This window comes from Equus asinus, chromosome 12, assembly GCF_041296235.1.
Source record: "Equus asinus isolate D_3611 breed Donkey chromosome 12, EquAss-T2T_v2, whole genome shotgun sequence".
In the NCBI taxonomy this organism is placed as follows: Eukaryota; Metazoa; Chordata; class Mammalia; order Perissodactyla; family Equidae; genus Equus; species Equus asinus.
Window position 1 is genome coordinate 71,571,626 of NC_091801.1, and position 107,890 is coordinate 71,679,515.

The 107,890-nt window shown below is 42.5% G+C and overlaps 2 long non-coding RNA genes across 5 annotated transcripts; one reads left to right on the forward strand and one right to left on the reverse strand.

Moving 5' to 3' along the window:
- The first annotated feature begins 35,846 nt into the window (after positions 1-35,846).
- LOC139039932 (uncharacterized) lies at positions 35,847-43,832 on the forward strand. The gene is made up of 3 exons (XR_011493351.1): positions 35,847-36,326; positions 36,821-36,936; positions 40,744-43,832. It is a non-coding gene; the product is annotated as an uncharacterized lncRNA (long non-coding RNA).
- Positions 36,951-96,664, reverse strand: LOC139039933 (uncharacterized). Of its 4 annotated transcripts, none has more exons than XR_011493353.1 (8): positions 96,294-96,664; positions 80,385-80,472; positions 78,608-78,652; positions 66,397-66,514; positions 46,136-46,273; positions 45,733-45,955; positions 43,839-43,998; positions 36,951-40,826 (listed from the first exon to the last, which is right to left on the reverse strand). It is a non-coding gene; the product is annotated as an uncharacterized lncRNA (long non-coding RNA). The 4 variants fall into 4 exon arrangements; XR_011493355.1 differs by lacking the exon at positions 96,294-96,664 and adding an exon at positions 83,834-84,145; XR_011493352.1 differs by lacking the exon at positions 78,608-78,652.
- Positions 96,665-107,890: the final 11,226 nt, after the last annotated feature.

Genomic DNA, 107,890 nt, shown 5'->3' on the forward strand with positions numbered 1-107,890 from the left:
ACAAATTGATTTTCTAAGAAACAGGGCAGGAACTGGGGTGAGGCAAATGGGGTGCCTAGGGTAAAAAACTTAAGGAGGGTCTCACTTTTGGGTGCTGACCATGCACTTGCATGACTCAGGCAGTGAGTGCTTCCTTAAATTTGGCATTCTGGGAGCCTCACTTGCCTCTCTAATCCTGGCCTCGACTCAAGCCATCAACAAAAGCCAGAGCTAGTCTGGCCTCTTTAGGTGGCCTCTGGGAAACTGAGGCCCAGAAAGATGTGGACAGGCCAGGATCCACTTAGCTGAGTGACTTCAGTGGCCTTGTGGTGGCCACCCCAGCATCTTTTGCACCTGTCCCCGACCAGATTGCAGCCAGGAGGTTGAGGTGTGCACCTCACTCCCAACTCCAGAACCAAGCCCCATCTGGATTGGGTTAAACTAATCAGCATAATTCCCCATCCCTGGCCTCACTGATTAGGCACTTAACTCAGGCCTAAGCCATTCAACAGATGATCTGCCCCTGGCCACAGTGATTAGCTACAGGGTATTCACTTGGGGCAGAGTGAACCCCATGCCATTTGATCTACGGATAGAGAAAAAGAGTCTCCTTTCCTGAGGGTGTGGAATACAAATGAAAAGCCTGGAACTGCTGCAGCCATTTTATTACCATGAGGAAAGCCAACATGAGAATAAAGCTGTCACATATGGAAGGAAAAAGATGACAGAATCATAGCAAAGAAGACAGAATCTTCATCAAATCTCACCTAGAGGAGATAGTAGCTCTGGACTATTCTGTTACATGCACAAACGAATTCTAATTAGTATTTAATCCAGTTTGAAGTAGAATATTCTGCTAATCACAAGAGCTTCCTAACTGGACAATGACCTTGTCAGTTAGAGCCAAAGTCCAGTAGAACTTTTTGCAATGATGGAAATGTTCTATATGTGTTGTCCAATATGGCAGCCACTAGCCACATGTGGCTATTGAATATATGAAATGTTGCTAATGTGACTGAGGAACTGACTTCTAAATTTTTTCATTTTAATTAATTTCAATTTAAATAGCCACATGTGACAAGTGGCTGCCATATGGGACAGTGCAGCTCTAGAAGCTTCTTTTCCTTCATTTCAGTTGTTGCCTCCTCCAGAAAGCCTCTCCTGATCCTTTCTTTCCTCCAGAGCTAGGTTAGGCTCACCTCTTCCGTGATCCCATAGCAATTGGGCATGCCCCTAACATTTCAATTGCCTCTGCTAGAGTCATTACTCCTTGCTGTGCCTGTCTCCCTGCTTTGGTTGAGATTTTTGAAGGCTAGGTCAATTCCCACACTGTAGCACCTAGCAGAGGCATTTCACATCGTAACTGTTGGATTGGATGAGGTTCAGTTGACTTTTAGCCCATTGTCGCCCTGACTTTCTAATGCACCAAATGTCCGACTTCCCTAATCCTTTGGCTTGGTCCTCTTGGTCTGCCATGTGCAAACCATTGGGTAATGGACGATGAGCCCAGTAGATGAGGCAGAGTTGGACTTAAGGACGTTGTGACTGCCAGGTTGTGGAGTGTGGATTTGGTGTGCCGAGAAGCTTCTCCTAAAGACAGGCAGCCTAATCCTGGACCTTTAAACCTAGGAGATTCATCCCTCCATTTATTCCTTTAGCAAATGTCTATTGAGTTCCTAAAAAGCATTGATCATGTTATCAGGCACTGGCTTCTCTCAGTGGAAAACACAACCTCCCTGTCATATGGAATCTCACATTCTAATTGGGGAGACAGATGAAAATAACACAAAAATAAATATATAATATATGTACACATCAGTGGGTGCGGGGAAGAACAATAAAGTAGATTATGGAAATAGAGAATGATGGGGGAATTAATTTAGATTTCAATTTCAACAGAGACCTAAATGGAATGAGTGAGTAAGTCATGCAAATATTAAGAAGGAGGTATCCCAGGCAGAAGAAACAGGCAGTGCAACGGCCCTGAGGTAGGCACACATTTGACATATTCTAGGAACCACAAGAGGGCAAGTGTGGCTGGAACAAGGGGAAACAAGGAATCATGAGTAGGTAATGAGGTCCAAGGGGTGGCAGAAGCCACATCAGCTGGGGCCTTGGTGGCTGTCCTGGGTTGAATAGTGTCCCCCCAAAATTCATGCATCTACAAGCCAAGGAATACTAAGGATTGCCAGAAACCATCAAAAGCTAGGAAGAGGCAAAGAAGAATCCTCCACTAGAACCTTCAAAGAGAGGCTGGCCATGCAGACATCTTCGTTTCAGATTTCTAGCCTCTAGAACTGAGAATAAATTTGTGTTGTTTTAAGCCATCCAGTTAGTGGTACTTTGCTACTGCAGCCCTAGGTACCTTGTTACTAAGCCTCAGTGGACTTGAGGTTTTATTCTCTGTGTCCAGGAAAGCCATTAGTAGAGTTTTAAGCAGGAAGCGACGTGATGTGATTTGTATTTTCCATGAACCAATTCAGTTGCAGTATGGAGACTAAGTGTCAAGATTTCAGAAAGGAGTCAGGAGATTAGTTAGGTAGGTTCCTGCAGTGGTCCAGGAAAAAAAAAAATAAGAATAATGGTGACAAAGTCCAGGGTGGTGGCAGTTGAGATGGTGGGACATTATTGGACTTGGGATGAGAAGTTTCTTGAGAGTCATTTGCCTGCCTTTGTCCTTGCTGTCACTGCTTGACTCCTTCAAGCTCTGCCCAGGTCAGATCCTGGGCTTTCCCCCCATCCTCAGACATCCTCTGTACCTTGACAGCAAATACCCTCCCAGTCCCCTCTAAAGAACAACATGGACTCAGCCTCTGGGGTTCCCAGTCCTTTCCATCAAAATAAAATCCCCTCCTAGCTGAGCCCCCTGTTAGAGCCGGGATCAGACAGAATTTAGGAGGCCCAAGTCACTTTCCGTCTCTGCCTCAGTTTCTCCTGTGCCGAGTGAAAGATGGCTCAAAACAACCTTTGGTGCTCCTTCCAATGTAACATTTGATAATTGTAGCCTAAGGCTTTGTGGCATAAACAGATAAGAAGAAAAGGATGAGGAGGAGGAGGAGGAGGAAGAGGAGAAGGCGGCAGCAGCCTATTTATGAGGCCACCAAAAATTCCTCGCCACAGTAAATACTACTGTATGAGGCTCTAGAAATTGGCAAAATGAAGGAATACTAGCAGTATTTAGCAGTAAACTCACAGGTCGGTCCTGGGATCTCAGCAGCATCTTCCACCTCTCTCACTTCTGATTCCCATTCACATCAGCATCTCTGAAAGGGCTGGCAAAGACACTCCCTAACCAGGTGGAGTCAGGAGCCAGCTGCTGTTCTTTTCCTGGTTAATTATGAGCCTAACCCAGCGCTCTGGGCCTCATAGAGAGGATTTCTCTCCTCTGTTTCTGCCCGCCCTGTCTCAATGAAATCATCTCAAGTGTCCCCTCAGCCTTCAGCAGGACCTCATGCATCTTAACAAGCAGCCAGGTGGGTGGCCCAGGGCAGTCTGCTCCACACCAGTGTCCTTCTTCCCAGGGCCCAACCTGGATGTCAATAACCAAATCCCATTACTGGCTTTTTGCTTCCCTCATTGCTGTGAGGTTTTCATCTCTTCTGGAGTTCAGGAAAATATCACTTCCGTTTCCAGGAGAAACAACTCTGCCTTACACTCGAGAACTTGCCAGGCATTGATTCTTAATATTGCTGCAAATTCTTTACTGTATTGCATTTTATTCAGACTTTTATAAAAACCCTTTATTTATGCAGCTTGAATCTGGGGAGTTTTCTCACTAAGAGGGCAGGTAGAGAATAGCAGAAGAATTTCGAATTTCAAATTTCAAAGATTCTTTAACAGAAGGAGGGGGAATTTATTCCAAGATGGGCTCATATTCTAGAAAAAATAGAGTGTACCCCCAGAAAGACTTGGTGGAGAAACGATCACAAATGAGAAAACTCACTCAGAAGGAAGAGATGAGAAATGACATCACCCTGGTCTTTCAGATTGGGCCCTAGGAAGAAGGATATGGGTGCAGAGGAGACTGCCCCGGGGCCACCAACCTAGTTGCTCCTTAAGACACATGAGACCTTCAATGAAGGCCCAGGAGAAACGTGAAATTACTTCTGAATGTGCCTTGGGACAGGGTAGTGTAGACTGTAATGACAGAGACAAAAGACCTACTGCCGACCTCCCACATGAGCCTCACAATTGTCCACAGGGTAGGGTTAGCAGCCTCACTTTAGAGCTGAGGAAATGGGCTGAGCACCAGCTCAAGCCACCAAGCTGGAAACTGACAAGAGCCAAATTTTCGTATATTTTCACTCAGGCCTGTCTGATTCTCTTTCTAAGGAGCAAGACCGCTTTCCAAATGTGAAGCTATCAAGTTCAAGTCCCCAGATAGTCCATATAGTATTTATAATAGGAATAATACATTGTCCATAAGAGGAAACCATTTGATACCTTACAAACACTTTCACACATATCTTCCCATTTGATTATCACAGCAAACTCATGGGGTAAACCTTCACCTCCTTTTGATGAATAAAGAAATTGGGGCTTACATTCCAGGCACCATGTCAGGTGGCCCAGGACACACAGCTTTAGGGCTTCTCTGGGGTCAAACAAACTTGGATTCAAGTCTTAACTTTGTCACTTTCCAACGTTGTGACCTCAAGGAAGATATGTATTTTTTCTACACCTCAGTTTTTACATCTGATAACTGGAGGAAAAGAGTACCTGCCTCATAAAGAAGCTTATCCATTCTTTCTATAATATTTATTCAGCACCTACTATGTTCCAAGCTCTGGGAATACAGTGATGAACAGAAAGATCCCTGCCCTTGGAGGGTTATGTTTCAGTGGGAGGGGTACAGAAAATAAAATATATTGCGAATGAAGGTAATAAGTGTTAAGAAGAATAAAATAAGGAGAGAGAGTAGGGAGTATCAGGGGAAGGGGCTCAGTTGATGACAAGAGGGCCAGGGAAGACATCACTAAGAAAGTGACGTTACTGAAGACTTCAAAGGGACAGGGGAGCAAGACTTGTAGAAAGCTGGAAGAAGAGATTTCCAGGCAGAGGGAAAAGCAAGTGCAAGAGGCCCTTAGGCAAGAGGATGGGAGGGTGCATCCATGATCCAAGGCCAGGGAGACCATGTGGTTGCATTGGGATGAGCAAGGGAGAAAGAGTAGGAGAGATCAGAGATGTCACTGGAGACACAGAGGGTAGGGCATAAATTATGTAATGCTTTATGGGGTCATTATAAGGACTTAGATTTTTTTTCTCTAAGCGTAATTGGGAGCATTTGGGGGCTTTTGATAGAGTAGTGTCATAATCCAACTTAAGTTGACCAGGATCATTGTAGCTGCTGTGTTGGGACTAGACTGAAGGGGTTAGGGATAGAATCAGGATGGCCAATGAGGAGGCTACTATGGTTATCCAAGAAGAGAGGATGGTGGCTTCAACCACAGTGATGGTGATGGAGATGGGAAAAACATGGTGGGAAGCAGGATTTATTTTGAAGTAGAGCCAACAGGATTTGCTGATGGATTAAATGTGGGGTATGAAAAAAGAGTCAAAGATGGGACTACAGTTTTCCTGGTCTGAGTCACTGGAAGGAAAGGGGTGCCTTTCACTGAGAAGTGGGGGACAGTGGGAGGAGAGCCTCTGGCAGGTGAGAATGCATTGAGAAACGAGTGTGCATTCCCTCCAGGGACAGTGTCTAGCACAGAATGTGTGCTCTATAGCAGTTAGATATTATTATTAATAGTCTTTAATCTGCCTCATCTGGTTAAATATTTCTGCTGATCTTTGCCCTACATCTAAGCATTCTCAGAAAAAATATAGCCAGGGTATTTTCAGCCAGTGAATGAACTACAGAATCTTGGTACCATAGCAGTTTTCAAAGCCCATTGGCCACTTAAAGCCCCTTGGACCCATCAAGTGTACGCTGAATTCATCACCAATGCTTCTTTGCACACGCTGCCCTCTCTCCACTCCTGCCTTCTTCCTCCTAGCTTCTCCATCAAGGCTAAGAGACGCGATATGGACAAAGGCAAGGACTGGACGTCACTGCAGACTCGGGCTTTCGTTTTGTTCAGAGGACATCCCTTCAAGCTCGAAGAACATCTAGCCCAGCCTCCCCATATTACAAAAGAAGAAGCCAAGTGCTAGAAAGGTGACATGGCTTGCAGCTTCCTCATCTGCAAGAAGATAGAATTGAATTAAATGATTTCTAAGGCTCCTCCCAACTCTTTCATGCTTTGAGTTCCTTAGCAAATGCAGGACACGACGGAAAGCATTTATAATAATAAGCGAACACTCAGGAGTCATCCTTGGTTCTTCTTTCTCTTATTACCCACACGTAAGCCACCAGCAAATTTTGCTGGCTCTACCTCCAAAACATGTCCCACTCTGTCCTACTCTTGCCATGGCTAGGCCACCATCTCAGTATGATCCATCACCATCTCTCAATGAACAGCTACAGTAGCCTCTAACTGGCTTCTCCACAGTCAGCAAACCTTTCTACTGTCCACGTGCATGTGACATCCTGGATGATCTATTTAGAATTTGAACCAGATAGATTTACTTCTTTACCCAACACCCACCAGAGACTTCCTGCTATCCCTTACCTTGGCCCATCAAGCCCTACACGATCTGGCCCCTGCCTCCCTCTTTGACCAATTCTTGCACCATTGTCCCCCTCACTCACTAAGCTTGAGCCTCTCTGGCCTTCTGTCTGTGCCTTGAATACACCAAGCTTCTAAGAAGTCCCCAGTGATCCCCACCTCCTCATATTCATGCCCTTATGTAATCCCTTCCCCTTGTGTGTAGTGACCTTCTTCTAAAGAACAGAACAAGGCAAGGGTGTTGAGATGCCACATCCAAGATTAGGTTACAAAAGACTATGACTTTCATCTTGCTAGCTCTCTCTCTTTTTTGTCTTCTCGCTTGCTCACTCTGATGCAGCAAGCTGCCATGTTGTGAGCTGACCAATGGAGAGGTCCATGTGGCTAGGAACAAAGGGTGACCTTCAGTCAACAGCCACCAAGGAACTGAGGCCCTCAGTCCAACAGCCCCAGAGAAATCGGGTAACACCAACAACCATGCAAGTGAGCTTGGAAGCCGATCAGTTCCCAGTCCAACTGTAAGATGACTGTAGCCCTGGCCAACACCTTAATTGTAGCTTTGTAAGAGGCCCTGAGCCAGAGGATCCAGATAAGCCATGCCCAGATTCCTGGCCCACAGAAACTGTGAGATAATAAATGTTTATTGCTTTAAGCCATTGAAGTTACGGGGTAAGGTATTACACAGCGATAGATACCTGGGATACCAGCTCAGAGTATTTGCTCTTGTTCTCTCAGCTAAGAATTCTCTTTTCATCCAGACCCTGTCTCCATCATTCAACTTCTTATCTCAGATAACCCCGTCTCAGAATTCCTTCCCTGACCAACCCAATTCTTACCCCATTACTCTACTTCATTATATTTACCCACTTGTAACTACCTGAAAATTTTTTATTTATTTACTGCTTTGTCTGTCTCCCCCATCATAAGGAAAGCTCCTTGAGAAGAGACACTTCTGATGTGTTCCCAGCTGAATCTCAGTTCCTAAATTAGAGCCTGGTACTTAGTACCCTCTCAATAAATATGTGTTTAATAAATGAATGAATAAACGATGAATGCAAAGGAATTGTGAAAGAGAGATTGAAGGAATGAAGAAGCTCTAAAATGTGATCTTTTTAAAGCTCTTGGCCAAAAGATCAGCATTTGTTCTCATGATTCATTCCATCTGTCCACTCAAGACATTTAAATTTTAAAGGGTACAGAGTTGTTTGTTTCTTTCAAAGATAACCCCATAACTTTAATTTCCCTACGTGAGTTTCCTGCAGATTTTGGTTGAATTTCAGGGTGGCAAAAACCCACATCCTCTTTCTTCTGGCTTCCCCTCTCTCTTTTCCTCTTCCATAAACCAGCAACTAGTTTGAACCTATCTCCCCTTTTAAACGAAGAGTATTTAAAAAGTTGTAAAGCTTATTGAACTCTCATAACACCACATTTATATTCATTAAGTGCCAATGACTCAAAAACAGATTAGTCTCCCCCAAAATTCATGCAGTTTTACTAATTAGGGAGAAAGTTCTAGGCTCAGAGTAGATTGCCAAGTTGTAAAAATTTGTTATGCACTTTTTGCAGGTTCTGTTTTCTTCCTTCCGACTCCCATAAAGTCCATAGCTTGAAGCAACGGAGTGAACTAAATCCCTATATTTTCACAGACAATAGAGAATAAAAGATCATACCTTTTTTAAGGGCAACTTTAAGAAAAATAACAAGGGGAATTTGTGTTTACTCTACTCTTGAATGCAAATTATAAATGAGAACATACATCAGCTAGACAGGAAAGTGTCTGCAACACATCTACCAAAAGATAAAAACTATCAAAATGGGTCAACAAAGCAAAACCTTCCCTCTGCCATTTTTAAGACCTACGCCTACAACAAAATAAACAAAATACAGTCAAGGATATTTATCATGTGGTATTCATAGTAACATAAAATTGGATCTGATTGAAATGGCCAAAAAAAAAGAGCATTGTCTAAGTATATTATGGTATACTTATAGTACAGAATACTACCTATCTAGTAAAAATCATATCCTCAAAGATTCAAGGAAAATGCTCCTGATATCTTGGTAAATGGGATTCATACAAAATAGAGCATGTAAAGTGAGCCTTATTTTTATGTTCATACACCCTCCAACATGGATTTTTTCTTTATTTGCTCCCTTCTCACCCTCTCCCTTCTTTCTATTTCCTTTCCTCCCTTCGCCTCCATTGCTCTCTAAGTGGAATCCCATTCTTGCCAGCCAAGAATGGCTGCCATTCTTGCCATTTTTGTGAGACAAGATCAGGAGAATGAGTAGACAAAGACTGGGATGGAAAGGTGGCAACACTTTGGATGAATTTCTTTTTTGTTGGGTATGGTTGCAAGCTCTCTTCTATTATGGTGATTCCAGTAATGAGCAAAGAAGAGAGAAAATAAAAGAGGAAACCAGAGAAACTGCATCCGACTATATAAAAAGCTGAAAAGAGAGGGAGACAGGGATGCTGGAGAGATATAAGGAGGCTGAGGATGATTTGGGACAGGGTGAGGAGGTTGGAAAACCTATAAGTTCCTGTATAGATTTGGGGTATAGAAAAATAGAATAATAGAAATGAAGGTTCAGGAAATTTCACTGTGGGTTACAAATTGAATCTGATTTAACATTATTTGAAAAACAGAGATAAATCCAGCATTTTCCCTAACAATTATCTGTGGCTAATGGACTGGTGATTTTTTGAGTATTAATTGAGATTGACCTACATGGAGCCTGGAGTATATTAGGTGCATAGAAGAAGACATTGAGATCATCATAGAGGCTAGCCATGAAAATCTTAGCAGTGGTTATTTCTCTGCAATGGGACTAGAGTTAATTTAGATTTTGTTCATTATATTTTTCCTGATTTTCTCCCAAACTTCCTATACTATATAATATCACTTATATAGTCAAAAATATATTAGAGAAAAGCTTCCAATGAGCATACAATTGTCCATCCCTGCAACTGAAACTGGAAGGATGTTTGACAGTGAGGCAGGGAAAGAAAGCACAGAGAGGGCCCTCTGAGTACATGAGGGTGGAGTTGGGGGAAGGGCAGTCATTGAAACCCTCTCACCATGGCTTTGGTCATTTCACCATGGGCACTTTTGGAGCAGGCATTAAAAGAAAGTTGCATCGATAGAAGCGCAAGCTGCAATAGAAATAGCTATGGCAATCTATTTTGCATATAATCAAGAGGTCTGTACACAGAATTTTGTATATAGGCTGTATTTACAGAGAGTCAGTAACTTAAGAATAGTGTTAATTAGACGGTCTGTATTTTCATCGTGTCCGGGCCCAGCTACAAGGAGACCCTGGCTGGAGAAGGCAGAGAAACCCACTGACTGTCTCAGCCTCTCAGTTTGGCTTCACCAATTTGTTGCTATTGTTCAGCTCCTCTTGCCCTAGCCAAACACCCCACTCAAGGACTCTAGGTTCAGGCTGCTGTGATTTTTCTCATATTTGTTCCTCTCATAATGCACATCTGCCCCAGGGAGGAAGGAAGCCTCTGTACAGTACAAGGTAGCAGAAGGATCTGATTCTGCCCTAATTTGATTGAAGGGCTGTGGTTGGAGTTGGGAGGTCAGACATCCAGAGATGTCTGCTCCTATGACTGCTGGCCAGGGAGGCAGCAAAATGCCCTGGAAAAAGCAGAGACTTGGGCACTATGGAGTTAGGCAAGCCTGGCTTCGAGTCTCAGTCCGCCGCTTACTGGTTGCATGACCTTAGTTAAGTTACCTATTTGTTTCTGTACTTCTCCATCAGTAATAAAGGGTTAATTAAGCCCATCTCACCCAGCTGGTATGCACAGTAATGGAGAAATGCAATCAGATTCTTAAAGCACCTAGCAGAACTCCAAGAAGTAACAGGTGCTAGACAAGGCTTATCTCCCAGGCCACCCTACTTATAACGCCCACCCGCTACATCTCTCGTGTCCCTGCTTCAAAGCTCTCAAAGCACTGCGGGAGGGAGGGGGGAGGTTGGAGAGGGGAATTAACTGAAAAGATCCCTTTTTTATGGAATGACTTCCCACCAAGCTCCTCACTTACCCCTGCATTTACTTTTCCTTTTCTACATAAGATAGATAAAAGAGAAGACTCTTGTGACCAAACTGTGTTAGTGCATCGTTTGCTGAATTTAGAGACTTTTTTAAAAAAAGTCATCCAGTGTCACATTACATGGGTTCTCACCCTCCACGTTCCAGCAAGGATTCTAAAGCACCAGTGTGTCTAGAATATACTCAAACAATCAACAAATAGTAATAAACAAACTGATAAAATCTTTCCGAGGTACCAGCAACTCTTCAAAGTTTTTTGCAGATATTAATCCCCTTAATCCTTCTGGCGATTCTATAAAAATGGGTGCCACAGTTATGCTCACTTTGCATAAGAGGAAATTGAGGCATAGAGAGGTTGAATAACCTGACCAATGTTATCCAGCCAGCCCGTGTCAGGGCTCGATCTGAGCTCAGATAATCAAGCTCTAGAGCAGAGTCAGCCAACTACGAATTGGTCTGTGGGCCAAATCCAGCCGTCCAGATTTTGTATGGTTCACGAGTTAAAAATATATTTTACATTTTTAAATGAATGTGTATTACATAGCTATAGAAGTCTTCACAGAAAGTTCTCAGCATTGCCTCCTGGCCATCAAAACCTAAAATATCGCTTACTTGCCCCTTCACGGAAAGTGTTTGCTGCTCCCCGCTCTAGAATCTTGACTCTGTAAAACAGCTTCTCTAGCTTTGATGTCGTCATGTGCACTTGCAAACACAATCTGTAACCTACAGCAACAAAATTGTTTACTATCAAGCAGACAGGATTGTCATCATGCTCTTCCACAGCCACACTTGGTTCTGGGTGGCATGTGTGGGGTAATGCCTGTGGCATGTACACAGGCAAGGTCTGCCCATCAGGGCCATGAGTGAACCGACAACCAGGAGAGGTGCTGATGCAAACACCATGGCGGAAGGCACCATCTTCTTCCTGGAGCTTGATTATCAAAATTTCCTGAAATCGTGCCTTAAGAGTTATCCAAGTCTGCAGGTGGACTAAGTCTTCCACAGAAACATTTTCTGGTAGATTATAAAGCCAGCTAAAGAGGATAAGCCAAGCAGGCACTTGCTGCCCATGTGACTTTGGGAAAATTTCTCATCTGTAGGAGGAGCTGGTGATGGTATTAACCTCGTAGGGTCATCGTGCGGTTTGACTAGGATAGCACACATGGAGTAGTTAGCGCCTCACCTGGCACATATTACGCTTCAGTAAATGGCTACATTACTAGTATTGTTAGTCCAGTATCTCTTAACTTTGGGACAAAGGATCCCTCCTGTAGATGGGCTTCCACAGGTCCATGCACACTCTGAAACTGTATGCAAATTTTGTTTTAAAATGAGAGTTGCCCTAACCTACTTCAGATCCTCTGAGGGATCTGGGACTCAAAAATGTTAAGACCCACAGCTCAAAACTATACCAACAGTGGCAAGTTCCTGAAGACTCTTAGTAGAAAGACGTGTACACCCCTAGGAGTGCTCCCTTCTGGAGCACCACGGGAAGACGTCAGTTGGTTCTTCTCTGTCCTCCTCAACCCCCACACACACACATCCTCTTCCTACCCTCAAGGACTGAGAGGAGGAGAAAGAGGCAAAGGTTGAGGCCTGCCTCCTTGAGGTCACTGCTCTCAGGGAGCCTCCTCAGGGAGGCCTTCACTAGCCAGCCTTTTGTCCTCAATGCCCGCTCATCATCACTTCCTCTCCCCTATAAATTCATTCTGGTGCTCTTTTCCATAGCTAGAAATTATCCTTTTTATGCATTACTTATGCATTATCTCTGTGTACAGAGATAATGAATGAATGAATGTAGGTTCCATAAGGATAGGGACTTGGTCTATCTTGCTCATGGCTGAATCCTCAGCATTTGACTCAACAAATATATGATCAATAGATAAAGAGACCCAGAGGTCCTCAGGAAATTTCGATTCAGCTTGAGCATAAACTTTAAAAGGCAGCTTGGGGAGCTCAACTATAGTAGGGCTGTCAAGCATCCTCCTTGACCAAGGTTGCCCAAATCCAGCTAAAGGATGCATATTATGCAGACGTTGTGGGGAAACAGGAAGAGTGAGGGTGTGCCTATTGTTAAACAACGTGTGAGTGCTGAATATATAACACCCACGATGTTTGACACCTGGCTGCTTACACCCGACTGCTGCTACCCTGAGGCCAGTATAAACCTTAGGGGGAGAGCGGCTATATTTTTGGAGCAAAAATCTTAGTCTGAAGAAAGGACAGAATATCTGAATTGAGCCTGTCCTGAAAAAAAAAATTGATCTTTATGTTTTCATTCAGTCAACAAATATCTATTGAGCATTTCTAGATACAAGGCACTGGGAACTGAGCTGTGAACAAAATAGACAAATTCTTACACTTGTGATGTTTATATTCAAGTGGAGAACTTAGGAAAACTCCCCCTCCTCCAGTCCATTCCCCACAGCCTCTCATATCTGGGTTAATCAACTTTCTCCAAAATACTTTTAGCATAAGGCAATGCACACACATACGTACTCATATACAGACAGTGCACCAAAAGTCTCATGGTCTACAGCAGTGGTTCTCAACCAGGTGTGATTTTGCCCCTCAAGGGACTTTTGGTAATGTCAGGAAACATTTTTGGTCTCACAACAGGAAGACTATGGTGCTGCTGGTAACTGGCAGGTGGAGGCTGGGGATGCTGCTAAGCATTCTCCAATACACAGGACAGCTCCTCACAACAAAGAATTATCTAGTCCCAAATTCCAAGAGTGCTGAGGTAGAGAAGCCCTGGTCTTTAGTCTAGGTCTCATGGCAGACCCAAGCAGCAGTCATACTTCCCCCAAGTTTTCTTTAATGTTATCCAGCATTACAACTTTAGTAGACATTTGTGTATTCCAATGTCCAAGAAATTTCCCACATCCTTCCCCATCCTCCCTTGGCAACCCTCAACCTCAGCCCCACCAATCACGTGCCCTTATGAGAGTCTCACTGAAAAGTAACCAAGAGGAGAAAGCAGACGCTGGGTGGAAACTATCTTTTGGCTAGAGGTGACTGGCTTTCAGGAGCATCAGAAGTGATATTTCTGGCATCCCAAATCTGGCATGTGAGGTGTGGTCTCTGTGCTCAATGGCAGTGGTAGAGTCTCTGCTGGTGCATTCTCATGATGTAGTTTGAAAGTGGTCCTTGTCCACAGAGCCTCCACATGTGACTCTTTAGCCTCTCAGAGACCAAAAATAAATATCTAATATTTAATAAGTTATTTTTTTCCTCTAAACCCACTAAAATGGTTCTGCTGTCTATTTTTACTGTCTGACAGTAGCGAACAGAAAAAGGTTCCTGGTCAGTCTGTGATCTGAAAGGGATGTGTTTGCGTTCACTTAGAACTCGTTCACTGGCTCACACCAATCATTTTATTTGGGGGCGAGAAGCACCTTGACTGCTAACACAGTAAAACACCCTATTGCTCCTTACATGGAAACAGAAAAAAGAAAAAGAACACTGCAGAGACTTAATAACTTCATCAACAGCAAAAGAAGAAAGCTTGTTCTCAGCCCTATAAAGTAGCCAATGTCTCCATCCAGCTGGGAATTTTCCCTGGCTGTAAATACAACCTACGTGCGTGTGTCTCTGTTTTGCAAGCACATGAAATAGGAATCGTAAGCCATGTATGCAAACTTTCATATCAAATTACAAAAGAAGGAAGGGAAAGATAATGAAAGAGTGGAAAAAGAAAGCCTCCATTTCAAAGCCAGATTGCCTTTAAGCTACCTTGTAGTTTCGTTCAAGTGACTTCTAACAACCAGCTTGCTGAGGAGCTGCCCCGCTACAGGAAGGAAGAGCCAACCCATGGAAGATGCACCACTTTCATCTCATCCTTGCTTCTTTAGCGGAGGGCTGGCCTATCAGTCTCCTTTGCTCACCAGCTCGTCTTTTGCAAGGATAGAGAATGGAAGTAGAATTCTTTTCACTGTCCGTGCAGAACTAGGCACACCACACATCTTGTAGATCTGTACAGTTAGTCTCACAGCAGCAATCCAGTCACTCAAGTAGTAGGGTCTAAAATCATGGTCATACTCAAAGCAATGGCAACCTCTTATGCTTCATACACACCAGATCCTTTCCTGACATTATGTCTAATCTCCAATGGTAACCTTATCATGTATATTAGTGTCATTTTATAGGTGAAGAAACTGGGTCTCCAGGAGGATATGTGATTTGCCCAGGGTCCCACAGCAATATCTTAGCAAAGTCTGAACTCGAGGCCAACCATCATTTTGCTATATCATGATTCATCTCTACTCCCCTCTAACCTCATCTTCCAAACCATGTCCTCACCCACTGTGAAGGTGAATGACAACACTACCCTTTCAGTTAAAGAATCTAGACAATAACCGTCTCTCTATCACCCCAGTAGCAACTATGCTTTGAATATAGTGGAAGATAGGTGAGGGCTTGTCAACTGAGATCCAGTTTCTGGTCCTGGCCCCAAACAGACAGCCAAATAAATATATATTTTGCACACTCACTTCATATTCCTAGGTCTTTCCCCAAACACACACCTGAAGAAACACACACTTGCGTACACGCAGGCTTTACCTAAAGGTTTTAGTGTTAACTCAGTGTATAAAAACTTCCTCCCTCTGAAGAGCTGGTACAGATATTTATCCTGTCTGTAGACAATGGCTAAACATCTCCCTTGCCTAATCATAAGGCAACAGGAAAAGGAAAGTGTGGTAAATTGCATTTATATTTTTCCCAAGTATTTATTCTCTCTTTCCTCTATACACATATATAAGAGGATTATCCATCCCTATCCATCAGCATGCATCTGCATTGGCTCCCTGGGAGAAGTAGACCTCCCCCATCCCCCTGACAATGGATGGGTCACATGTCTTGTTTTGGCTGGTAGAGTGTAAGTGGGCATAATTTTGTGTGCATGTTTGAGGAGAAGCCATAAAATAATTGCCTAGTTCAGATCTATCTCTGACAGGAAACTGGCATGTTCTGGATGCAGACTGAAATCAACCTTGACCCCACAATGAGAAAGCACCCAAGGCAAAGAGATAGTTGATCTGCTGTTGACATATAACATGAATAAGAAATAAAACTTTTAGATTGTAAGCCACTGAGGTGCTTGTTACTTCGGCATAACCTACCAAAGGCTGACTGATAAAGGAATTATATTCCAGATACAGTCAATTCTCATTATTCATGGTAGCTATATTCTATAAGGTCACCGTGAACACTGAACTAGCAAATACTGAACTGTTACTCCTAGGGGAAAGACAGGGTTAGTTTCCTGTGAGCTTCCGGTCAAAACATTTTCATCAACCAAACAATACATAAGCATATTTTATGTGTGTTTCTGTTCAAAGATACCTTATTTAATGTATGTTGTTGATTCATTAACACTGAATTCACAGACAACAGCATTATAACTTGTGCCTGAATGAAGCTTATCAAACACATATATTTTCTCCATAAGGCACATCACGGCCTTCTTGTGCTTAGGAACACTGGATAGCATTTCATCATTATGCTTGGGGGTGATTTTAAACAGCAAAATCATCAACAACAGGTATAAAAATGCAAAAATCACAGCACACAATAGACTGTGACAAGGGTAGTTGTTTACCATGTGAGAGCCAAAACAAGAAGGTAGAAGGTCTCCTTGTTTGACCTCAGCTGGGTGACTCAAATTTTTTCACTGCTCTGTGCATGTCCACAAATGACCGTGAAAGCACAGCCAGTGTTGATTTGGAGGTTACAAGTAAGTTTTAGCAAGTAGGCAAGTTCACAAAAATGAAATCCATGAATAATGAAGATGCACTGTACCCACATGTTCTACACCACCTAATTCTTGTAACAAGCCCATAAGGTGGTATTTTCATGCCATTTTACAGAAAATAAAAACTGAGATTCTGAAGGTGAAATAAAGCTGACCCAAAACATAACTAATTAGTGATAAAGCCAGGATTTAAACCTAGATCTTCCTGGCTCCAAAGCCATTGTGTTGCTCTTTTTGGTCAACATATTGCCTCCCAGAAGATGATAAGGGTATGTGTGTCACCAGTTCTCAATTTCTCTGCCTAGATTTGAAGGCCATGGCTAATCTGATTGCTCTTGACCTTCCCACTCTGTTCCTCTGATCCTTACCAACGACCTCCTTCCTAGCAAAGAGACTCTCTCCTAGTAAAGAGTTTACGCTCTTCCGCCATTTTTAGTTCTAATTCCACACCTAATATACTCTTCTGACAAGCATTTGGTTCACATTCTTAAGGCTGGTTAGGAACTCAAAGATTATTCAGTCCAACCTTGCTGTTTTCAGATCAGACCCGGAAACAGTCATTGATTTGCCCAATACTGGTGAGAGTCAGAGTCAGGACTTGAAGCCAGATCTACTGATCATGGAGCAATTATCACTGAGATTGTTTCACTTTTCCTCCCACCCCAAAAGCTTCAAGCAAATGAAGTAGAGGAGGGGCAGGAAGGGTGAGAAAGCAAAGCAACACCACTCAATGGTGCTTTCAAATTGTTTCAAAGGGTTTGTAGGAAAGAGAAAGAGCTGATAATTGTGTCTGTGGGTCAGGTGGCCTCCTATTCTAAAAGAATCCAACAAGCCACTGAAGAGTAATAGCATAGAGCTTCTGGGCTTTGAATTTACATAGCACCTTTCATCTCTAACACTCAAGGCTCCTTCCAGACATTATCTCATTCTTCTTCCCAGAACCCCTGCAAAGAATAGTTACAAGTATTATACCCATTTTGCTGATAGAAAAATTAAATCTCTAAGGCAGCAAGGGATTTTCTCAGAACCAGGCAAAGCGAGAACCTGATTCTGCAGAACCAGAGCCAAAGCTTAGAACTAGCACCAAAACTTAGCTCTTTCAAATCTCATCATAAGGCACACAACCAATTGTCTAGAAATGAGACAGAAGCCTCAGAGAAGAGAGGGCTAGCATTTGTTGAAGACTTGCTATGTGTCAATTGTCTTACATTAAAAATATCATTGATATTTGGCATCCATCCTGTGAAAGAGGAATTGTTGTTCTCACTCTACAGACAGGGAAACTGAGGCTAAGGAAGAGGAAGTGAGAAGGTGCTCAAAGTGGTTAGTAGCAGAGGCAGGATTTGAACGCAGCTCTCCATGACCTCAAAGCTGGCATCATTTATGAAAATGCACAGAGTGTCTGATACTTGCAGAGCACTGTGCCGGGCCCAATGGATATACAATGAGGCATGGGATGAACACGTAGCAAGATCTTATTATGTGCCAGGCACCAGAGACCCAAAGGTAACTAGGACACCCTGCAGGAGCTTATACTCTATTGAAAGAGAGAAGAGGAACACATGAAGAATTATTCAGAAAGCACTCTTTCACTTATTCAGCAACTTTTTCTTGAGTGCTTCCTATGTGAGAGGCACTGTGCTTGATGCTAGGGATTCATCAGGGAGCAAAAACACAGTCCTTGTGTTCACAGAGTTGGCCACACGTGATTGCCAACACAATCCAAGAAACACTGCATATCCAACAATTCAGGGCAATAAACAGAAGGAGGAGGACTTTGACTTTGGGTGTTTTATCTCCAAATTCATGCAAATTTGACATCCTACTACATAACATATAGAGGTTCATTTTAAGATTACTATGTATTTCCTTATAATTCAACAAAATTCCTTGGTTTTTTTCACCAATTTCTTAGGAACAGTTGAGACTTTGGGATGCTATCTATGTTGACTCTAGAGCATAAAATAACTCCCAGCACACCAAACTGTACCACGAGGATGCAAATGCCAGGTCCACAGTCACAGTTCAATCCCATGGAGGTCACTTTGATTGATTGTCTTTAGCATTGTTTGTGCTGAGCATTGTGCTAAGTACTGGAGAAACGAAAAAAAAAAAGTGGTAGAGTGGAGGAGACAAACTCAAAAGATTTCCATCCAATGAAGTAAGAGCCATGCCCAAAATTGCCACAGGGGATCAAGGGAAGAAAAAGAGTGATACTCAGCCCAGGTTAATAAACTCCGGGTTCCTTTCATATTTGCACATTATAAGCACACAATAAATGCTTTTGGCTCATAAAGTCATACCAATTTTGCCATAAGTTTGCAGAATATTTGCTCCTTGAACAGTGCATGATTACAGCATCCTTGCAGCTCCATGTGAGGACACAGACAGAGAAGGACTGTTTTCTGAACCCAGGCATTTGACTAATTGTTCCTCTGCAAGCCAGCCAGGTCTACCATCCACCCTTCTCCCAGACTCCCATCCTGGACACACCCTTTGGCAGCACCCACAAGAGTGGTCTCCCTCCCACTCTCCAAGCAAAGAGAATTTCTCACATTGTGATTTATGGATTTCTCTGCTCTTGACTTCTCAGGGAGTTAATCCTATTACCTTCTGGGTTGGACTGACAACTGCTGAAGAAGGATTTCCTCATGCCCCTGGGAAACATTCACTGGCTAGGGCTTCTTTTTACATTGCCACAGCCTGAGCAATTTAAAACACAACAAATGAACCATCACATTCTATCTACATTCAAATCCTTTGTTTTTCCTTCTTGGTTATGAATTTCCCCAGAAATCTCAGTCTTCCTGCACTTTCTACTATCATATATATTCAGTTTCAACTAACATTAACTGACAACCTACTGTGTGTCTCTTATGTTTACAATTATTATTTAATTGTATCTCCAGATAGTCCTGGGAGGTAGATTATTGCTGTCATTTTAGAGTTGGGTTCTCTGAGGCTTAAAGAAAATAAATCACTACCCCAGGTACTGATCAGTGGTAGAGCCTCAATCATTTCAACTCAAGTCTCCAAAATCCAGTTCTAGCGTTCCTCTCTATCAACAGTGTTGTCCAAACTTCTGTATGGACGAGAGATTGATAGCTAGCTAGTAGATAGCTAGATAGATAGATATAAAGAAATATATATTTTTTTATTCCATGGTCCCACCCTGAAACTATTGAATCAGAATCTCTAGAGATTCTTAGGCAACGAGCCCAGTTGTTTCTGCCAACTGGAATTTATGAGCCCACAGGACACCACATGCAGCTTTGTCTGAAGCAAATTATTCTTTTTAGGTGAACAGAGTGGACAGTAACATGAGGAGTGCACAGGAGAGAGTGTCCTTGCCTAAAACTGTCTTCCTCTCCTCTCTATGAGTGTCTTTTGCAAAGGCAGGTACCATAGGATGCAAGGACACATGTTATCTGCACTGATCATTCAGTTAATTCAGCAAACATTCATTTATTCAGATGCATGCCAGACCCTGTTTTAGACGATGGGGCTGCTAATGGAAAAGGTACAGAACTGCCTCCATGTAAAGAAAAATAATAATGATGGCACCACTATTGGGGAAATGTCATTGAAGAGATATGTGAAAGGTGTGATGGGGGAGAGGGAGGGCTTGATAGAAAGAAATCTTTGGGCGTTTCTGCCTGTGATCTTCAGAACTGGGCATGGGGCACAAAAAGAGAATCTGAGTGGGAAAGAAATTCAAGTCATGGACAGAGATTTTGCAAAATTCTTTGCATTGGCTTTTCTTCATGCTGCTTCCCCCGACACAGGAGGACATTAACAGGATAGAAGAGGTTCCACAAAGGCAGAGATAAATCAAAATGTGTTTGTTTTATTTTCACACGTGGAATTTTGAATGACTTGCTGTTTGTCCCCAGTCTTTTCCATCCAAAATCATTTTCAATCTCAAATTCAGCCCTGGGTGGACTGGTTGAGTCTCCCTCAGAGAGCATAAAGTTATCCCACCACAAAAGAATGGAACTGATGCCAATGACCCCACCTCTTATTCCCAGAGAAATTTCCACCATTTATTCACAGGGTGTGTTCCTGTGGAGGGGAAATGTTAGAGCTGGCAACTGTGGAAGAAATGGACTGTCAGTCCTGCTGGTCACAGTTATGATCACAACAATTGCGACATAAAAGTATGTCTCCTCCTTACCCTCAGGCTCCCTCTTCCTCCATTCGGGGGCTCATTGCCCCTCCCCAGCCTCCAACTAGTGGCTGGTGGTTTCTCCTTAACCCCTGACTGTCGGGAGAACTCTGTGTCCAGAGACATCCTTTTGCCTCACCATCTGACTCTACAGTTCCCCTTGCCTCTCCCTCTTGCCTCTCTTCATCATTATTTCCCTAAGAGGGTTATCTCACTCCCAACCCACCCATCACCAGAGACTTCATTCTAAAAGTAAATCTTCTCTGTTTACCATCTTCCATCTGCTCCCCTTGCTTGGCACATTATGTCAGCCTCAACTCCCAAATGACACTTGGACTATGCACCATCCATGCCATTCCCATTGGGCTCTTCATGGAAAGGCCATGCTTGTTTTAAAGTTCTCCATGCTTTTTTTCATGCATTCTCTCTGCTTAGTATGGCATCCTCCCCATCAACACAGGGAGATCTCCTACTGAACTCTAAGCTCCATGACTGTGTCTGTCTAGTTCCAGCTATGCCCCTAGGGCCCAACTCGATATCTAGAAAATAAACAGGTGCTCAAGAATATATGCTGAATGAGTGAGTGAGCAAGTGAGAGAGCAAGAAAGAAAGAAGGAATCCTTGAAGAGCCAATGCCTTCACTAGGAGGCCTCTCTGGATGCCTAAGGATGGTGCCACATCCTTTCCTCCATGCTCCCACGGAACGTCAAATATCCCTCTGTTGTTACCCTTATCACCCCTCATGGCATTGGGCACCAGCCTTCCTTCTTGGGCACAGTCTGTGTCATATTTGAGTATCAACAGCCTGTCATAACTATGCAATACATAATCACTAACAACTTACTTTTAGGAGCCCATTTGAACATCTACTTTTCTTACGTCCCCTTACCTCTTTCTATTGTTTTGCCTGACTCCCCACCTTTCACCTCGTCTTTCTTATCTTCAGAAGATTCCAGACCTTTACTCCTGGTATTACTGGCTGAAATGCCTTCCCCCCACACTCTTTCTTCTGCTTGTTTAAATCCTATACTGCTTACAGCTAACAGAAACTATCCCTCTGACCCTCCTCACCCTTCAGGAACATTTCTCCTACAATTTCCAGGTCACATGCAGGTCTCTTTGACAATAAGAATGATAATCATTGTGGGTGCCATTTCTTTTTTTTTTTTTTTTTTAGGAAGATTAGCCCTGAGCTAACTGCTGCCAATCCTCCTCCTTTTGCTGAGGAAGACTGGCCCTGAGCTAACATCTGTGCCCATCTTCCTCTACTTTATATGTGGGATGCCTACCACAGCATGGCTTGCCAAGCAGTGCCATGTCCTCACCGGGGATCTGAACCGGTGAACCCCGGGCCACTGAAGCAGAACGTGGGAACTTAACTGCTGCACCGCCCGGCCAGCCCCATGGTAGCAATTGCTATTTCTGAGTACCAGAATGAATCACAGGTGCTTTATATAGTACATAAATATATACATTTCTGTAATCTTCCATACACAATTTGGAAAGAAACTGAGGCACAGACAGGTTAAATACCTGTCTTAAAGTCGAGCAACTGATAAATGACAAGGCCAGTGTCTGAACCTGGCCATTGTTCATTCATTCATCCATCCATTCATTCATTCCTTGAACAAATATTTATGGAGTGCCTAGGAGGTATTTTTTCCAGACTTTGACATTTTGGAGTGGGATAATTTATTTGGCGAACATAACCAATTCTGTTGTTTAGACAAAGTGAAGGCAGACAAAGGAGGGAAACCGAAGGGATTACAGGCTAATTGACTCAGAATCAAAGCAAGGCAGGAAAAGGGGAAGAGTGGGGAGACGAGTTTCAGTTTCAGGCGAGATCTCTGAAAGGAGGAAAGATTTTAGGGAGTAGCTTTCCTCCTCCAGGGCTCCTGGTTGAATGAATTCCCTGAACTGAAGAACAAGAGTCAAGACTTGTTTTATTGCTATTTACAAAAGTAGGTTTTAGAGGATCAGCGATTTGCAGATTCCATTTGGATGGGTCACAGCCGTCTTTCATTCATCACACCAAAGAGAGGGGGAAAGTGAAAGCATGGACTCTGAAAGGCTGGTTATTGTGAAAGAAGCAACCTGGGATCCAGTGAGTGTTTTTCCCAGGACTATGGAAGCAGTGGTGCCCTGGACAGCGATTTCTCTCTCTCTCTCTCATCATCCAGGCAGTTAGGTGCTTGTCAATTAACCCTTTGAGAGTATACTCAATCAGGGTTAGTGCTCAATGAAGATCACCTGCATTTGGAATTACCTTTTTACCTGTAAATCTTCTTTGGTGGGTTGCCAACTCTTCAAAGACAGAGGCTGTCCTGTGCATTTTTCACCTGCTTCAGTGGCCAGCATGGTACCTGGCACAATGCTAATAAGAGTTTATGGGAAACATGGAAGGGAGGGAGAGAGCAAAGGGAGGGAAGAAGAAACAGAAGCAAAAGTGCCTATTTGCTACTTTATGAGGTAATATTAATGGAATATACTTAAAACCAAGAGTTCTGATTTCGAATTCCAGTCCTAGCAGTGCCTGTATTTCAAAATGCAGGTCTCTTGGACTCTCAGAGCCGCAATTCTTATTCTGGGAAATGGAAATAATAATGCCTGCTTCATTAGATCACTCAGAGAATTAAACAAGGCAATGTGTTGGGCAACGTTTTGTAAATTTTTCCAATTGTTATTGAAAGATGGTTGATAAGAATAAAATGCTCTTCAAGACTTCAAGGAATTGCTGTCAGAAGTTGAAACTAGAGGCTTCTACCAGGATGTTGCTGGCTTACATGGACCGTGTCCTTTTTCAGGACAACCCAGGGGACCAGTAAACAGCCCCTGCGAGGTTTCACGTTTCAGTAAGAGATACTTGGAGTGTGGATCAAAAAGAAAAGATTCCAACCTACCACTGTCTACAGCAACATGGCTCATTTTTGACAATGAGTGAATTCTGTCACTTCCACCAACATTTATGGAGCACTTACTGTGTACAGGGCATTCTGAGGCATACTGATAAGGAACGGAGAGCAAAGATAATTAAGATTTACCTCTTCCGCCATGAAGCTCAATCTACTTCACCTCCCTAAGCCTAGTTTCTCCATGTGCCAAACAAGAAGCTTGGAAGAACTATCTCCAAAAGCCTTTCTACTGTGACCTTTTGCATTTCTAAAATTTTCTACTGCCAGATTCGAAGGGTAACTGTGATTACCTCTTTCTGGATGATTCTTCTGAGTTAAAACTCTCTGCTAGGAATCCCAAATTGATGTCACCCCAAAACAATAGCACTGATACGATTCACAAAGTGCTCTCTAATACATTTGCTTACTGGAGCCTCACTAGAACCCCGCAGGGTAGTATTCTTGGATCCATTTACAAAAGAAATAATTGAGTCCTAAAAGGACTAAATTACTTACCCAAATCAATGAGAAAGGAATTAGCCAAGCCAGGACACAAAAAACAGATTTTCTATTCCTAAACAGAATTTTTTCCATCCCTTCCTAGGGCTTTTCTCCAAGTGATTGAGAAGCCCAGGCTCAGGGAAGCTGTATTTAACCAAAGAGGCCAATAGGACCATTCCAAAAGCCCGTGGTCCCCCGCGAAGGGCTCGAGAGCCCGAGTGGGTTAAGTCGTCCCTGGCTGAATTCCAACAGACATTAAATTCACCTATGCTTGCTCTGAAATAAATCAGTGTCCCTTTCTGCTGCTGCTGTTGTCTGGAAATAATGCAAATACAATGGGGCCGCACTGACATTGTGCTTCCCTGGAAGGATACACATAATAAATTGTCCCTTAATACTGTTAAAGAGACACTTTCCTCTTACTCAGGAGCTTTTGAGATTGGACTGGGCTACTCACACAGTAAGGAGAAGGATGTGGTGCCTTGTCACCGGGCCCAGTTTTTCCTGTGACCTCTTGTTGCTCTTTGACTCACTGCATCGCTAAGTTCAAGGATGCATTTCCCAGCCCCCATATCAAGTCACAGGACTTGCTGGTAACCTGTACTTGTGTCCTCATTTGTGACTTGAATTTACTTTATTTTATGCATTTATGTGTTTACTTATTTGGATGCTTGGAAGCCAAGGGAAGCTGGCACTCCTGGTCCATGCTGTTCATCATTTGGAAGAATGCCAAGCTGCTTCCGCAGAGGACAGAAGGCATTGGTCTCCCCTGCAGGAAGCCACTGCTGCTCCTTAATTGTTTGCTAGAGGAAGAATCAAGGGTAAAATTTAAAGTAAATGGCTGGCTGGGTTTCGCTAATTCATCAAAGCATGTTTCAAGTCAGTAGTCAGAGCATGCATCAGCTCCCAGCACCACCATCTTCTCTGAGAGTGGAAATGCCAGTGGACCTCCAAGCAGATGAAATCATTAGGAGGCATTCAGCAGTGCTTGGGAAGCAAAGAGAGAGGTGGTAGGGATTTCTGTTCATGCTCTCCTTTGCCACATGGGGAAACACGAGTTGTCTGTGACCTAGTTATCTGGGAGAGGAAGCAGGGAAGAGAACCCACAAAACTGTTCACTGCATGGGAACCTCATCCTCCAAGGCACTCTGCATGCTGAGAAAACAATTAGAGCTTACTACTTGGACTCTATTCCTTTTGCGTCAAGATTTTTTGGTTGCAGTAAAGACAAGCCCACTTAAGGTAGCTTAAGGAAAAGAGGATTTTTCAGGGATGGACCACAAACAGGAAATAAAACCCAGATTCATTAAAGATTCGAAGAGCGAACTGGAAAGCTTTCAGAGAATCTGTCAGCGTCTCACCTCTCTCTCTCAATACATACTCCCTTGTCTGTGCGAAGCTTCTTTCTCCTACTTCCCTGTGAAGTCTCCTTGCTTGTCAGCATGCAGTCATTGATTCATTCAATAAGTATTGAATCCTAGCACGTGGCTGGCGCTGTTCAAGATGCTGGGGATACAGCAATGGACAAAAAAGACAAAAATCCCTGCCCTTGTGGAATGTACATTGCAGTGTGGACCCAGACAGTAAATGAGATAAGTACAGTGGGTTAGAGAGCAGTAAGTGCTTAGAAGAAAAGATCAAGACAACGAATGAAATCTTGGGAAGACAGTTGAAATCTTGAATAGGATGGTCAAGGAAGACACCACTGAGAATGTCGTTTTTTAATAAAGACCTGAAGGAAGTAAGGGAAGTATCCTGTAAATAATGGGCAAAGCACACTGGACAGAGAGATCAGCAGATGCAAAGGACCTGAGGTGGTTCAAGAAGCAGCAAGGAGGCCAGTGGGGCGGGGGACAAACAAGTGGAGGAGGATAGTGAGATGAAGTCATAGATCTAGAGGGACAGATCACATAGGGCATTGTAAGTCATAGGGAGGGCTTTTGCTTTTACTCTGAATGAGATGGGAAGATCCAGAATGGCTCCCTCCAGCTGAGAAACTGCATAGCCCGCCCAATGCAGTGGTGGTTTCTTACTGCCACCTTATTACAGAATCAAACTCTCTTCATCTCCAAAAAAAAAGAATCCAAGAGACAATGGCCCAGTCTGCTTCAAGAGTCATCCTGAGTTCTCAAAGCCTACCCAAATATCAGTCTAGTTAACTACGCTGGAGCCCCGTCTTGTGATATCAGTGATAGCTATTGTCTGTATATTAGGCTATCATTTCTGCCTATTTCTCTCAAGAGTGCAGAGCAGTAAGGTTAGCTAGTCAGAGCTCAGGAGCATGGAAACCTAGCTATATATCTTAATCTGTCTCTCTCTCTCTCTCATTCTATCTCTATCTTCCCTCTCTTCAAACTCCTCAAAACACCCAGGGAACAGGCTGGCCCAGCGGCATAGTGGCCAAGTCACATGCTTCTTTTGGCAGCCTGGGGTTCACAGGTTTGGATCCCAGGCATGGACCTAGCACTGCTAGTCAAGACATGCTGTGGTGGCATCCCACCTAAAGTAGGGGAAGATTGGTACAGATGTTAGCTCAGGGCCAATCTTCCTCACACACACAAAAAATATATATATATTTAGGGAACAGTGGAGGGTACGGGAAGAGACTTAGTTTCTGAGAGAAAGTGCTCGTGCCCCGCACACATTGGATCTCACCAAATCTTTGCTGAGTGCAGGAGTTGGCAAGTGCTAGTAAGAGTATCAAGACCTTAGGAAATAAGAAAACTGTTTTACTTAGAAAATAAATTTAGAAATTCTGCAAATTTAGAAAATTCTGATTCTAGAAAGATTTTCACATCAGGTCTTCACACAAAGACAAAATTAGAATGTGTATACTCTCAGTAATCTCCTTATCCAGAGAGCCCTCAGATGTGGCAGAAGGACTTACGAGAGTTGTCATGAAGAGTTGTGAGGGAATGCCAGTCACATTACTAATAATAGATACCACACTGAAGTTGGACACATTTTTGAATAAATTAAAATGAATTAAATATTACCCCAAAATATCACTATTCTCACTCCCTAGCATTCAAATATGCTTTTTTGAGTGGGAGAGAAAAGGTGGAGCTATGGCTGGACTATCAGAGCTGCACATAACCATAGATGTGTCCCACACATGAACATCTTCCCTTTTGTGACTCTTGGTGGAAAATAGTGTGAGAGCCACTTCCATGGGGAACAAGACTGTGCAAGATGGTACTTATCTGTGGGACAACTGTCATTTCTTTCTCAAATGCCTGTCACAAGGACAGGCATGTTCTAGAACTTTCTTCTCCCCAGTTCTAAGAGCATTGAACTCATGAAATGGCCAAACAGACAATGATCTTTTCCTAAGAACAATTTCAAAATGGTTTACTGTGTCATTCTCATAATTATATGCAAGAAAGTTACCATCTGTAGTTCAGCCGGGGTTCTTCACATGGAAGAGGAAATGACTAAATATATATTTACATAGCACTCATGAATATGCATTTTGTAAATGCACAAATATGTACAATTACTTGATAGACTGTTTTGGTTCTTATCTTTCGAATATTTAATACAACTATAAATGTTTAATTCATATTTACTGGGTTGACTGAACAGTTTCAAAATTATGCCAAGTCTGGCTAGAAACAAGATGGAATATTTCTAGCATATTTGTGCTGCAGGATTTGGCCAGGAGAATCCACACTGACTGGTTAAATGATGGTTTTCTTATGAAGTGTATTGAATAAAGCCACTGGTGAAAATTGACTTGCTGGCTGTGGCTTACAGGAAGCACTGGATTTACATCCTACAGTGACCTACAGAGCCCCTTGGGATTTGGCCACCCTCTTACTTTTTGCAACTCCTTCTACTCAGATCATCATCACTTAGCCACAGTAAACCATGTCCCACTGTAGATCCTCTGCTCCAGCTGTCCCCTGTGCCTAGAATTCTCTTCACACAAAGACTCTGCTGTCATGTCACTTTCTCAATGAGGTTTATCATGACCAGCCCATTTAAAATTGCAGTCACCACAGGACCCTACACCCCCGATGGCCTCTTCTGATTCTCTACTTTTAATTTTTTCCATAACACTCACCTCTCACCTAAAATATCATTAACTAATTTATAATGTTTATGATTTGGGACCTGTCTCTATCTCCCCTCACTAGAATGTAAACATCATAAGAGCAGAAATCTGTTCTGTTCAATGAAGGATCCTCAAAGTTTAGAATGGAGCGAGCACTTCATAGGTCCTCCAGTGGAGGAAGGAAGGAAGGAAAGTCAAGAGATCTGGGTTCCAATCCAGTTTGGGAATGGGAATGATGCAAGGCCAGATCAGAACAGCATCAGAGACCCCCCCCCCCCCTTGCCAAGCGCAGGTGAAGACCACCTGGCCAACTCTCTGCAGAGCTGGGGCACGCCTTGTTAAGTAAGTAACTTCCAGTAGTAGTGATGGTGTGGGGCAGCTTTGTCATCATATTATGTACATATAAAATGGGGGTATTAGCATCTCCTTCGGAGAGTGATCTGAAAATTAAATGACATAAAGTAAGTGAAAACATCCCCATATCTCAGGGCAAGAGAGGAAGTAAAAAGGGAGCAAAAGACCTCTCATTAATTAGGAGATAATTTTTAAGAGTGATTATTACCCTGAAATTGTTCACATCCAGCCAAAAGCCAGGAGAGGCTATAAAACGGGGCCCATCACTGCAGTGTGGAGACAAAGCACTTCAAAACGCAACTACTGCAGCTGATACATTTTGCAATAAAAGTCTTAGGGAAAACCACATCTCCTTGGGGTAAAGTGTTGCACGTGCTCAACAAGAGCAAACAGGAGAGCATATGCCTCCAACTACAGAAAAAGAGTAGAGGAAGATGCTATATCCTAAAAGGTGTATTTTGAGCAGTTGGTGACAGATTGAATCATATTTATGACACCATGAGAATTAATCTAATAGATCAACCCAAAACAAAACCAAGGGCTCATTAAAATGTAGATTCCAAAGGTATATGCAATTGAATGAGTCAGGAAGATGGTGTGAGAATAAGAGAAGCAGAGGATAAAGAGAAGCGTAAAAAGGAGGGGCCATCCCAGAACCGGGAGAGAGATACCACCCTCATTCTCCTGTCGGCAGATTTCACCAATATTCTGGTGAAGAAAATTGGTGGTAATTATCAAAACCACACAGTCTAGTTATAAATGAATAGTATTTCTAGCTTGTCGTACATGTGTGTGAACGTTTAAGGGGATGTTCAGTGAACTGCAAATAGCGTGGGTTCAGTTCTGCCCAGCTAATCCTATATGCCGTAATTACAAAGCCGCAAGTAAATATCAACCCTTCAATTATCAGGAAGAGATATCTGAACCAAATGGAACCAACTGACACTAGCAGTCAAACTCCTGTTGCCCACAAGGGCGTGGAGAAAGAAGTACTTTCATGCCCTCTTAGTGGCCTTAGAAACTGGTTAAAAGAAAGTACACTGCTGGGAAGTAATTTTGCAATTATTTCTCAAAGGCTATAAAAATGTTCATAACATTTCTCCTCTATTTCTCTCTATCTACACTTGTAATACGACTTCTGGGAATGCAGTCTACAGAAATAATACAAAGTCCCTGGAGAAACGAAGTTATTTGCTCACAGGTATTTGTGACAGCACCGTTTGGAATAGTAAAAAGTGAAAAACAACACAAATATTCAATTATTATGGGTATGGTTAAGTATATTATGATGCTTCTTTTTGTTTTTATTAAACTGAGTTTATTGAGGAGGGAATTACATACACTTTTATAAGCTTTGAGAAATGTATACAGTTGTGTAATCACCACCACCGTCCAGATATAGAACACTTCCACCACCCCAACATTTCCCTTGAGTAGCCAATCCCGCTCCCAGGAATCCACTGATAGGATTCTTTCCCTATGGTTTTGCATTTTCCAGATCATTATATAAATAGAATCATAGAGTATATAAACTTTTGTGTTCGCTCTCTTTCAAATAGCATAATGCATTTGACATTTACCCAAGTTGTTGCTGAGTAGCATTCCATTACATGGATGCACCAAAATTTGTTTATTTATTCAGTATACATTTCCTTTTTAAAAACTTTTTTATTTTGAAATAATTACAGATTCACAATCTATAGTTATTAATTATCTAAATTAGACATTTGAAAGATAGTGCAGAGAGGTCCCATGTATACCCTTCACTCAAATTTTCCCAATGGTTACCCCTTACATAACTAGTATCTCAAACCATATCAAACTATTTCAAAACCAGGAAATCAACAGAAGTGCAACGTGTATATGAAGTTCTATGCCATGTGAGTACCACTGCAATCAAGATGCAGAACTATTGCATCACCACAAAGATCTCCTTTATATCCACCCTTCAAAATCACACAACTCCACCTTCACCCCTTTTGCCCTCTCCCATCAATAATTCCAGCTTTGACATCACATCAGACACTGCTATAATTTTTACCTTAAGCATCAAATCTACTTTAGAAATCTCAGGAGGAGAAGGAAAGTCTATTATATTTACACATATTTTTCTTCTTTCCATTATTCTTTCTTCCTTCTTGATGTTTGAAGATTCCCTTTTTTTTTTTTTTGTCTTCTACTTTTTGTTTAGAGGAATTCCTTTAGAGAATTTCCTTTGCTGGTGATAAATTCTCCTAGCTGGCCTTCACCTTAGAATATCTTTATTTCACCTTCATTCTACAAGGATATTTTCTCCAGATGTAGAATTCTGGACTAACAGTTCTTGTCTTTCAGCACTTAAAAACATTATACCACTTCCTTCTGGCCATGGAGATGGTTTCTGATGAGAAATATGTTGTTACTCATGTTGTTTTTTCCTCTCTAAGTAAATATTATATCTCTCTCACTGATTTCAAGATTTTTTCTTTGTTTAGTTTTCAGAAGTTTCATTATGATGTGTTTTTACATGAATTTCTTTGGGTTTATTCTGTTCAAGGTTCACCCAGCATCTTGAATCTGTAGGTTTGTCTTTTGTCAAATTTGGGAAATTTAGCCATTATCTCCACCTCCCACCCCCAACTTTTCTTCTCTCCTTCTGGGACTCTGATGACATGAATGTGTGATCTTTTTCTTGTAAGGAAGATTGTCCCTGAGCTAACATCTGTGCCAATCTTCCTCTATTTTATGTGGGATGCCGCCACAGCATGGCTTGATGAGCAGTGCTACGTATGCACCCAGGAACCAAACCTGCAAACCCTGGGACCCCAAACTGGAGCACACAAACGTAACCACTATACCACCAGGCCGGCCCCTGATCTTTCACAGTAGTCCTAGAGGTCCCTGAGGCTCGGTTTCTTTTTATTTTTTCAGTGTATCTTTTTTCTGTTATTCAGATTGGGTCATTTCTATTGTTTTATCTTAAAGTTTCATCCATCTTTCCATTCTACTGTTGAGTTTTTTATTTTAGATATTATTTGTTCTGTTCTAACATTTCCATTTGGTTATTCTACATATTTTTGATTTCTTTGCTGAGACTTTCTATCTTTTACTTTTTTCAATGATGTTCATAATTGCTCATGGAAGCACTTTTATAACGGCCGCTTTAAAATCTTTGCTGGATAATTCTAACACCTTTGCCATCGAGGTGTTGATGTTTCATGATTGTCTTTTCTCATGCAAGATTTTCCTGGTTCTTTAAATGACAAGTGATTTTTTTTAATTAAATTCCTGACATTTGGGGTTCTGAGACTCTGGGTCTTATTTAAGTGTTTTGTTTTAGCAGGCTTCCTGTGATACCAAGCGAGAGGGAGAAGGGAGACAGACCATCATTACTGACAGATAGAGGTGGAAGACCAGTGCCCCACTTGGCCTCTGTTGACACTTAGGAGGGGGGAGGGGCTCCTTATTACTGTTGGGTGGGGATGGGAGTTCAGGCTCCCTCCAGGCTCTGCTGATACCACTCTGGCTGGCAGTAGGGGCAGAATGGATTGCATGGGGAGGGCCTCTTTACTGCCCAGCAAGGATGAAATTTCTGAGCCCCTCCTGTACCATCTCTGACATCACTCTAGCTGGGGATTTGGGGTGCTTCCTTACAACTTGGTAAGAGTGGAAGTCCAGGCCCCCTTGCAGTCTTGGTTAAAAAGGGGATATGGGGTTGCTTTTTTTCTTGTAATATTTGGTGATCAATGTCTAAACAGTTTCTTTCTTGCTAGGCTACCTTTTCCTGGTCCTCTGACTAGAGAGAATGGTCTTTTCCATGGGATCCTTTTTTGTCTGAACACACTGGCATTTTCAGGATGCCAGCTTCTCCAGCATCCAGTCTGGAGCGATACCTGAAGCAAAAAGAAAATCCAGAGAATTGCTGCCATGTCATTCACTTAGTCCTGCAGTCCTTAGCCTGACTGTCTTCTTTTCTCCATCATTCAGAGTCCTCTTATGTTTGTTTTATATATAATGTCCAGAGTTTTTAGCTATACTTATCCGGAGAAATAAGGAAAAGTGCCTATCCATTTCATCTCAAAGGTTTTTTTATAAGACCATGTTGGAGCACAAGAAAATAAAGTTGTAACATTAAGTGAAGAAAAATGATATCACAGTTTCTCCTTACTGTAGTTACTACTATTTTTTAAAAAATTACACATGCAAGAAAAAAGACTGGAAGGAAATAGCAAACGTCAATGGACATTGAGTGAGTAAAACAGAATGAGGGATGAAGTTTTTCCCCTCTATGTTCCAATGTTCTATATTATAGCAATATGACTTTAAAAATATAAATTAAAAGAATAACAAAAATCATTCAGTCATTTAGACATGTAGAGCAGAAGCTGTTTAAAAACAGGACCTGCAAAGAGCTCCATTCTAGGGTGGCTATGTTACACATTTATAAAATTGCATTGTAAACCTCACAGCTTATGAAGTATATAAAGGATAGGTATAGTTGTTGCTTTATATTGAAGAAATCCAACAGATTTCTGAATGAGGAGAGTAACGTGGTCAATGGAAAGCAAGCGTATGGAAACACTAGAGAAAGAAGTGATGTTTTATATTGAAGCACGTATGCTCTGGCACAAGCCTACAATAAATTGAAATTGACACCAACAGTTGGTTCAAAAATAATCGACTACAAATATGCTCACCGTATAAGCATTCTCACGGACAGAACCACTAGGCATGCTCTGCATTGTTCTTAACAGCTCTTTAGAAGTCACTAGATGCAGTTCAAGCTAAAATAACACAGTGAGGTACAAGTTAATTACATAGTTACCAGCAAAATCACACACATCTTTTGCCATAATAATGTGGTAAATAAATACACGCTCACTCCATGGAAAATGGTGGCAATTATCAAGAGCACATGTTCACACCATCGTATTGCTTACTGATAATTGTGCAATTAACCAAGGCAGCATGTTAAAATGGATATTTATGCTTCTCTATGAGCTTCACATGCTATGTGGGATGCGTGGTAAAAGCACATATGGGGAGTTTCAAGGGTGAACTTCAAGAGTGGGAACATTTTTGGTGGTCACATCTCAGTATCCCATCACCCCCAGAATGGAGCTTCTGCTTTTTAATAAAGTACATCTATTCTTAACCAATTGCCTAGCATCCAATCAATGCTCAATAAACTCTTTGTCAAATGAATTCATAAAAGGTAATAACAGATTTGTGTGAGGTGAGTAATCTAAAAGGAACAAAGGAGCCTGAACTACTTTCTGTTTGTGTTGGTGTTTCAGAAAGGAGGTTTGGATTCGAAATCAGAAGTTCCGAACCCAAATACCAGATCTACTGGTCACCAATTAAGGAATTTCAAACAAATTACTTCCAGCCTTTGAGTTTCAGTTTTCTCAATCATAAAAGATGAGTAAAGAGTTTTGTTATGTGGCTCAAATGAAATAACGCATGTGCAAACAATTGTAAACCAAACACTATACACATAGGAAGTAGTCTTTCTAACATGCTACTGTTTCAACAGCAGCAAATCCAGACCTCTCTTCAAGGAGGTATATATTGCTGAAGGACCCCTCACTGGTGGCAAGAAAGAATCAGCACAATTATTAGTCAGGAGGGTGAGGTGGGACCTTAAGAGGAATCCATAATGACCGATTTGCAAAGTGAATGATCCATAAAACAAATTTTGGACAGAGTGGCTCCTATCCAGAACCAAACCCATAGCAGGAAGTTCCTGAAAATACAAAAGCAGTGGGATTTTTGTGAAGTTCCGTACCGTTATGACACACACATCAGCTCAAATGATCTATTTTCAACATCATTTCAACATTTTGAAATGATCATTTCAACAGACTCATTTGGGAAAAGCAATACACTTTCCAACTAATAAGGATGGAGGAAGAATAAACAACTGTGGAAATTTATTGCTTACAAACCGGCAATTTCCATATTTCTCTAAATTTCTGCTCGATGTCATCAAAAACAATACACTGATCCTTAAGTTAACTGCAGTCAGAGAAAAGGCACCACATCTCAAAGAGCTTTTGCAAGACGGAAAGAACTCAACAACTAAGTTTTTCTTATTTATTGCAATTCACCCACTCAATAGAACCCTTTTATTCAATACGAATGGATCCAAAAGTTGGTTGGCTAATTCAAAAATTTGTTAAAATGAGTAAACATCTTTTATATGTTTTATTTTAATTGAAAAGATATAAATGCTCATTTAGTCACCCATCTTTTAATCTAAGGACTGGGTTTTCTCTTTATGGGTCCAATGATTGGAGATAGAATCATGTTTCTTGTGTAAAATATACCCATTATGCGTTGTATACAAGTCTTAATTTTTCCATGGAGTAGAGTGATAACTTTAAACACTTGGGAAAAAATCTGAGTACAGATTCCTTGTGAATTTCTATGATTATTTTTTTCCCAATCATTGACAGTTGTCTCAATCACATCTAATGCAATAGCAATTTTATTAGCAAGTTGCTTTTATCAAGCCTTTCCAGAGCATGTAGCTTAAATGTCATAGACATATCAACTCTCTTTTTGCACTCATATTTCATCAATTTATGTAATAATTAAATGAAATAATTACAAGAAATAGTACAGCAGACATAAATTTATGCACAAACAGCAAAGTGCAGAATAAGTCCCTGGTCTCTATTTTGTCTTCTCTGAAAAGTAAAGGAAAGAATAAGAAGAGAACATTTCTTAAACTCTAGTAAAGCGAAATGAATTTTAAAAGTTTTTTCAATGTCTGCTACTCTCTACAAAAATGTTTCTATATGTTTACTGCCACCATCAGAGATGGAGTCTGCCTCTCTTACTCTCCCCTACAAGGTATGTAACTTTATCTTGCTTGTCTGACAGCTGTGGGATATGCCTTTGAGTTGTTGTAAAAAGACACATTTTTCTATTGGTTGCTGGTTTTTATAAATAAATTTTTATTTTAGAGTAGTTTCAGAGTTACAGAGAAATCACAAAGGTAATACAGAATTCTCATATACCCCACACCGGATTTCCCCTGTCGTGAACACTTGCTGGCTTTTTGATGTCACCTTGCAGAATTTCATTTGGAACAAGACTCCCCCATTTTGTAGAAGTCATCAAAATGTGCAACATTTCTTTTGTAACGTTGTCATGCCTTTGTGTACTCCTCACCACTGATCCATGACTACAGCTACCAGAGGTGTGTACACATTTATTGTTTTGACTGCCCAGCACCCTTTTCTTCTGGTTGGGTATAGGCTCCCAATGAGGAACCACCTCATCGCCTCTCACAGTTCTTGTCATTCAAGTGGGGTGATTCCATAGGTGGACGGGTGACCCAGGTCTAGCTAATCAGAGCACCCCTCACTGTGGCCACAGTAATCAGGAGCTGTTAGGGGAGACTGTTGCCACCTTGTGGGAGCAGCCTCCCTGAGAATGCATGCAAAGAGAGAAGCAAGGAAAAAAGAGAGAGAGAGCGGGTGAGCATTCTGATGACATTCTTTCCCAATCATTGGCACTATCTCAATTTTTACTTGTTATTCTGATATGATAATTGATGGAATTTTCTTTCCCCCTCGAAAGTAGCAAATAATATAGTCAACCTAATGAAGGCCCTGGACTTATTTATGCATGAAGTCAGCTGCCTCCCTAGGAAAATGAACCAAGAAATCCTCTTTGGAGGGAGAGAATGAAGGTTGGCTTAAGGTAGTTTGATAAGCAAAGAGTGTCACTTGCGCTGTTCCTCACCACCTGTCCGTGACTGCAATCACAAAGTCTTTGTGTTTGACTGTTTAAAGTTCATCCACATATAAGCTGCGTAGACAGAGCTGCAACATTTCCTTTAAAAAGGTATATGCAAAGACCTGGACACAAGAGAGGGAACAGTGCTACAGGAGCTAAAGGGAGATCAACAGGGTGGCAGTGGAGAGAGAAGAGAAGTGAGAGGGGAGACATGAGGCAGCAAAGGTAAGCGGAGGAGGGGAATGGGGAGGCCGAATTGCACACGCTTGTATAGGAGCTTGTGCTTTATTTTAAGGGCAATGAGGAACCGGGAAAGGCTTCAAGCCAGAAGGAGGGTCATGACCACATGTTTATTTTGGAAAGATCATTTTGTCTGTATAGGGAGAATAGAAGGCAAATCTGAGGGCAGGAACTTGACCCAGGAAGCAGTGATGATGTTTGAGTTGGGGCCATGGTAGTGACAATGGGAAGAAATGGAGGTATTGAAGATGTATCTAGATGGTTCCCACATGTCAAGCTTAGAGTCTTGTTAATAGAAACCCTCCCTGAGTCTAGTCTCCTTCCCCTGCTCAGACCACATTACTAGGGTCTGGAATACAGCCTTGCACAAATAAGTTTTTGTCCAGTTAATGAATCTCAAAGATTTTCTAGCTGAGAAGAATTGTATAAACAAGGCATGTCAAAATTCTCTAACAAACAAATTTTGTCTTGGTTTCCAGCATTTACAGACACGTGGAGGATGTAATCAGGCATTATATACTTCAGTATGGTGCCTCAACTTTGGGGGGCAAAAGCAGAAGTCATTACCTCTAAGATTTCAAGTACTTTATCAAGGGTAAGTACTCATATTTATTCATATTTTGTTCAATATAGAATCAGTATTTTCTTGGTTCCATCGATACTAGATAGAGCTATTGACTCTCCTCCTCTCTTTTATGGCACTATAAAACATGTTGTACCGAAATAAATGTTTACCTTGCAACTGTAAATTCATGGCCAAGACTTCCTGCTGACTTCTCAGAACCCTGGACAAGTGTGTCACTGCTTTTATTGATCAAGGTATTTTTAGAACTAATTAACTATCCTTTCTAGAGGATTCTTTAGATCATAATTAGCTTCCTGTATATGCATGTATGCACATGTGTGCACACGCACGCATGTGCTGGGGAACAGAGAGAAAGTGTGCCATGCGTACATGAGTAATCAAGTTTCTGCTAAATTAAAAATTTGACAAAGCCACAGTCTGCGCTTAGACAATCTGTTTCCATTCTGCTAACTTCTGCTTAAAGCAGCCACTGACCATAAAACTATATTGCATTCTTATTCCACAAAAGCTAGAGAAGTTGTTTTTCTTCTGATGAGGGAAGGAACCCATGCCAGGTTTCTCGTGTGCCTGAAAAGAACAGACAGAAGATGGAGAGCACTCCAAAAAAAGACATTTAGCCAAGGAACGTTAGCTCAAGACATTGACTTTGTGATTCGTCATCGCTTAGACCAAAAGTAGAGCATTTGAGTTTCAGTGTCATGAAACTGTGAAGCAAGAAGAGAACTTTGTGATCAGCGAGGCAGAGAAATGTCGTGAAAAAGAGATGGGCTCTGGAGTCAGAAGTTCTAGGCTTGAGTTCTATCCAGATCACTTCCTGGCTGTGTGGCCTTGGGCAAAGATACTCTGTCTCCCTTGAGCCTCATTCTTCACATCTGTAAATTGAGGACAGCAAATGTTGAGGGTAATGATGACACTTTCCTTGCTGAGCTAGAGTGAAGATCACAGGAGACCGTGACATAAAAAGGCATCTGTGAACTGTAAAGAACTATAGAAAGCTATGCTGTTATTGCTACCGGGGCTTGCCTCCTGTTTTCCAAAAAGGAAACAAGGACCTAGAGATGGGAAAGGACTGGTCAAGGTCAGCAGTCTGACTACCATCTAGAGTTCTGCTCCCACATCAGGAAACTCACAACTGCCAAAAATCTTCCCATTCTTCCAACTCCCTCCAGCAGGACCATGTTCATCTAATGTGCCAAACTCAAGCCTGAGGAGCCACTCTGCTCAGTGGTCCAGCAGGCAACATTTAGATGGGAAGTTTGGAGGTCCGGGCTTATAATTTCTTACTTTAAACCAAAGAATAGAAGCGTTTCTTTTCCCAAACCACCTCGTTCTCAGAATTACAGTTACTAACGTCAGCCAGGTGACCAACTAGTTTCAATCTGTCTGAGATTTTACCTCTTTTAATACTGAAAGTCCCTCATCTCTGGGACCTGCTCAGCCCTCAAGAAAACTGAGACAGTCATCCCCTTAAATTTCCATATTTCACTGAATTTCTACAAGATATTTTGCTGAGTTCTTAATATTCTACTTATTTGTTCCAAGAAATATATGAAGTAGGTGTGATTACTTCCACTTTACAGGATGAGGAAACCCAGTTGTGAGTGATCAAATGACTTTCCCCAAGTCACACAGCCAACACATGTTGGAGCCAGGACCCAGGGCAATCTGAATCCTGAGTCTGGGCCCTTCCCAGCACACAACACTGACTCCCAACACACTCTGAACATTCTCGGGACAAGGAGGGGCAGACTTCTTTTAAACTGGATGGCTTTATAATCAGCCAGTCATAATGGTTCTGGATTGATTGGGAAAGAATTCTAGCATTTAAACTCGTGAGTCAGGCTGTTAGTGAAAAGACCAGTGAGGAGGGAATCTAAAGATTTCAATTTGAGTTTCTACCACCTGCTTCCTGACTTCACCTCTTAAAGGCTTTCTTTCCTTATTGTGTGAAATGGAGATAATAAAATATACATAAGGCAATACTGTGAGACTCGAATAAAGTAAGTGTTATGAAAACATAAGTGTTACAAAAACCTAAGACATTAGTAAAAAGAGGTCAATTTATTTACATTAGTTTTAAAATGTCATTGAGGATTTATATGATGTCATTTTAGCAAGCTCTACTTTTTAATTTATTTCCCAAAATGTATTCCCACTATTGGTATCTGTGGTTGCCTACACAGCAGGTATTCCTCCCTTCCTCATTCTAGCAGGACCCTGATTTCCAAGTGGAAAAGTTCCCTTCATCTTCCCTGGAAAATTTGTCTCTTTCCTACTGTATGTGAACAAAGACAGCTGTAGCCTCTAAAGCTAACAGGGGTTTAGAAGTATTGAGTGGGGAAGAGGAGAAGAGCCCATACACTGTGGAAGCAGAAACAAAAAATGGAAAGAGAAATGGGGTATTGATCATGTCAATTTAGCCTTCAATCAAGTCACATACAAATTCCAGATCTGCTTCTCAATGGCTGAGTGGTCTTGGAAAAGGCAATTAACTTCTCTGAGCTTCTGTTTCCTCATCTGTATGACAGTAATAGTCATACACTCCTCATAGGGTTGTGGTGAGTGGTGAATTGGATAAAAATTGATGAGTACCTAGAAGAGGACCTTGCAAATACTAAGTGACCAGCTAATGAAGGCTTTCTCTCATGGTCCTGCCCCTAGAGGAGAAGACGGAGCAGGGATGATATAAGGAAAGACCTGAAAATAAGATTCTTGTTTGCAGTTGGTTAGGAATCAAAGGACTTTGCTCATGCTACTTTGTGTAATACAACAGCTCTGCAAAGGGAGGGAAGTGGAACATGCTAGGCTAAATTATTCCTTACTGTATTATTTTCATATCTGTTTGCATAATTCAATTTGAATTTTCATTTGCATATTAATGCACTTTTCAAGAACAACCCTGGGCCAAACCCAGATGCAGTATAATGTGTGTGTGTGACAAAAGATGTGCATTTGGGGAAAGGGCAACCATCACCCTGATAAACAGCTACCTAGAAGCCACAATCCCCCCAGTTACAGCTATCCTGAACCTCCTCATTTCCAGTCTTTTTCATCATATACTAAGGCCCTGGTCTCACTCAGTCTAGAATTATCTAATTTTAATGTAAACCTAAGAAAGAAGAGAGAGAGAGGGAGATCTTTATTATTAGGGGAGACAAGGTCTTCTCTTGCAGTTCAGATTTGTCTTGGAAACCCAAGGGCCCAGCTGGCTCCTCCTCAACACCACCAGTAGATAAGGAAGTGACAACTCTGACCCATTTGAACATCATCTAAAAGGAAATCCTCTCCCCACCTGCAAGAAACTCCAAGACTACATCTGGCAAGAGAACACAGTCAACAAGAGGCAGCTACATTTGAGGGCAGGAGCATAAAATCAACAGTTTGCAGTCAGCTCTGCCCCCACTGTGTATTTCCTCTTCCCAAGCCCCACGGTCCCCACCTGTAAAATGGGCTGTCGGAAAATAATGAGGAGTAAAAAACAATGTCAACGTCAGGTCTACCGCATCCAGTACAATCCTGCAAGCATATGTCCTGGACCCACAGGATGACAGAGAGAGTGAACCCAGCAGGAGTACAACAAACACCCCGGTACTGCTTCCAAAACTCCTCCTTTCATTTCACAGGCTCTTTTCTTCCCAGCAAAATCCTCTTCACCTCCCAACTTGAATGTTGCTTCTTCAGTGATGCCTTCACAACACTCATTACCCAGCCAAACCCAGTCATTCTCTGCTCCTGGTCCCATAATGCTCTGAAAGTCCACAAGACCACGAATGATCCAGATGCATTATCGCTTTCAATGCCTGTCTCCCTTTCCAGGTGGGGAGTCTTCAGTTGAGTTTTTCAGTCTTCACCAAACCGCTGAAGAATCAAAGTTGGCCTGCACTGGGGAAGATGGCAGTCTAGAGGTGGATATAGAAGAGAAAACATAACTACAAAAGAGATCAAAACGGACATAAAGCACAGAAGCAGCACAGAGATGGAGGGGTCATCTCTGTTGGGAAGGAGTGAGAGGTCCAAGGAGCCTTCCCAAAGAGGGGGTACCTCAAGGGTCAGGATCTACTGCAGCATCTGGCACAATTGCTCCCCAAAACAGCTATTGAATGAATAAATGATATCAACACTCAGCTTTTTCCATTCTCTGAATATTTGGGACCATAGGGACATCTTACAAAGTTACTCACAGCCCCATTCAGCTGCTCTAGCCATAAAAATCAACTTGGAACTGTGCAAATCTTTTCTGGCATTTAGCATTTTAGATATGAATGGAGGGTGTCAGCCATGTGGCTGAGGTCAGGTCTAATTCAGTGTTCATCCCTGAGCTTTATTAATTATTAAAGAATGCTTTAGCTTTGCTCTCTATGGGAGTTGAAACCAGCATCATCTATTCAAAGACTAGTGTTCAGCTCTGCCCAACATTAATTCGTTTAATGGTTCAACAAGAATTTATTGACCACCTAGTAGGTGCTGAAAACCATTCTAAACACAGAGATAACTACAGGGAATAAGAAAGTAAAGTCTCTCATCTCATCCAGTGGGGTTGAAAAGCTTGCCTTTCCCTGTCAGCATGTCACAGAAATCCCGTCTATGGTTAGACATATCTGGTCCGTAAACCCACAGTATTAATTGAAATTCACTGTAGTTCCCTGCACACATGAAGCAGAGCATTTCATTTTGTCCTTTTTGCTCTCTTTACCTAAGCATCTCTGCCCCATCCCATCACCTCATTCTTCCTTGAGATTCCTCTGTGTTGCCTCTAATCAGAGTTCCATGAAGGCAGAGCACCTTCTCTGATGTTTTTGCTGCTGTGTCTCTAACACCTAGCCCCAAGTGGGGCACATAGTAAGGGCTCAATAAATGATTGTTGAGTGAATGCATGGTATGTTGGGTAAGATGAAGGCATCTCCTCCTCCAGAAAGTCTTCTCTGATTCCAAGGCCAAGGTAAAGGACTTCTCCTGGCTACCCCACAGCCTCTTTGCCAGGTCCAGCAGAGCACATTCTCTTTCTGTATTTGTTTCCACTGCTAGACTGTGAGCTTCCCTAGGGGAAAGGCCATGAGTGCTTCATCTCTGATTCCCTGGCCCTGGCAGAAGGACAAGCAGAAGGATGTGCTCAGACAGGAAATAATGGTTAAACTAAGTAGAAACCCCTGGACTCCTAGGTAACTCATTGCAGACTGGCTTTGATCAGCTTCCAAGAACCTATCTACCCCCTGAACACTTCCCTGGTACTAAAGAGCTTCTTAAAGCTACAAAGCATCAGCAGGGTGGAGATGGGAAGTATGTTGGGCCGACTGTCAGAGGCCAAGAGTCCAGTCACAGCTGTGTGACTAGGAAAAAGAATGAATTATAGAACTGCTATTGTTTATTACCATTACAACTAAAAACTGTATTCTGATACTGTATGCAGAAGAATATTGTGCATTCTCCAGAAGTCAAGTGACAGGCCCAGTGATAGGAAGCACAAGATAATAAGGACCACAATAGCAATACCACACAAACACTGTTCTGTTTATCCCAGGGAGGCACCTCATGGCAGAAATGGCAGAGGACAACCCAAGGCAGTGCCACTTGCCGCTTAGGATAACATTGTGGCAAGAATTGTCAACATTCTCAGGGTTCTCCGCAATTGATGGTGCTGTGCCCAGGCTGCTCTGTTGTGATGGTAATTTTGGTCTGGGCAGAAAAAGACAAATTTTGTCATGGATCGCCCTTGCTTCCTACCCATAAGCCTATCCCATATCGACATCCCTCGTTAACTGTAGAAGTATATAATCCCAGCAGCTATTAACCTGCTGACACATCCTTGAGTTACTCATTTAAAACATATTCCTAAGTGCACTGTAGAAATCTCAGTGTGGCCCTGGGGCCAGCCCATCCCAAGCAGAGCATCCTGCTGGTCCATCCTTCTCACTGAAGTCTGGCTTCGCTGAGAATCCATATGACTGCAGCAGCCTTTCTAGCAATAACTCCTTACTCTGTTGGAGCCAATGATTCCTGGGGGGGCCACAAGATCCTTCTCTCCTCAACAACATCACCAGAATTGCATGCATTATGGAAGAGAGTGTTAACATCTCTACTCTCCAATCTGCAAAATCCCCTAAAAATGGTATGATGCCTAAGACAGGTCTGGTTTTAACTGGAGCCAGTTGACTCATCTCTCTGTGTCTCAGCTCCCTCACATACTGAAGAGGAATAATAATACCCATCTCCTTTCAAAGTCATAAAGAAGCAGGAGGAGCTCCTTCTAAACATATGATGTCTCAGTCGTGTCAACCTCTGAGTGAAGATTATTCATCTTGCCAATGATAAGAACAATAGGGACAACCTAGTGAGAGAAAATGCTTTGGGTGTTTAACTCCCTTCAATGTGCCAGGGAGTGTGCTAAGCACTAACATGTATTATTACACTTAAATTTTCACAACGAATCTATGAGGTGGGTCTCTTTATCAGCTCCACTTTAGAGTTGAAGACTCAGGCTCAGAGAGACTGAGTGATGTGTTCGAATCCCCATGGCTAATGATGTTGTAAAGCCTGGGTTTCAGTCCAAGTGGCCTGCCCTCCAAGCCCAGGCTCTTAGTGAATACTCCAGGGTGAAGTGAGGAGAGCATCGGCGGATGCATGAGTCAGAGAGTATTCCAGAGCAAAGGGAGCTGGAGGAGTTTCTCTCCCCAGTGCCTTGACATTGCAGACGGGGAAGGTTTTGAAATTGAAAGCTCCTTAAGGCTTAAGCTGTTATCAGTGAACACCTTGGGAAAAATGAGTTTCCCCATGTCCTCTGTGGCTTTGACAGCTGAGAGGGCAGACCCAAGCAGCACACTTTGCAAGTGGTAGTTGCTCAAGTGATGTTTGTTTAAAGGCAGAACGATACCTTGACTTAGAACGAGAAGATCTAGACCCAGACGCACACTCACCATTAGTCTCGATCCCTTCTCTGTGGTCCTTTCTTCACAGGTAAAAAGAGATCAACATTTTCTGCTTTGTCTCAGCATGCCAACGCAGGAGGTTAGGTAAGTGCATTGAGGTGCATTCCCACAATGCACTTTTCCACACATCTTAACAGCTTTCTGATGGCTTAGAAAAGAAAACTTTTATTTTCAAAGAAAATGAGGAAAGAACAAGTGAAAATGTTCACATCATTGCCAGACTGAAGATGCCCTGAAGATTGAGACTGCGTTTGCATTGGTCACCACTGTACCTTCAATGCAGAGTTGTGCCTGCCGAGTATATATGTTTGGAGAATAAAGGAATGTGTCACCAAGAATGGTTAATATGATGGAAAAGGATTTATGAGACAAAGGTAGGCGGGAAAATGTAGGATGAAAAATTGCACATACAGTATAAACTCAGCTCCATAAACAACCAAAAAAGTGCATAGGAAAGAAATTTTAAGCCCAGAAGAAAATATACAAAACACAGAGTGGTTTGCCTCTGGATAGTAGAATATCAGGAAATCATTTTTTCTGCCCCATTCATTTTTTTATGAATCCTTTATATTTGCTACAATGAACAATTGCTAACCTTTAACCAGAAAATAAATGAAAAATAAAACTGCACCCAGAGCCCAGCTTCACAACTCAGGTCCTGGCATAATGAGGAAGTCACTCAGAGTCTAAGCAGTTGGGTGTGGGGATCTCAGCTGTGAGCATCCACTTTACACCATCAGAGCAGACACAGACCTGGGACCTACTCCCCAGCTGTGTTATGAACACGTGCTTGCCTTCTCCAACTCCCCAAGCTGCACAACACACTTGCTGAAGACCCCATGGGCCTCTTAGGTGCAGATCATTCCAGAGACCCATGCCAGGAGGGAGAGCATCATCAGGAATATCACAAGACAGACAAGACCTGCAGATGCACACCAACAGAAATGCACAGCCACAATTATTCATCAAGCAAAGTCAGAATCTAAAGGGAGGAACTGATCTAGAAGCTCCTCGTGCAGTCACTGGGCTCGTGTCTCCATGGCTGGCCTCCTCAGTTTGACGCAACCTATAAATAAGCATGTTTCTGAAATCCCTAGCACATCTCCCATGGGGAGAAGGAGGATAATCAGATGGGGCTGAGTGTGGATGAATGAGAAGGGAGATGTAGAAATGTAGATAGACTGAGAGCAGGTGTCTCATAGCAACTTGAGAGAAGGTTGCAGGGCCTGTCACTACATGGGGTTAAGGCCCATCTTTGCAGAGATGATCTGGACTCTTCTGCTCCCATTTCTTCCATGTGGCCTGCTCTGGTTAATGGCTCTGTTTCTGGTTGCCTATTAACATGAGTTAGTGCCAGCACTTTACCATCTGAACCTTTGCAACAGAAAACAGCCATTCTTAGGGCTGATTGGCCATCCACAGGAATGACAATATACAGACAAGGAGCATGACTTCTCTGTGTATTCCCTTTGGCCACCTTGCCCTGACTGAAAGCTCCAAGTCTTCTAATGGCAATGCTTCTTTTCAGTGAGCACTGCCCTCAAGCCTCTAAGATATTGTCCTGCTTCTCTCCATCTCCGTTCTCACCATTAGGCCTAAGATGCCAGCGTTCCTCATCTCTCCCATGCACTGCTTGCTTCTACACCTTTCCCCATAGTCCATCCTCCACCAGTGGCCAGAGTGAGCTTGCAGAAACAGGAATGGGATAATCATGTCATTCCCCTGCTTAAAATATCTCAGTGGGTGAGGAAGGAATCATTACCCTCAATGGAAAGATGAAAAAATGGAAACAAAGCCAAGTTACAGCTGGATGGGACAGAGTTACTACTTAAATCAAGCTCTTCTGATCCAAAGCTGTGTTTTAACCAGTCTGACATCATACCTCAAACAGGGGATGTTTCAAAGGATGGGACAACTGAGCTGAGACTCGGAGAAAGAGTTGGCCTTAACTTCTGTGTCTGGAACATCTCTCTAGACATTTCTCCATCCATGGTATTGAAGATGAGCTGTAGAGAAGCCCCAGCAATCCAGAGGCTCTTGCAGCCATATTGATGGTCAATGACAAAGGTCTGCACTTGAGCAGTGGAAGTAGGGATATAGAAGATCTGAAAAACATTTTGAGGACAAAATTGGTAGGATTGGTGATTGATTAAACTAGGAAGTAAAAAAAAGAGGCAAAGAATTCTAGTGATTCAGCATTAGTCATGATAATTAACATCAGTTGGTTCAACAAACAATCCAACTATCTCAGCCGCTTAACAAAGTAAAGATTATTTCTCACTCACATCTTAGGCCAATCAGGTGTTTGGCCAGAAGATTTCAATATGGTGACTCAGGGATCCCAGGCCGCTGCGTCCTGTGATGCCACTATCTTCTAGGTCAGAGGTCAGCAAACTATGGCCTGTGCCAAATCCAGCCACTGCCTGTTTTTGTAAACAAAGTTTGATTGGAAGACAGTTAGGCTCATTTGTTTACATTTCATCTACGGCTGATTTCACGCTACAATGAGTGCATTGAATAATTGCGACAGAGACCATATGGCAAGCAAAACCTAAAATATTTGCTATCTGGGCCTTTACAGAAAAAGGTTCTCAGTGTCTTCCACGGAATCCCCTTCAATCAACTCATTGCTAAGAAGAGGAAGTAAGATAGATCACAGACAAGGTTTTATAGACCGGCGTGGACGTGGTGCAGACCATTTCCGGGGCCACATACCTTCCAGTGGCTAGAACTCAGTCACGTGATGCCCTCATCACAAGAGAGGCTGGAAGATGTGGAGGAGTCTGTAGCTAACGGCGAGAACTGCCAGTCCATGCCACACATCCATGACTCTGGACAAACTTCCTTTTGCTTGATTATCATCCTGTGGTTTCCTTAGAATGGAAAATCTACATATTCTCGCAAAGTGCTCTAAACAGCCATATCTCTCTAAGACGTTAATGACCAACATAAACTACCAAGGCTTGAGTTTAAACAAATGTATTATGTTAAATTGATAATAGTAGAATAAACATTACCCCAATTAATGAATTTTCTCAGAACCATATGTTCCTTATTAGGTAACTAAGGGCATAAAAATGGAAATGCAGTTTAACTCAATAATCCAAAGTGTCTACTGTTATGTTCAGTGCTGCACCAAGCAGAAAGGAAAATAAAGACAAACCGGATACTGCCAGGACCTCATCCTCTGCGTGAAATGCATAAATACAGAAATAACAAAAGAAGTATTATGTCCAAGTTCAAAAAAGGTAGAGCTTTATCTTTTCATCAGCTCAGAGAAAGAATATACCATAAGGACTAGCGTAGTTGAGATCCACTTCCTGGAGAAGAAAAATAAAAGCTATTGTGATTTATACCTGTTTTCAATAAAAACTAAAATGAGTGAAGGGCGATAAAATCTGAAAAATGCTTTGCGATTTAGAAGTCATCCTCATTATGTAATATCCTTTAATATTCATCAAAATCCTGTGAAATCGATATCGTCAGGACTAGCTCAGTTTCACTGAGAAGCAGTCAGGGGTTGTGACTTGCCCTGGGCCACGTGGCTTGTGGGGGAAGAGAAAGCCTGAAACAAGGGTTGTATTTTTCTTTTTCCTTTTTTTCTTTTTTTCCATTTTCCTGATTTCTAATCCAGGGTTCTTTCAAGTCTATCACGTTATCATTAAAAATAAACTAGTGTTCTTTGACAGACTTATACTGTGATAACCACAGAGAGCTCATGAGGGGCTGCAAAGCAAACAGCGGCCGGGAAAAACCTTTCCACAGAAAGACGGTGAAATTTCTATTGGCTCGAGGATGACCCAGCCAGGGGCAAGGGAAATGACACCACAGGCTGAAAGCTCTCCCCGAAGATTGCTCCATCCAGTCCTCAGGTTGAAGGCAGCTTTGAAGTTAAAACACAGCCATCCTGACAGGTAAAGGAAGTAGAACTGCGAGCATTTTCAGTTCCATCAAGTTCAATAAATAAATTAGACACAGAATAGTTGACCAAGAATATGACAGTCCCTTGCGGGTGGCTCTGAGGAATTCTAGCTGCCAACTGGGATCATGTTCTCTGAACCCCAGGGCCCCTTCCATTTGTCATCTTGACTCACAGGCAGCTGGGACAGTAAGCTCCTGAACAAGAGAGGATATCTGAGTATGTGACACATATCCATACTCAGTGTTCTGCTTACATCAGCAGCAGGCTGTCCCAGGCGGTCAGTGGAGCAGAGAAGCTCCAAGTCATCGTGGAATAGAGACGTGTTATGGCCCATTTGAGCCAAGCATTTCCATAAGATGAGAAGCAGCAATCCCAAAGACCAGTTTGGCAAGAGGATTTCTCTTTGGGTGAGGTTACCAATAGAAATGGGAAACAAAATGAAATCCAATTTGCCTTGGCCTTAAGGGATAAAGTCCACACCCCTAAGATGACATGTAGGCTATCTGTGTCCTGGTTCCTATTCCCCTGAGCAATCTTTCTGCACCCACTCCCTCCTTCCCCATGTCTCACCAATATGACCCTCTCAACGTGTCACTCACCACGTACCTAGGCTGGCTCACAATTCCAGTTTCTGCTTTTGTATGCCTCTCCCACTTTCTCCACCTGACAACTCCTATCCATCTTCCATACTCAACTGTCAATGACAGTTCATCTCCCACAATTTCTCCAAGGTTACCTTTCAGCCATCAGGGAGCCACTCCCTTCTCTTTGAAAACATAGCACTTTGTATATCTCATTGTTAGCACATATGTCACATTCTGTTGAAATAATGTATGTTCTTGTCTGTCTCCCTGACTGGTCTGGAAAGTCAAGTGGGCATCATGATGTCTAATTCTTCTCTGTTTTCTCTACCATACTGCCTGTGGTGTAGTAGACATGCAACAAATGTTTGTTGCAGATGGTAAATCTCAGACAGAAAGCTGGCTGAAAGGAAATTTTGAGGAAGCAGAAGCCTAGAACCAAAACTTGAAGTATCCTGGACACACTGCTATCTGCCTGTGGGACGCTGGACACATCAGCAAGCATCTAGAAAGTGGGAGTATTTTGTATACTTCATATAACTAAACTCAGGATTAAATGATAGAAAATTAGGGGGAAATGGTTAATTGTGTCAACAGTGAATCAATAAGAACATGAAAAGAATTTTCAACATGTTCTTTTAGCTGCACTGATCCATTGCTACAGAGTGTTAAGAGAAAAAGAAAATAATATTGACTAATAAGATAAGAGGAGGTCTTTCAGTCAGTGAACTGAGCAATAAATTCAGATTTGTATTCAAATGGTCATTTGGTCCCAGAATGACAAAGAACAGAGAAATAAGAATTCAGGGAACCCACTGAATGAAACCATGGCCTATCTGACTCTCCCATGCTTCTGGATTCTGTTTAATCACATTGTTTATTGGTGTTTGCATTTGTTTATTAACATTTGTATTTGCTCAAAGACCCACACAGCTCACCCTTGGAGTTTGGCAGCTCCAAGGAGTTTGGTTTCACTGTGAATGGATTTTCTCTTCCCAACTAGCATTGTTGTCTTAGAGTGGAGCATGTTGCCTCTGCCTTGTTTAATAGTAGTAGCAATGGTAGTAGTAGAAATAGGTAGCCAAGGTTGTACTATAGAAATTTGTATTTATTGAAAGCTCACTGATGGCCAAGTACTGAGTAGTCATTTAAGCTACACCTCACTTAATCTTCAAAACACACCTGCAAGTGACTTACTACCTTTTATTCAACAAATATTCAGTGAGACCTTCTACTCACTGAGGATACAGCAGTGAACACACTCAGCAAGGTCTTTGGTCTGTCAATGATTACCTGCTGGTGGGAGAAGAAAGATAGATAAATAAACAGTAATCACATCAGTTATTATTAGTCTAATTTTACCAGTGAGGAAATAGAGACTCAGAGAAATTGAATAACTTGTCCAAGAGCACACAGCTACACACTGACAGAGCAAGGCCTTCAACCCAAAACTATTGGAACCTAAAGCAATAAAGTAGCCCACACAACAGAATATAGTCAAGAAGTAAATGTATTCTTCTCTAAGCCTTTGTTTAGTAGCTTCTTAGGAGTAGGACAAAAGTCAGCAGTGGCTGAAATGATTGTAGAAATCTTCATGAGGGAGGAAAAACTAAAGCTGGTCTTGAAGGGTGGATGGGATCTAGAAGGGTAGAAAGAAAGGAGATGTGAGCAGGAAGAAATGGATATTTGTTGAGGATTTATTAAGTGTCTGGAATCAGGCAAAATATTTTAGATATAGTATTTCAGTAAGTACTTAAAACTCTTAAATAAACAAATAGCAAGGCAGATATTTAATCATTTTTACAGATAAGGAAACTTATCTGGGGTGATTAAGTGACCCTCCAATGCAACACAGCTGGTGAGTGATGATGCTGGCCAGTAAGCATGTAGGTAGGAATAGGCTTGCTGTGTGCAAGGAAGACTAAGAAAGTTGGGTGTCTGAGGCAGAGGTCTATATTGAGGATTATTGAGAAGTGTAATTCAATGGGTTGGTAAACCAACTGGAGATTTCAGAGAACATTCCAGAAGAGGCACTGGAAGTTGGAATCAACCTAGGAAACAACAGGAGGCTACAGCAGGTTTTTCACCAAGAAAGTGAAATTCAGAGGTGAAAACTGAAGCTGTCTCTGACCCTACTCCTACCTTTTGAAGTCATTGCTCCCAAGTCTGGCTCCTCAAAGGTGTGCTCCTCTCATATTACATTAGCATTAGTTGTATCTCCTCTCTCCTAGACTGGGCTTCTCAAAAACACAGACTACATCATTCTAGTCTCTCCATCTTCCTAGCATTTGGCACAGGACCAGGCACAGACTGTCAGTGTCAGCTGGCAAGGCCCATTACAATCAGGCAGACAGGCTACCTAGAAGATGATGGAAAATATGACACTAAGGTAGACAGTCCCAGTGACAGATCAAACCAGGAAGAGATTCACCCAAAGTGGCCTAAGGCAGCAGAGCCAGAGAAGGCTGAATCCAACTCTACTAGAACAGGGAGTCAGAATCATCGCTGTGAAGGTAGGGCGAGCCATCTATTTTAAGTGTGAATGTGATAAAACTGAAAATGGGAAAATGAGCCAGGAGATCGGAAGGAGAATCAAGGACAAGGCAGAATACAGTGTGAAAACTGAGTTGAGGCAAAAGGTCTGAAATTAAGACCACAAACAATGGGATTCCTTGTTGGAGTTCCCCTTTATATGCTGCCTAGAACCAGTAACAAGACAGATGTGGTGACAAGGGCAACTCACAGGGTTAGATACCTGTTAAGCACACATTAAAAAGAAGATGGAAGGAAGGTAGGAAGGAAAGCAGATACAAGTGAGGAACCTAGGGGAGGGAAGGAAACTGAGGAGAAAGGAAACAGGTAATAATGTGTGGCATCTTCAGGAATAGTTTATAACAGGGGTCAGCAAACTATGGCACTCAAGCCGCATCCAGCCCACTGACTATTTTTGTGAATGAGGTTTTATTAGAATACAGCCACACCCACTCATTTAAATAACGTTTATGGCTGCTTTCATGCTACAGTAGCAGAGTCGTTGCAGCAAAGATCATCTGGCCCACAAAGCCTAAATTATTAACTGTCTAGCCTTTTACAGAAAATGTTTTCCAACCTCTTGTTTATAGTAAAGGAGTATTGCACTATGGCCACAAGAGTGGCTAAGGATAAAACTGAAATTCTCGATTGGAGTCAGAATCTTGAATGCCTTACTGAGGAGTTTGAGCTTCTTTCTACAGGTGATGAGGCTCCATCCGAAGAGACTCAAATACAAAACACTTCTCTTCGTAAGCGTAATCCAAAGCCCACCAAAGAGCTCAACCATTTTCAACCAGTGTGGCACTTGTCCCATAACAGCAGTCATCGCATGTTTCATCAGCAGAGTTCTGTTCTGACCCCAGTTACGACTTGGAAACTTTAGCATCACACCGCCTCTCTGCCTTTAGTGTTCTCACATCCAAAATGAAGGAAATAATCCCACCCGTAGGCTTCTTGTGAAGACAAAAGTTAGAGAATAGAGAAAAAACAATCTGTTAAATAAGTAAAATACCTTGCACATGTCAGGGATGGTTCATCCATTTGCTCAATAAAAAAAGGTATGGAGTGCCTATTGTGTCAAAGGGGATCAGAAATGAGTGAGGTTAAGATCCACAGTCTAGAAGGAAAGGTGACATGCAAATAATACTGCCAAAGCACTCTCGTGAGTTCACATATAATACAAAGTAAGGAGAAACCAACGCTGCTTGGGAGGAAGTGGGGCAGTCAGGAAAGGGTCAAAAAGACGGGTTTCCAACAAGGAGAAAAAGCTCACCATTCTGAGGAAGGAGATAATGAGCATGTGCAAAGGCCCAATGTGATTTAATATAAGCAGCACCTAGGGGCCAACTGCAGATGCAGACAGAAGTGAGGCAGATGAATAAGGTCAGATATAAAAGGTTTTTATATGCTATGATAAGGAACTTTGACTTGATCAGTAGGAAGCGGGGAGCCATTGAAGGATCTGGCATCCAGGAAGAACTTGGTCAGAATTTGGGCATGAATGGCTCAACTGATCAAGCTATTAGTTGAGTCTCCAGCTTTCCCTGCCCTGTGTGAGGAAAGGGAGCAGTTCTGGTGGTCTAGTCATTAAGATTTGGTGCTCTCACTGCCCGGCCTGAGTTTAATTCCTGGTCAGGGAACTGCACCATCTGTGGGTCGGTTGTCATACTGTGGCGGCAGCTGTGTGTTTCTGTGATGCTGAAAGCTATGCCACCAGCAGATAAATACCAGCAGGGTCACCCATGGTGGACATGTTTCAACAGAGCTTCCAGACTAGACAGACTAGGAAGAAGGACCTAGGCATCCACTTCTGAAAAAATTGGCCATGAAAACCCTGTGAACAGCAGTAGAGCATTGTCTGATATAGCGTGGGGAGGTGAGAGGATGGCACAAAATACCATCCAGAGTTCTATCAGAATCAACTCAAGGGCACTAACAACATTAACTAGGAGGCTGCAGATAATAATGGCCAATGAAAGAACTGTCAGTGACCTCTTTGTCCCAAGCAAGCCAAGATTACCACTCACAGTCATTGTCCTTGCAGCCATTGGAAAAAAGCAACTGGACCAGAGACAAGAATGATAGCACATGAAAGGCCCTGGATTAATCCCTTAACTTGACCCTGGCCCAGGGACACTTGCCTACAAGAGAAACCGCGCCTACGTGTGCGCCATAGTTCACATTCCTAAGCCTGGATCCTCTCCAAGCACGATCTGAGCAGCCAACATATATATCAAGCAAGAGAAGAAATAATCAAGTTATTCAGGAGAGGATGGAAAGGGAAAGATAATTTCCTGATTTGGGCTCACACAGTGGGTCAGGGTTTTTGTTCTCTCACTTCCCAAATCTCAGTGGTATCATCTTCACCTTAAGAAAAAAGGGATTAGGAAGTGATTGATATAAAAAGAATTGCCGTGGGAAGGATGCCCACAGAAGACAGTGTCAAAACTCTCTCTTCCTGATTGGCCCTTCTGCTCATGGGACCACTTGACTGAGGGGGACAGTTTCCTATTTTTGTATCTGAAACCTCAGAGTGTCATCGAAGAGGGAACAGGACCTCGTTGCAGTTTGACATGCACAGAAGTCCAAGAAGTCATTTCCACTCAGAGGCAACAGGAAAGTCTCATCTCCTAGGAAAGTGTGGGTCTTACAGGATGACAGACATGCATCCAAAACAACATCCCAAAGCCCAATTCCTAGGTGACCTTAAGCCATCTACGAAAACTTTCTAAGCTTCACTTTTCTCACCTATAAAATGAGGATAGTATTCTTATGTTCCTGAAATGTTGTAAATTGAAGTTGAATAACATATTCTAAATGCCAAGCACAGTATTTAGCATGTGCCCAACATATTGTATCTATTATTGAAATTATGCCTCCACTTGAGAGCTTGATACACAAAATGAATTCCCAGGTTCATAATTTAGTTAGCTATGGTATACTTTAAAAAATAAAAATAAGATGGGGCTGGCCCCATGGCCGAGTGGGTAAGTTCGCGCACTCCACTGCAGGCGGCCCAGTGTTTCGTTCGTTGGTTCGAATCCTGGGCACAGACATGGCACTGCTCATCAGACCACGCTGAGGCAGCGTCCCACATGCCACAACTAGAAGGACCCACAACGAAGAATATACAACTATGTACCGGGGGGCTTTGGGGAGAAAAAGGAAAAAAATAAAATCTTATAAAAATAAAAATAAGAACCCTACAACGTGAAAATCTTAATATACTAAAGGAAATGTTTGAGGAGATAGTTATCCTATTACTATTCAACATTTTCCACAGCTTCTTTGATTGACATACAGGAGTTACTCAGGAAATTTGTTGAATGGTAGATAAATAAATTATTTAGTGAATTAATGTAATACATGATATAGGTAAATTTTAAGACTATAAGCCTGTCTAAAACAAATTTTAATATATACAAAGTTTATATAGACCAATAAGACTGCAAAAGTAAAATTCCAAAGGATTGAAAGAACAACTCAGAGACCAGGAATTTGAAATTACCAATAAATATAGGAACAAAAAAACATTCAACTAACCCAGAGTTGCATAAACACAAATACAGACTAAAGCATTATTCATTTTCAAATTGGAAACAATTTTTAAACTGACAGACTTCTGTGATGACCTGGGTCAGGTGAGATGAGGCAGCACATGCACTGTTGGTCAGAACATACACGTGTTGAGGCCTTTCTGGAAAGCCACGTATCAGCACTATTAAACCTCTAAAGTATCTGTGCATTTTGATTCAATAATTCTGCTCCTAGAAATCTACAGCACATAAACATCAGAGCCACGGACAAAGATTTCTCTATAGGAATGTTCATCACACTATTATTTATATAATAACAGAGGAGGAGGTGGAGAAGGAAGAAGGAGGAGAGGAAAGCAAGCTAAATGTTTGGAGCAGAGGTGGACATGATAGAATTAAGATACAGGGTAAGGGAGTTGAATGGGAAATAATCAGAGTTGACGTGCTCTAGATTGTTTATGTTGTTGTAGGGTGCAGCAAAAATACTAAATTTAGATTTTAACATAATATGTGTGTTAAAAGAGCTAAGTAACTACTGAAACTAGAGTCATAAGGCATATAGCTGCCAAATGAGTAGAGAAAAAAATGAAAGGAGAAAAAGAAAAGATAACTGAATCAGTCACAATAAACTTAAGAAAGAAAAAAATGATAGGAAACATAAGACAGGACAATTGGAAAGCACATGATCGAACTGCAAAAATAAATCCAAATACATCAGTGTCTTAGTCACTCTGGATGCCATAATAAAATACTACAGACTGGGTGGCTTATACAATGGAAATTTATTTCTTCCAATTCCGGAGGCTGGAAGTCTGAGATTATGGTGCTTTATGGTCAGTTTCTGGTGAGAACCCTCTTCCCGGCCTGTAGACCGCCACATTTTTGCTGTGTGCTCACATGGCTTTCCTTGGTATGTGCGCCTGGAAACAGAGAAAGAGAGAGACCGATCTCCCTCTTCTTACAAGGCCACCAACCCTATCAGAACTGGATCTCAGCCTTCTGACCTCATTTAACCTTCATTACCTCCTAAAGTCCCTGATACAATCACTTAGGGGTGGGGGAGTTAGTGCTTCAACACTTCAATATATTAACTTTGTGGGGACACAATTCTGTTGCTTATCAAATAAAAAGCATCTTATTATTTATCTTCCAAAACATAGAATGTGAACTTATTATTTACATATGGTATACTAAAATTAAATCATCCCTTACTGTGAAAATGTTAACGTTTTGGTCAGAATTTATAAGTAAAAGGAGTCTGAAAGACCAAAAAAAGAGTAATTCAATTGTTTCCAGTAAAAATGAGAAGAAAATGTAATTCCAAAGAGATATATTTGCGCTAACACCACAAAATGTAATGTACACCATCATTAACAAAAATGCGTATACTGTTTATGGGTGTTATAAAACCTAATGGAAAGACATTAAAGAAAGTTTAGATAAATGGTGAGTTATATAGCATTCTAACCAAGAGTCAGTATCTTAAAGATGTTAATTCCCTCTAAATTGATCTATAGATTTAATGTTATTTCACCAAAAATTCTAACAGCATTTTTTTCATAAAATTTGATAAACTGATTCTAAACTTTGTATGAAAAAGCAAAAACCCAAGAATAGCTAAGATGCTCCTGAGGGTGTAGTACAAAGTTATGGGACTTCCCTTTTGGATACTAAGAATTATTTTAAAAGTGTAGTAAATAAGCCAGCTTGGTACTGGTGCAGAAACTAACAACAAGGCAAGAAAACTAACAGAAAGAAAAAAAAAATAGTCTATGAACAGACATACACACAAAAATGGAAACTATTATCACAGAATAGTCATTACAGATCAGTGGGGAAACAATAAACTACTTAGTAAATTGTGTTATGATTATGGTTATTTATAAATACTAAAATGATATCTGATCCCAGGCCAAAACTTAATTCTAGTGGAATGAAGATTTAGATGTAAAAAATCAAACTATAAAGCTTTCAAAAGCAATTTGAGAATATGTTTATGATTTATGGATAAATATTTTTTAACAAAACTCAAAAATCACAAACCTTGAAAGAAAATATTGACAAATTTCAGTATGTTAAAGTTAAAAATTTCGTTCATTAAAAGACCTAATAAAGAAGTGAAAAACTTCAAGCTGGCTGAAGATTTTTGAAACAAGCCAATAAAATCTTTGCAGCTAGCAAATATAAACATTTCCTACAAACAACCAAACAGAAAAATGAGAAAAGTTAAAAACAAGCATTGCACGGAAAAGGACACAGAAATGGTCCAAAAACAAAAGACGCTCAATCTCTTTAGTTGAGGGAGATTTTCATCAGGGAAACACAAACCCACAGCGAGTCATCATGTCATGCATAACAGAGTGGGAAAATTTAAAAGGTGTACAACACCAGGTATTGGTGAAATTGAGGAACAATGGAACCTCTAACCCATTGCTGGTGAGAGAGCACAATGGTATTGCCATTTGGGATATTTTTTGGCATGAAACAGTAAAGTTGAGCATGTATATATAGCCTCAGCAACACTATTATCCATTGTATGTGGATGAAAAGAGCTTCCCAGTGGATGTACTACAAGATTCTGATACCTTGAGCCCTTGAGGTGACCAGGTGAGAACAGCCATAAACTTCCCCACCCCAGCCTACCCCACAACCAACAGCATTCTCCCAGTTCCCTCAGAGAGATCCCATGCTCTGCTTTAGCGGCCAGGGGTTCGCAGGTTCAGATCCCGGGCACAGACCCACACACTGCTCATCAAGCCATGCTGTGGCAGCACCTCACTTATAAAATAGAGGAAGATTGGCAAAAGATGTTAACTCAGGGCCAATCTTTCTCACAAAACATAAAGGAAAGAAAAGCAATGGAATGAATAACACAAGGGGAAGGAGAGGACTGCAACGGGAGAGGCTGCAGAGGCCCTCTAAAGACGTGGTAATGTGTTTCTTAAGCTGGGTGGTAGGTACACAAATGCTCTTTACTATTTAAAAATGTGTGTGATTAACTATACAATTAAATAAACAATAAAGAACAACAATAAATAAAACAGAGACTTACATTTGCCTGCAATTTGGTCAAATAAAGATGAAGCAGAGGATAGAGGGATGTTGGAGAGGAGTGGCTGGCGGGGAAGCAATGGAGAGGGAAAGAGAGTGAAATCGATAAGCACTTTGAAGTCCATTATTTTAGAGTAAATTCCCTAATGTCTTCTTTACTGAGTTCTACATAAGCTGTAACCACCTTTGCCCTAGGTTCTTGGAATTTCAATGTACATGTTGATAACGACTTCTCAAAGCACACTGTTCTAGAGGGAAAATGGTATTTTGGAGGAATAAGCCTGTTACCAAAATCCATTCTGCATTGAGCCATTCAAACACTCCACTACCATGTGGAAGATGGCCTTGAAATGGAACAGTGCCTCAGAGATGAATCAGGTGAAGAAATGAACTTCCAAGCGATTAGAGAAAGGGCAGTTCCAATGTACCATTTACCCCATATGAGCCGGTGTACTTATCTACCTCTTTCTAGCGCTCTGCATTTCCATGATGTCTATCATCATAGCACGAGGGCCATTAGACGGGAGATATTAGATCGGGAGAAAACTGTTAAATAAATGGGGCTTGGGAGAGCCTAATGAAATGTACTTTGCATACACAACAGGCCCTCAGAGGGAAGAATCACCAGCTTACAGGATGATTTATGTGCTCCCTAAAGTTAGGTCTATGCCAGATTTTTCCGTGCTGGGTAAACTCATTTAATTCTGTATTTATTAAGCGTAGCTTAATAATTTCTGACAGTTTTACATGCTGGCCATAGCACAGTGCAGGGGAGATAGCAATGAGCGCTAGGCTAAACACTGTAATTCAGCAACTCTGTGACTTTTGACAAGCCATTGACCTTAACTTCCCCTGTGTATGATCATGTATAATGCCTGCCCTACTGACCTTTGTATGGCTTTATGTGTGTCAAATGGTTTATTATATGAATAAATGAACAGCTAGCAAAAAAGCTTAGACTAATTTAAATGGACAATCATGCACACAAATTCTGGAGTTCAAAACAAAATTTTAGCATGAGTTCCTTTCTGCTTTGGAAAAACCAACAAATATCCAATGAGGAAGGACTAAGATTGTTGTGACCTACTCTCTTCCAAAGCAAGACCAGATTCATACTTAGGCCGACAGCATCAGGGATCTGCCATGTGATTCTTGTTCAGCTGAGTCAATATCATGCAGATGTATTGATTGAGCATCCTCTGGTCCAAATATGGTGTATCACGTAAGGAGCTCATGGTCTTATCGTAGAGACAGAGATGTCATGAACAGTCAGTGCAGGACTGTGACAGGTACCACGACAGTGGTAAGAACAAAGAGCTGAGAGGTGCATGGGAGAGGGAGTATCTAACTGTGCCTTGAAGCAAAGGCTTCAAAGAGGAGGTGACATCTGAGGGATGACTAGAATTTTCAGGCAGAGAGAGTGGAAAGACATCTAACTAGCAGGTAGCAACAAGAACTAATTGCCACCGAAATGCAGATGAAAACTACACTAAGATATCATCTTACACCCATTAGAATGACAAAAATATCTAAAACTAATAGTAACAAATGTTGGAGAGGTTGTGGAGAAAAAGGAACCCTCATACACTGCTGGTGGGAATGCAAACTGGTGCAGCCACTATGGAAAACAGTATCGAGATTCCTCAAAAAATGAAAAATAGAACTACCATATGATCCAGCCATCCCACTACTGGGTATTTATCCAAAGAGCTTGAAGTCAGCAATCTCAAAAGTCCTGTGCACCCAAATGTTCATTGCAGCATTATTTACAGTAGCCAAGACATGGAAGCAACCTAAGTGCCCATCAACAGACAAACGGATAAAGAAGATGTGGTACATATATAGAATAGAATACTACTCATCTGCAAAACAGAACAAAATCATTCCATTTGCAATAACATGGATGGACATTGAGGGAATTATGTTAAGTGAAATAAGCCAGCAAGAGAAGGATAATCTGTGTATGACTCCACTCATATGAGAAATTTAAAATTATGGACTAAGAACAGTTTAGTGGATACCAGGGGAAAGGTGGGGTGGGGGTTGGGCACAAGGGGTGAAGTGGTGCACCTACAACACGAATGACAAACATTAATGTACAAATGAAATTTCACAAGATTGTAACCTATCATTAACTCAGTAAAAAAAAAAAAAAAACAACTAATTGCCACCTGGGATCTCATATCTAGGTAAATTCAGACTAGCCTTTTTCAACCCCCTCCCAAGGGGACCACTTAAGTCTCCAGATTTCATGGGTTGACTGTGACAGCCCCGTTCTTGTCCCAGGGCCCGGGACTACATGAGGCTTCTCTCTCTTCATGGTGAGATTCATTCTCCCATCTTCCTCCCCAGCTGGGAACAGAATCCCAGCAAATAGCTTTTATATAGCTTTGAGTCTTAAAGACAAGCTTGTCATGTAACATGTCTTGGGACCAAAACTCTAGAATTCTGCATTAATTAATGTATTAAGCCACTCAACCTCTACACGCCTATTAATGTTCAGATATGCAAATTCCACAGGGCAAGTCATACTGCCCTCTCTCAAACACAACTCCAGATAGTGAATACAGGCTGTAAAGCCAGCTCAATCTTCAGACATGTTGAAGTTTCTTCTCCTCTGCCTCTTCCTCTCTACACAGTGACATACATCTCAGGGTCTTTCAAAAGTAAAGCGTGTTAGTCACAGGCAAGGTGGTCTAAGGGTCTTCAATGACCAGCAAGCTGAACCTCTCTGGAGGATAAAAATGGCCACTGATTGTGCAGCTGAGGATTTCTTGAGCTGGTGTGATTCCATTCCCAAGATCCTTACTTCAGAAGCTTAAGCCAAACACTAGATCTGGTGACCTATTTCTCAGGGAGACAGCCTTCTTTCCTGTAGGTCTCACAATGATATACAGATGCTATCATTTGGCTGCATTTAATCCCTTAATTTTTACCGAGGAAATGGTAATATTAGTCTAATGAGCATGGCAGGTGTTTTGGGCCAAAAGCAGAATTATGGCGCAAGAGCTTGTATGTAGACTGGGAGTCCAACGGTTGTAGACTCAATTTCCTGACTCACCAGCTGACCTTGGGCAAGCCACTTAACAATCCATTCCTCAGTTTCTCCAGCCATAAAATGGGGATAATCATAGTTCCCACCAGGGATACTCTTTTTCAGGACCTTTGATGTCAGTTTCTGCAGACAAAGCTCTGTTATAATTACCCCAGGTGCAGTAACAAGCAAGGCAAAAAGCCAGATTGAGTTTTATAAGACTTCTCATGTACCAGTTTCCGGCTGCTGCTCATGAGTCATGCTGGACAACGGGCCCACCTTGCTCATGTAGTGAAGCGCTGAAGCACCCACACAGGCAGGAGCAGTGTGGAAGCTGGAGGGATGTTGTATCAAGAGTCATAGGTTGGGGGGGGGGCACCATGGTTGAATGAAGACAAACAGGGACTTCAGAGCCTGATAGGTGTGCACCCATCTCTCTTTTCTCTTACCCGTTTTCCCTACGGCCTTGAACAAGTTAGTTAACCTTTCTGAGCCTGAGTTTTTTAATCTGCTGCTCACGGCTGTTGAAAGCATCAGTGAGATAGTGTATGCAAAGTGCTCACCACAATACCTGGAACATTGTAGGTGCTAAATGTTAATTCCTTTTCTTCTTTTTTTTTTTTAAGATTTTATTTTTTCCTTTTTCTCGCCAAAGCCTCCCCATACATAGTTGCATATTCTTCGTTGTGGGTCCTTCTAGTCATGGCATGTGGGACGCTGCCTCAGCGTGGTTTGATGAGCAGCACCATGTCTGTGCCCAGGATTCGAACGAACGAAACACTGGGCTGCCTGCAGCGGAGCGCGGGAACTTAACCACTCGGCCACGGGGCCAGCCCCTCTTCTTTTTTTTTAAAGAGACTTTGTTCTTCAGAGCAGTTCTAGATTCACAGCAAAATTGAGCAAAAAGTATGAAGAGTCCCCATATACCTCCTACCCCAACACACCCACCGCCTCCCCCACTACCAACTTCCCACACCAGAGAGGTATATTTGTTACACCTGATGAAGCTACATCATTATCACTCAAAGTCTATGGTATACATGAGGGTTCACTCTTAGTCTCGCACATTCTATGGGTTTTGAAAAAATGTATAATAATATATATCCACCACTATAGTTTCATATAGGATAGTTTCACTGCCCTAAAGTTCCTCTTTGCTCTTCCTCTTCATCCCTCTCTCCCTCCAACCCCTGGCAACCACTGATCTTCTTACTGTCTCCATGATTTTGCCTTTTCCAGAATGTCATATAGTTGGAGTCATGCAGTATGTAGCCTTTTCAGATTGGCTTCTCTCACTTAGTAATATGCATTTAAGGTTCCTCCATGTCTTTTTGTGAGTTGATAGCTCATTTCTTTATAACACTGAATAATATTCCATTGTCTGGAGATATAACAGTTTATTTATCCATTTACCTCCTGAAGGACATCTTAGTTGCTTCTAAGTTTTGGCGATTATGAATAAAGCTGCTATAAATATCTGTGTGCAGGTTTTCATGTGGAAATAAGTTTTCAGCTCGTTTGGGAAAATATCGAGGAGCACAATTGATGGATCATATAATAAGAATATGCTTAGCTTTGTAAGAAACTGTCTTCCAAAGTGGATGCGCCATTTTCCATGACCAACAGCAGTGAATGAGGCTTCCTGTTGCCTCACATGCTCGCCAGCATTTGTTGTTGTCAGTGTTTTGGATTTTCACCAGTCTAATAGGTATGTACATTCTCTTTTTAGGAATCACAAATATTGGGAGATCAACCTGGGGAATCTCAAACAGAACTGGCATTAAGCGAAGACATAGAGGGCAATATTACTCACAAATATTATTAAACCTTCAACCTCTACATTTTCCAGAGCTTCCCTTCATTGTTCAATATATTACCAGCTGGTATTTATCGCACCTTCTATCAAGCCTGTCTCAGTGGCCTTACGAATTGATTCCAGCCTCAGAATCCCTGTCTGGTGTCAGTAGGCACGTTCTGTCCATGCCCACAGCCAAAAAAGTAAGCAAAAGTTTAGAATTATACAGCCACCTACTTTCTATTTATTCCATCTACAGCTATTTATCCAGTTCCTACTGGACTCTGAAAAGGCTTTGACAAAAAGTGCAAGTATTTTTGCAGAGATGAGACCAGAGATCCTCAGAGTCAGATTAGGATTGGGCGAGGGTGGAAGTTTTCCATTTGGAGGAATCAACATAAGCCAAGAACCTGAGAAAAGCTTGCTCTTGGGGCAGGAAGATGAGGAAGGAGCCTGGCAAAGACTCTAGCTTGCCTAGACCAGAATTGGATCATGATGGGCATAATTTAATTGGATTAGGCTCCACATTGCTGATCAAAGATGGTTGAGATGAAGGATCTGGGCTATGGTCAACACATTTTGCATAAGGACACCTGCTTACATCTCATGGAACACACTTTAATCTCATTTGTTATGGTGCGTTGCTTTCATTAGCCTTTGGTGAATGCATTTTAGAGCTTATTTAAAAAAGATGGAAAACAGAGTTATGTCTATGCAATTTAACTAAAATATAGGACAACTTGGGTGGCCAGCTAGTTGAAATATTTGACACTCACTCTCGTTGTCTTTGTGTTTTTTGTTTGTTTTGCTTTTGTTTTTTCTTGAAAATGAGGACATTGGAGAAAACAAACTCTTAGGTCTCTGTTTATCTATGCATATATGATTTTTTTGTAAGACAGGATAAAATAATTTATCTCATTACACTACTCAGTTATTTTGGGTGTCATCTTAACTAGCAATTAAGATTAGCATATTACTCAAGGTTGCAAAGGAATTGTATGACATAGCTGGGATGAGAACAGAGTCTCATGCTCTTTGTCCAGGTTATTTGCCATATTGAATGCTACTGGCAAAAGTGAAGAATAAATCATAATAGGAAAGGTAGCTGATTTTGACTTAAAAAAATAGAAAGAAATGACTGAAATTCATCTTTCCTCAGACCATGAGAGTAATTTGCCAAGCTTTATTAATGGGCATCTTCACATCCTTAGCAACCTTAATTGCTAATTAATTAAAAGATGATTGGATAAACAATAGATTGTACTACAAAATGAAGATAGTGAAATTTACTGTCATGGTGTCTAATGAACGTTCTTTATCCTATTGCCCTACCAATCTTTCACCTCCTTGATTTCTGAAGTAAAAAAACCCAAGAGCCATTTCTTGAAAATTAGAGTTAAATCAGATCAACATTAAAGGACTTCTGGGTCAAACTGTGTTGAGGGCCAGCCCCAGGCAATCATAATTTAATTAAAGCAGGATATAAAAAAAAATCACAGCAAGTGAAACAATCTGGAATAATGACAAGAGCCTTGGTCTTAAAATCAGAATACTCATGTCCCAAACATTTACTACTGTGGACATTATTGATAGATACTTTAGTTTTCTCACCCGAATTTTCCTCATCCAAAATGTAGAGATGATCAGTTCAGCTGAAAGTAATGGAGACTCAAAACTGACAGTGGTCTAAACAAGACAGAAGTTTATTTCTCTAACTTGTAAAATATCCAGAGGTAGACATTCAAGGACTTATGGCAGCTCTGCTCCACAAAGATTTCAGGCCCTGTGTCCCTTCTATCTTGTTTTTCCTCCATACCGTGGGCCTGTATTCTCAAGATCACCTCACAGTCTAATAGGACTGCCTCAGCACCAGCCTTCATACCCACATTCAAGCCAACAGAAATAAACGCATAAAGAAAGGGGAGCAAAGTTTCTATACCAGATCTCTATTAAGGAAAATTTCTAGGAGCTTCCAAACAACACTCCAGCTTACATCCCATTGGCCAGAACGTAGTCATATGGCCACATATATCTGCAAGAGAGACTGGAAAATTGAGTGTTGCTCTCGACAGCCATGGGTCCAGGATGGGGAATTTTCCCACTATATAAGAAGTGAGGAGTGGAAATTGAGGGATACCTAGCCGTCTCTAACCCAAGATATAGCTCAAAAGGTTGTTATGAGAGTCCACTGAGATAATGGATGTGAAATAGCTAGCAAAGTGTTTGGCTCATAGAAGGTGTTCAATAACTGCTGGCTGAATCTGATGGACAAAAAGAAAATAAAGCTCTTGAGAATCTTGAATGCTCTAAAGAGTAATGGGAGTGTGTTCCCTCAGAACATGCGTATACAAAGGGATTCAAATTCCACAGGTTCATTGATGAGCCAGGGAGTGGCCTGCCTTTGAACTAAGCTTCTGCTCAAGTCTTTAATGGAACAAAAAATGCTAATTGTCTTCTGCATCCTATTCCCCATGTCTTTGTTTACGTGATTTTCTCTCTCCAAACTCTTCTCTTGCTCCTTCTTCATCTTGCCAAGATTCAGTTCAAATATTACCTCCTGCAAGAATCCTCCCTAACATCCCAGGTTGGGTTAGGTGCCCTTTTGCTGAATTATCATAAGAGTCAGTGCATACTGCTGGCATAGAAATAGATAATTATATTGAAATTCATCTGCTTATATGTCTCCATCACTGAACTGTGAGATCCTTGAGGGAAAAGATGAAGCCTTATACATCTTTGTATTGCCAAAACTTATCAAAATCCCAGGTCTCGATCCCTTATTCTCATTCAAGGAATTAGAATATCTGTTCACTGAACATTACAGCGTATTGTTGGTAAAATTGTGATACAAGTTTTTGTGCATAGCTAAGGAATAAAATAGATGAAATTGCCTTCCCTGACTCACTGAGTGCCTGTGGGTAGGACCTGGCACATATCGGGTCCTTAGTGAATACTTGCTCAACCCAACTAAACGGATGAAAGACTTACAAAAAATCATTGAGAAGTCAACATTCCAGAGTGAATAATGACAATTTTCGGAAAGAAGGAGCAAGTCATATGTAAACTCTGTATGTCTGTGAACTTGGATAAAGAGAGAAGGATGGGAGCAACAAAATCAAAAGACACATGATCTTATTGTCCCTTAAAGCACGAAGTAGAAACTCTGGTGACACAACATCATTAGGAAGACAACAGAAATTAGAAGTTGAAAAGTTGAGAGCTCTGTTCCCACCACTGATAAGCACACCACTTTCAGCATTTGTTTTACTTCTTGTGGTCGGTGTGTGGTGGTGGTGATGGTTGTGGTGGTGGTGGCTGTGGTGGTAGTGGTGGCGGCGGCGATGGTGGTGTTTTTTCAGCTGTTAAACTGCATCCTTAACTTTGGCACTATTGGTGTCTTGGACCAGATAGTTCTTTGGTGGGAGGTGGAAGTGGGGGCGTCCTGTGCACCGTAGGATGTTTAGCAGCATCCCTGGCCTCTACCCACTGGATGCCAGTAGCACCCCCACACACATATTTTGACAACTAAAACTGTCCCCAAATATTTCCAAATGTCTCCCGAGAGACAAAACACCCCCCCTAAACACACATACACACACAGTTGAGATCCACTGTTGTAAGACAAGGAGGTAGATTTAAATAAAGAGTACCATAAAATTACTGAAGACCACTCTACAGAGACAGATAAAGTAATAAGTTATGGAAAACAATCTACTGCCAAAGTTAAAATTTCTTTTCTCTCTCAGCCTCAATTTTTTCCCCTAAAAAACAGGGTAGTGGATTCGAGAAACTAGTCTGAAACATCTAGGGATAAATCATGTAAAAGAAGTGTGAAAGTAGAGTACATGAGGTAAAAGAAAAAAACCTTAGGTTTAAACACAGAATCATCTCAATATAAGGCAACTACATGATGGATCTGACATAAACACTAATTTGATCTCAAGTTGCCTTCGTGAAAGTGAACTATCCAGAATGATCGAGCTGATAATTGTGCTGTGTGCTCTACTCATCACAGCACACCAGGAATATTGGATTCAGTTTTTGGAATCTCATTTCAAGAGGAACAAGGGAAAGGGAAACGACCAGCGGGCCCACCTAGTGGCATAGTGGTTAAGTTCGCGTGCTCTGCTTTGGTGGTCTGGGGTTCACCGATTTGGATCCCGGGCGCAGACCTACACACCACATATCAGCCATGCTGTGGAGGCCATCACACCTATAAAAAAGAGGAAGATGGGCACAGATGTTAGCTCAGGGCTAATCTTCCTCATAAAAAAGAAAGAAAAAAAGCATGCAGAATGGGGAGGGGCCCACAAACCAGGTCCACTGCATTCTCCAATCATGCAAGGAACACGACTGAACACCTGCTATGCTCCATGCCTATGGATACAGAGCTGGACAGGATATGGACACTTCCCGTTAGGAATTTACATTCTAGTAGGGGGAGTTAATGTGCAAGAAACAGCACCACAAAACATAAAGGGCTATATTGGATAACAAAGCTATGTTGTATAACAAAAGGTTACGGAAGCAGCAAATAAAATATAAAGAGGTGACTTCTGAGTTAGGCATGCTGTGCTGTGCATCTACAGTTATGTTATAGAAAGATAACCCTGATGGCAAAATAAAGGATGGAAATGAAGGAGTAAGACTGAAAGTAAAAGAGAACCAGTAGGGAGCTCCTGCCGTAGTCCCAGTGAAAAGTTATAAGATCCTGAACTGCAGCAGTGGTCATGGAAATGGAGAGGAGAGGATGCTTTGAGAGCTTGTCAGAAGATGGAGCCGTGAAAACTCAGTGATTGGAGAAATGTGACAGAGGATGGGGAAAGAAAGACATCCAGGAGAACTCTCTAGCTTAAAACATGAGAGAGTGTTGAGAAAACAAGGGAAGTTTGGCTTGGGAAAGAAAACTTATGGAAGACCAGCCTATTATTTCTATGTATCAAGGCCTTTCTCCTGTGAAAAAAAGTGCTGCATTTGTTTTGTGTGATACCAAAGGTTAAAAGTAGGACCAGGGTTGGAAGTTCAGGAAAATTTGTCTTGAATGTAAGGAAGAACTTTCTGATATTTATTGCCATCTAAAAAGTAAAATGAGTGTTCTTCAGGAGGTGGAGAGCTGCTCATCAAGACAGTGACCAGGGAGACTTTGGACGACTACTCTAGAGGACATCTATAGATGTTGAGCACCCACCCCTCATCTTGCTTCTTCTGGTAACATCCTGACTGTCTTTGGAAAACCATTCCTTTTCCCTCTCACTGCATGTGATTCAGATAAGACTGGGCCCACTCTCCTGCTCCAAGGGTGCTCCTGTGGCCAAGTTCTGCATAGTGAAGAGTCTCTGAGAATGGCTATGAGATGAGCACAGGATCCAAGCCAGGCAAAAAAGGGCCCCATCAGAATTTTTGCAGAAATCCTAAGGAATATTTGCACTGTCTATGTGGAGCAGCTATGGCAGTAGGCAGAAAGTAAGTCTGGAGCTAGCGAGAGCTATCTAGTCACAACATATGGAAAGTGGCCTGGGAATGAAAGTAACACGCAGGAAAGCCAAGTGGAGAGGAAGAGAGAGAGAGGACAGACTGAGACAGAGGAAGGGGAGGGAGGAGAGATTAAGACAGAGAGAAAGAAACAGAGACAGAGGAAGAGAGATGGAAAAAAGAAAGAGAGGGAAGGCAAGAATTGAGACAGAGGGAGAAAGAGAAAGAAAGACAGAGAAAGAGAGAGATTCAGAGAGAGGAAAAGGATGAAAGAGAGAGAGAGGGAGAGAGAAACCCAAAGATCTCTTCAAGAGAGCCCTTGTATATAAGTATACCTCAGACTGGTTGTACCCCAGGAGTTTGCTATATGAGACCTAAAAATAAAAGAACTTTTTTTCTTCAGCCACCAAGTTTGAGACAAGTTTATTGTCATTTATCCCCCAAAGAGTCCTTATTGTGGACACTATACAGGAAATTCAAACATTAAAGGAGAAGCGGCTCCCAGGCAAAAGATCAATGTCATTGAAGCTTTGAGACCAATGTATTTTGATAACAACTGAACATCTTTAGGTTGAAGAACATCAGAAAGAATATTTGACGTGCTATAAAGATTAAAATAAACCTGGACAATAATAGTAACAAAGATACTTTTCATTGTAATGGTACTTCAAGAATTGAACAGCCCCTTCCAATGCATTAAAGGGGAGCACGTTTCTCTACTGGTTCTGCTGATTATTTTTAAAAATCATAGTACTCCATTTCAGGAATATAGTAACAAAAAAATAGAAAAAAGGACAGTAAAAATTCCAAATGTGGCACAACTGAATTGGGAAAACTAAGACAAAATAGCAAAAAACAAGATTTTAATTCTAAATACTTTGGGGCTTGCAAGCTCTATAGCATTCTGGTGTCGATCTTCCCCACTTAGAAATGCCTTTCCATGCCTTTTAGCACCTCCCCATAAGACCAACTGCATGCTAAGTAGAACTGAAATGTTCTTTATTACACCACTGGATCACGGTTTTAATAGGGGGATATAATCTCATTACAAGCTCTAGTAGTCATCCAGATTACAGTCTTAATTGCTAGTATAGGTAAAAGTGTAATAATATATGCTTATCCTTTTTTTTTTTTTGTAGCAGCATAATTAAACAAGAGCAAGAAATTTTTTTGTGTAAGTAAACCTTCTCAGCCTCAGGCTGTGCAGACTTTTCCCCTCTTTTAAAGGTGGTATTTATGTGATATCCATTCTTGGGAAACTCTCCAATATTCTAAAGATTATCTTACATTTTAAGGAAGCCGTGAAGTGGATGACTCTTTCCACTTGCAAAATATTACCTTCCCTCCTTCTCAAATGTTTCCATGTAAACAATGTTAAGAGAATGAACGTTGGAAACAGAACATCTGTGCTCATGTGCTGAGGTTTCATCACTTTCTACGTCTGTTGACCTTGAGTAAATCAGTCAGTGTCTCTGGGATTCAGTCTTTCTCGTCCATGATATGTGATTGTAAATGCTTACTACACATGTGGGCCAACTAAAAAGATATATGCGTAGACATTCTCAAATTGTAAACTGTTATATCATTTTTAAATGAATTTTTATTGAGTGCTTGCTATGAACAATACACTGAGGCTACACATGTTATCTGTTTTTCACTCTCCTAATATAGAACCTCCAAGTTGGAAGGCATCTTAAAGACTTCCAGATACCAGGTGCATTCCCTTGAGTTAAATAGCCATCCTCTCCTGGTTTCCTTTTTTTTTTTTAAAGATTGGCACCTGAGCTAACAACTGTGACAATCTTTTTTTTTCTGCTTTTTATCCCCAAATCCCCCCAGTAAATAGCTGTATATTTTAGTTGTGGGTCCTTGTAGTTGTGGCATGTGGGATGCCGCCTCAGCATGGCCTGATGAACGATGCTATGTCCGCGCCCAGGATCCAAACTGGCAAAACTCTGGGCCAATGAAGCAGAGCACATGAACTTAACCACTAGGACACGGGACTGACCCCTGGTTTCCTTTTTAAAGTAGGTGCCAAACAGCCATGGAGGAATGGATTTGAGCATGTAGCCAGGAGCGGTATGGCCAGGAACGGAACCCAACGTTAGAGTCTTGGACAAGAAGGTGTTAGCAGATATGGATGAGGATCAGAGGTGGGATCACACATGAGCCAATTATGAGGATCAGATCAAGATGGGGGAATGAACATATGCTTAGTACAGAGCATGAGGGTGAGAACCAGGAGTGGGAAATGGGTCAGTAACAGGAAGTCAATGGAAAGACATAGGTAGAATCCAAAGATTTAAGCAGAATAATCAACCTAATGGTCAAATCTGATAAAAGTCACAGGGGCAAGTTGTACAAATGAGAACTTTGTACTCATATGAGGGTCAAAAAAATTTGGAGAGTTGTCATGGAGAATCACAGACATGATTCTGCTTCACATGATGGGGTGGCTGCTGCTGTCGTTCATTCATACTCTCTCTGGGCTTTTTGCCTCACTTCTTTCCCTCACTGGCCCCTCTTGTAATAAGGGATACATGTTTGTTTATTTAGAGCCCAACTTCTCCCATGAAAGATTTGAGAATGTTAATAGGAAACACACAAAATAAAATTGTTAAATATAAGTTTTAAAGCCAGGACTAAGGAAAATCTACATTAATATAGTAAAGAATTATAGGAGATGAAGGAATCAATAGATCTGGGAGGGAAAGAGAATGTAAATAATATAACCATAATGTCCTACTTTTTTGCAATAGTTGATCTGGGATTTGTGTTCTGAGCTCCCTGGGGGTCAGAAATTAAAAGAAAATACAGTCAGAGTCAAAACTTTCCATCAACAATGAGACAAAGAAAGGCAGAACTTTTCCTAGAATATACCTCCAAAGGAAATTTCTCCTGAGTAACATCTAATATTAGGTTCTATGCGATGAACGGACAATGTTTTACAGTATCTCCAGAGCAAAGGAAAAGCAGATTTTATAAGATTGTTTCCTTCAGAGAATCTCCATTAGAAGCACAGAAGCCAGTCCTGAAGGGAAGAGGAGAGCAAACACCTCCAGGTTCCACCAGGTCAGTAGAGAGAGACTGATTTTTTTTTCTGTTTCAGCATGTGAAGCCCCTCGTGCCTTCTTAGAGCTCTCCATGGTTCTGATCTCTGCCTCTTATCAACCCTAAACTTGTAATCCAGGTTCAACCCGCTAATATGTGCCTTAGCCAATCTTGCCCCATCCAACATAGATCAACCCATTTTTCACCAACTTGCATATATGTGAAATTATCCAAGGATAATATTCTGTTAACATTCAAGCAAAGAATTTGAGCCCGCTGGAGGTGCTCAAAAAGTGCCAATTCTCACTCTTATATATTCATTTAATTCTATTCTCTAATCCATCATTTTAGCCCATGCTTACACTCTGAACCATTAAGTACTCTCTACTTAGTGCCTAACAAATAATACAACTTAATAATATTAATGATATTTATAGAGTGCTTATTATGTGTCAGGACCATGTGTAATCTCATTGAATCCTCACTGCAGCCCTCAAGGGAGCTGTTATTACTGTTCCTGCTTCACAGATATGGAAATTGAGAAACAGAAAGATCGAGTAATTTGCCCAAACTTACACAAATAGTGGTGAAACTCGCATAATAGAGCTCAAATGAATGAATGAACAAATGAAACATGGAAGAATGATAGTTAGTGGGAGACATGTTCATCGTTGTGAAGAAATGGAGTATTCATCAAGTGCCCTTTATGTATCAGATATTCTGCTATGTTTCTTAAACACAGAGCTTCATCAATCTTCCCTAACTCTGTGAAGGAGGCATCTTCAAATTCAGTGAAGAGTCTTGACTGTTAGATATTAGCTCTAAAAGAACCAGGGATCACTAGATGACATGAGACCCCATGAATCTGGATCAGGAAGGAAAGTCCTCAAGACTTGGTAAAGCTTTGGAACCCACTTACCTTTTTAAACCTTTAGATATTGAGGGCCCTCAGATGGGTCGCAACAAGTTTTCAGAGTCATTACTACTTTTTGTAGATCCCAATCTCAGGAGGGATTCATGCAATACAATTTGAATGATTGCACAAATTTTTCATAGCATAATTACATATGACTTTGGATTTCTGTAATTTTAACTACTTTTCTTGTTCTTCCCTCCTTCTGACTGTATTAACTGTACCCAATGCACAGTCAGGATTGAGCACAGCCCCTATTGAACAGTTAACAAATATGAATTTAGAACTTTCAAGTGCCAGGCATTCAGCTTAGTATGGAAAATATGAAGCTTAAAAGACAGGCATATCCCCTGCCCTCAGGGAATTTGTCTGACCATGAAGACAGGCACTTGAAAGAAATTTTTCAAGGTACTGCTATTGGTAAAGTATTGGGAGTAAAAGAGAAGTGGATGCAAAGGGGAGACAATTAGCTGAAAGAGGGTTGATGGACACAGATGCAGAAGCAAGACGAAGTGCCTCATTAGAGACCTTTTGGGAGCATGGCAAATGCCATCAAGTTCCAATCCAGTCATCAGACCAAAGAAAGGTTTCCTCTGGGGAAGAGCATGAGACATCAGCTTATAAAGCGTGAAGCAGAGCACAGCTACCACAAACGGCCAAGTCAGTGTGCAGTGCACAGCTCCAGAGGCCTCCATTACCATGGCCTTGCAACCAAGATAACAGGAGCAGCAGATACATGCTGAGTTAGCCAAGGGGATTTTTCTAGGATTAAGCATGGAGAGGAGATAAGATCAAGGGCATGTGTGGTGGGTGGTCATGTGCAAGAATCAACAATAATAACATAGCTAAGATGATCTGGATACCTACAATGTGCTCAGCACTATTCTAAGATATACAGCTCTATATTAGAATAAAATATTCATTTATATACATGTTGGTTCATGTATGTGTATAGAAATATCCATTTAATCCTCATAGCAACCCTATAAGATGGGTACTATTTTGTCCCCATTTGACAGATAAGAAAACTGAGACTCAGAGAGGTAAAGTAAGCTGCCAAAGGTCACATAGCTAGGAATGTGGCTGGGGCACAAACTGGGAAGTCTGGCTCAAGAGCCCAAGAGAACAGATGCCTTGGGAAGTGGGGAGATAGTTAATCCCCAAGGACCTAAGTGGTCCAGTAGAGAAGAGCTAACAGAAGCATCTCTCCATCCAGTTTGGGGACCAGTACCTTTTGCCATGGCTGTGGGTCCTGGGGCCCACAGCCATCCTCTCAAGAATAATGCAACGAAAACCTAATTCTAAGTTCACCAGTTCATGGAACTGGGACTGTTGATGCAGTGGTCTCTGTCTGTCAGGAAAGAACTGGAATAACCTACATTTCACTGGATGCTCCTCAGGAACAGCTGGAGTGAGGGCAGCTGACAGGAGCCTCAGGCAGCATCAACACAAATAACACTTCTGAGTTGGAGGTAATGTAAATCTAGACCTGGTCAGCTGTCCCAGAAATCAAATTCAGGTCCGAAACATCTAGCCTATATTAACCTTTTATGTTTCCAAATTGCAGCCTTAATCTCTTTCCATCAGCTTACTTATAATTGCATCAGAGACCCCACAAACCTATCATTATTCCTCTGTGAGGCCCTGAGGCAAATCATTTGTGTCCTCTCTGATTGAGTGCCCTGTTAGTTAAATGGGGAAAAGGAAAAAAAACCTTCCTCACCACAGCGCTGTGAGAATTCATAAGATTCCTGCACACCACACTTTAAACCTATATTATTCCCTTCAAAGAAAACTTGCCCTTGATTTTCAGGATGCACAGGGTGCAGGAGGAAAGGGAAAACTAAGGTCTGTCACTGGTTCTTGCTTTTATGATTCCAACATTCATTCATTCAAAAAATAATTCCTGAGCACTGACTACATGCCAGGCATTGCGCTAGGTGCAAAGGAGTCAATGGTGAGCAAAACACAGCTTCTGGCCTCAAGAAGCCAATGGTCTTTAGAGCAGTGGGTGTCCATGCTGGCTGCTCATCACAATAGCCTGGGAGGCTTTCAAAAAGATCCATGCCAGTGACCCCACCCTAAGCCAACTGAATCAATGAAAGTAGAACCTTGGCATTTGTATTTTTTAATCTCCCCAGCTGATTCTGATACCTAGAGAGAGTTGAGAATCACTGTCTAGAATGAATTACCCCTCCTCTCTGCCCTTGGCACAGCCTTTCTAGAACACTTCGTTGTAACTATAGGAGACGTTTGGCAACTGCAAGAAAGACTCTTGTCCTTTTGTCTATATGAGAGTCAGGTGGTCATCTGTAGCTTCTCTGAGGCATGAATTGGAACTCTTGAATTGGAAGGCTGGGTGTAGAAGTGAAGTCATCTGCTAGTAACTTAATCTGGATAATTCTTTGGTGTCCATGACTCTATGCCCTTTAGAGGGAGGGATTAACATCAATCTTTGCATTTTCTGTGCATAATCAAGAAATTGCCTTAAGTAAGTGATCAATTAATAAATAGTGGGAAGGGATACCTTTTGTTTTTGTTTTCCTGGATCCCTTCTTCCAAAAATCTCTCTCTACCATTTGAGGAACAACACTTCCTCCATCTCTCTCTCTAAATCCAGGTGATTTGGAATAGTTCTACCCCCAACCTCTTGGTTCCAAAAGATGGCATCTGTCCCAGACCAGGCTAATGTGTGACATTATATACCCCTTGCCTATGGCCTATGCCAGGCCAATCAATGTCCATCATTCATATTTGCTGGAACAATCAGCCATCATTCTTGCCCATGGTGACTAAGCTGGTGTATGGTAAATTAGAGTTGCTGGTTGACTTATTAACCATCAACTTGGAGACCCTGGTTGAGAATAAGGCCAACATAGATTCCTGAGGATTTGGCTTGAATACTTGGATCTCATTGAGCCTGAACGTCTACCCTTCATCTTCTCATTATGTGAACTAATAATTCCCATTTTTGTCTTTGGCTTATTTAAGTCAGATTCCATCTCTTGAAGTCAAAAGAGTGTTCACAAATACAGTGGATAAATGAGTGAATTCTTTATTCCCTACTCTTCAAGTAAGAAAATTTAAGGAGACAAGCAAGGTTTCTTCCTTTACCCTCTAAATTGCTGAAGTAGATATGACAATAACTAAAAGCACTGACTGATATGTCTAATATAACTTTCCCCAAAATGTGCTCCACAGAACACTGAATTTTCCGATGTCAAATAAGTTTATGGTTAAACTGTTAAAATGTATCTTTAGTGAAAAATTTCTGAAACCTTAAGTGTATCCGTGAGAACTGTAATCTTTCACAAGAACTGAAGTATACTGCATTTTCCCAACTTATTTAAGTACAGGATTCTTTTTTGTCCTACATCCCCTGGGACTAGAGTTTTGGAGGAAATGTCATTCAAGCTCCAACCTAAAGAATGTTCTTCCCTCTGCCTGGAACACTCTTCCTATGTGCTCACTCCCAAGCCTGTCAAATTGGTACTCAACCATCATGCCTCAGCTTAAATATCATTTCCTCCAAAATACCTTTACCAAAACCACTACTGTCACCTTCTCCCAACCCCAGAGAAGGTTATTTCTTCTTATCTTTTGCTCACTTTAGTTCTGTACTTCCTCTTTTATAGTACTTATCACATAGAATTATAATTATTCATATGTTTCCCACTTAGAATACATGGAGGCCATTCTACAACATGGCCTCCAATAATCCTCACCTACTGGTATTCATGCCCTTGTGTGGCCACCTCCCACATTTATTTATGGCTGACCCAATAAAATATGGTAGAAGTGAAGATGTGTGACTCCTAAGGTTAGGTCATAAAAGGCATTGCGGCTTCTGCCTTGCCTTCATGAATTGCTCACTCTGGGGAAAGCCAGCCACTATGCATGAGGACACTTGAGCATCCTTGTGGAGAGGCACTAAGGTCCCTGGCCAACAGCCAGTACCAACTTGCCAGTCCTATGAGAGTGCCAACGTGGAAGTGGATCCTCCAGCCCCAGTTAAGACTTCAGAAGAATGAAGCTCCAGCCAACATCTGACTACAATCGAATGGGAGGCCACCAATGAGATCTGTCCAGCTGAGCCCTTCCCAAATTTCTAACCCGCAGAAGCCACGAGACTATAAATTCCTGATAGCCAAAACTGAATTGTTTGCTATTGTAACATAGTCTCTCCAACACACACACATATGCACATGCACATGCGCACACATACACATATGCACACACACACTACAAGAATCCCAATAATAGCACTTGAAACATAAAAGGCACTTATTTATGAAATGGATAAACAATAAATTAATGAATAAAGTAAATTGTATATATATGTATGTGTATATATACATATGTATGTATGTTGTGTGTGTGTGTGTGTGTGTATATATGTATATATATATATCTGTATATAAAAACATACAGATATAGGGACTGGCTGATAACTTGGGTTATAAAGTAAGAGAAGAGAAACATTCCTTCAAAGTTATTCAATACTTAAATCCTTAGAAGACTCTCAAACAAAAATTCAAATATCTCACTGTGATTATGGCCCAAACTGGGAAATTAAGGAGACCTGACTTTGTCATTATAGCTACAGGGTTTTAGGCAAGTGCTATACTCTCCCTTGGCCTCAGCCTCCTATGGCAGAAGGAAAGGAGTTAGACAAAGTTATTTCCAAAGGTTATGTCAGCTCTAATTTTCAATAACTCTAAGATAGCAAGCTTTGCAGAGGTCTTGTCCCAACAGAGCAGAGTGGGAATGATACTCAGCTTGTCTAACACAGGGTCCTTTCATGGCAGAGCCAAGGAAGGAAGCCCCAGTCACCTGCTAATGTCCTGTCTTCTTTAGTCCCTCTTCCACTGCTTTCCATGCTGGATTGGGCAGAGCGGATGGGGCCCCCGTCTGCAGAGAGCAAACAGAAGCTCTGCCAAGGCAGTTGCCAGATCCCTGGGGCACACCACCCTCCCAGGATTGTTTTGGTGGTGGTGTTGGTCTTCAACTGTGGAGGTGGTCAGAGGTGCTGTCATTCACAGCCTTTGGAGCCCTAAGTCTCAAAGTCAGTCCTCAAAAAACAGCTCCTGCCAATGGCCTCACATAGTCAACTCTTAACAGATACAACAGCTGCTTTCTAAGAACACAGTGTAGCTTTTGGGCAGTAAGCCTAGAAATTCCTTTCCATGGAATTCCTGGAAGAGGCTGCTTGATTTTCTCCACACCCAAGACTCCGAGGAGCTCAGCAGGCCATAAAGCCAAGAACAGCCACACACTGCACCTGAGGAAATCGTGTCTGCACGACCCAGGCTCGTGTGGGGGTGGAAGGAGTTTTTCTGCAAGGACTTGGTGAATGTGAATAAGGAAGGAGAGACTGTAATTCTCGTTTAATATTATGCTGGGGGTGTACCATGAGGATTGGAGTTGGGAATATAATATTTACTGAGTACTTACCACATGTTAGGCATGTTATATTTGTATCTAATTTAATTCTTATAAGAGTCCTGAAAGGTCCATATTTTTTTTGTCCATTTTATGACTCACAGAACATTGAGCCAAGTGCACAGAAGCTTCTTGTCCCAGTCTAAGCCCTCCTTAACCACCAGGCTATCTTGCTTCCTAAAAAAAGCAACCTAGGGTGTGAGTGTATTTGTTGCATGCATGTGGCATAGAGGAAAGGGTAGAAAAATAAGGACATTCTAGAGCAGGAGTTGGCAAACTAAAGCCTGTGGGACAAGTCCAGCATGCCACCCAATTTCACAAATCAAGTCTTATCAGAACACTACCATGTTCATTCATTTACATATCGTCTATGGCTCCTTCTACACTACTGTACTCAAGTAGTATGTATGGTCTGCAAAGCCTAAAATATTTACCATCCTGCCCTTTACAGAAGTTTACCAGCCCCTGCTCCATAAGGTTGTGGTAATATAACACCTCGTTGCAACTACAGGTCCCAGACTAGAAAGATACAATTAAATTTTCTAATTAGCCTTGCTTAAATACTGGAAAGAATGTGAAAATTGACCAAATAATATTCACAATTAAATGGTCATTTATCAGACAATATTGGACAAACATTGTTCTTATGACAATCTGGAAGTCACTAATAAAGCTAAAGCCATCAGGAAATTAAAACCAGACACTAAGTGTAGAGCCACCCTGAGGAAAGGTGCTGTCTGAAGGGTTGAGTCCATCACCAGTGGCATATTGGCTCAAAAGAGCTGCCTCCCTAACCCATTCTGTGGGTCACTCCAGCAAGAAAGAATGCTGCTGAGGCTGAATAAGCGATAATCTTTCCCACTGCCCCTACTATTCCTCATTACGACCACCAGCCCCCAAACCCAGAGCACAAAGCCCTCCATTAGGATTCTTGAGATCAAAGGTCAAAGGGAGGGGGGAATGTCCCCAAAGAAATTTTAGAAACTCTAAAATACTCCAGAGATCAAGGTAAGTCAGTGACTTGTCCAAGGGCACGTGGCCATGATAGGGCAGAAGTTGTCACCAGCTCTCCAAAGCCCAGTGCAGATCTTGATCCAGCATGAAGCTGAGCAGTGGTGTTCATAAGCAAACAAGACACTTCTCCTCATTGGCACTCCAATCTCAGGCATGAAAGGACAATAAGGGCCTGGATCAGTGTTTCCCAAACTTCAGACATTTCTGGAGCAGCTGCACAATTTTGACAGGTCTGTGTACTGCACATACTATCACCCACTTAATATATTTAATTGAGTCATTTTTATCTTAATTTACTGCACAAGGAAATTATACCATTACCATAAGTGGAAAATCAGTATCCGTTATCCTCAATAGAAAATGCTATATAAATATAACAATGGTATTAAATTCCGGGTAAATAACATTGCTCACCCAAAGCTCTGTCTCTGAGACCTCTTCTCTCTTCCTACGGAAAGACTGGAACAAATAATGGAAAATCCTTAAGGAGTAACATCAAACCGAGAGTCTCTCCAGAAGGAGAGAAAGAGAATTAAAAAGAATAACTTTCTCACAATCTCATGCCGTTAGTTGCATTCTCCCCAGACATTTGGGAAACACTGAAACCAGACAGTCTGATTTCATGAGAATTACAAAGCCAGCCAAAGAGTTGGGAAGAGGAGGTAGAAAATAAGAAAGAAAGATTCCCTTCCTAAAATGGACTGAATCTCTCCAGGTCCCTTGTTGAATCTCGTGCACAGCAGACACTCGGTCAATGTTTGTTAACCCCAAAGGAAACGGCACAGTGAACTAGAGCTTGGATAGCAGAGTCAGACTTGAATTTGGTCCCTGATTGCCATATTTTGACTACATGAGTTGGGGCAGGTTACAGATCCTCTCAGAGTGTTTTCTTGTCTATTAAAAAGGAGAGGCAAGAAGAATGAATGGTGACTGCCATATTAAATTAAATAGAGAGCACACGACTAAGTGCCTGGCATATAGCTGGTACTCAATAAGGCAAGTTCCCTTCCTTCCTTCCCGTGACATTTCAGCCAGAATGGATGTCTCCTCTTTTTGAATGTCTTCCGTACTATCTTTCGTTCTCTGTTCTCACAGCACTTAACCAACGAGATGTGTTCTAATTTTGAAAATACTTTAGCTATTTTCTGAGACAGCAAGGACATTCAGAAATCTTCTCTTCCCTACAAGTTCCACAAGCTGCCCAACTATAGGATTGGGTTCTGTCGTTAGTGTCTGAGTGTCCCTAACTGCTGCCAGCCACCACCGTGTCTACCTCTCATGGGATTCTAAGAGGCTGAACGAAAATGGCATCTTTTGCATCTTTAATCTAGGCCAAGCACAGCCCTAGAGACTACACATATTCTATATAATTTAATACTCAAGATAACTTGAAATAAAGTTGAAACTTTATTCCCATTTTGGAGATGAAAAAACCCAAGGCCCACAGACTAAGTAATTTCCTCAGGGTCACAGAATCTCTTAAGTGGACAGAGTAGAGTTGGGACAGAAGTGTATTTGATGCCACAGCCCCCTTCTCTCTTCTCTACCACATAACACCTGAATTTTGTCACCTTTATCATCTCAGTTTTCCTGTCAGAGATCAAGCCCCTGCTTCCTGGCTAATGAGAATAATTGGTCCCTGTCCTCCTCAGCATGTCCTTTCATCTGTCTCCTGCAGTCTCAACACCTCATCTGGCTCAGCCTTCTCTGTAGACTCACCAGACCCAGCTTTCTCAACCTTCTCACATAAATCCAACTCCCGCAACCTTTTATCACTCTCTGATGCTCTCCTTTGAACTGGTTCCAATCCCTCAGTGTCTGTTCATTAAGTAGGGTGTCCAGGACCAAAGGCAGCCACACCAGCATTGAATTAAATAATTACCTGGTACATCATGAACAAGTTTCTTACTGATTCCAGCAATGGGAAGGTGCCAACTAGTGGTTCCAGGTGACAAGAAAGGGCATACAGGGAACTTTCAAGAAATGAATAAAGTGTCACTCGATTAAGCAGTGGCAAGAAAAGTAGATAGAGGTAAGCCAGCTTGCACACAAGTGTAAAAATGGAACTCAAATCCATGCCACAAAAGTACTGAATACTGAGTAGGCATAAGGCATGTTCTAGGCTCAAAGATGAGTAGAGTGAATGTACGAAGAAGAAAAAAAGACAGATCCCCTCCCTGAAGGAACTTACCAGCCAGCTCTCCACTGTCCAACACGGGAGTCACTTGCCACAGGTGGTTAGGAGCACTTGAAACGTGGCTACTGGAAGTTGAGAGGTGCTGTAAGTGTAAAATACACACCATATTTTGAAGACTTACTATGAAAAAAAGTATGTGAAATATTACACCAGTAATTTTTACATCTATTACCAGTCGAACTGATATTTTTAATATATTGGGTTAAATAAAATACATTGTTAAAAGTAATCTTACCTGTTTCTTTTTACTTTTTTTTTAAAGATTTTATTTATTTCCTTTTTCTCCCCAAAGCCCCCAGTACATAGTTGTATATTCTTAGTTGTGGGTCCTTCTAGTTGTGGGATGTGGGATGCCACCTCAACATGTTTTGATGAGCAGTGCCATTTGTGCGCCCAGGATTCCAACCAGCCAAACCCTGGGCCGCCACAGCAGAGCGCGCGAACTTAACCACTCGGCCACGGGGCCGGCCCCCTTTTTACTTTTTTTAATATGAGGCTACTAGAAAATCTAAAATGACATGTGTGACCCATCTTACATTTCTTTGGACAGGACTGGTCAATTCAGCAAGGTAGGTAATGGAGTCAACATACAAGACCAGCCAAATTATGACACATGTTTAGACGCAATTCCCTACCATGGGGAAGTGGGGAGGCATTCCAAGGTGGGGAAGCACAGTCATAATTTATTTACACAACTCACATTATTTCCACAACATCTATTTCCTACCCAGTTTTTTAACTCTTTTCTATTTCCCTCATGTATGTCTAGATCAGAGAATAAACTCGTTGTGTACAAGATGACATTGTCTCCCATTTTATAGTTACTCACCTCCACCTCCCAGAACTTGCTACAATTCTAGGAATGTAGCAAATGCCTGTAGAAGTAGATGAATCCAACTTGTCTTTATCTAGAGCCTTTCTCACATGAGCCGCTTTCTATGAGGGCAAGTATCCAAATAGCAGAGAAAGGCTATTGTCTGAGTGTAGAAAGAACAGAGACATGGAGATCATCAAAGAGAGGGGTAGGAGCATTTATTGCTTACTATACACCAGGATCTCAATTGGGTGTTTAATATCCGATATCTAACATAAGCTTTAAAGAACCCCGTAAGGAAGCTAATCTTATCCTATATTATAGATGAGGAAACTGAGGCCCTAGAGGTTACATAACTGCCCTGAGTTAACACAGTTAATAAGAGAGCAGTGCTGGGAAGAGAAATCATGTCTGCCTGACTTCAGACTCAGAGATTTCCCCTTATGGGGCACTCCATACAAGAATTTCAACTTTTAATTTGTATATTGCTGACTTTGTACAAGCAATTTGTCTGAGCATTTGGGGAAGGATCTTGGGTAAGTACCTATATCCTATCTATAGAAGGATAGTCAAGAGGGATACAAACAGCATGACTTTTCTCCCTTCTGAGTCCAACTGCCAAAAAAGTATCCCCTCTTTGTGACTCCAAATGGTGTCTTACCCATCAGGCTCCCACTGTTTAGACTCCCAAACCCATAACCTAAGACTTGGAAATCAGCCAGTGGAGGAGGGAGAGAAAGAATATTTTCGCAATTGCTACAAGAACTTTCCAAGAGCTATTCCTGGATCTAGGGAGTGTTGTTGACAGCAGGCTGTCAAAGAAAGAACAGGGAAGGACTCTAATTTGGAAACACTTTACACTGTGTGCTTGACAAAGTCTACTAAGTGGCAAAAAAAAAAAACAACAGTGACAGAGGCTCAGTTGGGTAACTGAATATGGCTAACAAGGCTCATTGGTGACCTTGTTAGTACAATAATGGACCTGACAAAAGGAAATATAGAGTAGTGATTGCTGGGGTTCAAATCGCAGCTCTGTCACTTACTAGCCACATGGCTTTGAATAAATCAGGCTCTCAGTTTCCTCATCTATAAAATGAGGGCAATAATAACCCCTGCCTCATGGAGTCATTATGAGATTTAATTCAAGTTCATATTTATAATGTATTTTCAATGATGTAAGTGGTAGCTATTATTATCATCATTTTTAGTGGGCTATCCCAGCAGGTAGCTCTGTTTCAGTGTCTTCAACAAAGGTAGGGTAATACTAGGTTAAACAGTATTCAGGAAGATGTTCTCTTCCCACTGATGCATTGAAATGTGAGGTTTTCTTCTTCTGTCTACATTCAGCAGGGAAAGGAGTAGAAAATGTTGGTAGAATATGAGGAAGACAAATGAAGGTATTAAGAGATTAGAAATGAAAGAAAGGAGTTCTTAAGGATGTAAGCTTTACATAGGACGGGCTCTCACATCTTCTAGGTTAGTGTGACCACAACCTTTCCCCACCTCTATAACTGTTTTGATTATTTTCTCCCCTATACACCATGATTTGAAATGTTACCAACAGGTCCTTATTAAGTAACAATTACAAAGCTCTGATATCACATATTAGCTATACTCTCATTTTTATTTGGTGAATGAAGCTTTGAAAAAGCCAACATGTCTTTCATGGATGTCAGTAGAGAAAATGAGCCAAAGCATCTCAGGTATTATGTCCTAGGACTCAAGGCAATGGCCCAGGAGGAGAAGACTTTGTTATATATTCTTCTGCCACTGAATACCACAGGTCACCAGACTATGTTATTAAAGCATAAGAAAGCCAACATCCTGGTTCCTCTTGCTTGAACTTCCCCTACTCGGGGGGCGTGGAAGAGGAGAATCACTCTCAACTCTGTCAGAGCCTCCAAATGAGCATGTCAGGGAGAAGAGGAGGTCTCCTCATCACTATCTCATTCCAGTTTCTTCCTGCATGACCCTTCTTCTCTGAGAACCTGATCTTTAGTCAGCCAAGCCCACTTTCCTGTTTGAGATAGAGGCAGAGACACTTTTCATCATATACAGGGGCTCACACCAAAGGAGAGACCTGCATCAGGCTTAGGAGGCTGGTTTTATTACCTAATTATGGATGTGCTAGATACAAAGTAGGCCAGCACTGTTGAAGATGCAAGTGGATTCACCAATCCAACAGTGAAAAACAACTCAAAAACCCCAGGTCTGACACTAGGAGACCCTCGTGCTTTGGATCCACACAGATGGAACAGAGTCGGATCCAGGCACTGGGGATGACCATCCAACACATGTGCTCTTCAGGGAGACCAGATGGATGTTATTGGGAGGTCCCCTTCTACCAGCCTTATCCCTTTGACATCTTGATAACTCACCATCCTACAAAGAGTGAAGTGCACCCAGAAATTCCTCAACCAATCCTCTCTGTTTATCAGCACCATGTCCTCTCCACAGTGAGGAACCAAGGAGAAAACATGGCTGTTGAGTTCAGGATGGATGGGGTCAGGGATAACTTCACAGTGTATCTATTTTTCCTTCATTCATTCAGTAAATATTTATTAAGCATTTATGTATAACTTAACTATGTCGTAAAACCTCCCAAAACTTAGTGGGCTAAAACACTGACCTCTATTTAGTTCACAATTCTGTAGGTCAGTAATTTTGGCTGGGCTCAGCTTTGTGATTCTTCTAGTTCCAAATGAGCTTCCTCATGTGTCTGCTGTCAGCTGTAGTCGATGAGGCAGTGCTGCATCTGAATGGCTGTCATGTAGGGCATTTCAGTTCTCCTCCACGGGTCTCATACTCCAAGTGTCTTTCCTTCCCCTCCAGAAGCCTAGACCAAGCAAGTTCTCATGGCAAGGCCAAGTTCCCAACACAAGGAAGCCCAACCGTGCAAGAAGCATGAGTGAAAGCATGCAAGGCCTCCTGAGTTCCAGGATTGAAACTGGCACAATTAGATCTGCCCTCATTAATTTTACAGCCTAGTCGTGGAGAGAAAAGATTAAACACTTGTAATTTAACACTTGTAACTCAGATTAAACACTTGTAATTCAGTTTCCTCATCTGTCAAATGAGGTTAATTACACATTCTCCCATTTAGATAGAGAAGTCAATGAGATAATGTGACAACTTGGTACAATGCCTGCCATTTAGAAAGTGATTTTTTTAAAGCATAGATTTTATTTTTTAAAGCAGTTTAAGTTTCACAGAAAAACTGAGTGGAATGTTCAGAGAGTTTCCACATACCTCCCGCCCCTATACACGCATAGCCTCCCTGTTATCAACATCCCACGCCAGAGTGTACATTAGTTACAATCGATGAACATACATTAATATATCATAATCGCTCCACGTCTATAGTTTACATTAGAGTTCACTCTTGATAGTATTCATCCTATGGACTTTGGAAAATGTATAATGACATGTAGCCACCATTACAGTTTCATACAGAATAGTTTTACTGCCCTAAAAACCCTCTGTGTTCTGTCTATTCATCCCTCTCTCCCCCTAACCCAGGGCAACCACGGATCATTTTACTTTATCCATAATTTTGCCTTTTGCAAAACATCATATAGTTGGAATCATACAGTATGTAGTATTTTCAGATTGACTTCTTTCACTTACTAATATGCGTTTAAGTTTCCACCCTGTCTTTTCATGGCTTCATAGCTCATTTCTTTTTAAGACTGAATAATGTTCCATTGTCTAATGTACTAGTTTGTTTATCCATTCACCAACTGAAGGACATCTTGGTTGCTTCCAAGTTTTGGTAATAATGAATAAAGCTGCTATGAATATCCATGTCCAGGTTTTTGTGTGGACATAACTTTTCAACTCCTCTGGGTCAATACCAAGGGACATAATCGCTAGTTGTATAGTAAGAGTATGTTTAATTTTGTAAGAAACTACCAAACTGTCTTCCAAAGTGGCTGGACCATTTTGCATTCCCAACAGCCATGAATGAGAGTTCCTATTGCTCCTCATCCTCTCCAGCATTTGGTGTTGTCAGTGTTCTGGATTTGGGCCATTCTAGTAGGTGTGTAGCTGTATCTCATTGTTATTTTAATTTGTAATTCCCTGCTGGCATACGATGTGGAGCATCTTTTCTTATACTTATTTGACATCTGTACATCTTCTTTGATAAAGTGTCCAGATCTTTGCCCATTTTTTAATCAAATTGTTTGTTTTCTTATTGTTACATTTTAAGAGCTCTTTGTATATTGACACCAACCCTTTATGAATAATGCCTTTTGCAAATATTTTATTGTGAATATTTACATTATTTCTCATTATATTTAAACTCGGTGGCTTGTTTTCTCATTCTCTTGCAAAAGTCCTATTTTTTTTTAAATCTGAATTCCTTGGCTTGGTAAGGCATGGTCTGATCTTCCATGATTCTGCCAACCCCTTCTCCTTAGATTCATTTTCCTGCCTTAGTCTCCCTTGAATCCTCTCTTCTGCCCACACAGAACTACTCTAAGTTCTCCACCCACCCCAGGCTCTGGGATGTCCATGTGCCTATTTTCAAAGGGCTCCCTCTGCCTGGCAAGACCACTCTGCCACCATCCATCATGCCCACACTCCCTGCTCCTCCAAAACATCCCTCAAACTTCAGCCTCATGAAGCTTCCCCTCCCAACCTTGGGGAATTGTCCACACTTTCCTTTGAGCTCTCGTTGTCCTCTGCAGATTTCTCTTGGTTCATACTCAGAAGCTAGGTATTGCAATCCTCCTGGGTTCCAGGCACTATGTAAGAACCCCCATACTTTTTCTCAAGTGCTCATATCCCCTGCCGGACACTGTGTTTTTGAGGGCAGAACTGTGTGGTATACACTTCTGTATCAGCAGGTACCACAGGGCCTGGCACACAGTGAACTTTTGACAAGAGTTGGTGAATGGATTGAATAAGTTAAATAAATGAACAGTCATCTAATTCTCCCTTGGGTTCAATTTATGAGGAACAGGTGGTCAATATGATTGAACCAGGAGTCAGCTACAGTTTTCCATGACCCCCAAACCCATACTCTTTTTCTCTTATGTCGATTATTGTGTTAGGTTCTTATTGTTGCTATAATAAATTACAGCAAATTTAGTAGCATAAAGCAACACAAACTTATTACCACCTCGCAATTCTGGAGGTTAGAAGTCCAAAATGGATTTTGTTGGGCTAAAATCAAGGTGTCTGCAGGACTGCATTCCTTCCAGAGACTCTAGAGAAGAATTTGTTTGTTTCCTTGTCTTTCAAGCTTCTAGAGGCCACCTGCATTCTTTGGCTCACAGTCGCTTCCTCCATCTTCAAAACTAGCAGTACAGCAATTTCCAAATTATCTCTGTCCCTCTGCTTCTGTAGTCACACAGATTTCTGTCTGACTCTAACCCTCCCGTCTCCCTCTTATAAGGACCCTGTGATTACATTAGTCTCAATTATTACAATAATCCAGAATAATCTCCCCATCTCGAGATCCTTAAATTAATCACATCTGCAAACTGCCTTTTTCCATCTAAGGTTATGTGTCCAAAGGTTATGGGGATTAAGACGTGGACCTCTTTGTGGGTACCATTACTCTGCTTACTACAGTGATTTATTAAAATCCAGAAGATGAAAGATCATCCAGAGAGAATGTTTGGAGCTAGAAGAGAAATGAGACAAAAACAAATTCAAAGAGAGCATCTGAATAGAGGGTCAGCAGAGAAAGAAAAAGAAGTTTGCAGAGAGCGAAGAGAAGAACCAGGTGGAAGTACTGTCCTAGAAGCCTTAGAAGAGAGAACTTCCCAATTCTTGACCCACAAAATGAAATGCTCAGAACTTGGAAGAGAGCAGAGAGATGCCCGTGTCATGTGGGAGACCAGTGACCTTAGCAAAGGGGAGATTTGGACAGGGGGATGGTGGCAGAGTAGAAGCCACTGCATGGTCTGGCCCACCCCAGGCCCTCAGCTCACAGGAAACCTCAGCACAGCCTTTTATCTCGGCCAATCTCTCCATACTGTGAACTCAGCTTATTGGAACACAAAAGGCGTGCAGCTGTCGCTTGGATATAATTTGAAAAGTCAGGAGTTAGCCTTTGGAAAAGTTGCTTCAGACAGCAAGAATATTTTAGCTCAGGAAGAAATATATTCATCTGATGAAATGGGTGGGGACCGGGGACAGGAGGGAAGCAAGAGTCCCTTGGTACCTCCTGGAGCCTCTGCATCCATTTTATTTTATGTGGCGTCAGTGTCACTTTCCGACACTAATGGCGTGACTGTTCAATGAATATTTAATCGTGGTGGGGCTCTCTTCTCTGCTGTGCCTTCAGTCCCCTGGCTCAAGCCTTTCTAAAGCAATAACTCTACTCATCAAATACCAAAAGACCGCAACTTCCCATCTCCATGCTGGGACCATGGCATAGACTTTAGTTTGGATTCCGAGCAACAGGTGGCTGGTTAGGCAGCAAGGGACAGCTCCCAGAGATACCAACTGATGAAGGCCTACATTACCCCAGGGAGGATCATTAAACCCCAGAAGCCATTTGGCAGTTCTATCGAGGCACCTGTATGCAGAGGCTGCTGCCAACACACTCATCTCAATGAGGCTTAGGCAGGGTGATTTCTCCCCGCTGCGCTCACTGATGCACACGAAATGTCAGGGAAGAGCGAGAGCGCCCACTGAGTGATGGAGAGGGGAGGGAGGTTTGCGAGACTACCGGGAAACCGCTCCTCCACCTCCACTCAGGTGGGAGAGAGGAAGCAATGCTCCTTTCCTTAGGAAGGTGGGAAGGATCATTAATAATTGGCAGCTGGCATTGTTCTAGCCCTTACTATATGGTGCTCCATGCCACATCCACTGTTGACATTGGGCTGCTTCGATCCCATTTTTAGGTATGTGAAAAATTGAAGTTTAGATAGCTTAGGTAAGTCCCTGAGGTCCCCAAGGATGAGAAGTGGCAGCACCAAGGTTCAAGGTTCAAGCCATGTCTGTGTGACTCGAGCATTGATGTGGGTACTCGCCAGAGAGCCTTGCTTCTTTCAGAGTCAGACTTTGAGATCCTTAAACACCAGGCCTCTGTCCTGTCTTGTGTGTCATTTTATCTGCTCACCTCCCCAACCACCCACCCATGAGGCAAGCACAAGACCAGGCACCATGGGCAAGTTTCTTCTCCACTGTGAACCACCAGTTCTTCATCTGGAAAACAGGAATAAAAACACCCACCACATGACTCCATAAATGCCATTCCATCTTCATGAAAGAAGATGAGAACTGTGCACTGAAGCAACAAGTACTGAGTAAGCACCTGCTGTGTGTGCTAGGCTGTGAGTGGGGCAAAAGCGATTAAGGAGATATGAGTCAGAGGCTCAGCAGGATAGACACACAGCAGTGCTGCTAACTCCTAAAAAGTGTATGTGTGTGTGCATGTGCGTGTGCGTGTGTGAGACAGAGAAAGAGGGAGAAGAGGGGAGGAGGATACATTCCTGGCTGGGTAAACAGCAGAAGCAGAGGTACCAAGGTAGGAATGTGCAATGCATGTAGAGGAGGCTGAATAAGTTCAGAGCATTCTTTTGACATCATCTATATGCCAAGCACTCTGCTGGGCAAGGAAGTGGCAGTGAACAGGTATGACCCGGGAGACCGATAACACATTGATATCATGATAACTGTGATAAAACGACAAAGTTAATGAGCAAGGGCACAAGATCATAGAGATGCAGGGAGTTCGCCTTACCTGGGAGGTTAGGGAAAGCTTCCCTGAAATAGAATCTGTGAGAACAGCAGAGAGTAGGAAAGTAGGGTTTTGCCCCTCCTGGACACTGGGCAAATGTTAGTTCAGTAGCAAGCTTCTTGGGGAGGTAGTCTTTGTATCCAGCCACCCCAGCATGAGGGAAAAATCAAAGTCAGGAACTAGCCTGCAGCTGCATTTGCAGCCAGAAGATGTGGCATCAATGAAATGAGACTCAAAGCAGGATTGGGACTGGAAATCCCAGGCAAGGGCCAAGAATACAAGCCCTCCAGGAGGATGGCACGCTTGCCACAAGAAGCATCGCACATTTCTGTAGTTCCAGTGCCTTTCCCAGACGCTTTAACCACAACAGACGTTTAACATGCATTGTCTCATCTGGGCCTCACAACAAACTCAGAGAGGTGGGAAGGGCCAGAGATATCCTCACCTGACCCAGAAGGGAACTAGGAGGAGGGCTTGCCTGAAGGTACTCTGCTCCTGGAATTAGACATGGGAATTCCCATCCTCCACTAAGACCCTACCCACAGACCATGGTCATCGTGAAAGCCCAGACAGAAACTCACTGCTACTTATATATCAGTTAATAATAACCATAAAAAGGATGCTTGCATAGTGTTTCATTTCTATTTTCCAAAGCACTTTCCTTTCCACCATCTCATTGGAGTATCTCAAGAACTGTTAGAAAAACAAAAAACTTGAACAACAAAAAGCCGCAAGGCTCAGATATGTCATTTGCCCAAAGGCCTGCAGGTAAAATAATGGAGGAACCTAATCACAAATTCAGGTGTTCTTGCATAGGATCCTTTTCTTTCTTTGCTATATCAGACCATACCACACCATCCCTCAATCCATTTATTCAACAAAATATTTACTGAGCAGCTCCCATGTGCCATGTGCTGTTCCACGTACTGGAGGTGCAATTCTTATAAGGAATTCACAGAAAGCAGACAACCTGATATGTTACTGAATCACATGGTCAGGCCTATAACCAGGATGAGAACAGTGATGAGGGTTGGGGTACCCAGAAGAAGGACCAACAAAGGCTGGATGATGGAGTAGAGAGAAATGAGGAGGCTCTCTAAAGGATCTGGCATTTTGGCTAAGATGTGATGGATGAGTAGGAGCTTGCCAGACCAACCAAGCAGGGCAAATAATTGAGGCAGAAGGAAGAGCATATACAAGGGCACAGACATGCGCAGGTCTGATGTTTCCAGGGAACGTGACTGAGGTGGGTACAGGTGAGAGATGAGAGAGGAGGCTGGGAAAGAAGGAGCTGGACTGACACCAGAAGCAAAGGACAGCCATAGAGGTATTTTCAGCAAAGGATTGGAACATTCAGCTTTGTGATTTGAGAAGCTCGGCCATGAGGAATTTAGAATAAAAAGTGTGGAAAGAGTAAGAATATTGAAAAATCAGGTAAATTATGAGAATGACATTGTGGAGAAAGGATATAGCATCTGAGAGAAATCAGGGGCTATAGTCAGCAGAACTTAGTGACTCGGATGAAATTATGAGAGAGAAGGCAAAGTAAAGGATGACACCAAGCCTTCTACCTTGAGAGGCCCCTGAAGAACCCCTGTTTCCTCAACACACACACACACACAATACAAAAAGATAAGAGAAATAGAAATACATTAGCAGGTTAGCAGTGCTTATCCTTAAATGACAAAATGCTTTCCAGAATTTTCCACATGTTGTAAAATGAGCATGTATTATAATCAGAAAAGGTAACATTATTTTAAAATTACTATTCATAATAATAGTTACGTTTTGAACTACTACATCCTCACATTTTTATAAGGTAAGAATATCATAATCCCCATTTTACAGAGGAAAAGCTGACGCTCAGAGAAGTGAAGGAACATTTCCGACAACATATGTCAGCCATGATTTGAGCCCAGATCTGTTTGACTCCGGAAGCTAAGGCCTGACTGAATATCCAGTACTGCCATGAAAAGAACCCAAAAGTTGTTAAAGAAAGTTTGAAGCCTCAAGGAGATGACTGGAGATGTCTTATGGTCAGGTTAAATTTTGGACCTGGAGCTCGAGAGGAAATTCCTTACTGGAGATGTGGATTTGGGAATTGTCCCCACAAAGATGGGAAAAGGAGACCATGCAGGGATGATTTGTAGACTGAGAAGAAAAGGAACCTGTCAAAGACCTCTGAGTAAGGATAGAGAAGTAGCAGGAAGATGCAGGTGACCTGGAAGCCAAGGGAGAAGGGGAGTTCAGTCAGCTGAGAGGGATAAAGTGGGAAGAGGCGCCCTTTGGGTGGAGTCTTGTGATGGTCTTCACAAAGAAAGTCCAAGAGCAAAAGCCAGACCGTACCAGGTCAAGGTATGGAGCATGCAAAAGCCTTTCAAGAATGGAATTAATAACAAATAGGTGAGGGAAAGACTGCCAAAATGGTGGAGAGGAAAGAAGGGCTTTCTCCCCCTGGAGAAGGCTGGACTGTGCTTGTAGGTCAGATGCAAGGAGTGAGCGAGACAGAAGAGTCATGAAAGAGGAAACCAGCCGGGGAACACGCTCCTTGAAGGAGTAGGGAGGGGTGGATCCCACGCCCAGGTGAGGGGTTTCTCCGAAGTGCTCTGAATGTAGTCACCTCATATTCCAATTATAGATCCTATTGCCGCAGAACAAACCACTCCAAATGTAAAATGCCATGGAAAACAACAACCATTTATTATCTTCCTTACTTCTGTGGGTCAGGATTCTGACGGGCCACAGCGGGGATGGCTGGTCTCTGCTCCCTAGTGTCTGGGGTCTCCATTGGGATGACTCCAATAGCTAAGGGTGACTCACATAGCTGGGGACTGGAGTCATTTTGGGGGTCTTTTCACTCATGTGGCTGGTGCCTGGGCTCGGATGGCTCAAAGGCGCAGCTCAGCTGGATGGTCCATGGAGCATTTATATCTCCATGTTCCTTGGCCACCCCGACAGTATGGCGGCAAGGTTCTGAGAGGGGATAACAATGCCCTGGGTATCATCACTCCTATTTTGCTGAAAAAAAACCTGAAGTTCACGAAGGGCAAAGCCGCTTGCTCAGTTTCACAGAGTTTTACTGCACCACCTAGTTTCATTAAAAAAATATACTCACACCACATACAGGAAAAAGTCTGGAAGAATACATTCTAAAACCTGAGAAGTAATTGTCTTTGAATAATGTGATTTTTATCTGCTATTAGATTATCTGTATGTTTTGTTTTCATTTTCCTGCAATGATTGTGCATTGCTCACATAATGAAAGTATTTTTTTTCAAATAAAGCCTTGTCAAAGCAGCTTAATAATCTTTTGGACTTTGTTGTCTTCAGGACAAGCCGAGGGGTGGCATCTCCTGGATGGAAATACAAACCAAACCTCTGCCAGGCACGTACCGAGGGTTTCAGACTTGGCACCATCTCATCCGAAAGATGAGATTCCCACACTGTGGGACTGAGTCAGACATCATGCTGGGCAGAGAAACTGACATTGGCAGAGAGGGTCCTGGACATGCCACACCACTGTCAAGGGCATGAAGAGGCCAGGACGTAATTAAGCGTTGTGCCTTGTCGTTGGGAGTACAGAACCGTGACAAAGGCCCAAGTCAAAAGCCTGCAGCCTCTCTTGTCACAACAAACTTATTCTGGGCAAAGGTCCTCCCTACCTTCTGAAACTCCTCCAAGATCTTCATAAACCAACTCACACCTTAAAAACATTACAGGCATCTTGGAACACAACACCATCTCCCCTGAAATCATGTCCCTAGCTTATGTGGTCTTAAATTGGGGTTTTTATTCATGGAAATGGAAACGAAAGAATTTTAATATAAGTTGAAACTTTTAAAGGCAGTTTTCGAATTTGCTTTTGATGAAACATAAACAAAACGTGGGTTCAAATTCAACTAACCATTACTGAGAACAGCGTTTGGCCCTGTGCCTGGTTCATTGCCATGAACATGCCCTGCTATCTTCCTAGCACTCACCTTGCCTTCCTCCGTGAACCCAAAACCAGGCAGAGCCAGTGAGCGCTGTCTGAACTCAACTGCCGAGTTCACCCAGAATCTAGCTGACCTTGGTTGTTCAAGTAAACTTGGGAGAGGAGTCAGGGGACCAACCGAGGGGCTTGGACCAGTCCTCCACGTAGCCACTTGTAACATGGGAAGAGGACCAGGAACTGGATCCGATCACCTCTAAGACTCTTCCAAGCCCTAAAGTTCTTTGTTTCTTCAAGTCACAGATGCAAACAATTCTCTTGTTACATCAAGCCGTCCTTCATCTGTCATCAGACAGCCACACACCCACCAATTACCCATCAGGAGACAAACGCATGTCCACATGCACATTCTGAGCCCACACCCCTGCAGCAAACAACCCCACCCAAGCTCATGCACCCACATAGGATAGACCCCAAACAGTTGCTCCTCTCAGCTCTTCAGGGCAGTAGAAAAGATGTATTCCCCTCACAGAAACTTCTTCCAATAAGAAAAGGATTTGAAGTCCCCTCTGCCTTGCCTTCTCCCTATCTGGAATTTAACCCTATTTATTGTAATTGCCTTTTTATCTATCTACATAGTCTACCAGACCATAAATCTCATGAAGAAAAGAGCTGTGTGTCATTTTGTTGAGTTTTCTGGCTCCAGCAACCAGCTCAGAGCTGGGTACAAAGGAGTCGTGTGTTGGATGTCCTTGTCGCACCTCCAGATCCATTCTTGTGGTGGATGAAAGGTGGCCTCTTATTCTCTGACACGTCTCTCACCAAGAGGTGGAATCTATACCCCCTTCCCTTCAGTCTGGGCAGGCAAATATCATTCTCCCTTATTCCCAGTTTATAGAGAGGAAACAGAGGCTCAGAGATGTCAAGCGACTTGCTCAAGGTCACTCAGCTAGCAGGTGCAATGATTGTGCATTGTTCACATAGCGAAAGTATTTTTTTCAAATAAAACCTTCTTGGAGCTGAGTCTGTCTAACTCCAAGTTCAAGTCCTCCATGACCTTTAGGGTATCTTTCTTCCTGAACAAAGTTACTGAAGGTACATATGCATGTGGCATCAAGGGAAGGGTAGAAAAAATAAACACCTTCTATAGCAAGGTATGGCTATAGCAAGGTGGGTTGGCAAAGCCCAGCCTGCAGGCCAAATCTGGTAACATTTTATCTGCATATTGCCTATGGCTACTTTCCCCGCTACCGTGGCTTAGCTGAGTAGTTGTGACAGAGACCGTCTGACTCACAAAGTCTGAACATTTGCTATCTGGTCCTTTATAGAATGTTTGCAGATGCCTATTCTCAAGGATCAAGGTAAAGGATTACTAACATCCTCAAGGTCACCACAGGCCTCATTTTCTTCCCAAGGAGTGATATGGGGTGACCAACTTATCCTAGTTTGCCCGACTCTTCCTAGTTTTTTCAGGGAACCAACCCCTCAGCCCAGTCCTGGGCAAAGTGGGTCGGTTGGTCACCTTAGTTCTAATCATGCACAGACTCCAGGCCAGGGGACAGCCCTGCCCCACCTGGAAATGCCCTAAATGTAGCTACTCTGGCTGCCAATGGGGAACCAGATGTCCCAGGCTCAGGAAGGCATTTCTTCCTCTTCCAAGGTCCTGCCGCAGAGCTGACCCAAGGCTAGGCCACCCTGTTAATGAGCTTAATTGGATTTTGCCAGCTGGGCCATGAGCTCATTGTCCCTGTCAAACCCCCCTGCCCCCCACATTTGAGAGCCAAGAAAAATTCCTAGAGGCCATGATCATGACACCCTGTCTTGGCCTGAGCCCTTCTTTCTCCTCATCCCACCCTGGAAAGGCATACACGGTGTCCTGCCATCATGTATCCCAGGACAGTAAGGAGATATTGTCAATGACGTAAATTTCATAAAAAGTTACATTTTAGTACTAAAATAAGTCTCAGGTCTTTCTGATTTTTCTAACCAAGTAACTTTCATGTTCTTGGGTTATGAATGATAGGAATAGGGTGGGTGTGATTCTCGGTGATGTGTATATGCACTGCCTACGCAATTTTTTTTCAGAAGCATGAACTTTCATAGGCTTAATAGTCAACCTAAGGGTCCCCTCACCTTAGAGATATGCTCCGTTATGTATAGGGGGCCTACGTAAATGAGATTTTATGGACAAGCCACTTGTTAGCAAATTTACCTGACACGGCACCAAATGGTCAGGTGTGAGTTGACAGTGGGAGGAAAGCAGGAGCCAAATGCCCCACTCTGTGCAGTTACCAGAGGGAGGCCACAGCTGCATGAACAGGACCAAGAACTGTACCTCTTGCCTTCCTTCCAGCCTCAAATACTGAGCTCTGAAGACAAGGGATTCTCAAATGATAGGCTCAGCCCCAGGGACTGAGCCTGAGGAAGACTAAACAGGGATAGACCGTCCTAGTCTAGAATGGACTAGAACAGTTAGCAAACTACAGCCCGCACATCAGATCTGGCCTGCCATATGTTTTGGTACAGCCCATAAGCTTAGAACGCTTTTTACATTTTTAAATGGTTGAAAAAATTGAAGAATAATAATATTTTGTGACATGTAAAAATTATACGAAATTGGAATTTCAGTCTCCATCAGTAAAGTGTTATTAGAATGTGGCTAAGCTCATTTGTTTTTGTGTTGTCTATGGCTGCTTTCTTCTTTTACTGATGAAGAAACTGAGGTTCAGAAAGATGACATAAATAAATTATCCCAACGTCACACAGTTTGTAAGAGGCAAAGCTAACATTTGAGCCCAGATCTGCCTATCAACAAAAAATCTTAACTCTGAGAAGTCGCCATCTTGAAGGAGGCAAAGAAGTGGGCTCCTGAGTGGATGAGCGGGTGGGGGAGAAATCTGGATGACTGATGCAAACGCAGACCTGAGACACAACTCAGCTTTTATCTGTGAACAATGGCTGGCGAAAGCAGAACGTACAAACAGGAGAAGAGAACTCAATAAAAGCAGAAAGAGACATTGAAAAATACTCCATGCAAAGCTCTCCCATGAGGACATGGGAGAATTTGTCCAACATCATCCAGGCGGTCAGAACAGGATGCAGGAACCACCACATCGTCAATGCCAAGAGACGAGAGATGGATACCTGCCGCAAGAGAGAGAGCCGGACAATTCACTAGCCATCAAGAGCTCTGGCTAGCAGATTTCAGTTCCACAGGTGGCCTTGGCCAAGGCTGGAGACAGTCCGTGAGTCAGAGGTCAAACTGAGACTAAATCCTCCTGCTCTCATTTCCCCAAAGTTGCAGAAGACAAAATAAATTAGTATTTGACCAGTGGAATGATATACGTGAAATAAATGACTATGTGAAAGTGTGATATGCTTGAAAAGGAAAGAAAATGTCATGCGAGAGACCCAACTTTGGAGCCCAATCTTTTCAGTTAGAATCCGGGCACCACTTACCAACTTCCCCTGTGGTAGCTGCACTTCCTTTTCCAGTTTTGACCAGAGTATCAGAGACTGGGGCACAGAGGAAAGAACCATGTCCAGAAGTCAGCAAACCCGGACGAAGCATCTGTTGTGTTCTCTGCATGCACTGTCACTGCTGATCCTGAATGATAGGCAAAGTGATTCCCATTTGACTCAGGAAGAAACTGGGGCTTAGAGTGACTATGTAGCTGCCCAAAATCGTGCAGCTAAAAAGAACAGGAGCCAGATGCCTCCACACTTGGAAGAGAGTTACATTGGGTAAATATGGAAAGGACTCCTTTCTCCCAGACCAACTGGATTCTTCTATGGAGAAATCTTGCCTCCCTGGCAAGATATCCTCTATCTAGCGCTGATGGTTGAAACCAGATTATGGGTGGGAAGCTGCTGCCCTGGGAGTTTATGCTCAACAGATACAGATAAAAGTGCCATAATTGCCATCAGATGGCCCAGATTCCTCCTGGAGGTCAAATGCCACCACAAATGTCTTTTTGATACAAGCTCAAGGAGCTGATATGCTAAACCTTAACAATCAGGGCAGGGCACTTTTCATCTCCCTGTGAGCGATGACACTCATCTCAGGATGAAATGGGCCGCAGGGAAGGGCCTGCAACTCGACTCACAGCTCCAAAGCTTCCCGAAAGATAAGCCACACCTTGTGCAAAGTTATGACAGGAAGCCCCACCAGACCCTTGTGATAAGCTCTCGAGCCCGCGGCCAGGGACTGACAATTGTTTGGCAAAGGGGTGGTGTCCATTGCTTCAACTGCGACTTTGGATCAGAGAGTTGTAACAGAAGTGCTGCCTCAGGCTGGCAACAGCACTCTCTCTGGTGTCAGGGCCCGGCTGAGATTGCTTCAAGAGGGAAATCGATGTTATTAAACTCCTACTTGGTGTGAATGACAGCCTAGTGGCAGGTGACAATCCTGGATCCATATCAGAGGGATGAGGGGACACATGCTGAATTGGCTGTGGTTGAGTTTGGGGTTGGGGCTGGTGCGTCTACTTTTAGCACTCTAAGCTTGCACTGAGTTTCAGCTCCAGCATTTCCTATTCTACATAACAAACAGCTCCCTGCAACTCTCAAACATCTGGCCATGCATCTAACCATCTCAGAAAACAGCTGGGCACGCATTCACCAGAACGACCTGTGGAATCCTGCCTTGTCCCCTTTGGAAAAGCAGTTACACTGGTCACCCACCCCGGAGAAATGAAGGCACTGGCATAGAGGACTGCAGGAATGTGCCCAGCCCATGTCTACGAGGTTGTCCTAACTTATCTCAAGTGCTAGGTTCTGTGCTCCAAGAGTACCAAACTGCTCTGAATTCCCACATGTAGATAGCATACTGTTTCTCGTCCGTGGGCCTTTGCACGTGCTGCACCCTCTGTTCAAAATTCCATTTTCTCCTTGCTCACCTGCCTATCCCCTACTCCTCCTTCATAACTTGACTCAGAAGTCGTCTCTCAGCCAGCTTTCCCCGAACCTCCAGTTTGAGCTTGTACCCCTCTTCTGTGCTCTCACAGCTCCCCCACCATGACCTCTCTCTCCCAGTACTTCTCCTATGGAAGTAAACTGTTTCTAGATCAGTCTTCACCACCAGCCAAGCTCGCTGAGAGCAGAGGCCTTGTCTTTACCATCTCGACAGCCACTTCAATAAGTATTTACTAAATTAAACAATGTGAAGAAATGAACTGCAACTACAAACCAGATCCAGAGGGGCCCCTTTCAGGAATCTCTTCATTCATTTGTTCAGCAGATGTTTTTGCAGACCTGAGTGGGGCAAGCATAGTGACAGTGTAGGCAACAGAGTAGAGAGCAAAGCAGGCCTTGTCCCTGGCCTCAGGGAGCATGTGTGCAGGATAATCCAACAAGCAATGGTGCAACTATGTCATTGTCGTTGTGAGTAGTGCCACCAAAGCACAGGGCTAGGATGAGGGCGAGGCAAGTGAGCCACTCACCTGGGGTGCAAAATTTAAGGAGGTACCAAAAAAAAAAGCAGAAAGATAGATACTTTAACACAATTTTCTCAATCAAAACTAATGCAAAAGCATCCATGGTGAACAAAATATCCAAAATTTAAAGAAAGAACAGTGTCATGCCAAGCCATGTTGACGCCTAAGGCAAAAAGAAAATGTGTGCCTCTATATACACGTGTGTGCTTTTTTTTTTGTTTGGTGAGGAAGATTCACCCTGAGCTAACCTCTATTGCCAAACTGCCTCTTGTTTTTGCTTGAGGAAGATTAGCTCTGAACTAACATCAGTGCCAATCTTCCTCTATTTTGTATGGGGGTCGCTGCCTCAGCATGGCTGATGAGTGGTGTGGGTCTGCTCCTGGGATCCAAATCTGCAAATCCAGGCTGCCAAAGCAGAGTGCACTGAACTTAACCACTATATCATGGGGCTAGCCCCTGTTTCTGCTTTTTTTTTTTTTTTTTTGGTGAGGAAGATTGGCCCCGAGCTAACATTTATTGCCAATCTTCCTCTTTTTGCTTGAGGAAAATTGTCCCTGAGCTAACATCTGTGCCAGTCTTCCTCTATTTTGTATGTGGGCCAGCACCACAGCATGGCTTGCTGAGCAGTGTGTAGGTCCACACCCTGGATCTGAAACCGCGAATCCTGGGCAGCCAAAGCAGAGTGTGTGAACTTAACCACCACACCACTGGGCCGGCCTCCTGTTTCTGCATATTTTAATGGTCATTCTTTCCCCAGAGCATTCAAGTCATTGAAAAAGTAGATATATTAAAACTCACATTAATTTAGGCTTAAATATTTTATTTATTCCAACATAGAATTTTTTATAATTTTGCTTCAGCTTGTTAATTAAAAAATAGTTTAAGATTGCCACTTGATCACAAGAAGCTGTCAAACACGGCAATCCTCTCCAATGTACACAAGATAATCAAAGAAGTGGATCCTGAAATCATGATGGAGAGTTGGCTTCCAATAAAACCAGGAGCACGCATTTTCCCTCTGGCTTCAGGCACCAGCTTGGTTCAGCATGGAACAGGTCTGCATTTAAAACTCGCCATTTTGTTCACCATGGAATATTTTTTGCATTGGTTTTGATATTTTAAAGTATTGCATTAGAATATTATTTATCTTGATTACTGAGAGTTTTGCAGGGGGAATCCACTTAAATTTTGCACCCAAAGCAAATAAGATGGTGCCTCACTCATCGTAGCCTAATTCCAGCCTTGCGGAAGAAGGTTAGAGGAGCCGGTCGTAGGCTGGGGGGTGGGGAATGTTCCCCTGAGGATGTGGCTGTGAGCCCGAGCCCTGTAGGGAAGTGAGGCTGTGAAGGATGGAGAGGCCCCTGCCTTCAGTTAGCACGGGATTCGGAAGGAGTCTATTCAAGCAATAATAATGGTGAACGCCATAGAAGCCTAAAATGCAGAGGCACTCCCAGAAATGAAATGGACACTCATTTCATCCTCACCACAAACCTATGAGGCGGGGGTTATAATCCCCACTTTACAGATTAAAAACAACCTGCCCTAAGCTGCTTGTTCAAAGTCACACAGCTCTGAAGCGACAGAGCTAGAATGTGAGCCCAGGCAGACTCATGCCCACTCCATTCTGGAGACCCTTCTGCTTCCTCACTCAGAACGAAATCACTTTGGCTGGAGCGGAGTGAGCCACAAGGAGGCTAACCCGAGGGGAGAATGAGCCTTGTGAAGGTCCCAGTAGGGATTTCAAGGCCTAGAAAGGAGAAGAAATGGTGCCATGTTAAAGGTCTGTTGATTTTACTCTTTGCCCCTACTCCCATTTTGACAGGTGTCTTGTGGCTTCATCTTTGAAATCTGTTCAGGTGGTGCCCAGAAAGAAGTAGAGGAGGGTATTCTTACAATTTACTTTATAATTCAAATGGGGGATGTGTTAGTCAGGCCAGAGTGGATTCCACACACTGGTAATGCAAAGCCGTGCCCATGTAGCCATGGGGACAAGGGACCTGCCACAAGAGGAACCTCGGCATCTTCACTCACTGCCAACATTCCATGCACTTTGCATGTGGTAATGTAGAGGCGCGGTCAAGGGCACAGATTCTGGCATCAGACTGTCTGTGTTTTCAGTCTTGAGTTTGTGACCTTGGATGCATTACTTAAAACGTCTAAACCTTAGTTTTCTTACCTTTAAAATGAGTTATCATCACAGAGACTGGCTTAGCTGGTCACAAACCCATTTTCCTCTCCCCATGGCACACAGCTAGACTCTGTTACACAGCCTCCCTTGCAATTAGGTGTGGCAGTGACTAAGTATTGGCCAACAGAATGTGGGCAGAAGCAATGGGTACCTCTTCCAGGCCTGATGCATACACCCTCCTTCGCCACCCTCCTCTTTCTTTCTCTCCTTCCCAGTCTACTGCAGGACGTTGAGCCCTGGCATGACTTGGAAGCTCTGTGTTCAACACAGAGCCTCCACCAGCTGGAATCCCTGAATAACTGCATGGATCCGAGAGCTCCTGTCTTGGGCCAGTTTCTCTTGAAGCAGAGCCTGAGACAAGGAGTAGAGTGCACGTGATTTCCTGAAGAAGGGATATCAGAGGAAAGGGAGTGGGAAAAGCAGGCTGGGAGTGAGCAAGGATGTGGTTTCAGCAGGGGACTAGTCTTGGCCTGGTCTCACAGGGGGCTCTGAAGCATGAATTACACCACAGAGCTGGTTCCACCTCTAAACAAGGGAGGTGGGCAGCCTTTGTACCTGGATCAGGCAGTCATTGACCGAGGGCTGCCACTAGCATTGCAGGAGGTGGGGGGTGTAAATTCCCGGGTAAGGAAGCCCCCTCTCCCCTACTCCCACCATTGTGCACAAGTCAATTTTCTGGAAAAGGGGGAATCTGAGAGCCCTTCAAAGCCAACACAATAGCTGAGGAACAGCCAGTGAGTGGGACACCAGTAGCATCCCCTAGAACCCCTGTCCTTCTCTTGCCTCCCAGTCAGAAATTCCTTGTGGACTTTACACGAACAACAAATTAACTTCTACTGTGCTAAGCCACTGCAATTCCAGGGCTTTTGTGCATCAGCATAATAAACATAAGAAATGATATTTACTTCATGGAGTTGTGTGATGATTACATGAGATGCTATTTGATCGTGTGACGGTATCACCAGTATACGCGTATCTTCAAACCCATCAAATTATATACATTAAATATGTGCAGTTTTTTTGTATTTCAATTATACCCCAATAAATATGCATTAAAAAACCTTTTGGATAGAAATTGATCAGAAAAACTGGTGCAACCACTATGGAAAGCAGTATGGAGTGTCCTCAGAAAATTAAGGATAGATCTACCATATGATCCAGCCATCCCACTGCTGGGTATTTATCCAAAGAACTTGCAAACACAAAGACATAAAGATACTTGCACCCCTATGTTCATTGCAGCATTATACACAATAGCCAAGACTTGGAAGCAACCTAGGTGCCCATCAAGGGACGAGTGGATAAAGAAGATGTGGTATATATACACAATGGAATACTACTCAGCCATAAGAAATGATGAAATCCAGCAATTTGTGACAACATAGATGGACCTTGAGGGTATTATGCTGAGTGAAATAAGTCAGAGGGAGAAAGTTGAATACCATATGATCTCACTCATAAGTAGAAGATAAAAACAACAACAAACAACACATAGCATTGGAGATTGGATTGGTGGTTACCATGGCGGAAGGAGGGAGGGCAAAAGGGGTGATTAGGCTCACATGTGAGAGGATGGACTATAATTAGTTTTCGGGTGGTGAACATGATGTAATCTACACAGAATTTGAAATGTATTATGATGTACATCTGAAAATAAACAAATAAATGAAGAAAAAAAGGAAAATGATCAGAAAAACAATATAATTCAAGAAAACTTCCATTTAAAAGAAATATTTAAAACCACACACTGAAAGAGACACCACGTGCCTGGGAGAATAGACCCAAAATAGACAAGAGAGTAACATGTTCTAATAAATTTATTGTATTTCAAGAAAAAGAAAGTAAATTATTTGGGCACCCCCCCAAAAAATGAAATGCCACACTCCAATTGCTTAGCACATGGTATGTGCTCAAGGACTATTAGCCACTATTAGTGATTATTATTATTACTCTGTGGCAGGTCCTGGTCTAGGGTGCCTCGCGGTCTCGGGGGCAGAAGACAGATGGAAGTAGATGATTACAGAACTGGTAAGGGCTGTATCTGAAACACACATGGGGCACTCACACCTGAATCTACTGATGATGGAATAAAATGCTTCAAGGTGGAAGCAATGCTTGAGTTGGCTTCTAGGATGAGCAAGGGCTCTCAGGCAGACACAGGGGAGAAGATGCCCAGCAGAGGGGTCATGTAATTCCATTATGTTGGGTGCCTTTCCTCGGGGCTCCAGAGCCCCCAGCATGCATTTACACGAGTATTGGTATTATCTGTTGTAACGGTGACCTCCAGAGTTTGAAGTCCCATCTGCCACTTGGCTGTATGATCCAGGACAAGTCATGAAAACTCTCGAGCCTCGGGGTCTACAGCTGTCATGGGGGAATGACAGCACCAACTTCTCAGGCTTGGGGCGAGAGTTTGATTCCAGGCCTGGGCGACACAATACTTGGCTGGAGTAGGTGCTGGATTAATGTTAGCCCCTCCTCCTTTCCTGCATCCCCCGCCCCCTCATCCTTCCCCCAGGGATCTACCCTCCAGCACAGGCCTCAGGAGCTCCTCAGTCCGGACCAAAAATTCCCACCTCCCAGCTTTCCTGAAGTGCACCCATTCCACCCAAACCAGAGCCTGAGCTACTTGCTGCAGGCTGGGCACTCCCCATCAGCCCCTGCTTCATTCTCCCACCAGTCCCTGCTCACAGCCAAGGCCTCTTCTCCTCTTCCCCTCCCCCTCCTGCCCACCCCATTCCTGAGCAGAAGTTTGAGGAGTATTTATGTGTCAGATACAAAGCGGGTTCCAGTCCTCTGATGGCCTGCCTTATTTTTAGCAGCCCTCCAGCCTCCTAGATGCCTCTGCCAAGGTCTTTGGCTGCCAGGTCTTTTCAACCGGAACATGGACGTGCCTGGATACAAATGAGATATGCACTCCAAGTCCCTTTTACCTAAATATTTGCAGCTCCCAGCCAGCAAGTGCAACAGTCCAGCCTTCTCTCTGTGAACTTCTTTCTTCTTCCCCGCTCCTCGATGCCTTTCTTTTCCTATTTTACTGATTGTTCTGGTTTAGTGCCAGGAACAATCATTTCCATTGCCCTATAAAACAGCGGGGAGAAGCTTCCCTTTCCAAACACAGAGATACTGGAGTGAGGAGGGCTGTGGAACCGCATTAGGTGATTCAGCTCAGCCACTCTCCTCCAGGACAAGGGAAAACCAAGAGAGGGAAAACCACACACACACACACACACACACACACACACACATATGAAAGGTTTAAAACTTTATAGATAAAAATTTTGCTGAGAACCTGGAGTTTGGATCTCATAAGTCATCTCAACTCGTAGAGTTTGATGGCCACGGCTAAAAGCAAGAGAGATGAGATCTGACATTGTTGAGTCCGAGAGATAACAGCCACAGCAGTCCTGCTCCTCACGTGGGAGTCAGCATAGGCTTGTGAGCAAGCCCTGGCTCTGGAGTGCAAGCCGAACTCGGGTTCAATTCTTTGGTCAAGTTACCCAACCTTTCTCTGAGCTTCACTTTCTTCATCTGCAAAATGGGACTACTAACGTTGCCCTCTTCCTAGGGTTCCTGGGGGCCTTCGATGAGGTAATTGATGAAGGTGCTTGTCACTGAGCACTGCCTACCTCACCACCAGCACTCAATAAGGGGTTGTTCTTATTTTCACTTTTGACATTCATCTGCACAATGATCCCATGAACTCTCGCCAAGAAATGAGAGCTGCCAAAGGGCAAGATTGGTTTCTTATTTCTTTGCAGCCCCAGCACCCAGCATTGTGGCACCCACTCAACGTGGGCTGAAGATGAAAAGGTAGCTGGTATCATCCCTATTTCCGAGATGATGACTGTCAGGCTCTGAGGAATAAGGCAACCCCAGTTTGTCTGCCTCCAGCCCCTGTCTTTTCACAAAGCCGTGGCTATCCCGAGCTGCTTCATTTACAGAAATGGTTTGGAGGGACAGGCAAAGTCATCACAGGCATTCGTCTAAGGGCTGAAGGTCGCTGATTATGTTCACATTACAGAACAGGTCCAGGAAGGTGCCAACTGGTGCCCTCTCATCATACAGAGACACCAACATTACCAGCCCTAGCCTTTGGAATTTTTTGGCTGGTGGTTTATGTATTCATTCATTCACTCATTTATTCATTCATTAAGGAATAATTGTAAACCTTGGCACAGAGGAGACAAAAAGTAACGAGACACAGGATCTGCCCTCCTGAGGCTTGCAACCTACCAACAGACAAGGAACTGTAAATAAATAATCCTGGTATAGAGCAATGCAGGTTTTAAAGGAGATTTGCCCAAGATCCTCCCGGGAGATGACAGAGCCAGAGGTCTTCGCTACTTTGGGAGCAAGAAGGAGGGTCAGAGAGAACTTCATCCAGAGGAAAGGCTGGAGCTGGGAGGGACTTCACTGGATGAACAAGAGGGAAAGAATGTTCCCAGCAGACAGAACAGAAGAAGGCCAAGAGACATGGCTGAGCAAGAAGCATTAAGACCACAAGTGACTGTGGATGGCAGGCATCTAGGGAAAGAAGTAGGAACAGCGAGCCTGGAGAAGACAGCAGGAGCCATGCTGAGCAAGGCTTGGAGCAGTTTCTTTATCCTGATGACAGCTGTGGACCATGGAAGAATCTCAGGCAGGGCAGTAACATGATCAGATTTGCATTTTAGGAACAGAGTGAGCTTTCTGATCCACACATGAACTCATTAGACCCACTCAAATGAGTCTTGGCTCCATCTCTTTCCCCTCACTCTCAGTAGCCTTTGTCACTGGAGGCCCCTCCCCTTCTTTGTATTCCCCGACCAGCAGAAGCTCTCCTCCTCCCCCCTCCCTGACTGCACATTCTCTGCTTTCTCAGTAAATCCTTTCTCCTGGGCTTTCCAAACATGCATGTCTCCCATGTTTCTGCCAAAAGCCAACTGCCTTCATTTTCTCCTTCCCCATCTCTTGGGGATCTCATCCACATCCAAAACTTCAACATTTAAGCACCTTGTTGATGAGCCCTGGACCCAAATCTCCAATAGGGTCTTATAGATAGATCACCACAGTCGTGCTAAGTTGCCTAAATGTTATTGGCCAGCATTATACAGCCTTTCTATAAAACCATATTTCTAGTCCTATAAGAGAGTTAGCTAAGTCCTATTTTATGTTAGGATTGCCACATGTCTCAAAGTACCCAACAGAGAAGTAAAAAGTAGCATCCATAGGCACTATTTGACACATCAAATAGTTCTTAGATCTCCTTAGCAGGTGTTTCCTGGGAGTGTACTCAATATTCAACCCTGAGCTTGGCACTGCAGAAAATACAAGAGCAGCCTTCCACATGTCCTTTCCTCAAAGCACTTCCCCTTCAGTGGGAACAGCAGAGAGGACAATGGGACATTGTGACCAAGAGTACAAGCTTTGGGCATGACGATCTTAGGTTTGCATCCTTGCTCCTTACAAGCAGGATCTTGGGGAAGTTATTTCACCTCTCTCAGCCTCAGTTTCTCCATCTGTAAAATGGGGACCATAAACCATTCCTCATAGACTTGTTGCAAAGATCCAATTCAATAAAGCCTTGAAGTACAGTATCTAGCATGTTATAAGGACTCGATCCATGTGGTTAAAAGAAAATCAGCACGCTGTGGAAAAAAGTTTGTTAGATCCTCAAAAAGTTACATTTTTAGAGTTACCAGTTACCGTGTGACCTGGCAATTCTACACCTAAGTATATACCCAAGAGAGATAAAAACATTCTGCCTCCTTTGTTAGGAGGCTCAAGTTCTGGTGTAGCCCATTCCCTTGACTCCCATTCCCAACTGGATTCTCACGGGGCTTCTGCAGCTCTTCTTCCTCATCACCACCAACCACGTGAAGCCTCCCACTTCTGGGTCCCACCTACTACTCTGCCATTAGGCCTGCGATCTTTATACTGTTTCATCCCTTGGACTCCATGTCCTGGACTGCCCAGAAGCCCTTACAGAGCTGACCCTCTGCAGCCCCACAGCTTCCTCTGCCCCATTCCTTCCATTCAGGCTCCTGTTTTCCTCCTGGTTGCAGCTGAGAATCCAGCATGCCTCCAATCCTTAACTAGGGAACTTATAAAAACATAAGGCCCAGGCTGCATCCCCAAACCAATTAAATCAGAGTTTCTTGGGAGTAGAACACAGGGATTCTATTCTAGGACCTAAGCACTCAAGAATGGCATTGCCCCCTCCCCAAGAAATTAAACTACCCAAGATCACCCATAGGGCTCAATCCACCGTGCAGATATTATAAGAAAAGGGCTGTGCTTACTAGACCAGAAAGAGATCCAGTGAGAAAAGCCTGAGTTTGGGTGACAGCCTTGGGATCAAACCTTGCCACTTACTAAGCTGTGTGGTCTTGCGCATGTCCCGTATCCTCACTGAAGCTCTGGATTCTTGCATTGGAAATGGAGATAGTAATGCTTATCTCACAACTGGTGAGCATAAGCAATAAATATTAACATCTAGCAGAGCATCTGGGCAATAGGAGGAGTCATCAAAAGCCCTTCTCCTTCCCTTCCTCCTGGAATTGGCAAAAAGTTTAAATCCAGTTGCAGACACCAAAACTGTACCTGCTACAAAAGGCTCCTTGGCCCTGGAAAGGGGTTAATTGTTTAGCTTAGATTTTTTAACATGTGTTCACTAGATTAGGGGCAATTCCGGAAATCCACTCCCAGATGATTAAAATAGGGTGGGAAAAACGGTGAGGCTGATTTGGCTGTGGCTTCCAGCCACTTGGTGGTAATTTGACTAGGTTAACACCAGCCGCAGCCACAGAGATCTGGCCCCGTGACAGGCTACAAAAGCTGGTAGGTGCGGAGGTTCTGGGTGTTGAACTCCTTGTCCAGTTCCTCTGTTTTCCAACCAGAGCAGAGAACCAGAAGGCTCTGATTCTGCTTGATCTTCCTGAGGAGCCTCCTGACCATCCAGTATTTCCTCTGCCGTCCAACAAAATGGGAAGCAGACTCCTCTGAGAAGCCAGAAGCCAGAACCCACAAGGACGGAAAGTGAAGAATTCAGACTCTCCAAATGGTCCCAGCACTGTCTCTGTATTTTGCCTTCCTCACGAACACCCCGTGGAATCCTGCAGCCCAAACAGAAACTCAAACCAAAACCCCTTTCCTTTGCACGTTCTATCTTTTCATCCTTTTCACAGCAGTTTGCAAATAATCCTACCGCAGTCCTTCTTCTAAGTAAGAGTAAAAGCACGGGCATCTTTATTGTCTTTTCCCCATCTCTTTTTCCCCAGTGCCCAGTGGAATATCTGATGCATTCATCCAGTAAATATTTATGGCGCACCTGCTATGGGCCAGACACCATGCCTTGTGCCCCTGTGGGTACTGAGTGCCTGGCACACAGAAGACAATCCACCACATAATTTTTGAAGTGAATGAAAATTATTTAGAACTCACTCACACTA